Source organism: Schistocerca serialis, chromosome 4 (assembly GCF_023864345.2).
Source record: "Schistocerca serialis cubense isolate TAMUIC-IGC-003099 chromosome 4, iqSchSeri2.2, whole genome shotgun sequence".
NCBI classification, from domain to species: Eukaryota; Metazoa; Arthropoda; class Insecta; order Orthoptera; family Acrididae; genus Schistocerca; species Schistocerca serialis.
In genome coordinates, this window is record NC_064641.1 from 848,001,482 (window position 1) to 848,145,660 (window position 144,179).

The following is a 144,179-nucleotide window of genomic DNA, read 5'->3' on the forward strand; positions in this document are numbered from 1 at the left end:
TATGATGTCATTCCACTGATTGGCATTTTGTTTCTGATGCGAAATGTAGTTGCGGATACATGTAGGTGGTGCATGCCCCCCCCCCCCCCCCTCCCCTTGCGGGGCCGTCCACATTGCCACCTGCACCAGTCATCCTGCACACTATTCGTTCGTTTCTTTCATCAATTGATTTGGCTGATTTGAGTTATCGAGTAGTTGTGGTTCCCTATGTAGCAAGTGCATCCACATCACATATTTTATACATTTCTGTCTGGCACATAGATAGCTAACACATACCTACGGGATACCATTTTAGTGATCTGGATACGTTATTCTGTCTGGCATTTGTTTGAGAAAAGTTACGAATATTCTACTTTTTTCTTATACAGAGAACCTTCAATACATAGTGTTATAAATATGGACTATTCACTGAATAGGAAGTTAGTTTACATTCAGAATCAGAAATGTTAAGACTGAAGAATGAATAAGTAAAAAGTCCTAGTTGTAGCAAGTGCAAGTGTGAAGATTAGTCAAGAGTGAGAATGATCAGTTGATTGTGAAGTATTAATAATAGTAACGAAGAAATTGAAGAAATGTATGATGAAATAAAAGAAATTATTCAGATTGTGAAGGGAGACGAAAATTTAATAGTCATGGGTGACTGGAATTCGAGTGTAGGAAAAGGGAGAGAAGGAAACATAGTAGGTGAATATGGATTGGGGGACAGAAATGAAAGAGGAAGCCGCCTGGTAGAATTTTGCACAGAGCACAACATAATCATAACTAACACTTGGTTTAAGAATCATGAAAGAAGATTGTATACATGGAAGAACCCTGGAGATACTAAAAGGTATCAGATAGATTATATAATGGTAAGACAGAGATTTAGGAACCAGGTTTTAAATTGTAAGACATTTCCAGGGGCAGATGTGGACTCTGACCACAATCTATTGGTTATGACCTGTAGATTAAAACTGAAGAAACTGCAAAAAGGTGGGAATTTGAGGAGATGGGACCTGGATAAACTAAAAGAACCAGAGGTTGTACAGAGATTCAAGGAGAGCATAAGGGAGCAATTGACAGGAATGGGGGAAATAAATACAGTAGAAGAAGAATGGGTAGCTTTGAGGGATGAAGTAGTGAAGGCAGCAGAGGATCAAGTAGGTAAAAAGACGAGGGCTAGTAGAAATCCTTGGGTAACAGAAGAAATATTGAATTTAATTGATGAAAGGAGAAAATATAAAAATGCAGTAAGTGAAACAGGCAAAAAGGAATACAAACGTCTCAAAAATGAGATCGACAGGAAGTGCAAAATGGCTAAGCAGGGATGGCTAGAGGACAAATGTAAGGATGTAGAGGCCTATCTCACTAGGGGTAAGATAGATACCGCCTACAGGAAAATTAAAGAGACCTTTGGAGATAAGAGAACGACTTGTATGAATATCAAGAGCTCAGATGGAAACCCAGTTCTTGGCAAAGAAGGGAAAGCAGAAAGGTGGAAGGAGTATATAGAGGGTCTATACAAGGGCGATGTACTTGAGGACAATATTATGGAAATGGAAGAGGATGTAGATGAAGATGAAATGGGAGATACGATACTGCGTGAAGAGTTTGACAGAGCACTGAAAGACCTGAGTCGAAACAAGGCCCCCGGAGTAGACAATATTCCATTGGAACTACTGACGGCCATGGGAGAGCCAGTCCTGACAAAACTCTACCATCTGGTGAGCAAGATGTATGAAACAGGCGAAATACCCTCAGACTTCAAGAAGAATATAATAATTCCAGTCCCAAAGAAAGCAGGTGTTGACAGATGTGAAAATTACCGAACTATCAGCTTAATAAGTCACAGCTGCAAAATACTAACACGAATTCTTTACAGACGAATGGAAAAACTAGTAGAAGCCAACCTCGGGGAAGATCAGTTTGGATTCCGTAGAAACACTGGAACACGTGAGGCAATACTGACCTTATGACTTATCTTAGAAGAAAGATTAAGGAAAGGCAAACCTACGTTTCTAGCATTTGTAGACTTAGAGAAAGCTTTTGACAATGTTGACTGGAATACTCTGTTTCAAATTCTAAAGGTGGCAGGGGTAAAATACAGGGAGCGAAAGGCTATTTACAATTTCTACAGAAACCAGATGGCAGTTATAAGAGTCGAGGGACATGAAAGGGAAGCAGTGGTTGGGAAGGGAGTAAGACAGGGTTGTAGCCTGTCCCCGATGTTGTTCAATCTGTATATTGAGCAAGCAGTAAAGGAAACAAAAGAAAAATTCGGAGTAGGTATTAAAATTCATGGAGAAGAAATAAAAACTTTGAGGTTCGCCGATGACATTGTAATTCTGTCAGAGACAGCAAAGGACTTGGAAGAACAGTTGAATGGAATGGACAGTGTCTTGAAAGGAGGATATAAGATGAACATCAACAAAAGCAAAACAAGGATAATGGAATGTAGTCTAATTAAGTCAGGTGATGCTGAGGGAATTAGATTAGGAAATGAGCCACTTAAAGTAGTAAAGGAGTTTTGCTATTTGGGGAGCAAAATAACTGATGATGGTAGAAGTAGAGAGGATATAAAATGTAGGCTGGCAATGGCAAGGAAAGCGTTTCTGAAGAAGAGAAATTTGTTAACATCCAGTATTGATTTAAGTGTCAGGAAGTCATTTCTGAAAGTATTCGTATGGAGTGTAGCCATGTATGGAAGTGAAACATGGACGATAAATAGTTTGGACAAGAAGAGAATAGAAGCTTTCGAAATGTGGTGCTACAGAAGAATGCTGAAGATTAGATGGGTAGATCACATAACTAATGAGGAAGTATTGAATAGGATTGGGGAGAAGAGAAGTTTGTGGCACAACTTGACCAGAAGAAGGGATCGGTTGGTAGGACATGTTCTGAGGCATCAAGGGATCACCAATTTAGTATTGGAGGGCAGCGTGGAGGGTAAAAATCGTAGGGGGAGACCAAGAGATGAATACACTAAGCAGATTCAGAAGGATGTAGGTTGCAGTAGGTACTGGGAGATGAAAAAGCTTGCACAGGATAGAGTAGCATGGAGAGCTGCATCAAACCAGTCTCAGGACTGAAGACCACAACAACAACAACAATTCATATTCCTAAGTAACATTATTGTTACAAGACTAATAACAATATTTTTACTAATAACGTAACATTAGTTTCCCATACCTAACTGTTAATACTATTGATGCGTATATCTCCAGTAATAGTGAATTTCGAGAAGATTCATAAAAACACATTATTATTGTATAGGCCCCCAAATGAATGCTCTAGAAAGGAACGGAATCAACAATAAAATTTCCACACACATAAATTGCTGAATGAGGTAATCATTGAAAACTTGTCCTTATATTATACCTCTTAAGGTACATATTGGCTTGTCACTTTCACAGTGGGTATTTGCTCACACTCCATAAAACTCTGGAAGTGCACATTCTGGCAGCGAATGTTCTCAAAACAACCGAGTTTAGCTGCAAGATATGTCGATGGTGACAGAAAATTACACAAAAGATTTTTGGGTTTCGTTGACATCCATAAAGACAATGATTGTAATGGGAACACTGATGATGAACCTCAAGAGAGTGAAGATGAAGAGCATAGCATTAGCGGTGCAGTATTAGGTACTACAATTGTAAGGAGAATGGGAAGCCTTTCTCTGTCACTGGAGAACTGTGTGGGTATAGGCTGTGATGGCTGCTCGGTTAATACATCAGAATTGGAAGGAGCTCTGGCTACAATAAAAAAGAAATCTATCAACATGCAAGTAGCATTGTGTCAAAGTCATCAGGTTAACCTCGCTGTCTCTTGCAGTTGCAAAGTTACAAGTGTGACAAACTCACTTGGTACTACTGAAGGAGTAGTATTGTTCTTTACAGCACCTAGCAAGTGGCTCGCAACATTGAAGAATCATTTAGAGCACTCGCTGCAGTCACATTTTCAAACAAGATGGATTGAGCGACATGATGCTGTTATTCAATTCACAGCTGATCTCGGAACAGTTTACAAAGTTCTTAAAGAAATATGGCATTGCAGGGATAGAAGAGTGGCTGCCAAAGCCAATATTCTCCTTTGAGCTCTCTCTAATTGCGAGTTTATTATCACTCTCTTTACACTGAGTGACATTATGAGCATAACATATCCAGTCAGCAAAACCTTAAAAGACCCTAGTGTGGGCATCACAATGGCAAAAACAAAATTAGATTCGACACTCAAGGTGTACGATGGCATGAGAGCTAATGCTAATAGCCACTTTGCTCATATTATTGAAGGAGTGAAGGCAGTTAGAGAAGAGTTAGACATGGAGGTGAGCGTTCCTCTCCTTAAGGGCAGACAAAGACACAGGGAAAACTGTGATTGTACCGGTAATGATTATGCTATGACATACTGGAAAAGAACTGTTTTTATTCCAACACTGGACCATGTTACGACTGACATGAGATAATGTTTTGATGAAGAAAATATTTATCATTTAAAATTAGACATACTTTTGCCCTCACAACTACTGAAACATGATGGTAATGACCTGGCACATAAATTGAATTAGTGATTAACTGAACTACCGTTCTTTGAAGAAGAATCACTCTTTGTGATGAAAAAGAGACTAATGGGAGATATTCTTCCAAACAAGCAAAACAGCATAAATGTCCTTAATGATTGTGATTCTGTTAAGCACACGTTATCAGTTTGTCCCAGATCTGACTATCCTACTTTGCACATGCTGTACAAAATATCTGCAGTCTTCCTGCATCTATTGCTATAGTAGAAGAGTTTTGACACTGCAGCATACAAAGAAATGGCTGAGATCGACAATGGAGGAGGATCAACTTAATGGTTTAGATCTGTTGAACACTCACCCTGACATTGTCCTATTAATGATGCAATTAACAAATTTTCCAGGAAGTATAGGCACATAGAACCCATTATGTAAGGAAGAGAACCACAATTGTAACCTTTTTATATCATAAGATGGCATTGTCTTCTATATGTGTATAATTAGTTTAAATAAGATTTTCTTAAACTTTGCATGTGACTTGGTTATTTTTCATTATGGTAAAAGAAAAGGTAGCTCAAAATATCTTTAGTGCCCCCTCCTTGAGGTTTTCCGGTATCTGCCACTGGTGAAACGTGATGTCCAAGTCTCATCACTAGTGACAGTGTGATTAAAAAATTCATTATCATCCTTTTCATAGTGACTGAGAGATTTCAGTGCAGTTGTCATTCATATGGTTTTATGATCATCTGACAAAATTCGAGGAACCCACCTGGCACACACTTTTTTATATCCCAGATCTGCACTAACAGTCTCACACACCACAGTTCTTGAAACGTCCAGAAAAAATAAGTGCAGTCCACTAATTGTGAAATGCCTATCTTCTTGGATTTTTGTTGCAGTCCTTGCCTAGAATCTGTGTCACGCCTGAGGGCAGGCCTGAGCATTCTTCTGTCTCCCATTAAACATGATACACCTCTTCCAAACTGAAGCTTTGTTCATCACATTATCGTAAACCTCAGTTATCTGCCTACAAAATTTGATGGAACAGACTTTTTGTGTGTTTAAAAGGTGGATAACACTGCACACCTTGCACTTTTATTTATTTATTTATTTATTATCATCCCAATGATCACATTTGTGATAGAGGATTTGTCAGGATAGATTTTAACAACTATATAATATCTTTACAAAAATATTTTCTATGCTGAATTCATATGAATCTATCTTATGTTTAATACAATATATAACTAATAAAACTAATAAGTGTTTTTATAACATAATTTCTTGTGTGCTTGACAGACCTATTCCTTGATGTTGTGATTTCATTTGTCACATTCATGAGATCATATATTCTTATACAGTTGAGGATTGTCAATTTTGTCAGGCATTTTAAAGTTGTACAGCTAAGCAGTAAGCAACCATATCGGATCATGCTGCTGCTAAACTGAAGTGAATGAGTACCAAGAGTCAGTCAGCAGAGGTGGTGGGCGAACATGGTCATGTTTGAAAACAAAATGTTCTTTACTTCACGAATGACCCTTATATATAAATAACATTGAATATTGCAGAACATAATTCTGTTACATGAATAAGAAACTCCCAGAACCTGTTACAAATGCAAAGATGAAGAAAAGCGTTTGCATATATTCGGTATCTAACTTACTTACTACTGCAATATAACAACAGGTCTTTAACCACATGACCACATGTAATGTGTATTCTGCAATGCTTTAAAACTGTTGATACTAGGCATAGTAAATTGTTACAGACAGCATGTCATTATCTAACATTTAATTATAACTTATTATGCCTTTGCCTTAAACTGGCATACTGTCACAACATGCAGATTATAATATGGAAACAACTAAAATATGATAAACCCAATAAGGCATCTGAAATGTAGCAAGCAATGGATGGCATGTGAGAATTCTCTTAGTGTCTGTTGAATGTAGTTAGTTTGGTTTAAATTCACCTGTCCCTGAGGCTGTTCAGCCTCAAGTTCTAGAATAAACATGTCAACTATTTCTTTAATGTTAATGTGAGATTTCAAAACATTCTTGAGTGTTACAATCCTTTCTTCCTCATCTATTACAACAATACTGTCAACATAAATCCCAATGATCAAATTACTAGAGAAGAATGCACAAGGATCCTTTTCATATTGTTCCAAACCTAATTTTATCATCATGGAGCAAATCATTCCAATCCTTAACTGCCCAGTGAATCCCACACAAACTCTTATTCAAAAAACACACTTTATTTCCCCACACTAAACAATTTTGGTTGCTTCATGGACATAGTGCCACTTATGAGGCTATTCAGATAACCAGTTTTTACATCAATGTGTTTGATTTTCCATTCCATTAATACTGCTATTACTATCAGAATCCACAACCTACTTCATGATAGCAGTGGGCTGTAGCATTTCCAATAATCTGCTCCAAATATCTGCCTATAATCCAGAATTTCTACTTCAGTATCACCTTCTCTGTTTTGATTTGTTATAAATATCCACTTACTTCCTGTAACATGATTAGCTTTTGATCTGTCAGTAAGTTGCCGTCCATTGTAGAATTTAAGGTAACTCATCTCAGAGTCCATGGCTGTAAGCTATTTGTCCCTATGAGCTGAGGCTAAAGTGTCTTCTGCTGATGTTGGATCAGGCAGATTCAATTGATACACGGAAGCCAAAAAACACACAAGGAGACATAAGCCAATTTTTTTCAGTTTCATCTGGCACAAAGACCATTGTAATCCTACTTTGGTATTCGCACTGAAAATTTAACTTTCTAATACTATATCACACTCATCACTATCTTCACTGCTAGTAACTACACCATCTTCTGTATCATATCAATTGTCTTCTCTGACCCCAGATTGGCCCCCATATTCTTGAACAACTATTGACCCAAGTGGTTCTGCATTCCTCAGTGATGTGTTACCATTTGTTGATACATCCAGGAAGCTCGACTGCACAGTACTGGCATCATATTCTGTTACCTCATTCTTGTGTCAATCAGCTGTTGTAGTCTGCTTTGTGTTTTCTTCCATGGAAAACACAATTCTTTGTTTCCCGTGGCTTTCATGGGGAATACTATCTTGTCAAAGATGGCATCTCTTCTCAAAAGATTTTTCTCTGCCCTAAGCTCAGCAGACAATATGCTTTTGATCTTGCTTCCACTTCAAGATAAACATGTTTTTCTGCTCATTCCCTGAATGTGTCAGATGTCACCATGCTTGTCCAGGCTCTGCAGTCAAACATATTAAGCAATATCTGTTCTTCGAGGAGTGCTAGGCTTGCAAGTTTCACAGGAAAGCTCCTGTGAAGCTTAGATGGTAGGAGATGAGGTACAGGCAGAAGTATAGCAGCTGTGAGGAGTGATCATGAGCTGTGGTTGGGTGTTTCAGTTTGAAAAGTACATTCCCATGAAAGGCCAAAGGTCACGAGTTCAAGTCTCAGTCTGGCACAGAGTTTTAATCAGCCAGGAAGTTTGATATCAGTAAAAACTCCACTCCAGAGTGAAAATCTCATTCTGGAAACATATTGAGCATTTTCAAATCTTTAACAAGTATTTTCTGCTTCTAGACTTCATATAGAATTTTTCCATCAAGGGATCTTGTTGGGCATCTATTTCAGATGTAGCAGGACAACATCAGAGCTTTCCCCCAAAAAGTTGTTGGAATAGTAGACACCTCACATTGAATATAAGTGTCTGATCCAATGCTCAGCTTTTCCACTGGATGGAGGAGAGTAAACTGTGCTTTTCCAATGTAATATGCTGTCTTCCTTGAACAAATCTTCAAATTTGTTGTTGATGCACTTAGTCACATTGCAAACTTTGCACTTTCCTCCCTGTCTCACACTGTGCATGTCATGTACATTACACAAAAGATTCAAAACATGTCACTTTTGTACTTTTGCATTTTTCACTACCAAACAGCCAGGGTGACTATCCCGGTAAGTAGCGTAATAATGTGCTCCACCCAAGGAGGTCTGTCTAATACAACCAGCATCACTATGTAGAACAGTTTTTTAAAAACAGTAGTTTGGCTTGGCCTGAAAGCCTGTCTTTTTCATTTTTCCTTGCACTCACACTTCACATGTTTCTTTCTACTTAGTAGCTCCATATACGAGGGTCACTCCAAAAGAAATGCACACTATTTTTTTTTTAAATCCATCTTTTATTCTACATGTTTGAAAGTTTTACAGTGTGTAGATTCATCCTTTAGGAACAATATTTTCATTTCTGCACATAATTTTCGTTCCTCTCAACTGTCTTACGCCATCTTGGAACTAGCGCCTGTATACCCGCATTGTAAAATTCTGGACCAACCTGTTGGAACCACTGTTTGGCAGCATGCACAAGGGAGTCATCATCTTCAAACCTTGTTCCACAAAGAGAGTCTTTCAGTTTCCCAAAGAGATGATAATCACATGGAGCCAGGTCAGGACTGTAAGGCGGGTGTTTCAGTGTTGTCCATCCGAGTTTTGTGATTGCTTCCATCGTTTTTTGACTGATATGTGGCCGTGCATTGTCGTGCAACAGTAAAACATCCTGCTTTTGCCAATGTGGTTGAACAAGACTCAGTCGAGCTTGAAGTTTCTTCAGTGTCGTCACATATGCATCAGAATTTATGGTGGTTCCACTTGGCATGATGTCCACAAGCAAGAGTCTTTCGGAATTGAAAAACACTGTAGTCATAACTTTTCCAGCAGAAGGTGTGGTTTTGAATTTTTTTTTTTTCTTGGGTGAATTTGCATGAAGCCATTCCATTTATTTCCTCTTCGTCTCAGGTGAAAAATGATGAAGCCATGTTTCATCACCTGTCACAATTCTTCCAAGAAATTCATCTCCACCATTCTGGCACTGTTCCAAAAGTTCTCTGCATACTGTTTTTCTTGTTTCTTTGTGAGCCACTGTCAACATCCTGGGAACCCACCTAGTACAAACCTTTTTTAACGCCAACACTTTCAGTATTCTGCAAGCACTTCCTTCCCCTACCCCAATGTAGCGTGACAATTCGTTCACTGTGATGCGTCTGTCAACAGTCACCAGTTCATTAACTCTCAGCACAGTGTCTGGAGTGTGTGCAGTACGAGGCCTGCTACTGCGAGGACAATCCTCAATATTGCTGTGCCCACTTTTGTCATGTAACCTGCTTGCCCACCGACTAACTGTATTGCGTTCGACAGCAGCATATCCATACACCTTTTTCGACCTCTTGTGGATGTTTCCCACTGTCTCATCTTCACAGCACAGGAATTCTATGACAGCACGTTGCTTCGGACGAATGTCAAGTGTAGCAGCCATCTTGAAGACATGCTATGACCGCACCACTCACGGGAACAGGTTGAACTAAGTTTGAAAACAAGCGGGAAGGATGTATCTACACACTGTAAAACTTTCACACATGCAGAATAAAAACTGTATTTTTACAAAAATAGTGTGCATTTCTTTTGGAGTGACCCTCATACTTTGAGTAAAGCTTTTTTGTGTCCAAGTCGTTGGTGACACGAAAGTTGTGCTCATCTGGCTGTTGCTTCATTTTCCACTGTTGATGTGTTTTGTCACTGTGGGGCATCACTGCACTAGTATTCACTTTCTAATATTTGCAGTGCACTAAATAGATATCACTGTTTGATTATCTTCCTCTCAACACTTCCTTGTCATCAATAGACACACTATCATAATTTTTTATCTAATATGCATTCCTTTCTTGTCCTGTTTGACAGTCAACATGTTCCCATCCAGTTCTTTTACCAGAAACATTTCTGTTAATTGGATTGACTTACCACAACATGATTTTACTGCTCCCATGATAACACTTCCCATACCAGTCACTTAAGTAACTTTCCCATCACACAGTTTCACTTCTCCAAAGTACCCATCCAATAGTATCTCTTGGTGACTGGTCATATGGCATGATGCTCCTGAATCCAGAACCCACCCAATTCATTTAGCACGTCATTCATCTTTGTTCACTGTCATAGCCACAATTTTGTCATCTTCCTTTGTACTTGCACTTTGTGAGTTTTGATTTTTAGCACTGTTGAGCTTGCACCTGGTTACTCTGTATTCTGATTTCTTGGGAATATACTACCTTCTCAGTGCAGCTGCAGCTAGTTTTTCATGGACATGTGGGCATTCCCTGGCATACTTCACCATGGGAGAAACAGTCTGTTTCTGCTGAATGTGTTTTTTTCACCTTCTTTGTTTTGTTTGTGATGTTTGTAGTGGCTCCAGACAAATCTGTTTTGTTTCTGACCTCCACCTTGTGTTGCATATGCTTTGGCTCTTTTCAGCTCTTCGTGGACTTGGAATCTGGATCCAGGCAACTCTTTTCTAATTTTAATCTGTTGAGGACAATGTATTGGTCAACCTGCCTTCGTCTCTTTCTAACCTTCTAATGAGGACTTCATACTTCTCCAGAGGCACCCTGAGAAGCATGAAGCTTGCAACTGTTTTGTTACCAAAAGTGAAGCCCCCTTGCTCCCCTAATCTATTGGCAGTCAGTATCTCCATTACATAGTCGTCCATAGGCATATCATCATCTTTCTTCATATTTAGTCCCTCATCCAGAATATGATGTTGTGTAGGCTGTTGCTACAGTGTATCTTCTCAAACTTCTCCTACACTTCCTTGGCTATTGTAGAAGTCAAGTAATCATCTTTGTTCATTTCTGGTGTGTTGTGTTCTTTTTATCATCAAACTCAAATATGCTCACCACACTAAGGCATTGGGTCCATAACTTGTTGTAATCTTAAAGTGTGTGATGCACACAATGTATAGAATGGCAATGCCATCATATTGTTGTCTTTACTCTATTGTGGGGAGGGGGGCACATGGAAATAGCGCTACCTCCCTCCCACCCCACCTCTCCCCTGCCCTCCGCCTAACCTGGAGCACTTCACTATCCACCATACTATCCCTCCCCCTCCCCGCCCCAACCTCCTCCTTACCACCCAATCGCCTCTCTCTCACACTATTATATGAACACAATTAAGGCATACTGTCACAAAGTGTCTTCAAATTGTAGGTGATATACAGTAGTTATTTTATAGATAATATTATCAAAAGCAAAAAAGTAGTAGATGGGTTGAGAGATACACTAGGCCTACAGGAAGAAGGATTTGACACAAGACTAAAACACCTCATTCGAAGAGAGAGGAGCTAGATTATATGACACTCCTCAGAATTACAGAGGTTCAGAAAACCACTCGTGATAGATGCCGACCTTGGGGAAGATCAGTTTAGGTTCCAGAGAAATGTAAAACGCGTGAGGCAGTACTGACTCTACAACTTGTCTTAGAAGATCTGTTGAAGAAATTCAAACCTATGTTTTAGTATTTCTTGGTTTAAAGAAAGCTTTTGACAATGCTCTCATACACTCTTTGAAAATCTGAAGATTAAGGTTTGCTCACTACATTGTATTTCTGGCGGAGACAGCACATGACTTGGAAGAAGTGTTGAACAGATGAATAGTGTCTTGATAAGAGGCTGTAAGATGAACATCAACAAAAATAAATATTGATAACGACATAACAATGTGGTTGAATTAATTCATTACATGCTGACAGAATTAGTTTTATCAAAGACGACAAATCTGTTTAGGAAAAAACCACCAACACTTGGACATCTAACTATCCAGTGCAATTAAGAGAAACTGGAGCAGGCACAATATAAGCTCTTTCTCTGTAAGCAATTCACCATAAATTATTTATTTCATTGAAGATTGGAGTATGAACTAAGAATAACGCCATAGACGACAACACTAAAAGGGAGTATGAGGATATTAAACAGCAATTTGGAAAATTGCTCTAGAGGTATTAGGTGTAGACAAAGAGGATCCTCCATGGATGTTGGGTGACCTTAGGAAGATGATTTAGGAAAAGAAAAATTTATACAAAAGACTATTATGTACTAAGACACCTCAAGCCAGATATAATTACCAGACAATGAATCAGGAGTTAAGAAACAGAATTAAAACAGAAAATAACATCACATAGGAACTGAAATACGTTCAGTTTGAGAGTTTAGTAGCTGAATCACAAACTAAAGAAGTATGGACAATATTTACTGTTGTGAAGAAAACACAGTAGACAAAACAGTAGACAACTTAATTCATTTAAGGGAATGGAAAAAGCATTATAAAGACCTTCTAACTGAAGGCACACTGCAATACACAAAAGAGGAAGAAGGTAAGACAAGCATCAATTTGAAAAATGACCATTATGATAGAGGAAGTGAACAGCGCATTAGCTAAAATTAAGAATGGCCAATCGGCCAGTCCTGGAAATATTCCTGTGGAATTACTGTAAACTGGGAGACCATTTGACAAAAAGAATAAAGCACTTTATGAACAACTGTTCTCAACAGATTGAAATTCTGTCAGATTAAAGGAAGGAAGGAACATAGATTAGGATGGAATGTAACATCAATACTGAGATCATTATGGATGGGTCATTGGAGTGGAAAAGGTCATATAAGGTTTCCATTTTCAAGAAGTGAAACAGACTAGGCACTAACTGCTACAGAGGCATTAGTATGAACAGCTCGCTGAGCCATTTATTTGGCAAAATAATGCATGAGAAAATAAGGCAGAATGTTGAGCACCATATTGGGGAAGAGCAAAGTGGGTTAGACAGAAAAGATCCTGTACAGATAACCTCCTTATTTTACAGCAGCTAATGGAGAAATTTATAGCAATAAGGAAGGAGTTACACACTATCTCTGCATATTTAGCAAAAGCTTAATGACTCTGTAGGATGACCATCTTTCACAGACTGAACTGTACAGAGGCAAGAAGATACAGACTGAAAGAGGGTCAACATTATAATAACCTATTAATGTCACAAAAGGGCTGAGACAAGGTTGTAGTATGTCACCTGTCTTGTTCAATTTATAGGTAGAAGTGGTTCCCCTGAGATGAAAGAACAGCCATGGAGGAATGGGAATCATTGTTAATGATATACCAGTGTTTTTGTTAAGTTTTTTGATGATCAAACCATTCTAGCACAAGATGAATACGATCTTGAGTTCATGGTATGATGTTTATATCAATAAAATGACAAACAGGGACTACAGATGAGTCTAACAAAACCAAATATCTGGTAATGAATAGTGACACTAGATTTGAAGTTCACATCAGTGACAAAGCAGCTAAACAGGTAAAAAAACTGAAATATCTAGGGGCTTATACTTATAAAAATGGATTAGGTAAAACAAAAGTAAAATACGAAATACAACAAAGCAGAAAAGTGATGGGCTGTGTGAATTCGTTTTGGTGGGACAAGAACATATCTAATGACAATCAGAAAAGAATAGGTATCTGTCTTATGTTACAGATCAGAACTATGGATTTTGAATGCTTGCCTCAAAGAAGGCTAATAACTGTGGAAATGGAGCACCAGAATATCAAGAATTGAAGGGGGGGGGGGGGGGGGACTAATGATGAAATCGGAACTAGAATGAGGGCAAATGAGACAGACAGTGATTGATAGAACTGAAAGAAAATCATTAAAGTGGTATTGACATATTTTAAGAATTCCAGATCATCGATGACCAAAGGAAATTTTTAATGGTAAACCACCTGGCAGACCATGATGTTCTTGGAATGATCACATCAACAACGTAACGGAGCATCATGATGTGTGCTAGGACGATGCACTGAATAGAGAGGCTTGGCAGAAGACAATAGGAATACTGTAAAAAGTTTTTATTAGTTTATCTCTATATTAATTAATCCTGTAATAATAATAAGTGAGGCACTGTGAATTTTGCTATTTGAGCAGTAAAATAACTGATGACAGCCAATGCAGAGAGGACATAACATGCAGACCAATAGCAACAAGAAAAGCGTTTCTGAAAAAGAGAAATTTTTTAACATTGAATATAGATTCATGTGTTAGGAAATCTTTTCTGAGGGTACATGTATGGGATGTATCTTTCCACACAGGTGAAAAGCAGTTTATAAATGGTTCGAGCAACAAGGGAATAGAAGTTTTTCTAAAAAAAATGTGGTGCTACAGAAGAATGCTGAAGACTAGATGAGTAGGTTAAATGAATAATGTGGAGGTACTGAATCGAATTGGGGGAAAGCAAAATATATGGCACAAATTGACTAAAAGAAGTGATCAGTTGATACAATGCATCTTGGAGCATCAACAAGTAGTCAGTTTGGTAATGGAGGGCGAAAGGGTAAACATTGTAGATGGAGACCAATGTGTGAATACAGTATGTAGGTTCCTGTGGATGTAAGTTTCAACAGTAATTCAGACATGAAAAAGTTTGCACAGGATAGATTAGCTATGAGAAGAATTTCAAACCATTCTTTGAACTGAAGACCACAACAACGACAAGATAATGTTACATTTACATGAACTGTGTTTAGTGATGTTTAAACAGTATACATTGTGTGAACATTAGTTTAAAATAAACAATTTAGGAAAGAGAGTTTAGCTGTATGAAGTCTTTCTATAGCAGACAAAAGTATTGCCAAACCTCCTCTGGATTTTGGACATAAGCAGCACATATGAGTTGTAGGAGAAACAAACACTTTATTGTGAAGATAGTGATTGACTTTTTCAGTGTACAATTAATATTTTCTTTGACACAATCACTGAAAATATTTTATATCATTAACCAGTAATGGCCATTATCAGAACTGTTGAAAGCTTCATTACATTGTCACATTTGTCAGATTACAAGGTACATTTTTGTTTCAGGATAATGCCCAGCCTCACACAACTGGAAAAACAGTCTAGTGCATTCCAAATTATGGCTGGAAAAACAATCCACTGCATTCCAAATCACGGTTTTTGGCTGCTGAAGTGCACACCATAGCCCTGACCTAACTGCAAGTGATTTTTCACCTTTTTGGTCCGATTAAGGAACACCTGCACGATCCATATTTTTATCGGATGATAACATATGGAGGCAGTACATTGATGGATGTGCACAATGCCACATAGCTTTCCCTGAGACGGAATTAGGAAGCTCAGCACGGGGTGGACCAAGGGCACAGAGGTTGAAGGGCAGAAAAATGAAGATACTTGTAATGTAGTTTAATCAATAAAAATGTTTTATTTTAAACAACTGTCTTCATTTTTTCACTTGCCCTCACAGTATTCCAGTTGATTTGATCAGTTACTGTAGCTGAGGAATCATTGAGTAACATTTATCTTGTGAGCTTTTATCATCCATTTACTTCAATAAAGCAGACATGGACATTTAGCCAAAGTATTTGACGAGGGATGTAATAATAACTCTTTTTCATTCCTCAGAAGCGAAAATTGAATTTTCTTATGAAATCAAGGTTGCAGAATATGAAAATGACAATAAAAATGCTGAATTGTTCAAGTTTCAGGTGACTGTAAAGGGTCATTGTTGTCTAGTGCTAATGAGAAATAAAGAGTACACACAATGGTTGTGATAAAAACAGGATTTACCTGAATATCACAAACAGCGCCTTTTGGTTGTACTGTGGGTCTGGAACAATTCTAGTGATCATCCAACAATAACCATCAAGCATAGACTTGCTCCAATGACCTTGACATCATTTTTCCATTGTAGGTATCTCTTGGTGAAAATGTTCCCCTTCTTCATCGTAGGCTGCTCCACAACTTTCTGTGAAGAAATCTATGTGGGTGTGTAACATATGTAGTTTTAGAGACGTATTGCCCCACATTGCTTGGTATGTTGATATAAGGTGCTCCAGTAAGTCCTCACAGTTCTGAGCCCAAAAGCTTCCCAAAGAATTTGTGACCACATTTCGAAAAGAATCCCATGCCATCTCCTCCTTGTCTTGTAACAGTGCATCAAATTCAGCACCATTGAGGAGTTCTTGAGTTTTTGATCCAATTAATATTGCTTCCCTGGTTTTAATTTCAGCAGTGTGTGGAAATTTACTGAGAATGTATTTGAATGTGTCTCTGTCTTTGTTCATACTCTTAACGAAGTTCTTGCTTAAACCTAGTTTAAAAAGTAAAAGAGGAAGTAAAACCCTGTTGGAATCTATCAAAGGAATGTGTTAAATGTTGTTTTTTCCCGGTTCAAAAGACTTATGAAATGGACAATCTTTTTTTATATGGTGGGTAGCCATACCTCCTACTCGGGCAGAAAACAGCAATATCTTGTGTAGCTGAGCTGCAGGCTGAGAAGTATGGCTAGAAGTTTGAAGTCACCACAGTTGTATTCACTATAATTTATGGCTCTCAACAGTGTTTCACTGTTGACATACATCTTCTTCCAGTGTATTGCATAACCGATTGGAATTGATGGCAACAAATTTCCATTGTTTACTAAAACAGCTTTCAGGCTTAGTTTTGATGCATCTATGAGCAGACACAAGTCATTGGCATTATGTTCTATGTTAAGTTTACTCATAAGAACAGTTACATTTTTACAATACTCTAGATCATTTCCCACTGAAAAATAATCTTCCAGTTGTTTTGATACCTTAACATCTTCAGCAGGAGCTCCCCACTACACAAGTCTTGATGTTAGCAATTCGGCACCATGTTCTGGCAACCCCAGGTCTGTCACAAGATCATTTAATTCATGTTGAGTGATCAGAAGGCAATTAGATGATGAGATGACTGTGAACTCAGGATCAATGGATGAAGATGAATCTACAACAGCATTTGGCATACCTGCATCAAGTTCGTCTGGGTCTTGCTCTTGCTGGAGATTGTGGAATAGTTAGTTCTTCAGAATGTGGCACAGGACAAATAGCTGAAGGGATTTGGGATAAATGACAGTCCATCTTTTTCTGGATATGCATTTAACTGGAGAAGTCAAGCAAAACATCAGTTTGTAGAATGATCAGCAGCTCTCTCCATATCATGGGAACAGCAAATGGTATGCTTGGTCTTTCAAGTTCATAGAACGTGTGTTATAACAAATATATTGTGCCCACTTCTTGTCCATATTTACCACTTCACAACTAAAATACAAGTAGTATGTAGGCTTTGTTTATGATTGGATGAAATTTCTTTCTTGATTGCAAATGTTACCTAACCGCAGACAGAACAAAAATTGTCTGCACTGTCCACACCCTTATGTGACATGTTTCTGGTCAGTCAGATAAAAAACACTACACTCTCATCCAACACGTCACCACGATCACATTCACGAGTGCAAATTCTCACTATGACTACTACAAACATACTAGTTCTGGTAGGCCTTCTTTTTGATAGTCAAATGTCACATCATTGCAAACATCAATTTTTTGTGTACTGTTAACACATTTAGGTACTATGTGTCAAATTAGTCACTTCAACTAATGATAAGTGATATAACACAACACAGTAACCTAATATCTCACCACAACCATCTCTGGGAATTCAAATTTTAACTATGCAAGAGCTCTACACAGCACATTTTCCCTGGCAAAGTTTTTAATACAAACTTTTGTGATATACAGTGTCATTAATTAATTTCAAGCAAAACCATCAAATGCAGCTTAAAAAAAGTCCACTAACTTCTATGTTTTCCATGCAAAAAAACCTACTGTCCCCCTTAGCAGTAGTTTAGAAATCTGAAACATCATATAAGCAACATAAAATAAGGAAAATTGTTTCTGCTGAATAGTATCCCAAAACATTAGATTTAGTGGAAAAACTACTAAACTGGCAAAACTACTAAACTGGCAAAACTACTAAACTGGCAACACTGATGAGGTTGTTGATTTTTCTTTGCCAGCATTATAGTGCTAGCAATAAGAATAGTGATGTAGCTGACCGCCCAACAAAAGATGTTCATTAAATAAGCATACAACTGCTGTTGTCATGGGGCCTTATTTTGTGAAGTTGGTTGTAGCCACTGATGATGTATTTCTTCAAAGCCCAAACCAACCTTCAAAAAATAATGTCAAAGTCATTATCAGCGCCCTCAAATTAGTAAGAAATAGTTAATCTCTGAAGCATTTTCATTGTTGGCCAGTATAATTAGTTTGATGATGATGCTTGGTTTGTGGGGTGCTCAACTGCTTGGCCATCAGTGCTCATACGAAGTCCCAATTTTTTTTTCATAGTCCAATCAAGCCACTGTCACAAATTATGATGATGATGATGATGATGATGATGATGATGAAGACAGCACAAACACCCAGCTCCGGGCAGTGAAAAATTCCCAACCTGGCCAGGAATCGAACCCGGGATCCCATGGGCCAGAGACAGCAACGCTAGCCACTAGATCATGGGCTGCGGACAGTATAATTAGTCTCAGAGGGAAATCGGTGGGGTCCCTATCAGATTCTCTATACAATTCGCAGCTGAGTTAGTTCCCATTTTAATCACAATATACCATAAATCCCTCGAAGACAGATGTGATCCACAAAATCACCATCCAGTCTTATTGCCGTCCATTTGTTATAGATTCCTGGAGAATTTCCTGAGCTCAAATGTAATGAAGTATCTGAAGCACGACGACGTCTTTCATGCCAACCACCATGGATTCCCAGAAAAGTTGATCATGCGAAACTAATCTTATGCTTTCTTCACATGATATCCTGAATGTCACAAATCGAGAACATCATGCAGAAGTAGTATTTTTTGGCTTCCGAAAAGAATTTGATTTGGTACCGCATCAACAATTGTTAACAAAAGTTATTATTACATGCACTTGTCCCTTCTGCTGCCTCCCCTCCCCCCCCCCCCCCCTCCTCCTCTTTCCTCTTTCCTGCCCCGTGGATCTTTCTTGCTGAGTTGGGGTGCTTGTTTGACTCAAAGGTATAGTTTCCAAAGAGAGACAGCAGCTACTTCAGTAGTTTCAGCAGCAACAGTCTGCATGACTGATTGATTTGGTCTTGTAATATTAGCCAATATGGCCTCATGCTGATATTGTGAATGACTGAAAGCAAGGGGAAACTACCACCATATCTTTTTCCACCTGAGGGCATACAGCTGTGGTTTAATTATGTTGACATTCTCTTGTGTAAAATATTCCAGAGATAAAATCTTCCTTTGCTCAGATCTCCTGGTGGGAGCTGTCCAGGAGAATGTTGTCATCAGGAAAAATAAGACAGGTTTTCTACAGATTGGAGCAGGGGATGTTGGATCCCTTAATTTGGTACATAGGTCAGAGAATTTATAAAGGGAAATGTATAGATTAGTTTGATATAGTGGAAATTGGAGAAGTTGCAGTGGCAAGAGAAACAGGACTTCTGGTCAGATCAGTATAGGGCTACCAACACAAAATCAAATAGGGGTAATGCAAGAGTAGGCCTAATGACGAATAAGGAAATCGGCATGCAGGTAAGCTACTTTGAACAGACAGTTGAACACATTATTGTAGCCAAGATACACACAAATCATCACCTACCGCAGTAGTACATGTTCATATGTCAACTATCTCTGCAGGTGATGAAGGTACTGAAAGAATGTACGATGATATAAGGGAAATTAGTCAGATAATTAAAGGGGATGAGAATTTAACTGTGATGTGTGACTGGAATTTGGTAATAGGAAAAGAATGAGAAGGAAAAATTGTAGGAGAATGTGAACTAGGGGGAAGCAATGAAAGAAGAAGCCACCTGGTAGAATTTTCTGCAGAGCATAATTTAAATACTGTTAACATTTGCCTTAAGAATCTGAAAGAAGATTTGGGAACTCCGGAATGATGCAGATTGATTATATAATGGAAAGACAGAGATTTTTGAATCAGACTTTAAAAAATAAGATATTTTGAAGGACAACCGTGGACTCTAATGACAATTTATTGGTCTAAAACACAAGCAATTGCAAGAAGATAGGTAATTAAGGAGATGACACCTAGATGATTTGAAGGAACTGGAGCATGTTGAGAGTTTTGAGACAAGCATTAGGCAATGTAGGGCAGAAACAAGAAAGAAATGCAAATATAAAACAAATGGGTGGCTTTGAGAGATGAGACAGGGAAGGTAAAAGAGGAACACAGACAAAAACAAGGCCTAGTAGACATCCTTGAATAACTCAGAAGATACTGAATTTAACTGACACAAGGACAAAATATAAAAATGCAGCAAATGAAGCAGGTGAAAAGGAATACAAAAGTCTAAAAAATGAGATTGACAGGAAGTGCAAAATGGTTAACCAGACCAACGCACAGCTGTAGAAACATGCTTAACTAGAAGAAAGATAAATACTGCCTATAGGAAAATTAAAGACATCTTTGAAGGTAATAGAATCAACAGTACGACTACTGTGTCACATGGACAACCAATACTAAGCAAATCAGGGGAAGCTGAAAGGTGAAAGGAATATATAGTGTGTCTATGTAAGGGTACAAACTTGAGGACAATTTTGTTAAAAGAGAAGAAGAGGTATGTGAAGATGAGATGGGAGATATGATATTGTGAGATTTGGCGAAGCACTCAAAGACTGAACTGGAAACAAGGCCCCTGGAATGAATGACATTCCCTTAGAGTTACTGAGATTCTTAATAAAATTATTCTACCTGCTGTGTAAGATATGAGAGACAGGTGAAGCACCCTCAGACTTCAGGCACAATGTAATGTTTCCAATACCAAAGAAGGCACATGCCACAGGTGTGAATACTATTGAACCATCAGATTAATAAGTCATGGTTATAAAATATTGACATGAATTATTTACAACTGAATGTGAAACCCGATACAAGCCAACCGTAAGGAATACCACTTGGATCAAGAGATGTAGAAACACGCAAGGCAATATTGACACTATGACTTATCTTAGAAGATTGGTAGAAGGAAGACAAATTTACATATATATAATTTGTACATTTAGATAAAGGTTTTGACAATTTGGGTTCATCTACACTGTATCCAATTTTGAAGGTAGCTGGGATGGCCACGGGAGCTGATAGGCTGACGCTTGTTGCGTGACCTGCACCTAGTGCTGAAGTGGTGAGAGCAGTGCTCACAAGTTTTAAGGAGCACTGTTTGATTGCTTTTGTCTAAATCCATGCATTCTGGCAGGCTTTCAAACTCATCGTATGGGGATATCAGAGCAGTCACCTTAATTTGTGCTTCAAGTTTCTGCAAAAGTAAAGTCATGCATAGACGTAAAAATTGCTTAAATGCAATTCCCAGTCAAAACTGAAATCTTATTACATATTGACATGTTTCATAAAGATCCTAACTGCAACAATTATGAACACTTTATCACAAGGATAGGAAGCAATATGACACAAGAGTGAAGTACAATAATGTAATACACCAAATGACAATGGCTACCTAACACAGTTCCATCAACTACCTAACGCTGATAGCAACCAAAAACAAACGACTACCAGCTGCAGACTTCTGACTTCTGCCAATTGCTACTGGTCCAGGAGTATGGAGTTGATTGGATGACTTTCAGTTAACATGCTGTAAGCTTACTGGCCTGCCGCTTGTGTTGCTCAGCCATTTTCTTCTTTTCAGAGTTCATTCATTGGTTTAAAAAGATGTTGAGGTGGCTTTATATTAAGTGTACACAACATTGTGGGGTTGAATTTTCACATTTCCATACGTTTATTTATATTGGGTTGGTGCACAAGTTCATAGCATTTTTCCATAACTTTAATAAACACAACAGATACACTTAACAGAGATTTTAGCCATCAATATTATATTCTCCTTGTCTATTTACAACAGCCTGCCAATGCTGGGGTAACATTTTTGATTCCTTGACTGTAGAAATCATGTGGTTTTGAGGCGAGAAACTTGTCAGGCTGAGTTTGGAATGCATTTTCATCCAGAAAGGAAGTTCCTTGAAGGTTGTTCGACAGAGGAGAAAAGGTGAAAATCTGAGAGTACAAGATCAGTTGGATAAAGTGCGTGTGGAATGAGTTCCCAACCCAGCTCCTGTATAACGCGTTTTGTCATTTTAGTAGAATGCAGGTGGGAACTATCATGGAGTAGCATCACATCATGCAGTCTTCCTACTCACTGTTCTCATATTGCTCCTGCAAGATGTCTCGGTTGTTCCTCGGGGAAGCAATTTGTAGTAAACCACACCATTGCTATTCCATCAGATGCATAATATTATCTTTTGTGGGTGCATGCAGGACTTTGTACAGGGAGTTGCTGCTTTGTTTGGGCTCCACCATTCCTTTCTTTTCCTTATGTTACCACAAGGAATGGTCAGTGTTGTTTATGAGCTAATTGATAATGAGCAAGCAAAGATGCACATAAGGCCATACACCAATTTTTGTAATTTTGGCTTAGAGCATGTAGTACACATACACCAGATTTTTAAACCTCTCCTGCTGCATGCAAATGTCACATGATGATGGAATGATCACAGTTCTTGAGTACACTGACATTAATCTTTGTGGCATAATGTGTTTAAATGATCGTCTTCAAATCCCAAAGGTCTTTCTAAATGTGGCAAGTCAGTGATGTCAAAATGGTCCTTCTTAAAATGAGAAAACCATTTCCTTGTCATGCTCTGTCCAGTGGCATACACGATGCAAATGTTTCTGGCTCCCTCCACTGCTGCCATCCCTCTGCTGAACTCAAACAGAAGAATACGTTGGAAATGTTATGACTTCCTCACTTGGCACTCCATTTTCTATTGTCCACAGCTCCACTCACTATCTCCACATAACAAAACGACAATATGGAAACTTAAATAGCAACAGTGAATTACAGATAAAAAAATAACAATCAATAAATAAATCCACAACAACCAGAATACTAACATGCAAAACAAAAATACTACAAACTTATGCACCAACCTCACTTTACCACTCAGAATGATAATGAGCCGTAGATTAGTGTTCATATGTTTCATTCAATACATCAGCTAACTTACATACAAAAAGCAATAATCAAAATTACGTAGCATATCACTTGAAAATATGATCATTCACACATAACTTCACATACTTAATGTGCAATGCCAACTGGTTTGAAAATAATACTGATTGACACAAAACCTTGCATAGTGTTTGTACTTGTTGGTTACTTACTACAGACTGAGATAGTATGTGCACTCTTCAAAAGTTTGCCACTGACTGACTACAAGTTTGTGTGCAAAGCCTATTTGAAGATACTCGTATTACAGGTATTACAAAATGGGAAAATATAAAGCCATTACATTTTATATATAAACATGAAAGACAGAATTAAAATAGAATATAGATACACTTTAGCAAAATATGTTGTTCTGATTTACAACTTAAACTGGTATAAGTAATAATGGTTTATTTTATAAGGTGAAAGTTTGGTGTGCACTCATGTTGACAAAGCTCACCAAGATTTTTCTACAAACTCTTTAATTGAAATATTTCACAAACTAACATATTATTTTGGGAAAAGCATAAATATTCAGAAAACAGAAAAATTAGGATTATGAGACAACACCACTGAACTTTTCACACTCACATTCTAAGGTACAAGCACTGCAAAGTGGCAATTTTGAAAATGAAAACTTTCGAATTACAAAGTTTTCAGAAAAGATAAGATGTTCTTTAGAAAGTAAGGAATAAAGGGTTTAACATAAGGTAATCATCCTACAACAGAATTACTTAGAAGGGTTGTATTTTGGCTGTACAAGTGGTTATCATGAACTGTAAATTTGAATTTTTCTGTAAGTAAAACATTTATGCGTGAACTATCTACATTTCTGTTACAGGCTGTAAATTGTACAATGAATAATAAATTTTTGAAAAATGCAGCTTGAATAAGAATTTGGAGATTCTGTGTATTCACAGTATGTGTATTACATGTGGAAAAGAGAGCACAAAAGATAAAAATTGGTATTCATGCTAGGAGTGGTATTATAGCAAGTGCTCACTATGTTCCATCTCCAATTCTGTTCTGTACATACCTATTAATTACTGGATCTCATTTAATCTTCAGCATGCCTCTGCAGCACCACATTTCAAAAGCATCGAAATAGACTTCCTAACACTTAAGTTCATATTTGATGTTAACTAGGTTCTCTTTTTCATAAATCCTTCTCTTATTATTGCCAGAGGGCACTGCATAACCTCACTTCTTTGGATATCGTTATTTTGCTGCCCAAACAGCAGAATTTATCTACTACTTTTAGTGTCTCATTTCCAAATGTAATTCCCTCGACATTGCCTGATGTAACTCGACTACATTCCTAACCCTCACTTTACTTTTATTGCTGTTAAAATGACAAACTCTTTTCAAAACACTGTCCATTCCAATCAACTTATCTTCAACATCCTTAGCTCACTCTGGCAGGATCTCAATGGAGTCAGCAAACCTCAAAGCTTTTATTCCTTCTCCCACTACTTAATTTCCTTCTGAGACTCAAACCTGGGACCTTTGCCTTTCCCAGGTGATTGCTCTATTGACTGAGCTATTCAAGTTGCACAACTCATAACCCAAGCCCACAGCTCTTCTTTCACTAGTACAGGGTGGATCAATTAAAAGTAGTCTGCCTCCTCTATGAATGTGAATGCAATATTTCAACTTCTGAAATAGAATAAACAGCTACAACAATGGACAGAATTATGCAATAATCGATTGCTAGCATTCTTCTGTCAGCATTTCAATTTATTTCATCAGTGAAGTTAAGACATTTCTCTTTGCGGTGTGCAAAATGACTTTCTTCGTAGAAGAAAGAATTGAAATTAGGGAAATTGTGAAAACAGGTTTGATTAAGGAAACTCACAAAATTTTCGGACTCAAGTATCTGAATAGAGGACTACCAGCAAAGAGAGCAATACACAGTCTGTATAAAAATTGGCAAACCTATGGATCTGTGCAAAATGTAAAACAACAAAGAATTCCTTCAGTTTGCACACCAGAAGTTACAGCAGACATTCACCAAGGAATTATTCAGATCCCAAAGAAGTCTACATGTAAACTGGCCCAAGTGGCACTTGTAAGTACGAGTTCCCAGCAGATATTGAACAGTCTTAATTTGAACCCATAGCCATATCATGTGATAGTTGTGCAGCAATTATGGGAGGATGACAGTCAGAAATGTGTGGACTACTGTATGTGGCCTTAGAATAACAGCACAAATCATTTGTTGGACTCTTTCCATCATGTTATGAGTGATGATGCATGGCTTCATCTTTCCAGTTATGTGAATTTACAGAACAGGAAGTACGGGGCAATAGAGAATCCTAAGATTGTGTGTCAGCAACCACTTCATGATGAAAAAATCAGCATTTGGAACAGTGTAACAGGAACACAAATCATTGGACCAATATTTATTCACGCTGCCTTCAACACAGTTGCATATATGGAAATGTTTGAAGGATTTTGTGCTCAACTCACTGAATATGAAAGACAATACTACTTCTTCCAACGAAATGGAGCAACATGCCACACATCTAAGGTATTTCTAGAATGAGTCCATGATGACTTCACTGAGAAACAAACTGTCAGCAAACATTTATGGCCACCACATTCATTGGACCTAACAACATGACTTTTTCTCGGGGGACACTTGAAGAGCAAGTTCTATGAGACAAATCCACACACAATACAGGAACTGAAAGACATCAGCCTTGAAGTTGCTGCCATTGCTATTTTAACTGAATGCCGGATGTATTTGAATATGCTTAGATGTGCACAGCTGTGTATTGATGTTGCAAGGGGCCTCTTTCAACATCTCCTATAAATGTATTTTTCTCTCTATTTTTCATTGTAAATAAGAGGTAACTCCATTTCAGCTCTTTGTTTCTATAATTTCACTGCATTTCCTTTATACTTTCATGGGCCACTTTCATCTGTGCCACCCTGTACCTCTTTCCTACCTTCCAAACTTCACAGTTCTCCTGCTTAGAGAGCAATAGTCATTCTTAGATAGCTCAGGTTGACGCCTTGCATGCAAACAGTTTTGATCTGCCAGGAAGTTTCATGACTGTTCTTGATTTTAACACAACAAATGATATGCCTTAGTGAGCTTTATAGAAAAACCAGCTTTCTCCAGTGACCACTCTCATCATATCATGTGAGCTCTGCATTATCTGTCAGTTCAAAATTCTCTGAAGAACTACTACACTTTTTTTCCATCTTCTTTACCCTAAACAAACTATCACAGGTCTAGGCAGTGCATCGACTTTCATTTATTTATTTGCCTTGTTTCATAGATTCCATCAAGAAAGATAACTTGAGATGAAAAAATTTTTAATCTAGCCATGTAACATGTTACAGCCACCAATCATCATCTTATTATTACAACCACAGAATAATGATTGCACTATAAATATACATGAGTTTATCAACTTTTACATTTGGTAAAGGATTTCACATTCTTATCATCACAGATATACTGTCACCAATGATGAACATTGTGGGATAATTGTTTTCACTAAAAGTTAATTAATTCAGAAGTCATAAGGATTTGATAATATCTTAATTCCATACTATACAAAAATAAACAGTGTAGATTTATTTAGCTTAAATTTCCACAGTTTAAAAGTTATCAATTACTTAAGATATAACTTAGAGACCACCCATTTTTGTACCTTCTAATATTTTAAAAATCTGTTTCTGATAATACTGATACCAAGGTTGGTGATGTCCTCATGTTTCCCATAAGTAAATATTCAAAGTTTAAACTTTTGTTAAATAAATTATAAACAGTAGCTCTATCAGAAGCCAAGGTGGGAGTATGGTATTATTACGATGCCAACAAGTAGTGCCTTGAGTTTCTTTAAAACACATGGATAGAAATCATTTGATGCATGAAGTAATTGGATCCAAACATGCAGCCTGGGGACCTTTACATATTATCTCTTTTGTATTATTAATTAATGTAGTATTTTCTGGAAATTGACTAATAACCATGAAGTGATGCGTTGCTACCAAAGAGTAAGACTATAAAGAGCCAAGAGGGGAGAGTTGGACTTTTAATTCAGAAAAGTATTGACTGTCTTAATAGTAACAGTGAGAGCCTATGTGAACACTGTAAAGTTATCAGACAGGGATACTGCCAGAATTGTTGAGAACTATGTATTGAAATTAAGTACTGAATGGTGCACATGGATGAATCTGAGTGGTGAAAAGTTATTATAGTCTATATATATATCTTGAGACTTATGTTAGTTAATAATATCTGACATCATCTGGAATATAAATTATATTTTGTGTGAATAAACTGCCCATAAATAACAATGCTATGTGTTCATGCATTTAATTAACATGCAAACACATCATATTCCAATGCATCGCTGTTTGAGATTTTACATTCACAGTTTGCTCAGAGAAATGGACAGAGATTTTCATAGTAAGGAATGCATAACAAAAATGTTTCAAACATTCAGGGATGTGGAACAGTCATATTAACAAAAGATATGTAGATCATAGAAACTTGGTCTGTATAGTGTACCAATAGTAAACTGTCACTATAATTCTGAACACTGTTCACAGTTATGCCACTTAAATTTAATCAAATAAATTAGAAAGAAAGCTGCTAACTTGAAAAATGCTGCTGCCTCCTCAGTTGTACTATAAAGCTGCTGTTTACCTGTATCTCCGTGTGTGACTTCTGCTAACAAGGAAGCATGAAGCATCGGTTAAGGTGCCAGAACTGCAGGAAGCATGTGGGGACCTCACTTTCTCCACTGCCCGAAACTGTCTCTGGCAACTGACCAACTTAAAGTCAATACACTGTGCAAACAGTGGAATGTCTGGTATTAAATAACAACAATATGAATTAGGATAGATTACTACTAACTGCATAGAAAAGTCTGAAGAAGGACTCTGTCCAACAGCCTGATATACTTTTAAATGTACTATTAAACATACCTTCTGTTGCTCGGCACCTCCTTCATGTAATGTGTAGCAATCTATCTTAATTCACATTGTTGAATCCTATTTACAGCAGGCCTACACTGACTGACACCCATCATGCCACTTTAGAATGAACACTGCTGCTTGCTGTGCAACTACCACAACTTTTCAATGCCTGAATCTCAACACTCAAATAATCTGTAGAAAGAGTGGCTCATGAGATGTGTTTTAATTTGATCTTGAGGTGTGCTACTGTGCTGATTAATTGTGTATGAAGGGAAGCCTAGGCTGGTGGTTGGAGGTGGGCAGTGGATGGAGGTTGTCCTTCTAGGACGGACTGGCAAAAGTTGTCAGCTAGGTGTGCTACAGCCATGTTTATATTGTGCTGGTGAGGGAGAAGAGATGAGATAAGTGTCCAGGAATTTGGTGATGGGTAATGAGCGAAAGGATTGGGAATTGGCCTTTACTGGAGCATACCAAGAGAGGGTACAATCTATTATGACACTGTTTCATGTTTATTGTAGGAAGACACTGAGCCAAAACAATTGGCATAATTTACCGCAAACATGACAGACAAACAAATTTAAACTATGTAGTGATCAAGAAGACCACAGCATTTCCCATCGAGCACACAATATAATGTCAGAATAACCTCAGCTTGTGGTTTAGTAGAGTCACAAACAATCATTTGTAAAACTGGATGAGAATCCTGCAATAAATAAAAAGCCAATGCTCCAGTTTCCAGGAGGTGTCAATTGTTGCACTTTGCACCCTTGCTGAGGTCAGTGGATGCTAGCAGTGTGAGGGTCTCCCATCTAAAGCATTTACTTCACAGTTCATGACATGTTGCTGAGTTGGAACAAAGCAACATCAGTAACAAAGAGGTACAAATCAAATCTACATTATAGAAGGCATCATGGCATGATCAATTGTTTCTTGAATTCTTTTCAATGATTAATCCTATACAGCTGATTCCCAGTTATTTCCAGACCAAACTTTAAGGTACATTTATGGTAAAATGACTATATACAACGTTACTGCCAGAGGCATTAACATACAGTTACGTGAGTTAATTTTTTTTCTTACTGGTAATTTTGCCAGTGTTTTACATATTCTCCATACTGATTCTTCTTCAGTCAAGTTATTGTGACTCTGTACCACCCAGGACTGGAGCAGCTAAATCAAATTCTCCACAAGGATATAGACTACCTCTCGTCATGCCCTGAAATGAGGAGTGTCCTGTCCACTATCCTTCCCTTCCTCTTCCACAGTGGTATTTCAACACCCACTAAACCTACACAGTATCCTTGTCCATTCCAACGCAACCCCTGTTCCCAACCCCTAGCCTCACAGCTCATATCCTTGTAATAGACCTACTTGTCCCATACATTCTCCCACAACCACCTACTCCATTCTGATCACAAGCATTACCTGTCTGATCAAAGGCAGGGCTACCTGTGAAACCAATCATATGATGTACAAGTTAATCCGCTACCACTGTTCTGCATTCTACGTGGGCATGACAATCAACAAGCTGTCTGTCTGCATGAATGGTCGTGGACAAACTATGGCCAAGAAACAGCTGGACCACCCAGTTGCTGAGGACGCTGCCTAACATGACATTCTTCATTTCAATGGCTGCTTCACAGCCCATGTCATTTGGATCCTTCCTGTCAACACCAGCTTTTCTGAGTTATGGAAGTGGGAACTCTCCTACAACATATCCTACATTGCTGCAACCTTCCTGGCCTCGACCTTCATTAGTCATTGTCCTTTATCCACCTATCCCATTCCCTGTTCCCATTCCAGCACTACACAGCCTCTACTCCACCAGTACACCCACAGTCTTTTTACTTCTCTCCTTTACCTCCGTCTGCCCCCCCTCCCCCCCTGCCCTCCTCCTAACCTCCCAACAGCATCTAGCTGCTCTACCCTCTCCCCACCTCATCCCTGTATGCTTCCACATCCAATCACTACTGATGTATGAAATTATCTTTTGGGTGAACTCCATAATTAGCAGAAAAAACATCTGGACTACAGAAAAAACTGTAAGGATAATGAAACAAAGATTCAGAGATTCCTGCAGACTAATATTTAAAAGTCACAACATACTGGTCTAGCACAATCCTGGATTCAACATACTGGTCTGCTTTGTTTACATAACTAGGAAGCACTAATCTTCACAAAAAGAAGACCTTAAAAGAAGAAAATATCTTCAAGTATACGTATAATTTTCACTAGGCAGAAGCATAACCTGCATGTCAATAGAGCAATTACAAGCTTTTGTCATGGAGGAGTATATCACACTGACATTATGCTGTATAACTACATGGCATCCTGTTTGAAACAGCTGCCAAATTTATATAGGTTAAAGTAAAACTGAAAGAGTTCTTGTCTGACCACAGCTTCCATTCAGTTTCTGAGTTTTTGGGACACCATAAAAATTAGTGTAACTGATCAAACATTATTAACCACAGTTGTTACATTTAATTTTTTATTCATTTGTATAATTATATTACCAATATACAACATGCACTGAATTATTATCTCAATATCATAGTATGTATTAATTGTATTTACCACCTCAAACCTGACATCTTATATTGTATGTACAAACTATTTACTAAATCCTGATTTACAGGATGAACAGTTTTATTTAATTTTATTTATTTGTGTATTTATTCATCTGAGTATAATCTCACAAATATATAGCAACTTTCATGTAATACCCTGAAAACCAATAGGTCAAAATTTACTTACACACGTAGGATAGGACAAGTAAAGGAATCATCCCAGCATTTGCCTGAAATGATTTAGGAAAATCACTGAAAACCTAAATCAGGATGGCCAGACAGAGAAAACCCCATACCCCTCAAATATGAATTTAGTTTCTTAACGGCCACACTGCCCCATTTATCACTCTTTTACCACAGACAGGTGTTACCCACAGTAATGATTCACTCAAAGGATTAAATAGTGCAGTTGCACCAGATCCCAGCCACCTGCTTATTCATTTGTTCACCATCTCGTAAACAACTGCCCTCATTGCCAGCTCGTAATGTGGATCATTTTTTTGCATGGATCGCAAATTTTTCTGACCTAGCTCACTGTTTATTTTCTATTACTGCTGCTCAATTGTACATATGACAACATAATTTATCACTGTGTTATCTGAAGCAATAATGAAGGAATAGGTATGGGCTTGCAATCGTGAAACAACAAACGGACAGTGCAAAACCATTTTATTTGTGTAGTTTACTTTATACGTAGGAGCACCCACTTGAGGGTTAATTATAATTTGCTTCAGATAACTTATAATAGAAATTATAGTTCGCCACTGCACACAGTGACAACACCCACTGTGACCCATGGTATGCCCCTTCAAGAAACTCGTGTAAAACTAGACTCCAAGCCCATAAACATTTGACTATGCTCCATGCATTTCTTCATGCCTTCCCCTCAGTCCCCCTGCAAAACTGAGTCAATATCTCCCCATGATGAGTGAGATGCTGAAATCAGAAGAATGACAAGACATTACTCTCATGCACTTTAAATCTTTACACATGATTTTCTCAGAACAGCATACGTTGTGATCACTTATTGTAATGTGGCAGAGTGCTGTAGTTACCACCTTTCATTATTAGCCACTACATAGTCCTCTAAGTAACCTTCAATTGTGTATGGTAGTATCCATTATTTATGAAGGGCATTTTGCTGCCTTTTTAAATCGATGTATTTTAGTAATCACATTCCTTTTCTTTAGCAATTTATCATATAATTTTTCCCTGATATAAAATGATGTTTCATCTTCTTTGTTTGTTTATTCTGGGTAAATGTAAGTCTAAACAGGCTCTTATTCCACGATAATGAGCATAACTGTTAGTGAAATACTAGTGATATGCTCCACACATTCCATGTAAAATCACAGATATTTTTGTGGATCTTCAGGTGACCATTTCAAAATTTAGTCATATTTGGTACACGGATACCATAAATTAAAAAGATACTTCAGTGAAACATGGGAAAAGGTGCAATCAAAAATGAGGAAGCCCAATTTGTGTAAATAGCTGTTTACAAAGAGCCCCAATACTACTGCTAGTTATTACTCTAATGGCCCTTTTCTGCAGTTGAAAAACTGCATCCATTTTTTGGCCTTTGATCCCCGGAAAAGAATCCCACAGCTAAGAACTGACATGAGTGTATATAGGCATAGAATGTCACCACAACCACTGGCTGTTACAAACTGATGCTAAAATCCTAGGAGTGCAACATGCTGATGATATTCCTTTTACCAGTATCTCTGTACATTTATTCCATGTCAGCTGACAATCAATGTTCATCTCTAAAAACTTTGTGTTTGTTACACAATCTATAGATTTATCATATGTGTTTCATGTGACTGAGTTGTTTCTCCTCTGTATGCTGAAGTACATACCATTCGTTTTCTTTACGTTCAGCATCAATTTATTACATACTGTTCAGTTGTAAATATCTATGAGTGTTTCATTTGCTTTCTTTAATAGGAGTTCTGATGTTTTCTCAGGGACTGTGATGTTGCTGTCATCAGTAAAGAGAATTTTTTACCATTGTGTTATTCTATCTGGAAAACCACTGACATATAATAAGAACAGAATTGGACCCGATACACTGCATTAGAATGCCTATGTTTATATGTTTCTTGTCTGACAACTGTTTTACTAAAAAATTATCATCAGCAGATGTGTGAATTTTATCCACCTTTTGCACTCTGTTTTCCATGTAAGCCTATTGCAATTATTTCCAGTACTTCTAGCTTGTTTAGTAGTAGTTTATGGTCAACAGTGTCAAAATCATCAGACAAGTCTAAGAATATGCCCTGTAATACAGTCATCCTTGTTAAGAGCTTCAAGTAACACTTTTGTGAACTCTGTAATGGCCAATATTGCACTTCTCCCTGTTTGGCAACCAAACTGTGCTTTGTTGAAAAGGTTGTATTTATTCAAATAACTGATTAGGCCTAGTCTATCTTTCATGGCTGTTTCAGTTATTTTTGAAAATGCAGACAGTAGTGAAACTGACCTGTAGTTTTCAATTCTCTCCGCTTTACCTTTCTTCTGTAAGGGCACCACTTACACATGCATCAGGTACTCTGGGAAAAATACCTGAATGAAATGACTCGTTTATTACGTATGTTAATGGGTTTGTACACTATGTATGCATGCCTTCAGAATAGGGAAGGCATGTCATCTATGCCGGATGACTTCTTATTTTTTAATAGTTGTGTTGTCTTCCTGACTTCAAGCTCTGTTATGGGAAACAACACCATTGTGCTTGCTCTGTAAGTCATTGCAGGCAATACATGTGTTTTAGGAAGATTTGGTTGCAGCTTCTCCACAATACAAGAGGATTAATCATTTATAAAATTTGCTAATTTCTGAGGAATTTGTACTATCTACCCTCGTCTTTGATTTGTATATTATTAAACTTGTTTCTGCCTTTTCCCGTTCCTTGTTTTATATCATTCCGCACTACTTTGCTTTCATTTTCAGCATTATCTATTATTTTGTCATTAAAGTATTATTTTTTCAGCAAACAGTATTTCCCTGTATATTATTATGCCTGTAATAGTAATCCAATACCCACGGTTATCCATCTACTTTCCTCCAATGCTGCAGCAGAAATGGCTACTTTTGGAAATGTTTCCTCAAAAGCTAATTTAAACAACATGCAGAATTTAGAGAACTTATCATCTACAATGTTTTTACAGACACTTCATCCCAGGTTCAATTTACAATGCCTAGAAAAAGTATCTGTTATGTTGCGAGGAAATCCTTTTACAAAGCCTGTCTTCAGCTTTATTATCTGACAGTAGTGATCTGAAAGGCCAAGATCTCCTATAAATACTTCACTTTTTTTTCAGTCACTGTCCAAAATTCTCTGATCTAAAACAGATCCTGAACTTTTTGATAACCTTGTATCAGTGTTTACCATTTATGTCACACCGAAAGTACTCTAACTGTTTTGGAAGTTATTACTCATTTTATCTGAACACCTACCTAAAATATTCATCTCTCCACAGATTATGTTAGTTTTGATGTTAAGACACTATACAGGACTTCAGTGAATTTGTTAACAAATGTATCCACATTACTACTAGGTGAGTGGTAAACACACAGAATGGCTAAATTCTTATAGATTTCTAGCCTCATTAGTTCAAAGGTTGCCAGTTCAAAATGTTTATCTTCACTAGTTGTGGTCAGATATTATCTAGCTTTAAAATGTGCACCATCTCTGATACAGACACATGATTCATACAGACACATGATTCCACATCTTTTACGGTAGCCCAACGGTAGCAACTTGCAAATTCATATGACAGTAGCACTATTTGCTGTAATTCATCATCTCTTCACAAGTGCTCTGTAATGTGTTCTACCATGCTGTTCAAAGACTATAATCAACATCAAGCTGGTGTACTTTCTTTTCTTAAAGGACTGCACATTTTGATGAATAACAGGTAATTCTGAGCAAATTTCCACGATGTTTGTGGACTCCAATGTGGTTCATTCTATTTTCTGCATACACGATGCAGGAAAGTCTGAGCTGGTTGAGATCCTTTTGAGAGTAGAGCCTGTTGTCACGACTTATCCTAAGAAGACCTAGTTCTCCTGCTCATGACCACAGGCATTTGAACATGTGTGGCCCCTCTCCAGCTCACTAGACTCCTTCTAATCAACTTCAACAACCCCCAATTCCCACACCTGTTGAGATCCAGACCATGCCTAGTGTGGCCCCATCTCCCAAAGTCCCCACTGGCACCACTACAAAGTGTGCCCAGTGAGCAGTCATCGGCACCTTCTCCAGCTATGCGTTAACTCGCCGTACAGCACTGCCAAGACGAGCTGATCGTGCCCCATGAACAGTTCTACTGTGCCAACTGCTAGAGAAGATATCTTACTCAGGTCACCAACTATGTTGTAGGACCTGTCCCTACCCCAGCTGTTCCCTACCTCACCCACTATCACCACATGATCATCTTTTGAAAAATTCATACACAATGACCCTAAACCCCGAATCACCTCATCCCAGAAATCAGTTTGAAAATGCTGGTGACCTGATACTGCTCCCCTAACTACTCCTCTAACTGTAGGCCATGATTGCTTCCTAGCAGCGGCACTCTCTTCCTTCCCTGCCCATTCACAGTCAGAGTCTGCTGCACATTTCCTATTCCTACAGCATTTTTAGGCTCCTCTCCCCTCAACTCAGGCAGCTGGAACCTATTGCTAGTACACACAGCAAAACAGTCAGACCACATTCTCCACATGCTCGCCCTCCTACCAACTGCCAGTTCCCAACTGCCTTATCACCAATGTTTTCCCTCATCCTCAGTAGCTCTCCTAGCTTGAACCAAATATGAGAGAAGGGTAGGCTATAAATCTTCATTTCCTGCTTCTCCATTAACCTATTCCTGCTCCGTATTATGGAGTTCCTGCAGAGGGCCTCAGCAATCTCCTTAAGTCCTACCCACTATAGCCCCCTCCCTTCACTCCAGTGAAACCATTCATTGCAGCTTTTACGATGCATTCTACTATTTACTTTCCTACAACAGTTCCCACTCATTGTCGAAGCAAAAAGAAAAAGAACATATGTAAAACTAAAGGACTATTGTGAGATGCATTACATTTATTTCACTACAAAAAGAATATGATGTTCGATAATGAATAAAATTTTTAGTCCAGATAATCAAAGAGTTTTGTACGTTCACTGAATATGTTAACAGAATAATTTTTCTTATTTAGCTCTGCCAAGGCTTCATTTAAGAGACCTTGTTTGGTTTTCTTTGTGGACAGCCCTTCAAAAAAAACCACAGTGAGAGGCTGTTAAGAAGCTGTAATTGTTAACTGTAAATACACAGTGACGTATGCAGTATCTCTCTAAATAGTGATAACAGATGAATGAATGATTAAGTTCTGCACAGATAAAAATGTCAGTAGTCCAGACCAGGGTACTTTCTCAACAACGTTTGGAAATACAGGTAAGACTGAAACGTGTATGCAATTAATGATGGTTTGTCTATTTTCATTATTATAATGGCTGTTACTACAACATATTTTTGCCGGAAAAAAATGCGGCACTGGGCCATTTACTTATTACGAACACAGCTGAAGGGCAGTAAATGTTAAGATGCACACTGTTTTTTGATTAAAGTTACATATTCCACGTGACCAGTCTTGAATTTTTCGTTGTTTGTACATGATATGCATGAAAATATCTGTTGAGAGATTTGTCTGTTACCTAATATATTTTTATAATTATTTTACTTACTGATGACGAAAAGTGCATTAGATATGCCAAAGTGCGTTCTAACAAGGCACAAATATAAAAATTAGCTTACACTTAAGTCAATTTGTTACCACATCCTTTATTTAACATTCAAATTCGTTATCACCTTCCAATATGTCTAAATCTCGGAATAGGCTACAACGAAATTTTCAGAGAGGAACACGGGTGTGGTGCGGTGGGGCGTGCAGGCACACTATCATACTCTTGCCGTACTTTTTCTTCATTTTAGTAAGGTACGGGTACTCGTGACGATATTTATTTATACTTCAGCCGTTAACGCAGTGAAGAGGAGAGGGGACAGAAAGAAAAATAAATCAAACATCACAACACGTTTCCAACAAGATTGTCTGTTCTGGTGAATTATTGAGTGACAATACAGAAATGTCCGATGTTCAAAACAATAGACCAGCTGGTCTGAAGTAAAATAACACATTTGTGTAAACATTATGGCGATAAGAATTATTCTATATTTTCGCCTGGTTTGAAGGTGTTTAACGTCCCGTTGACAACGAGGTCATTACAAGCCGGGCACAAGCTCCGATTAAGGAAGGAAATCCATCTCGACCTTCCATAGGAACCACCCTGGCATTTACCTTGAGCGATTTAGGGAAATCACGGAAAACCTAAATCTGGACGGCCGGACGCGTGTTCTGAAGCGTCGTCCTCCCGAATGCGAGTCCAGTGTGCAAACCACTACGCCACCTCGTTCGGTCGCCTGGTTTGAATAAAAACCTAGTACTGATTGTTGTTTCAATATCATTGACAGAACAGTTACGATAAATTATGCTGACCTGACTTCTTGTGCTCGCATAACGACTGTATTATTGAAAATGGCAACATCTAGCATCTGAAAGCATATTTCCTATTGTCAGTACTTTATCTTATATTATTACAATAGGTACCGATACGAACTTAAGGACAGATTTCTTTTTAGTTATCTTCATGAATTTAGTTTTCTGTTGGAAAATAAAGAACACAATTTTGAAATAATGTATCACTCACTTCCATGAGCAAACGCAGTATTGCAACTGACTCTGCTACATTGTCTCCTCACTTGCATTGTAGGGTGGGGCAATAGCCATGGCATGTGCTGCGAAGAAAGTAAAGTATGTATATAACCTCGCCACTGCTGCTGGTAGGGGTAAGTATATGTCGTTTTTATATTTCATAAAATCCTTGGAAATGAGTCTTGGCAATGAAGGTGTTTGCAATTAATACTAGGAATTCATATATGATTTCCTTCTAGCGTAAACGCTATCTTCACCCTGATACAGTATATTGTTATGTCTCGTACTGTAACAGTAGTTAATGCAATATTCAGTGGTGTGGTATTATGTTTCCCCGTAACTACAGACATTACCAATGTGGAATTTATAGCAGATTGTGTCAGGTACGAATTGCGGCTACCGGGAGGTATCCAGTACTGTAGGTATTAAACTTTGGAGGCGAATTCGGCTTCGTGAAAATATTGGAAAGCGTGTTGGAGCACTTTGTTCCAGTAACACATTCGCAGAAAGCGCGTTTCAGTCAATAAGTTAGACTTTCTTTCTACTAGAAACGCTGACCTAAAGACGTGTTTTCATCACGGTTCAAAGTAATAATTTATATTAAAAAATAACTAGCAGCTTACACTATCACTTTCTCTTGAATTTTAAACCGAATACCAAAGCGAAACTACTTGACAACGGCTTTCGCAGATATAAGTTATTATAGATTCTCAATTTTTGAGGATCGAATGTTTTGGTACATTGCTTCGATTCAGTGCCTGCCTGACCAATCTAATCAACCGGTTGTTTGGACTTTTTTTTTTAAAAAAAAGAATCTGATTTTGTAGCTTTTACGTTTTATTGGTGCATTAAAATCTGAACCTTCATTGCTGAACAGAATAACGAGTTTCTCGCAAAATATGTCTCATAAATGTCAATATTTACACGCTACTTATAAGGCAACTAAGGATCTGTTAACAGTAGCAGGTAAACTCTCCAAAACACTGTTCAGGTTTTTCCGGTTTTTCGTACGACTGCTGGTAGAATTGCCACAATTGAACGAAAGACATGACAAAATTCTGTGCACTGCGCGTAAAGGAAACTCAAACAGGTCTGTCTTCAGGTGTATGCCAATTCAGCCTTTTCATCATCTCTGTGACGTCTTGCGTGGGTCAAACAAACCTCTGACCATTCATGCTGCCCTTCTCTGTGTGGTCATTATCCTCCGTTTGTCCTATTTGGTACAGGTCCCACACATATGAGCAGTATTCTAGAAATCGTCACTCAATGCTTTACCCACAACTCAGCCTATGTGATCATTTCATTTCATATCCCTACAATGTGTTACACTGAGATACATGTAAGAGTTGGCCGATTCCAACTGTGCCTCATTGATATTATAGTCGTAGGATACTAAGCTTTTTCTTTTTGTGAAGTGCAAAGTTTCACATTTCTGAACATTTAAGCAAGTTTCCAGTCTTCAAACATCTTTGTGTTCTTGTCAAGATCTGAACAACTATTTATGCAGCTTCTTTCAGACATTAGGTTTACTTCATTATAGATAATGTATCATCTGCAAAAAGTCTGAGGTAACTGTCAATATTGTCCGCAAGGTCACTAACATACACCATGAGCAGCAAGGGCCACAACTCATTTCTCTGGACCACACCTTAGTTACTTCTACATCTCACAATAACTCTCCATTCAAGATAACATGGTGTGGCAGCCTACCTAAAAGTCTTCAATCCAGTCACAAATTTCATTTGATACTCTATATGATCATACTTTTAACAATAAGTGTAGCTGTGGTACTGAGTAAAATGCTTTTTGGAAAACAAGAAATACTGCATCTGCTCGACTACCATGACCCAAAGCTTACGGTATTTCGTAAGAAAACTCTGGGCTGGGCTTCAAATGATTGATGTTTTTGGAATCCATGCCGGTTGGCATGGAGGAGGTCAGTCTATTTGAGATTGATTGAGGTACCTCATTATGTCTAAGCTCAAAATATGTTCTAAGATTCTACAATGACTCTGTGTCAAGGATATTGGATGGTTGTTTTGTGGAGCACTTGTACTGCCCTTCATGTAGGAAGGTGTGACCTGTGCTTTCCTTCCAATTACTGTTCACAGTCTTTTCATTAGAGGGATGATTGATTATCATTCAGTAGGAACTGAACACTAACTTTGGTGCCACTGATGGCCCTTACATACAACCAGAATTTCATTGGGTTTTGTGAAAGATCGTTTGACAATATTTTGCTAGGGTAGTCACTGAAGGATTCACACATTGCTGTCTTGACAGCCAAACACGTTTCATGTAGTGTCATGGTTTTATAGACCTGTGCTTTGTTTCACACATATTGTGCAGTAGTCTCTGTTTCTTTAGAAGTTTCTTTACAGTGACCATATAACATGGAGAGGCCTTACATTATGAACTGTTTTACTGGGTACATACGTATCTAGTGCACCGTAAACTGTTCGTTTAAACTTGAGCTATAGTTCCTCTATATGCTCCTGCCCTGTGCTGAAAGTTTAAAAGTTCCTCACTGAAATATGACAGTACTGATTTTTTATGTAGTTTACTGAACATGTATATCTTTCTATTTGTTGTAGGCCTAGTCATCTTTTGTACCTTGGTAATAATTGTTGCCATAACCGCATCATGGTCACTGATACCAGGTTTGACATGGACATTCTCAAAGAGGTCAGGTCTGTTTGTTGCCATTATATCCAATATATTTCTGTCATGAGTGGGGTTCCAAATTGAATTGGATGGAGAGTTGCCTAATCTAAAAAGTCTTGTGTGCACCCCACACACAGTCAGCTACCTGGGTAGCAGCTTTGATGTGAGGTGCACCCTGACTGTGGAGCAAGTTCAGGAAGTTGCAGCCTGGCTTGTCATAGAACATTTGAAGTATCTGGTTTAGTCCTTCTACTCGACTCAAAACCAAGGGGCTACAATCAGTTCTGGGGACAATGCTGCAAATCGTGAGCTTCGTTGAAACTGTATGCTCAAGGCTAGGTCCTGCCAACATCCTGTGCCAGTCACGGGAGTAATCCAAGTATGACCTCAGAGCCTGGGTGACAGGCATCATTTGTTCCATTGTGTGCCATAATGTGTAGTCGGCTGCACCCTGTTCCCTCAGTGACTGGCGGAGTAGACTCTTCAACATGTTGAATGAGGCCTCCATGCATACACGAAGTGTACCTGGTCACCTTTCCTGTTCGTTGCTGCCATTTCCCTGATGGGTACCATAATTCACCATACATTGAACTTCCTACAATTAATAGCTCCTACCCTTCTGCATTTGTCTCCTCCTGACACCGCATAAAACAAGTTTCCCGAAAACAGGTGAAATGAGTCCCACTGACTCATTTTCGGTGAAAGACAGCATCTCGACGTTGTTGGTTATGGGGATTGATCAGTGTACAAATCATACAGGATGCCTAGATATGCCATTGAAGTGCACTTGCGGTCAAGGGGATGAGTAATGACAGATCCTGTACTTTCTTTAGAGGAGACAGAATCCACAGGAGAGGCTAGTATTTGAGGTACGCTTCGTACTGGTACCACAGTTATGTGACTGTTGGGAGCTCTTCCAACACATCGATTTGCAGCAGTTGCCAATCATTTGAAAGTAGCGAGGGCAATTTCTAGTGTTTTATTTGAGTATGTCTCAGTCATCTTTGTTGTAGTGATGGCATTGTGCTGATTTCCTCTAGCCAAAAAAACATAAATAACAGTGGAAGAAGTTAATCAGTAGTAGAAATTGGTATAAAGGCTGGTTTCCTACAAAAGTAATATATAATGTGTGAAGCATATATGTATTGAATTTATTATTAAAGTGGTAGATGCGCATAAGACATAAACAAGCATGATGGAATTACGTAGGCCTACTTACTTTAATAACAAAATAATGGAAAACGATATTATGAGAAGGGAAGTTGCCACTCACCATATAGCGGAGATGCAGAGTCGCAGGTAGGCACAACAAAAAGGCTTTCAAACTTAAAGCTTTTGATCAATGGCCTTCGTCAACAATAGACACATATAGGCGTGGGCACGTGCGCCCACCCGTCCACACACACACACACACACACACACACACACACACATGTGACTGCAGTCTCAGGCAACTGAAACCACACTGCGAGCGGCAGCACCAGTGCAAGATGGGAGTGGTGACTGGGTGGGGGTAAAGAGGAGGCTGTGGCAGGGAGAGGAAGGGATAGTATGGTGGGGATGGCAGACAGTGAAGTGCTGTAGGTTAGGCGGATAGATGGGGAGGGGGCAGGAAGTAGCCCCTTCCCTGCTCCCAGTCCGGCACTACACAGCTGTCATTCCACCACCACACCCAGTCTTTTTATTTATTTCTCTCTTTTTCTCTACTTTTCCATTACTTCCCCCTCCCCCCCCCCCCCCCCCCCTGCCCTCCGCCTAACCTGCGTAGCTTCACTGTCCGCCATACCTACCACACTATCCCTCCCTGTTCCCACTCCAGCCTCCTCCTTAACCCCAACCATTTGCCACTCCCGTCATGTACTGGTGCTGCCGCTTGCAGTGTGGTTTCAGTTGGTTGAGACTGCAGTTGTGTGTGTGAGTTGCATTTGCGTGAGTGCGTGTGTGTGTGTGTCTATTGTTGATGAAGGCCATTGGCCGAAAGCTTTAAGTGTGGAAGTTTTTTTGTTGTGCCTATCTGCGAGTTAGCATCTCCGCTATGTGGTAAGCAGCAAAGTAAGGTGTTTTTATTTCCTGGATGGAAATTTGTAGAAAGTTGTGTCTTGTATTACTGCACTGTTGGAACTTTGTCCAACATCTGTTCTTCCTAATTACTACAGAAATTCTTTTCATCCTTGATTTTGTTAAGGTTTGCAGTGAAATTGTTGCCCACTCTTTCTGTATCACTTTTTTCAACTTGCATACGGCCTCAAATTACCCTCTGTTACGTTAAATACACCTTGCAAGTATTCTCCAAAGGTTTTACATGGGGTTCAAACCCAGGATATGTGCAGGCCTGGGCATTACCATGATATCTTTATCTTTAAACCACTTTTTTGTTGTAGCAGAAACATGCATAGCTGCATCATCTTTTTGAAACATTAGATTTTCATCCCCTAGGTTTTCATGCATTCTAATCCATTTTGTCTCTAGCATCTGAGTAGACATGTTAAAGTTCATTCTAGTGTTAACTCAATTAGCGTGTGATTTCTTTACTGCCGAAGACTGCCCAAATCGTAACACTTCCACCAACAAAATGTCTGCTCATTTTTACCTGCTGCTGTGTTCAATCGTATCCACACCATCTAAATTTAACTTCCTTTCATCACCAAAGATCACTTCATCCTACTCCATGACGTATGTTTTTCAGCAAACTCCAATGTACCCTGTTTATGTTCGGGTGTTAGAAAATGTTTCTGCAGTCTTTTTAGAATGCAAGATGTTTTCATTTGACAAAATTTGTTGTACATGTACCGCAGTTACTGGCAACTGTAAATCAGCAACAAGTTGAGAAGAATAACGGTTTGTACCCCTTACTTTGCGCAAAAGTAACTGTTCGGATGCCTCAGACAATTTTCTTCTTTTGCCCATATTTTCCGTTCTGTCCATTTTGTGCGTCCAGTCTAATGAAATTATAAATTACTGTTATTGTGCATCCAATCTAACAAAATTATAAATCACTGTACTTGAGCGGTTCAACTTCTTGGCTAATTGATGATTTCTTGTACACACCGATTTTTGCTTTTTCATCACATGACAACAGTTTTCCACGTGCCAGTGTCACAGTCGTGGTTTATGTACACATTATGTACTGTCATAATAGTGTCTGTTCCTATCTGCTGGAGATGTATGTATGCACACACTAACACCACACAGAGCCAATTGTCTTTATACCAAGTTCTGCCCTCTACCACGTGAATAGTCAATGTCTTGTTATGTTCTGTACTACAGGCATCAAATGCAATACAGTTTCAGTGCATTTGTCAGTATAATGGATCTTATACTATTGCATATACACTGTGCACAAGTATTCCAGCTGTCGATTGTAATTTTCCTACAAATATCCATACCTTATACTGATTTCCACTACTGTAGAGCAAGTTTGTAAGTTGGCCTGAAAATCAATTACAATAAAACAAAAGCAATGCATAATTAATCCATTTTGCGAGTAAGCTGTGCAGATTAGCAGTATTTTCATAGAACCAGTCGGCGAGGCCTTTTTTTTTAAAAAAAAAAAGTTTGGGCAGTTGAAGACAACGAGTTTATGGATAGGAAAACAACTAAACAGAAGTGTCAAAATATCTCAGAGTGCTTGTTGTGAATTTGGTTTCCAAACCCAAGCTCCAAATATGTCTGAAGAGGAAAGCTTACAGTCTGTATGTATTGCCAGTTTTGGCTAATATGTTCATGTTTACAACAGCTTATAAAATTTCACATATGCATCCATACTCTGGAGCTTACCTACTAATCTCACTCACCCTGCAACCGTGCAGAAAGGAAACGATTCCATTCTGTTGTAGCTGCAGAGATACTTTTGATTTCTCAAGTGAATGTAATAGGAGCATACTGTACAGACTCTGCTCTGAACATGTCGACCAGTTTGTAGAATGTGAGTTACTGTTTTTCGAACTTATATAAAGAGCAGAAATCCATTTGCATAAAATTGACATGTCCCCACCCAGATTAACCTTTTGCTGTTTTATCCTGTGTTTAGCCTAGATGTAAAATTCCTGTAAGCACCAAGCCACTGTGATCGCAAATGCCACTTAATCCACTATAACAGATAGTTAGTTAAGTTTATTTTCCAAGGATCATTTGCACGATAAATCATAATGATGTGGAATGAGTCATTTACATTCAAATCACACATTAATTTGCAAATGTGGCTGTGTGCTGAACATTTATAAGTGTTTTTGTTTTATTATTATTATCATTATTATTTGCTGATTATGTAGTTATAGAACAAGATAGGGAGGATGCAAATTATATATGTAACCAGATAGCATTGGAATACAGAAAATGGGGATAGAAGGTTAATTATCAGAAAAGAGAATAGCTCACTAATGATCCAGATGACTTATGCATAGAGGGAAAGAAAATTAAGAAGGTCAATACTTTCTGTTATTTGGGATCCAGGTAGAAATTAATGAAAGAATTAGAAGTGGAAGGAAGGTGATTGGGATGCTCAACTCAAGCTTATGGAGCAGAAATGTAATGAATCGAATCAAATAATCACATATAAGTCAATACTAGAGAGCATAGCTATACATGGAGTGGAGACTTGGACTACTAATCTGAAACGTGTAAAACAACTGCAAGCACTAGAAAAGAGAAAATAGAAAATGATGAAATTATGAAGACAATGGAAGAAAGAGAAAGAATACATGACATGATGGATAGAAGAACATTACAATAGTGCGGACATGTAAGAAGAATGGAGGAAGCCAGAATACCAAAAATTATCCTGGAATGGGAACTGGAGGGAAAGAAGAAAAGAGGACGCCCAATGACCTCCTGGCTCTAAAATGTACGATTAAAAATGGTAAGACTTGGCACAGAGGAAAAAGATATATAAGATCAAAATAACTGGAGGGACATCCTGAGGAAATGAATTAAGATCTTATGTAACAGATGTAATAATTTGCGGGTATTTGGTATGTTGGAGAAAAACGTTTGTATAGAGGAAAATCTCAATAAATAATATAATTATCATCATCATCATGCAGTAGAACCATTCCGCATCTTCAGATGCTGGTTCTCTTGATATTCTGAAGTTCCTTGGAAAGAACATTGCCTTCCCTCTTGTGATCTCCATTTGAGTCCCTGAAGCATCTCTGTAACACTTGCATGTTGCTCTAACCTACTGGTAACAAATCTGGCGGCCCATCCCTTAATTGCTGTGATCTCTTCCTTTAATCCAACCTGGCATGGGTCTCAAACACTCTAGCAATACTCAAGAATAGCTTAATGAAGTTATTTTGTCTACTTACATAAGAGAAATGGACAGGAAATGTAGGGGATATGGTGTCTGTAAGTTGAAAAGCAAACATTGCTCATGATGTAGGAAGTCACCTTTCTGGAAGAACGCCACAGCATGCAGAGATTTGTGTAGAATCTGTCCATATTCCTTTCTGACATTTGTATTATTAGCAACTCATATCTGTCTTCAGTCTAGTGTTAACACAGTTTGCAGCAAATAAACAGCTCCCCCTCGCCCTCCTCTGAGTGTGCCTGCATGCTGCTTCACCAGTGATTATAAAAGGAGCTGTGGAAGGGTTGGTATAACTTTGTGAATACCGTTTCGTTCCTTTTTGTGACATAGTGCAGTGGAGGGAATGAAGAATTGCCAGCTCGCTCTTCATTTAACAGATCTATTAAGGAAGCAGGTGTATGACCACAAACCAGTGACCAACCTTCCCTCACACTTCTGACCTTCACATCCATCTTTCTACTCTGTTACATCCCCAGAACACTATTCAACCCTTATTATGGTTCTACTGCACATAGATTTTAGATGTGATATACACATTTAATATTTCTTCTTAACCCACTTCATTTAACAATAAACATAAATTTTATACTATTAACACACTGTTCTTAAGAATCTGCGTTTTTTCCATCCTCTGTAATGTGGAAAGTATTAGTTCTAAGGAAGAAGTAATAGGACCTTCATTTGCAGGAAATTTAATGTAGGTAAATTTGTACTGGGAGAAATTTTAGTTGTATGCTGTGGTTTTCAAGATATTCAAGGGTGGGAGAAAACTACTTCAGTTGGTCCACATTCACACCTCTGTGGTCAGGATTCCGTTCATGACAACAACACCACCACCACCATCACCACCACCACCACCACCACCACCACCACCACTGTCCAAAAATTTGCTTTGAGTTTCAGCAAAGAAAACATGATCAGTTAGTGTCGACTATCTTTATCCACCTGTGTTGGAAAGTTAATTACTGAAATCAAATTGTAGGATCCAAATAAGGTTCCCAGATCATTCTTAAGGCCCCCACACACGTTACTGCATGCTTGACAATCATGCTTGCGCAAGCGTGCTTGCTCAAGTGTGCACAAATTCTCACGCCTCCACACGACGTAAGGACGCATCAGTTCGTTTACATTGGAAAATGTTGAGCACAGACAACGATGCACTTGTTGTTGCAGCCTTTTGCTTGTTTTATGGAAAAAACAAAAGAGGAAATGTGATATGTGGAGTAAAGAGTGGCTTAAAAAACAAAAATCAGCAATTATTATGGAGTGAATTGAAGATAAATCCTTGTGATTGGCGTAATTACGTCAGGATGAATGAGGAAACGTATTTGAATCTTTTGTCCCTCGTGACGCCTTATGGCTTAACAAAAGAGGATTGTAATATACTACCACTGCAAAGATCTACTGCAGGAAACATTCCACTTGTATTGTATTGTATTGTATTGTATTTTTATTGATCCAGGCAATCATAGTATTGTACAGCTGTACATATGATATTGGATAGGTCAAGAGAGCTATTTACAGTAATTTTTACAAATTGATGTTTACATTATTTTGTAGCAAGGAAATTATCTTTCTTCAACAAAACAGTTAATACAAATCAAAGAGATGTAAGGTTTTACATACGATATTGGATAGGGCAAGGGAACATATTTGCAGGTAATATTTAATAAATTGTTTTTACATTATTTTGCAATGAGGAAGTTAGCTATCTTTAACAAAACAGTAAATGCAAATGTTGTATGGTAAAATACAAACAGCCAATACAAATGTAATAGTAAAGTAGTCCAGTGTATTTCATAGACATGCACAGTATATAATTTTCAGACCTAATTGAACATTTATCATATTTTTTACATTTTTAACCCCTTTCAAAAAAATGATCAACTGCATAAAAGCAGTGGTCCAAGAGATATTTTTTTAACTTATGTGTGAAGGCTCTTGGGTTCTTTGTTGCTTTGATTTCATTGGGTAAATTATTATACATTTTTATCCCAACATTTAAAACACTTTTTTGGTAGCAGGTAGTTCTGGACTGAATCATATGTAGGTCAGATTGCTGCCTTGTTGCATAGTTATGAATATCTCCATTGAATTTTAGTGTGCAATCATTGTTTAACAGGTATGACTTGACAAATGAGACGATATTATAAATGTAAGCAGAGGGCAGTGTCATAATGCCATTTGTTTTGAAATGTTGTCTGCATGATTCGTTATGTCTTAGATTACATATTATGCGTATTGCCATTTTTTGCATTTTGAAAATATATCTACCTCCAGGTGAGTTCCACCAAAATATGATTCCATACTGTAATGTAGAATGGAAGTAAGCATAATATACATGTATGAGAACAGATTTTGTGACTGATTTTTTGAGTATCCTTAAAATGTAACACACAGTTGAGAGCTTTTTTGAGATATAATTTGTGTGTGTCTCCCACTTAAGATTTTCTGCAAGCCATATGCCAAGAAACTTGACAGAGTCCACACACATAAGCTCTTGGTTATTTAGAATCACATCAGGCATTTCTTGTTTTTGGGATGAGAGTCTGAAGTTGATGTAGGTTGTTTTCTGTATGTTTATAATCAGTTTGTTCTCGTTGAACCATTTGCTGAGTGACGACATAAGCGGTTTAATTTTTTGGTTGTGGTCCTCTGTATCAGTACCCGTTATTAGAATACTTGTGTCATCGGCAAATAGTGTGGTATGTCCTGTAGCAAGCTTTGTGCTTATATCATCAATGTATAGCAGAAACAGTATGGGTCCCAGGATTGAGCCTTGTGGCACACCATATCTAATAGGCATTGTGTCAGAGGAGTGGACAGTAGATTGATGGGTGGTTGTATTCTTTTTTTCAAAATTAATTTCAACTTTTTGAAATCTGTTTGACAGGTAAGATTCTAACCATTTGTTTGCAATTCCTCTTATACCTTTATTTGCTAACTTCTTAAGGAGTATGGTATGGTCAATTACATCAAACGCTTTGGATAAATCTAAAAAGATACCAGTAGTGATTTCCTTATTATCCAGTGCTTTTAAGGTTTCGTTGAGATATTCATAAATAGCTGTGGTAGTTGTCTTCTGCTTTCTAAAACCATGCTGGTGTTTTGTCAATAAGGATAGTTTATTAGTAAAGTCTTCCAATCTGGTGTAAAATAATTTTTCAAATATTTTTGAGAATGAGCTGAGTTGTGCTATGGGCCGGTAATTGGCTACATCATTTTTAGAGCCCTTTTTGTGAAGTGGGGTAATTTTAGAAGTCTTTAGTAGGTCAGGGAAAACTCCGTTTGTAAAGGATGCATTTATTATGTGGGTTAGGGGTTCTACAATGGATTCTCCACATTTCTTAACAATTAAATCAGGAATATTGTCACTACCACTGGAGTACTTATTCTTTAGTCCTTTTATAACTGTAAGTACTTCAGGATTGCAGACTTTGTGAAGAAACATTGATGCCTGTACCGGTGCGGTTTCTATTAGTGTTTGGTGTTGAGCATTTGGTCTGTGGCAGTTGTTCTTTATCAGGTTTTCTGCTATTTTGCTAAAATAGTCATTAAAACCATGTACTATTTTTTTAAACATGTGAGAGAGGAATTTATGAACTACTTTGTGAATGAAGGACAAGTTCCCCTTGGCAACATAATTTTGTGCATCAGCAGTAAAGAAAAATGTAAAAGAAAACATTGTGTATTGCAGTATAAACAAACAAAAGCATAGGCATATATCTTTATTACAACAGTGCTGCTGTAACTAAATACCACTACTAACCTATCTCACTTTTCTCTATTCCTTGTAAACTACTCGAAGAGCATCTTGGTGTCTCCTGTTCATTTAAAAGCTGAAAAGTTTGAAGTACCACAGAACAGGTCTGTAAACTTCATCTGCTGCAGCCCCTGATTTGTAAGTGCTGTCACGTTTCCTTTTTTCTCGTATGTTATTCATTCGTAATGTATTAATTTTCTTGATAACAGTATCTTTAGTTGCTGATAGCTCTATTTCTTTGTACTTTGCGAGAAGCACCTCATATGCCGCATCTCTCTTCATTTTATCGTGATTTTCTTTACTTTTAATATCGCATAAACGTGGGTGTCTTTATAGCACCTAATAAATTCCTCCAACACTTCCCGGTCTGACATCAGAACGAAGAAGGAAATGACACAAAATCTAAATAAACGAGCCCTCTCCACAGTCTGTGTCAGAATGACAGATGTATGCTAGTTCAAGCCTCCCTACTCTAGGCACACACGAGCAAGCATGGACACGCTTGGAGGTTTGTGAAAGCATGATTGTCAAGCATGCAGTAGCGTGTATGGGGGCCTTTACTAACAGAATCCTTCAGAAAACCTACACTGAAATCACCACAGACTGTTAACTTCGTGCTGATGTCTGACAGTTTGGATAGTAAGGAATTCATATTCCTCATAAAGAGTTCAAAATTTCCCAGAAGGAGTCTGTTTGTGTCAATATTTTTGAAATTGTGTTCTATCTTAATATAAGTAAGAATGCCTCCTAGCTGCATATTATTTCGACATAAGTACGATGCTAGAGTGTAATATTTCCTGTGGTTATGTGGTCCTCAGATAGACACAGGTCTCTATCATTCAAGACCTCTCTAAATTTTGCAAACAGACAAGAAGTTCCTTAACCTTATTACTTAGTCCTCACGTATTATTATGAAATAAGTGCACTTTACTTTTCTGTGCATTGTGGCTTATGTTTGTAATCATATTATGTGCTTAAGTGACTGGATTCGTGATTTCATGGCCTAGAGGTCACAGTTCGTGGTAATTGATGGATAGTTACCAAGTAAAATAGAAGTGATTTCTGGCGTTCCCCAAGGTAGTGTTACAGACCCTCTGCTGTTCCTTGTCTGTGTAAATGATTTGTGAGATAATCTGCACAGCCGTCTTAGGTTTTTTTGCAGATGATGTCGTTTGTTGTCTAGTAAAGTCATCAGAACATCAAAACCAACTGCAAAATGGTTTGGTAAGTCTGTGTAACCAGTTATGTTGGCCACTGATGCGATACATATAGGGATCGTGTCAACCCCTTCAGCATCAACTGCGGCCTGAAAATGGCGCATAGAATTGCCGAAACTGGTAGCTACAAAATAAGTAACATCATAAGGATGGCTGTAGCCGTTTCATTTTCCTACAATAGTAAAGAGCCTTGGTCCCCAAGACTTCCAGTCAAAAGGAGGGACATACAAAAGAAATTTTTAAATGCCCTTTGACTTGAGAACAAAATTACTAATCCTGCGTAGTGTGAACAAGGTAAACATTGAAGTTATGTAGGTTTTCCTATAGGGAATGGCATACGTGGTGCTTTGCTGGAGGTGTAAGTCAGTGGTTCCTTGTCGTGTACACACATCTCATAAACATTCAGTGGGTGGATCCATGCACTTTGAATGCTATGATTCGCATCAAGGATAAGGGATTGAGATAAACCTCGCACTGTTTGCATGGCAGATAGGTAGGAGCTAGGATTCAAACAAGTAAATTTTTGCTCTGTTACAGTGGGGCGGGTGTTATCGTGCAACAGGATGATTCTGTCCAGCCCTGGGCATTTTTACTTTATGGCACATCACAATTTGCGATGAGCAGTGGGCCCTGCAGTCAAAGGAGGAGGTCATTGTGGTCTTACTGGCACTTAAGTGAACAGCTTTGGATTTGTTTGACCATTTGCCCTGTCTCAAAATGGCGGCACCAAGTTTCGTCTGCTATGATGATACAGGAAAGAAACTCATTTCCTTCCTCATGGTACCATGCCAATCTGTCTATTTTTTTGTCCCTCCTCCAGATGCTGTACCCACTGTCTGAAAATTTTGTTATAATGCAAGTGGGCTTTGATGATGGCATGCATGGAGCCATTGCCTCTGTTCACCTGGCCTTAATCTTTATCTGTACTACTATATAAAGACAACTCGTCGTTACCATAAATCTCGAAAAGTTCTTGACCAATTTCCTTCATATTTTTATACGATACTGTAATAAACATTCGGATGGACATAGGCTACATATTTTTAATTCCTATGTGGTATATATTTAATATATAATAGAGAGAAGTTGTCAGCAAAAATTTCGAAATTTCTTGACCGGCTTACTTAAAGTTTCACATGATAGTCTAATAAACATTCAGACAACTCGAGAGAGAGAGTGTATGTATGAGAGTTTATGTATGGGGTATAACAACAGTGTATGGGTTGTCTGTTAAAAATCAATTGTGGGAAAGAGTGTGAAGAAAGTACAGTTTCATTTTCTTTTTTGGAGTCTGTTGTAACTAGTATAGCTGCACATTTAAGTATTTGATGAACGGTTTCTCCCATGTACATGTTCTTTCTCCTTGTGTATATAGTTTACACAGCTAGGCCTGTGTACTGTTGTGATTTGTTCCTCACTATCTATTTTAACAGAAAACAAGAAATTTGTATTTATGACTCGTAAGCTTACGATTAGAATGCTGCTTCAGGTATCTAAATTATCTGAAACTTTGCAATCCAACCTGTTATATGCTAAATATGGTGATTGAAGCTACTATCCTCACAGATCCAGCAGCAGGAGAGGGCTCTCATCCCCTATACCAGCAATCCCAACCAATTTACCCACTCATTTTTAAGTGACTTCAATCCTGATTCAAGATTTCATTGGCGAAAACAATAAATAAGGCTCGAGGTCAGAGGAAGGGGGTAGGAGGAGGATAAAGAGAGGGTAAAGGAGGAGGAGATGGACAGGGAGAGGGAGGAGAAGGCTATTAAGACGTATATCGGACTTTCATACTTATTTAGCAATTGTGAAGCATTGCCAGGTTCACTAGTCCCATATGCGCACTGCTACAGGAACATTAAAAGATGCTGGTGTACACAGGGTTGGTATAAGGTCCAAGTGACAGAATCTGCCACTTGGGGCATCATGGGCTTAACCCTCTATTGCATTTTTTTTTATTTTTTTTTTATTTTTTTTATATAGGAAAACAATTTCAATGAAAAACATATTTGGGGTAGGGTCTGACATACAAAATACTGTGTAATAGGTTAAATATAGAAATTTTGATTATTCAATATTTTAGGTTTGTTGCCAAAATGCAACACCATGCGTATGTCAACACACTTCTCGGAAGACTCGCAACACTTTTATTTCCATACATGTATAAAATGACTTAGAAAAGAAACACAAATGTGCTTCTACATACATTTATGAATAGTTTTAGGTGAAAAACTGTTACTTTTCCATTTAAAAAAAAATATTTTGTCCTGTTATTAAACAATTTGATACCTCATTTCATGACTCAGTGTGAAATTTCAAAAAACAGTTTTTATTTGCAGTGAAACATAATTGCACCTAGCATTTCAAACAGTTCACTCTCACAGTTCCATTGCAGGATGGAACTTTGCACTTTCCTTTGATATCCATAATAGGCAAATGTCCTATGCCATCTAGCTGCATCTCTTTTTCATCTAGTGCAGCTGTTGGTCATTTCATCTTCTTCTTCGTTGTGTAGGCTCTCTCAGTGGAATTACTTCTAGGTCTTCCTTGTTTGCTTGCCTCACTTAACCTCGGGAACAAAAAACCTCTACCTATGGCCTTCCTGAACTCTGCTAAAGCAAGTATGCTTTTCCAGTGCATTCCACTTGATAGGGCATCTCTTGTGTAAAGAAACCAAGCATTCACTACCACCAGGTTTAGAATATGAAAAAATATTCTGTGATACCATTTCTTTTTAAATATATCTGGATCCTATACAATACTACAACTGAATCCACAAGATCTACACCTCCCATGAACTGATTATACTCCACTACTGCCCTGGGGCAAGGCACTTTGACTGACTTCTTCAACTTCTTGTCAGATCTTTCTACTTCAGTATTTGGATTTGCTCACACAAAATTGTTGAGTAATGTCACAAATCTGTTGTCATGCCACTTTACAGCAGAATACTGCATATTTCCCATGGAACACTGTCTTTCATCTATTGCACCTCTTCCAGATCTCTTCATTTTCTTGTCAGAGTTGAACACACATCCCTTTAGACAATTGGAACGAACAGTGCCTAGGCTGTAGATTCCTCTTTCTGCCAGTTTCATTTGCAAATCTAAACTACAGAACCAGTTGTCAAAAAATGTTTTAGAATTTCTGTGCTCAAGTATTACACTAGCCAGCCTTAGCACAACATTTCCACTGGCTCCTAGGAAGATGTTCAGTTTGGTTAGTTCTGCCAGTATACAGTTCAAAGTTGTATACTAAACCATTCACATCAGATAGTACAAACATTTTGTAGCCCCATCTCTTTGTTTTTTTTTTTTTGGATTGTACTGTTTCATTGAATGACACCCTTTGAATGTGATAATCTGCTCGCCGAGACTAAATTTTTCCGGCTTTCGTAGCACTTTACACTTAGAAACCATATGGCCAATAAGGCTTCTAATTTTGTGTATTGGATCATACCCTGGCTCTCCTTTGGGTATAGTTCTCAAATTGACGGCAAAATATATGTTACTATTCATTTGTACGCATTCTATCAGCTATAATGGGAACTCCCAAGTCTCAGGGTTCCAGTAATCTCTAGTAGAAGGGAATCTAATTGTAGACAGAAAGAACACCATTCCTATCCAAATTTCTAATTCTTGTCTGTCAAGTTTCAGCCCTTTTGTAGGTTTTTTGAGTGGATAGTCTGTTTGACTCCTCAACAATAATGTCCAACATTTAGCTTCCAAGAAACATATGAAAATATCTTTCGGACTCCATACATGAGAAGGGACGTCAAGTGTACCAGTCCATTCTGGAATAATTAGTACTTTCTGGCATTTCTTCCAACTACACGCATATTTAGGTGTTTTATTTGGTTTTGGAGCACTATTTTCTTCTTCCGCTACAATGTCATTTTGATGTAACACATCAGGGGCAACAGTCTGGATGATTGACTGATCTGGCCTTGTAACATTAACCAAAACGCCCTTGCTGTGCTGGTACTGCGAACGACTGAAAGCAAGGGGAAACTACGGCCGTAATTTTTCCCGAGGGCATGCAGCTTTACTGTATGGATAAATAATGATGGCGTCCTCTTGGGTAAAATATTCCGGAGGTAAAATAGTCCCCCATTTGGATCTCCGGGCGGGGACTACTCAGGAGGATATCATTATCAGGAGAAAGAAAACTGGCGTTCTACGGGTCGGAGCGTGGAATGTCAGATCCCTTAATCGGGCAGGTAGATTAGGAAATTTAAAAAGGGAAATGGATAGGTTAAAGTTATATATAGTGGGAGTTAGCGAAGTTTGGTGGCAGGAGGAACAAGAGTTTTGGTCAGGTGAATACAGGGTTATAAATACAAAATCAAATAGGGGTAATGCAGGAGTAGGTTTAATAATGAATAAAAAAATAGGAGTTCGGGTAAGCTACTACAAGCAACATAGTGAATGCATTATTGTGGCCACGATAGACGCGAAGCCCACGCCTACAACAGTAGTGCAAGTCTATATGCCAACTAGCTCTGCAGATGGTGAAGAAATTGATGAAATGTATGATGAAATAAAAGAAATTATTCAGGTAGTGAAGGGAGACGAAAATATAATAGTCATGGGTGATTGGAATCCGAGAGTAGGAAAAGGGAGAGAAGGAAACATAGTAGGTGAATATGGATTGGGGCTAAGAAATGAAAGGGGAAGCCGCCTGGTAGAATTTTGCACAGAGCACAACTTAATCATAGCTAACACTTGGTTCAAGAATCATGAAAGAAGGTTGTATACATAGAAGAACCCTGGAGATACTAGAAGATATCAGATAGATTATATAATGGTAAGACAGAGATTTAGGAACCAGCTTTTAAATTGTAAGACATTTCCAGGGGCAGATGTGGACTCTGACCACAATCTATTGGTTATGAACTGTAGATTAAAACTGAAGAAACTGCAAAAAGGTGGGAATTTGAGGAGATGGGACCTGGATAAACTGAAAGAACCAGAGGTTGTAGAGAGTTTCAGGAAGAGCATAAAGAAACAATTGACAAGAATGGGGGAAAAAAATATAGTAGAAGAAGAATGGATAGCTTTGAGGAATGAGGTGGTGAAGGCAGCAGAGGATCAAGTAGGTAAAAAGACGAGGGCTAGTAGAAATCCTTGGGTGACAGAAGAAATACTGAATTTAATTGATGAAAGGAGAAAATATAAAAATGCAGTAAATGAAGCAGGCAAAAAGGAATACAAACGTCTCAAAAATGAGATTGACAGGAAGTGCAAAATGGCTAAGCAGGCATGGCTGGAGGACAAATGTAAGGATGTAGAGGCTTACCTCACTAGGGGTAAGATAGATACTGCCTACAGGAAAATTAAAGAGACCTTTGGAGAAAAGAAAACCACTTGTATGGATATCAAGGGCTCAGATGGAAACCCAGTTCTAAGCAAAGAAGGGAAAGCTGAAAGGTGGAAGGAGTATGTAGAGGGACTATACAAGGGCGATGTTCTTGAGGACAATATTATGGAAATGGGAGAGGATGTACATGGGGAGGAAATGGGAGATATGATACTGCGTGAAGAATTTGATAGAGCACTGAAAGACCTGAGTCGAAACAAGGCCCTCGGAGTAGACAACATTCCATTAGAACTACTGACAGCCGTGGGAGAGCCAGTCCTGACAAAACTCTACCATCTGGTGAACAAAATGTATGAGACAGGCGAAATACCCTCAGACTTCAAGAAGAATATAATAATTCCAATCCCAAAGAAAGCAGGCGTTGACAGATGTGAAAATTACCGAACTGTCAGTTTAATATGTCACGGCTGCAAAATACTAATGCAAATTCTGTACAGACGAATGGAAGAACTGGTAGACGCCGACCTCGGGGAAGATCAGTTTGGATTCCGTAGAAATATGGGAACACGTGAGGCGATACTGACCCTACGACTTATCTTAGAAGCTAGATTAAGAAAAGGCAAACCTACGTTTCTAGCATTTGTAGACTTGGAGAAAGCTTTTGACAATGTTGACTGGAATAATCTCTTTCAAACTCTGAAGGCGGCAGGGGTAAAATACAGGGAGCGAAAGGCTATTTACAATTTGTACAGAAACCAGATGGCAGTTATAAGAGTCAAGGGATATGAAAGGGAAGCAGTGGTTGGGAAGGGAGGGAGACAGGGTTGTAGCCTCTCCCCGATGTTATTCAATCTGTATATTGAGCAAGCAGTAAACGAAACAAAAGAAAATTTCGGAGTAGGTATTAAAATCCATGGAGAAGAAATAAAAACTTTAAGGTTCGCCAATGACATTGTAATTCAGTCAGAGACAGCAAAGGACTTGGAAGAGCAGTTGAACAGAATGGACAATGTCTTGAAGGGAGGATATAAGATGAACATCAACAAAAGCAAAACGAGGATAATGGAATGTAGTTGAATTAAGTCTGGCGATGCTAAGGGAATTAGATTAGGAAATGAGACACTGAAAGTAGTAAAGGAGATTTGCTATTTGGGGAGAAAAGTAACTGATGGTGGTTGAAGTAGAGGAGATATAAAATGTAGACTGGCAATGGTAAGGAAAGCGTTTCTGAAGAAGAGAAATTTGTTAACATTGAATATAGATTTAAATGTCAGGAAGTCGTTTCTGAAAGTATTTGTATGGAGTGTAGCCATGTATGGAAGTGAAACATGGACGATAACTAGTTTGGACAAGAAGAGAATAGATGCTTTCGAAATGTGGTGCTACAGAAGAATGCTGAAGATTAGATGGGTTGATCACGTAACTAATGAGGAGGTATTGAATAGGATTGGGGAGAAGAGGAGTTTGTGGCACAACTTGACTAGAAGAAGGGATCGGTTGGTAGGACATGTTCTGAGGCATTAAGGGATCACCAATTTAGTATTGGCGGGCAGTGTGGAGGGTAAAAATCATAGAGGGAGACCAAGAGATGAATACACTAAACAGATTCAGAAGGATGTAGGCTGCAGTACGTATTGGGAGATGAAGAAGCTTGCACAGGATAGAGTAGCATGGAGAGCTGCATCAAACCAGTCTCAGGACCGAAGACCACAACAACAGCAACATTGTTCTCATCATGTTCGTCCTCATCTTTTTCCTTTTCCTCCTCTTCTTTTTCTCCTTCACTGTCATCGTCAGTCTCAGAAACGACTATAACTGAAGTTCCATTAGGAATATTATGTCCAGCACTTTCATCCTCTGAATCGTCTGCAAATTCTTCTTCACTGTCGGTGTTGCCCAATTGTGAATCGTTGCTTTCTTCAGGAATATTCCTAATTGCCACTGAATGTCTGTCACCGTAGGAAGCATGAAGCTAGAATTGATGCCATGTTTACAAAATTAAAGTAATAAACAGCATTGCACTGAATCCACCTATGTTGAAAAAGTTTATGTTTGCATTGGCAAGATCGTAGTGTTGCCATATAGCAACAAATGGAAAATACTAAGTAATTATTTATCATTCAGTTACATAGACATCGAAACATTATCTGTGCTATCATTAAGCACCATTTTACATACCTTAAAAATATAATTTCTTTAGGTGTAATCTAATTCACCTTTTCCGTTGCTGTAGTGTGTGTTTACGTATAGTGGACCTCCAGCAATGACTATAGACTATCAGCAGTTTCTGCCAACATAACGATGCTAAACACAGTCTAGCTTGACACAGCCAGACTGTGTGTTGCCGTACGGCAACACCATGCATGTACAAGTGGTTTCCTTAACAGTATACGTAAATTTATGCTTTGTTGCCGTATGGCAACACCATGCAATAGAGGGTTAAGGTTTTATACAGGATGTTTCACAACTAGTAGCTACTGTTTGGGAGGACGGGGGACTGCCAAGGTGAAAGGAGTGCACAATTGAAAGTCTTGTATCCAGTGTGTATTGCAGTTAGTAGTTCACAGTTATCAGCAGAAACTGACATAAAGAAGGGGGAACTGATAAGTTTCTTGTTTGGAAAAATATTTTTGAACTCGAGGAGGAGGAGGGAAGAGGCAAAAGAATGTTAACAATAGATTGTAATCACATGACAGCCATTTCTGGTGTCAACAGACAGATGGCTGTTACAGGACAGAATGGTTAATAGATTAACAAGATTTTATTTTCAGACAGATGCTTGCAGTTAGTGCTGGAGAGTTCCGTTACTGGAGTCTCAAGATGCACAGGCAATTTCTTGTGAAGTGTCTCAAGATAAAATGAACCTTGCTGCACACACTGAAGCAGTGTGTGTATCACAGTTTAGTATTTGTTTTAAAGTGCACTGTAAAAGTGTAGGACTTGGGTGTTCTTAAATAACAGTGTTTTTCATTATTCTCCTATGATACTTGTGAAGCATCTGTTAACTTTGTTTAAATTCTATTGGGTCTGATGTTAAAATTAATATGAAGAAATCTGCTTATTACAGAGATGAGTGACATGGAACTACCCCCAATTCACATGAGCTACATAAGAAAGTGCAGTTTATTACATGAAATAAATTTATGTTGGTCTTTCTTTGAATTACTTTACATTTTATCTTCCTTTTAAAGTAATCCTTGTGACTATAATGATGTGATTTACTTGAAAATGGCAACTATTAATGTAAACAGATTGTTTAAGTTGTATTTTTTTCTGTTGTATGAAGACTGCATTTGAGTTGATTACAATATTGGTGTTTATTTTTTAGTCCATCCATGAAAAACTCAAGACCTCCCATTATTTTCTCTTAGTAGGCTCTGAAAGGAGGCTTACTATACCTAATGCAACCGGTTTGATTTTCTGCCTCTCCATGAGCTAATGTGTCAATTGTGCTGCAGTTTGTCAATTGCCTTCTTATATACTATTTTCATCAGTTTGACTTGACCATTTCCAGACTTTCCTGTAGTACAATGATCACACAACCAAGTAGTGACGTAAAACTCCAGGCAATAGACACACCGTCTAGGACTTGGTAAGGTAGTTGATGGGGATTGCAGAATTGAAAGAAATCTAATTTCATCTGTCAGTATTGAGTTATTTCTCGTTGCTGCCAACTTTAGGTAGTGGACAACTCTGTGTTTAGTACATTCTATGCTATGAAAGCAGAAGTGGCACTTGGAGTTAATGACTGCTGAAATCATTTTGCTAACTGATTACAGTCTTATTCGTAGACGTGTTCATTGCATGAGGCTCAAATGAAATGATTTCTCCCTAGAGCATTGTACGAGTTTGCAGTTGTAAAAGATTGCAAAATGTTCTGTTCACTAGTGAAACTCGGTGAACTCGGCGTATCGCCCCTTCAGTATAGTTTTTGTCAGTGCACCATGTAATTGTACATATCTTTGGGGATATTTTATGAGATAGAAATGGAGAATTTCTCGCGATTTGTGCTCCAATTTATTATCCACAATTATTCAACTTTTATTTTAGTTGTGACCAACAGTGTGTCCTGAACGTGGGGATTATACTAGTGTATTAGTATATTCATAAGGAGTTGCAAATTTCACACAGTAACAGCAACTATTTAGCAGTGTTTATATTACAGCTATTAAGTGGAGTTTATTCAAGTCATATGTAAGTTTCATTTACTGATAATTTATTCAGAGGGGTTCCGTCTTTTCAAATTTGTGTCTCACATTTCTATGTACATGTAACACAAGCATAAAAATTTTTTTTGCAAATCTCTTCTAGAAGTTATATTTGCATATCAGAAAAATGAAAATCTTATTTAAGTATTAGATTTATATAACATCAAAACCAAGATGAGTATTGCACCATGATTGTCATTCAAAATGACAAACAAATTATATAGTGTGATTTAATCCCATGGACAATCAGCATTCATCTGGAACTTCATCACCATACACGGTCAGTATACAGCAGTGATAGATGGTCTGTCTGCCTTGAAATAGCTGGTGTAGGGACATAAAATACTATTCGCTTCAGCTACTCTTCGAGGCCCTGAAGGTCCAATGGATGTTGACCGGCTGCCGAATCATTTAGCATTATGTGAATGCTGAATCGAGGGGTATGTGGCCATCACACTGCTCTCCCGGCCGATTTAATGACTTTCCAGACCTGGGAGCTGCTACATCTCATTCAAGTCGCTCCTCAGTTGACATCATGAGGCTGTGTGCACCATATAGTAGTCCTCCTGCCAAGGAAAAATCCATGGTAGTACTGGGAATCAAAACTGAAAACTGCACATGGTAGCCATCTATAATGATTACTCTGCTATAGAGGCACACACATTTTGTTCTGGAGTAAAATGCAGACTATAACATTGAGATTATTATAGATCTATGTGTACAATGTTTCATATACTAAGTGGTAAACACATTCACTGTTATTTTTTCCTGAAGTACCATTTGAAGATGATTGTAGACGTTCAAGATTATGTGACTCATTTTTAAAAATGTGCAACAAATTATTTTGTAAAATGACTGGTACTGTAATGATTAGTCAAGATTCAATATCAGCTTTTTGCTTGTTACATTTTCTTCTGTTTGTTCTTAGCATTTCCCATGGCTAAGTGGTTGGTTTTATATCCTGTTTGTGCCAGGAGTCTGTTATTTCATGAATTGACAAATTATTTATTTTCATATGCTGACATGCAGTGTGTCAAGTTACATGAACAAGTTATGTTGCCTGTCACTTATCAAGCCTAAATGCCCATTGTCTTCACTTTTCCATTCCGATGTGAAATAATTGTTCTTTTGAAGTCAAACAATGAATGTTGTTATATAAGTAAACATACCAATCATTATTTTATGAAAAACTTTAAAGAAAATTTTACAGTGGTAACTTATCAGCAATTAAACTACCATAATGTATTAAAAAAGTTCTGGCTCAGATGGTGTATTCCACAAGATACATAAAATGTGGTGCATGTAGTAAGAAACCACCAAACTTCGTCTGTACAAAATAGGTTAGGCCACTGATTTAAAGAGGTCAGATTATGATGGCCAAGAGGCAAGAAGCAATTGCAGAAGGAAAGATGACACTTGCTAGATATTCATGAGCTACTATCATTTATGTACATCATAATTGATGAGTGAAGGTGCAACAATTAGGGATGACAAATTGTGGGGTTTCTTAGACACACAGATGTCTATGATCTGTCTATTACGTACACAGATCAGACAACAAACTGCACCAAAAGTAAGTGAAGAGTATGGTGCTGGGAAAGGCACAAGTGTTCTGGAGCACAGTTCACCCATTCCTGCTGTGTATTTACTTACGTTGGTATGACGACTCAGTAGATAACGTGAGGAAATAGGATGGTAGTACCTCGAGACAAAGAAAACTATATGCTCGATTATATGATGATTAACTATGTTATGATACACAATGCACGTTTAAAATATAGAATGTATCTTTTATTTTCAGAGAACAGCCGTGTAACACCTACAATGTATGCAAGCCATTGTTAGTAGTGTCGTCCTATAGGGATCTTCACCTGAAGCTCAGTAGGGGTTGCTGCAGGCAGTTATTATATTGCTAACACTAATAATATAACTGGTGACAAATTGGTTGCTTAAAGGGGCAGTCTTCCATACTGGAGAAGTTTTGAATGTTAACCTCAAGTGGCACATTGCAAGTCCTGTTTCATCAGAACATTTTTCTGCCCACAAGGTCAGAATTGTGCTTCAGTACTGTTAATGTGATTCATTTACATATCAAGTAATTCAAAAATTCTACAGCCAAGTGTAGTAAATAATATTTTTGTTTTCATTTTGTCCTAATAATAAGCTATTACAATCAATCATGTTTTGTAGATATTATCATCAGTGACAATTTTCCAAGATTTGGAATGAGTAATAAAATATAATAATTTGCATTAATCTATGTCCAGCTGTTGCACTACTCCTTAATTGTATGAAGTATTTGCTTGCACGTGAGGAGGCACAATCTTTTGGATGTTTGAAATATTCAAAGTGATTTTCATCTACATAGATAGTAACAACAGGCTCTTAATGACCAGTTTTTTTGTCCAAACTTCACTACTATCCCGTCAAAGACAACTGCTCATGTATTGCAAATGGAAATGCTGTGTGGCTAGGGCCTCCCATTGGATAGACCATTCGCCTGGTGTGAGTCTTTCAAGTTGACGCCACGTCAGTGACTTGCGTGTTGGTGGGAATGAAATGACGATGATAAGGACAACACAACACCCAGTCCCTGAGTGGAGAAAGTCTCCCACCCAGCTGGGAATTGAACCCGGGCCGTTAGGTATGACATCCTGTCACGCTGACAACTCAGCTACCAGAGGCGGACTATTGCAAATTAAAATACGTTGTGTTTTAGCTGCGAAGTTGGAATTCTCAGTGAAGCCATTTCAGCCAAGTGTAAACCTGGAGTAAAACTGCATTCAAAATTACAATCTTATTTTTTGTTTGCAATGATGTAAATTTCAGGCCACCTAGATTCTTAAGCCATTTTAAAAGTTCAGTGTCATTCATTCTATCAAAATAACTTTATAGGCTCCATTTGACAAAATGTACTCAAACATTTCCATTCAAATTATCCTTTTGTGTGACGGAGCTGTGTGCTACTTAAACTTACGTTGAAAATACAGTTGATGTAATGAAGTGTGACTTACAGCAGATAAGTTCTTTGTGACCTAATTTCAAGGTTAGTCTCTTTTTCATCCAGGGGCTAGTGTGTTATCACACACAGTACAACTATTAGAGCATAAGCAGCTCATGTCTACTTCTAAATCCTACTTCCCATTGTGTAACACATTGGAATTTAATCTCATTTCATTCACATGTGTATCACAAGGAGAGTGGTTCCTTAGATGCCTCTATGCACACACTATTAGTGTTGTATATTTTCTGACGTTTCTGTAGGAATGGTAGCTATGTGTTACGGAGATACAAAGAAAGACAGAAGACTCGAAGACAGATGTAAATTCTCCTGGGAAAGGCTACTTACTAAGTTTAAAGGACAAGCTTCAAATGGCGAATCTACAAATACAGTACAAACCCTATGGATCACTCCTTTACGGATCATGACAGACAAGATTACAGCACACACAGGGGCACCTCTTACACGAATGGAACAGAAAGAAGCCCTAATAACTGGTACAGTGGGAAGTACCTTCTGCAGTGCATTTCACAGTGGTTTTCAGAGTATAGATGTAGAATGTAATATACACCTACCTAACTTAATATTAGTTCCTGAAATATTGTAAGGATCTCACGAAATGCTATGTTACCCACCCCACCAATGTTAAATACAGAAATCATATTGGTATATACATTTTAAGTTAGTTATCAGGACCTCAACCATTCCTCTCCAGTTTTTTAATTACCACGTTCACTTGTGTCGGCTACTTCTGTTCTCCTGTTATTGTTAAACCTTGGTTATTTGCATTTTTGGTTGTAGATATGTACATAATTCTGTACATGCAAACAAAATGTGAATTACAGTTCCCTGTTATGACAAATGCAGTGAATACGACTTAACAGTATCCACATGTCCAGTTTTCAGACATACACTGCATTTATCAGTAGGCAGCCACTCTATATTCATTTACTTACTTACTTGGAATTCCATAGATCCATTTCTGATGAATAACAGGGGTGTGGAATGAGATACAAAAAACCAATTTACATCACCAAAAATGTAACAAATTGGTGAGTATGCTTAAAAGTTTGTAATGTTTCTTGCAGCGGTCTCTCCGCGATGTTTTCAGAAATTTTATAAATTATATAACTCAGTACATATCTCGAAATATCTCTTCTTATCTTACCGATTCCTAAACTTTAATGTACGATGATTATCAATGCAAAGTAGTTTCAAGCCCTATTATTCCTTGGAGCGTCCATTTACTCCAGGGAATAGCTTCTCTGCTATCTGTTTTCTCTTATGAAAAGAATGAAGGAGCTTGCCAATTAGCCGTGAAAGGAGGAGGATGGATATGTATGTATTGTCGAGCTAGTCGCCATTTTGATGAGATTCTGTATGAGAAGGAATTTAATACATGAACTAAACTAAAGTAAGTTTGTTCACGTATTATTTAACTGATTATTATTGACAGTGTCTGCTTACTACGCTGTGTTGCACGGGATCAGTGGGGAATGTCTGATTTACACTGGACGAACCTGCCGTTTTGTATGCTCAAGATATCCAGTTACTTCAAATAAATAGGCTAACATGGTCTTACCAGCAGATCTCTGGTCTTCCCCATGTGATCACCGAAAGTTAATAATTATTACAAATGTTTTCAGGAGATCGACTGACAATTTTCGTCGCACCGAGACTTCAAAATTGCTTCACTGCCTTATGGAATTTAAGTTAAGCTCAATTTAATCAGGATAGAACAGTATTGAACTATGTGAATGTGATACGCCTGCTTTGTGAATGAAAATTCCCTTAACATACGCATGCTTTTACTATTTTGATTGGTGAAGCTAAATCAGGCCGGTGTGAGAGAGGTTTTTAAATTTTTTGGATACCACAAAAAAAAAAAAAAAAAATTAAAAGTTGAATAAGTTTGGCATCTGATCTTTGGGACATGTACGAAAGAACAGACACCCTTTTTACCCAGCAACCATTATGAATTAAGAGATAAAGGAATTACCAACACTGGCTGCAAGTGTCATCGATTGAAATCAATGGGGAAAGTTGAAAATGTGTGCCACACCGGTATTTGAACCCGAGCCTCATGCTGACTAGATGCTCTGATCACTGAGTCATCCAGATACAGTGGTCACTGCAACTGCACAGACTACCTTAGTACGCCTGCCGTCTCACACAAAATTCTCAACTTAATTACTGATGTCATGCCCCTTGCCCTTTATCCTCATTACATGTGGCATTTTGCAGATTCCTGTAAGAATTCGAGCCTGGCGTGCATCTGCTTGCCTAGTAAGCAAGAGACTCTGGTTCAAATCCTAGTCCAGTGCAAATTTTCAACTTCTGCCATTGATTTCAATCAGTGCCTGCTTGCAGCCAGCATCCGTAATTCCTTGTGTCTTAATAGTTAACGTAAAATAAATAAGACATAGTTAAAGTACATATGACTTAATAAAAATAACATAAAGCAAAAAAAGTTGTACATTAACCGTCACAAACCAGGAAGACTAATAATGGCTAGAGCATTAGAAATTGGAAGTCTCGAAACATAAATACAAATGACAATACAAATTTACAAAAACACTCACTGGTCAATCTTTATGTACTTGTCAAGAGAGTACAATGACTTATCCATAAGGTAGTTTCCGAACATAGATTTAAATGTAGGTGAGACATTAATGTGGATCTTTAATATCTGATGGAAAATAATTGAAAAAAATTTGCAGTGAATAGTAGACAGCTTTCTGTGCAAGACTTAGACATTTTAGAGCCTAGTGTAAATCATTTTTAAACCTTGTATTGTGGTCATGGTATGCACTATTATATGTCAAAAAAGACGATGGTTATCACAGACAAAAATGGTAAAAGAAAATAAGTACTGAGATGTGGTGATTAATTTGGAGCTTGCAGGACAGGTTTATGCAAGAATCTCTCAGATGAATGCCATTCATTATTCTAACTGCTCTCTTATGTGCAATAAAGATTCTTCTGGCTAACGGTTGATAACTCCAAAAAATTATACCATGTGACATGACAGAGTGAAAGTAGACAAAATAAGCAGCCTTGACAGCATTCATATCAGCACAGGGGTAATTCCACATAGTGTGTAAGTTATCATACTGAGTTAAAGAAAAGAAAAGCTTATAGGTCTCTAGGATATGCCCAGACCAACTTCACGTGCCATTAGTTTGAATGCAGGGAAACTTAGAAGATTCACAATGTAATATATTTTGGTTATCACAGTTCAAGTGGATTACTTCATTTTCTTGTTGAGATGCATGAAATTGCATATATTGAGTTTTTTTAAAATATTCAATGTTAATTTAGACTTAAGCCAGTGTAAGATGTGTACAAGTACAACATTGTGCATATCTTCTAGTTCACTGATTTTTCAGCTTTGAATCAAAATAATAGTGTCATGAGCAAAAAGAGTAAATTTGCTCTCAGTGTTTGTATAGAGTGGGAGATCATTGGTGAAGATAACAAACGTCCCAAAATGGATCCTTGTGGCACTTCACATTTTAATGTGCCCCACTCAGATAAAACAAAACGGCCATCAGTATAATTAGGTATCACCATCTGCTTTCTGTTGTGTAGATATGATTCTGCCCATCTGTCAGTGTTGCAATTCAAACCATAAAATTCAGCATTCATTTGGGGGATGTTTTGTTTGTTATTTAGGGATACAAGAATTTCAGTTGTGTGAGAGAAAGTTGCCAGCTTTATTTATTTATTTACTTTTTTGAGGGGGAGGGGAATTGAACTGAACTGGTTTTTCCTGAGGATGTTGTGAATATTTAGGTGGTCTACAGTTGTTTTCTACATCAGTTTCTCTAACAATTCTGAGAAGCAATTTGTAGAGATATTGGGCAGTAAGTGGGTGAATTAGTTTTGCCGTCATTCTTAAAAACAGGTTTTCCTATACCAAACTGTGATCTCTCTGGGACAACACCTTGCTGGAATGATTCAGTGAAAATGTGAAACTTTACTAATAGTGGCTGGAGCTGTACAAATCGGGCCATATAAGTTGTGGTTAGCTCATTGTTATAAATTCTTGGCTGCTTTTAATGAGCGCTTATAACCCACATTGTCTGCTGCAGTTAATAAGTGATTGTTAAATGTTAGAAATTGTTGCAGGATTATATACCACCTTGTCATTATAGCTTATCTCTATGGCATTATCATTCTTATTGCACTCCCCACAGCCTCTCTGTGATCTTCCAAATTGAATTTATTTTAATCCTAGAGTTATCAATTTCAGATTGAACATACAAGTGTCTCAATTTTTAAGCAGTTTTAAAACCCTACAGGACAATTTGTATTAAGATCTTTGAAGGGGATCATTTGATGTTCTTAATGAGGCATATAATTCCCTTTTAGTCAGCTGCAAGAAATTTTAATTCCTTCAGTAATCCATGGTTTTCAATGTTCTTCCTCGCAATTCTTTTTGGAAATTTAAGTCCAGGGATAAATTCATTGATATACATTAGTTATCTTATACACTTAATCCAATCAATGTTTGACAAATAGTAATGAAAGGCAGTGTTTATACATCTAAAGTAATTATATGTGTGGGAAACTTTGTAAAACTGATGTTGACTTTAAACAGTTTGCCGTTATGGTCAGAAAAGCCATTTATGATTTCGCATATACTTACACTGTTTATTCTACTCTTGTAAAAAAAATGTCTAGAAGACTTTTGCAATTCTCTGTAAGTTTAGTAGGGAAGTTAACCATGGCAGACACATGACTGACTACAAAGACTTGGATCTTTTAACCAAAAGAGATCATAACTTATTCATAAAAATACAAAACTTCCATGCCAGAGCTGTGTGAATTGTAAGTACTCTAACAGATATGCCCTTTGCAGTAATTTCAATACTACAGACTTCAAAATGTTGATCTGTACATTGTTTGCAAACATTGCATCAATTCTACATAGTACTATCTATTTAATCACATCAGAAACACAGACGTACTGTGCAAGATTTTGGAGAATACAGTAAGACTCAACTAAGATTAAAAACACATTTTTAATATACCGTTTTAATCTTGTTTGTAGCTGACTGTATTGTCCAACATCGTTTGTAGTACGTCTGCTTCTCCAATGCGGTCAAATAGATGAAATAAACAATTAACAACAATAATGTATCTACAGTAGTGCAACTGATATAAAAGAAATATTGTCACGTTTACATGGAAACACCTGTCCAATTTGTAGACAAAGTAACCAAGCATCACGAAACACATCATTACGATCTATAGTGCCAATGATCCATGAAACACGAAACTAATTTGAAAAGTTGATATGAACATATAAATTATTAGTTGGCTCTTCTAAGACAACTGTTTGTTTTTCATTACAAAGTAGTTCATTACAAAGTAAGTGTGTGTGTGTTTTTTCTTCAGTGAAATGAACTGATTATTCATTGTTTCATTAAAGTGTAGCTTACCACACGTTCGTATTGGTGAGCATCAACATAACCCCAAAATTAACTGAAATCCCGTTGGATACAGAAGACACCCCAAACATGTACAGAGTGGGAATGGCTACAGCAATTAATGCAGCCAGTCAAATATTAGCACGGTAATAATGTGACGCGAAACAAATATCCGATCGACGAAGCTTCGGTGCAGTAAAATAAGTAATTGACGTACATGCCAAGTGTGGTTAGACACCTTTAAAGAAATTGCAAATATATTTTTTATAGGGATTTTGACATTTTCGAGATGTAAGTAACGAAAATTATGTCACGTATAATATCCAGCATACGATTTAGTAACGAGCCTTTATAAAATATGTCGACGCACAAACATAACCCAGTAACCAGTTTAAAGTTAGTTCCGCCCTTAATCCGAGGTTTCAGGAACATAACCCCCACACCAAACACACGCAGATTACTATGCCATTGCCAGCAACCAGCATGCCTGCGAAGTGTGAGTGTGGACCTTGTCCTACTGACAAGTAACGGGTGTTTTCGGAAGTCACTCTCACGCAAGCCATCTAACGTACGGCGCTGAACTACTGTGTCCCGCTGCAGTTCTGTCGCCATCCATGAGAACATTTTCAGCGTGTAATATAGAATACAGGATACGGATACTGCTAAAAAGCAGTGATTGCGCATATTTATTACGGTAAAATGAGTTAATGGAGCTGTTTTTGCTCCAACTTGACCCTTGTATCAGTGGCATTGATTGTTCTCGAAAACGATGCTGTCCCGGCGTGGAGATAAGTATCTGAGTAAGGCATCGTAGTGTTAAGATCATACTTCACAGGATCATTTCTGTAGTATGTCTTCAACTCTCTCTAGTTCAATACTGGAGTAGACGCAACCACGATGATGAGTGGTAGCACTTTCCCTGAGCGTGAGGCATGCAGAATGGGATTCGTAGGATCTCATCTGCAATCGATGATCGTTCACCATGCCTTTTGGGGCGTGGGAAGGGAATAGTGCTTTCCGAGTGGTGTTTTTTAATACAACGAAACAAGGCTGTTGAAATTTCACAATTTAGAGTTAAAGTTAATAGTTTTTAGTCAATTCCATTTCGTTCGCCATTGTCGCCTTCATGCTTGTAAGATTACCATGTATTTATATAGGTGGTGGTATTCTCAAATTAAGTACATATGCGGCTAGTAGTCGCTAAACGGCGGAGTTGGTTTAAGCTTTCTTATTCATTAAAATGAACAGTTAAATAGTGTCTGGTGAGGAACGTCAATAAGGACCCCGGAATAAAACACTGAGTGAAGTTCTGTATCCTTCATTGAAACAAATAACCAAGAGGCTGAGTATTCTGTTCTTACGACTATTTCATTATTTGTGCGCGAGGATATCAACAAACTATGTTTAACCCTTAACTGACATGCAGCAGTCTCGTAGACCAGCAGCATTTCCTTATCGCTTCCTTTTGCTGAAGTATTCGAGCTACTACTGCTACCTTTCAGTTGGAGTGTGGAGGCCGTGCAGTGACGAGCTTGTTTTTCTACCACTGTTAGTTTCCTCTCGTGTTGAACGTCTGCGAGATCGCGGCATAGCAGTTACGTAACTTTTCTCTGGTAATTTGCTTTCTGTGTATTTAAATCTATTTTTATTTTAGCTTCAGATATCAGGTAATAAGTAAACTTATATCCAGGTTTCTTCATTACAGAGATGACAGCAGAAAGACCATCTACGTCGAGCATTCTAACGGTAAATGACCCTAATTTTGAGGTTTTCAGGCTTGTCTTGCTGAGTGTCTAGACAATAATAATGACATGGCAGAATCGTACGAAATTGAAAGCAGCCATACCTACCTGAGATTCTGAACCAGAGTTAGATAACGTGCCAGAGATGGAATACACGCATGCTGATGGTAGCGATAACGGCAGGAATGATGGCTCCTACGCGTAGTTTTACAAAAAAAATAAAGTGTTTAAAATGGAGGAAAGAACAACTTCCGTTAAGTGTAAGGACAAGGCGCCGTAACATAATCGTTCAAGTCCCTGGAATTTGACCACTGGCTAGAAGTTTGGGAGAAAATCCAGAAACAGAACCCGTATAGGAACTTTTGTTTTCCGGAAATATTCTGTCAGGAATAATCACATGGCCAAATGCAAAAATATCAAAAATGAGAACAGACTATGAGAACCATGAGAGATTGACTTATCTTCATGACCTTGACATGATCGAACTAAAATCATTCATTGGCCTTCTTAAGTATTCAGCGAGATTCAAATCAGGCAACGAGTCCCTAGACTGTCTCTTTGCAACTGACGGGACAGGACGTGATATTTTGCGATGCACCACGACAAAAGATCTTAGGTTTGATACGCCAGAAGATAGGGAGGAAAGAAAGAAGATCCTGCTGCAGCAATGTCAAAGATTTTTAAGCCGGCCGCGGTGGTCTAGCGGTTCTAGGCGCCCAGTCCGGAACCGTGCGACTGCTACGGTCGCAGGTTCGAATCCTGCCTCGGGCATGGATGTGTGTGCTGTCTTTAGGTTAGTTAGGTTTAAGTAGTTCTAAGTTCTAGGGGACTGATGACCACAGATGTTAAGTCCCATAGTCCTCAGAGCCATTTGAACCATTTTTTTTTTTTTTTTTTTTGAAAGATTTTTAATCTTTAGTGAAAACAGTCAACAGTGTATTACCTTGGGAGCTGCAGCTGTGGATGAATTGTTGGCACCGTGCAGAGGGTGTTGCTGCATCTTTAGGTACATCCTAAAGAAACAGGCAAAATATGGCATAAAAGTAATGTATCAGACTGATGTTAGAGCTCATTATCTTTATAATGCATAAATCTACTGTGGAAGAGGGAGTGACAGTTTGACTTCGTCAAATGAAGATAAGAGGCTGAAAATACCAACTCAGGCTGTGATGAGGCTCATGAAACCAATAGAAGCTCATAGAAATGTGGCGGCAGATAATTGGTTTGGATTCATAGAACTGGTTCAGTAACTTCGTCAGAAGGGGATGACACTTGTGGGGACACTAAAGAAGAATAAACCAAAAAACCCTAGTAACTGTCTTTCTGAAAGCAGAACACCGCCGTTTACGGCTTCATGGAAGAGATGTCACCGCTCTTTATGTTCCAAAGGTGGGAAAGCTGTAATCCTGGTCTCCAGTATGCATCATTCTGAGAGTTTCGATCCAGAGGAATCGTAAACCAGAAATTACGTCTTCTATAACGTAACAAAAGGCGGTATGGATAAAAAACGTGCAGCTTATACAGCAAGCCGCAGGACATGAAGATGGCCTGTATCAGTTTTTTTTCCCACTGGTAGATATTGTCAACGACGTAAACGATTATCGCCTATACCAATCTTTCAATAAGACTCCAGACACAACACGCTTTGAAGTCATGAAATCGTTAGCAAAGGCGCTAACATATCCCCTTATGACTCGCCGACTGCAGATACGAAGTCTTACAAGGGAACTTACTGTTTCAATCAGACACATACTGCAGATACCAGATGAAGAACATCCCCAGCCTCAGGCTCTTGAGAACTGTTTTGAAAAAAGAAAAACCTGCAACTTTTGCCCTCTTAAACTGAGGAAAAAGACTAAATATCCTTGTCCAACAGTGTGGACGTGCAGTACGTCATGAACGTGCACGAAAAATGTGCTTTGAAGCGAAAAAATAAGAGAATTTTTACTCAGACAGCCACAGACTTTGAAGCTGAAGTGCCCGTTTTTTCTCAATATGTATTATTTTCTTTTGATAATAACTACTTTTGGCATTATAATTGTTTCCAGTAAATATGGCTCATATTTGTTTGAAATAAACTTACGAGGTGTGACAGACCGCAGCATTTAGTTACGTCAGAAATATTAGACATGTTGGCTGAGGATTAAGCGAGCTTTTTAACAGTATCTTTCGTCCATGTTGTGTTACAAGTTTATACACTGAAGAGCCAAAGAAAGTGGTACACCTACCTAATATCGTGTAGGGCTCCCGCGGGCAAGACTCGACTAATGTCTGAAGTAGTACTGAACGGAACTGATACCTTGTATCCTGCAAGGCTGTCCATAAATCCGTAAGAGTATGAGGGGGTGGAGAACTCTTCTCAACAGCACGTTACAAGGCATCCCAGAAATGCTCAATAACGTTCATGTCTGGAGAGTCAAGTGGCCAGCGGAATTGTTTAAACTCAAAAGCGTGTTCCTGGAGCCACTCTGTAGCAATCCTGGACGTGTGGGTATCTCAGTGTCCTGCTGGAACTGCCCAAGTCCGTCGGAATGCACAATGAGCATGAATGGATGCAGGTAATCAGAGATGATGCTTACACATGTGTCACCTGTCAGAGACGTGTCTAGACGTATCAGGGGTCCCATATCGCTCCAACTTTACAAGCCCCAGACCATTACAGAGCCTTCACCAGCTTGAACAGTCCCCTGCTGACATGCAGTGTCCTTGGACTCAAGAGGTTGTCTCCATGCCCGTACACGTCCATCCGCTCGATACAAATTGAAACGAGACTCGTCCGATCAGGCAACATGTTTCTAGTCATCAACAGACTAATATCAGTGTTGACGGGCCCAGGCGAGGCATAAAGCTTTTGTGTCATGCAGTCATCAAGGATATACGATGATGTTTCGTTGAACGGTTAGCACGCTGACACTTGTTGATGGTCTAGCATTGATATCTGCAGCAATTTGTGGAAGGGTTGCACTTCTGTCACGTTGAACGACTCTCGTCAGTCGTCGTTTGTCCCGTTCTTGCAGGATCTTTTTCCGACCGGAGCGATGTGGGATGTTTTATTGGGACCCAGATATTCATTGTACACTCGTGAAATGGTCATACGGCAAAATCTCCACTTCATCGCTACTTCGGAGATGCTGTGTCCCATTGTACGTGCGCCGACTACAACACCACTTTCTATCTCACTTAAACATCGACAACCTGCCATTGTAGCAGCAGTAACCAGTGTAACAACTGTGCCAGACACTTCTTTTATATAGGCGTTGCCGACCGCAGCGGCGTATTCTGCCTGTTTATATACCTCTGTGTTTGAATACGCATGCCTGTACCAGTTTCTTTGGCACTTCAGTGTATAAGCATAGTACAAGTGGTTGGGCCGTGGCCGGGTAACTACAGTTCACAAGAGGTCTTGCAAACTCGACATAATTTTGTCGCCATCATTGACTTTGCGATCGTTTGTTTCACAACGCGCGAGACGAACATGACTTTCAAAACAACATTCACTCAAACTTTTTTTACTGATGGTTACTTTAGCCCTTAACTGGTGATGTTAGGTGTCAGACACCCAGCTAAATCTTTGAAGCCCCATTATTACCAGATTGTCGCGATTACATCATTGTTAGTTCCTATACCTTCAAGTCAGTTTGTTGCAAGTCGGCCTGAAGCGCGATACTCAACAGAGCGGTGAGTTGTTTGATTTCATACGCGATTTTTTAAAGTTACTGGGTATTTTTCACCCAACCTCACCAGTTGCTGAACTTTTTTTTGGAATATTCTCGTATTCTATTTTATAGGAAGTATGGCATCTAGCAGGTTTCTTGTGATAACTAATAACCCTGGATGCAGTTCTCATCAAAGCAGTGAGTTTATTTGATTAGTTATTACTAGAAACTCTGCTTATCGATAACCACGCTAGTTACCTTGAGATTTTCTCGTTTTCCGATTTTCAGCTGACATGCCATCAAGAAGGTGGTCTCTGAAACCTAGTGTTCCTGGATTTGGTGACTGGGCGAGATCTATACTGGATGAGTCTGAGAGTGAATGTAGTGGGGTTGAAAATGTTATAGAACAAGGTTTCGAGAGTGCCCATGAAACCGAATTAGAGCAAGAAGCACGTGAAGCTAAGAATGAGGTGCATGGTATACCTAATGCTTCAGTTCCTGGATCATCCCCAAGTTCACTGTAACCACCACGTTCCTTTGAAACAGACACATCGTCATCAGATGAAAACGAACCCCTTTCAAAAAGGCAGAATCGTCAATACGAGCGAAAGAAGTACACTCCTGGAAATGGAAAAAAGAACACATTGACACCGGTGTGTCAGACCCACCATACTTGCTCCGGACACTGCGAGAGGGCTGTACAAGCAATGATCACACGCACGGCACAGCGGACACACCAGGAACCGCGGTTTTGGCCGTCGAATGGCGCTAGCTGCGCAGCATTTGTGCACCGCCGCCGTCAGTGTCAGCCAGTTTGCCGTGGTATACGGAGCTCCATCGCAGTCTTTAACACTGGTAGCATGCCGCGACAGCGTGGACGTGAACCGTATGTGCAGTTGACGGACTTTGAGCGAGGGCGTATAGTGGGCATGCGGGAGGCCGGGTGGACGTACCGCCGAATTGCTCAACACGTGGGGCGTGAGGTCTCCACAGTACATCGATGTTGTCGCCAGTGGTCGGCGGAAGGTGCACGTGCCCGTCGACCTGGGACCGGACCGCAGCGACGCACGGATGCACGCCAAGACCGTAGGATCCTACGCAGTGCCGTAGGGGACCGCACCGCCACTTCCCAGCAAATTAGGGACACTGTTGCTCCTGGGGTATCGGCGAGGACCATTCGCAACCGTCTCCATGAAGCTAGGCTACGGTCCCGCACACCGTTAGGCCGTCTTCCGCTCACGCCCCAACATCGTGCAGCCCGCCTCCAGTGGTGTCGCGACAGGCGTGAATGGAGGGACGAATGGAGACGTGTCGTCTTCAGCGATGAGAGTCGCTTCTGCCTTGGTGCCAATGATGGTCGTATGCGTGTTTGGCGCCGTGTAGGTGAGCGCCACAATCAGGACTGCATACGACCGAGGCACACAGGGCCAACACCCGGCATCATGGTGTGGGGAGCGATCTCCTACACTGGCCGTACACCACTGGTGATCGTCGAGGGGACACTGAATAGTGCACGGTACATCCAAACCGTCATCGAACCCATCGTTCTACCATTCCTAGACCGGCAAGGGAACTTGCTGTTCCAACAGGACAATGCACGTCCGCATGTATCCCGTGCCACCCAACGTGCTCTAGAAGGTGTAAGTCAACTACCCTGGCCAGCAAGATCTCCGGATCTGTCCCCCATTGAGCATGTTTGGGACTGGATGAAGCGTCGTCTCACGCGGTCTGCACGTCCAGCACGAACGCTGGTCCAACTGAGGCTCCAGGTGGAAATGGCATGGCAAGCCGTTCCACAGGACTACATCCAGCATTTCTACGATCGTCTCCATGGGAGAATAGCAGCCTGCATTGCTGCGAAAGGTGGATATACACTGTACTAGTGCCGACATTGTGCATGCTCTGTTGCCTGTGTCTATGTGCCTGTGGTTCTGTCAGTGTGATCATGTGATGTATCTGACCCCAGGAATGTGTCAATAAAGTTTCCCCTTCCTGGGACAATGAATTCACGGTGTTCTTATTTCAATTTCCAGGAGTGTATTATGGGAAGAACTGTTTCATATGGTCCAAAAAACCTCCAGCTTCAAATGTTCGCACAAGGAAACAATATCGTTTCACATTTACCGGGAATAATTGGCCCTGCCAAAGCCCTTGGTCAGATTTGTAGACCCCCGACTGCTTGGACGCTATTTTTAGTGAGAGAATACTGAATGAAATAATTCTGCAAACCAATAAAAAATTGGCCCTCTTGAGGGAAAAGTTGTCTGATGATACAAGAACTGACTACAAAGACTTGGATCTGATCGAATTTAAGGCTTTTTTGGGGATTCTCACGTTCACAGCCATATTAAAATCTAATAATGAAGATCTTCAAGCCATGTTTGCAACCGACGGTACTGGTCGTGATATATTTCGTTGTACAATGTCACTGAAGAGGGTCTTGGTGTTCCTGCTCAGTATACGTTTTGATGACGCCTCAGACAGAGATGTGAGGAAAAAATGTGATGCAACAGCTCCTATAAAATGGGTTTTCCAAGAGTTTATGAAAAACTGTATGGCTAGTTACCCAACTGTAATGTACGCTTGCATTGACGAAATGTTCGTGGTCGATGCCGCTTTAAAATGTATATCCCCAGCAAACCTATAAAATATGGACTCCAAATAATGGCTTTGGCAGATGCAAAAACCCACTACTTGCTAAACGCCTACATTTACTCTGGAAAGGATAGTGATGGCAGAACTCCCACTGATGAAGAGAAGAAATTTTCCAAGCCAACTCAAGCAGTGTTCGAATTGACCAAACCCATTATCGGAAGTAACCGCAAAGCACAGCAGATAATTGGTTTTCGTCCATTGCCCTCGTACAGGAACTACGTAAAAGGGGCTTGACATACGTAGGAACACTGCGAAGAAATAAACAAGGAATACCGAAAGAATTTTTACGTGCCAAGGTAAGAGAAGTAGGAGAAGCTCTATGGTTTCACAAAGGAAACAACACTACTACTCTCTTATGTACCAAAGAAAGGCAAGGCCACCCTACTTGCATCCTCAATGCACCATACCCAGTCAAATGATCCAGAAACCAGAAATCATTGCCTTTTATAACAACACAAAAGGTGGCGTCGACGCCTTAGATGAGAAATGCACAGTATACTCAACAAGTAGACGCACAAGGCGATGGCCATTAGCCATATTTTTCACCCTAATGAACATTAGCCTAGTGAATGCCTATGTTATCTACCGTGGATTCCCAGGGAATCCAGAGCTAACCAGATTGGAATACATCAAAAATCTTGCCAAGGAACTCTTAGGCCCTCATCTCAATCGTCGACTTCAAAACGACCATTTGCCCCGTGAATTGCAGCTGAACATCAGCAGAATTCTCAAGATACCAGCTCCATGTAAAGCCAGACGAGACTTGGGCAAACAAGTGAGGTGTAAGAAGTGCCCACCAGGCTCTGACAGATAAACGAAAAAGATCTGTAACAGCTTCAACGTTCCGATTTGCGTAGAGTAATGGCTTGCCAATTCTTCTGTGTGTAATAACTTGTCAAAAAATAATGTGCTTTTTAAAAGGTTCATTATTGCTTTATACAGTAATATTCAAATTCGTTTATAAAATTTTTTTCAGATATATGTATTTCGTGACATGTTGCAAACCTTGTTATGGACTTACATATATTTCAAAACTTGTCTATTCTGTTCACTGTAAATAATTTTCTGCTGCCAAAAGTTGTTCAGAGATGTCAATAAAAGTTACTTTTGCAATGTATGTAGAAACTTTTCATTTCTCCTTCACTATTGAAGTATGAGGGCCATGGAAATTATTGGGTATCTATAACCCAACCTCACCAGTTGTGTTACAGAAATATCACCTCACCAGTTACGGGTTAAACAACGAAGTTACAACGTTTATAAAAGTGTAAAGTTCTGCTTTTATGTGAACTGGGCTTTGGATAAGAGAGAAACTTATTGAAAATGTTGCACTCTTTTTCCACCATTGAATCTAGTATCGTACACCAAACGCGTAAACAAAGTTGACACTCTTCACGGAAGCTAATAGGGGCATTCACATACGTTGGCTTTCTATTTTAATTTTTTTATTGTTATTCGGGGACAGCGCGAACGCAATGCAGATTACCAGAAATAATGCGCCCAAGTTATGCGCATTTTTTGCATTTATTTATTAACATAACATCATTGCAACAATACATGTACAGAAAAATGCAATTGTGAATAGCTGGTCAATATTTCACATAATCGAAATCCTTTAAAAACAGAAATAAATACAACTGACATGTGTGACAAGTTATTTACAGAAAGCTTTTAGTAACAATTCTAAAATAAAGTCAGTATGTGTTGTGAAATGTAAATAAGTGCCTCAGGTAAGAAACTAATCGGCACAGATGCGTCCGTCGCACTCCTGCGCAGATGTGTGTTGTTCTTAAATTTCAGTCGTTATTGTGTAAACAAAACAGGCGATTTGCCAATGTCATGTGCCAGACTCGCTCTCCTATATGCAGTTTTTCGGAATCTAGTTCATTTGCATGTGACATTTCGCTAAAGAGCTGAATGATGAATTAATACATCTAGAGAAAACTCTCGTTTCCAAATCGTAAGACTGTTATAGTTGCAAGGCACTAATTTCCACAGTGGTATAAGCATCAGTTACAGTTTAATTTGGCAGTAGGCATCTGAAATAAACCACGAGATTTTTGACTCATTCATTTCAACCAATATGTTTTAATGTAATATTTAATCAGTCATAATTTTTTCCGTATACTTCTGAAGGACAGTGAAATACTGTGAAAACTTTAGTCACAGCACTTCCAGATCTGTCCAGGTCACTTTACAGAGAACGAAATAATCATTTATTGCAGTTTGTTACTGCATGTGGTTGAATGCAAGGACATGTACAAGATTCATTACTTCTTGAAACATAAGGGAAGCGGGGAGGACTGTTTCCCTGCTCATCACCAAGCCTCACGAAGGCAATCTGTGCCGCCAACCGTTAAGTACGAAAGCCGCCGTGGTCTGTGCTGCCATCTCTTGCCTCGCAGTGAAAATAGCGGATGGGAAGTCACCAACCAAACAGGCCAAGTAATGGTTCTTTATTCGTGAAACAGCTTTTGGTGGTAGTTACATATGTTAATATCTCTAGATCAGAATGCATTTTCCAAGTCAGCAACAATTAACACTTAATTTTAGGCGAAATATGTCCAGAAATTCTGCTTTCGTGATGTGTTCTTGTTCAAAGGGCATACGATGGAAAGGCATAAGTACCGCAGAAGGCCTGTTCACGTTACTCTTGTTTCCCTTCAAGACGAATAAATCTTTCGCCTTTTACTAAAGATTTCCGTGGAGGGGAACACTAAATGAGTCTATAACTAATTTTTCGAAGTGCTCGGCTTACGCTGAGCCACAAATACAATTCATAATTAGTTGACAGTGGGTGATGTGCATCTGTTTTCTTACCTGTGATTTGTCACAGTGAAGGAGTCCGGGTCCTTGTATCACTTCGCAGTGGTTCGCACTCAGCCAGTGTTATTTCCGCGACTTCTCACCGTATGATAAAGTTACACTTGTTCACACAGAAAATTGCATCCCAACAAAACTGTCGTTAGCAAGTATGTTTTACATTTTTTTTCTTCCGTTGGTTTTACTTTTGTTTTAAGGAAAAAATTGTGGAAATATTAATAGTGTAATTAATATGTAAGAAGCCATACAGTACCGTAATAGTTCGTGTTTAGAAAACGAATTCTGACGTATTGGTATGTTCACAGGTACCCGAACTAAATTTCAGTCACTCAGTAAAGCGATAATTCAAAATATCATTGTCTACAGATCTGGAGAAATTGCCAATGCGTCTTTAGACTGTCTTTGTCAGACGAGAGGTTAGTTTCTAAGTGTTTCGATGAACTTAATTTCTTAAATGGGATCGTTGTTGCAAATGTAAAACATCCTCCATTGAGTGGCTTTCATTACAGTAAATATTAGTAATACTAAGTTAGATTGCTTGTAATTAGTGACAGCAAAAATGTTTAATAATCATTGTGATTTTGCAGACGTAGTTTTATTTATTTATATATTTATTCATCCGTAAACAAATTTCTTTGTATGAATGTCGGAATTATACATACATATTTACATTATTTTGTCACGTAAGATAATGAAATACAAGCTATAAATAATAAATTCATAATATATGTATATGTATATTACACACACAATTTATCATTGAATTGCATAATGCAGAAGAACCTGCTTCAATCAAAAGAAATAGATCACAAGACTTCTCTAATCGAGTAAAAACTATTTTTAATAAATATTCTTTAAGGAATGCTTTAGATTTACAGAGTTCCTTTATGTTTTTTATTTCTTTTGTTTATCTTGACACCTTGGTAAAACCACAGTCGAACATATGTTAGACTGTGGTAAAACATAGTGGTTTGGGTTTTAGTTTTATTCATTCTGTCTAGGTACAAGCAATTACTGTTTCTGGATTGGTGATCATGTATGCACCTGTTTGTTAAATATTGCTCAATATTTTTGTGAATAAAAACTGTAGTTTGCAAGATATATTCACTTGGATTGTCAGAATACCCCATTTTTAAATAGCTCACTGCAGTGCACTCTTTTGTGACTCTTGCTCATTATTCTGATAGCTCATTTTTGCTATCTGAACACATATTTCACATTTTGGGCATTTGCACCACAGAATGTTATGCCGTAACTTATTATAGAATGTATGTGTCCAAAGTATGTCATTCTCTGGCATGAACTATTGCACACGGTGTCTAATATTCGTAAGGCATAACATGCTGTGCTAATTTTTTTCCCAAGCATCCTAATATGTTCATCCCATTTTAGTTGTATGATCAACATATATACCCAAAAATTTTGTGCTGACTACACACTCTATGGTTTCATTTTGTCATATTCGGTTTTTTCTTTATATAGAAGTTTATGTTATTAGTTGTTTTCACATTAAGGGCTACTTTGTTGTTATGTGACCAGTTGTGAACTGCCATAAGTGCCTTTTCAGCTTTTACATTTAACATTTCTGGTGTCCTGTCTGTAATTATTATATTGCTGTCATCAGCAAATAACACTGTTTCATCTTGCATTACCCACTGTGGGAAGTCATTAATATAAATGAGAAATAGTACTGGGCCTAGCACACTCCCTTGAGGTACTCCAATGTTCAAATATTCTTCATCTGAAAGATGTTTCACCAAAAAATTTGAGCTACTTGAAATTTGAGATATCTCCACCCTCTTCCTAGTGCGTAAAATTTACTTAGTAGTATTTCGTGGTCAACTGTATCAAATGCGTTACTGAGATCTAGAAAAATCTCTGTTATTTGTTCTCCTTTATCTAGGGCTTCTAGAACTACTCTTGTAAATTTTTCTATAGCTGTTTCTGTTCCCTTTCCAGTCCTGAAACCAAACTATTCTTTGCATAGAAGTTGGTATTTGTTTAAGTAGTCCATAAGTCTGTTTTTCATAATAGTTTCCATTATTTTTGAAAAAGAAGACGGCAATGTAACTGGTCTGTAATTCTCTACATTTTCTGTACAACCTTTTTTGTGTATGCGAAGAATTTTTGCGTGCTTTAGATAATTATGGAAGCAACCTGATGAGAATGACTCATTTATAATGTCTGCTAAGGGTTTTTTTAATGCTGCTAATGCAGTCTTTTAGTATATACATTGGAACTTCATCTAAACCTGTGGATGATTTACTCTTGAATTTGTGTACAATGCTACTGATTTCCTCTCCATTTGTGGCTAGCAGTAGCATTGTGTGAGATACATAGTTCTTTGCCATTGTGTGTTGTGTTTTAGGAAGCTTTTCTTGCAGTTTTGTTGCTATATTACTAAAGTAGTTGTTTATAAAGTTTGCCAGGCCCTTAGGATTATCTATTAAACTACCTTTATTTCTAATTTTTATGTTCATCTGCTTTGATTTTGAGTTACCAGTTTCTTGTTTTACTATATTGCATATGGCTCTGCTTTTATTGTTTGAGTTCTGTATGGTCTCTTCATTTTGGATTCTCTTTGCTTCCTGCAACAGTTTTGTACCTGAGAAAAAACTATAAGAAGGCTGGGTCACTCTTGTAATTTTTGATAGATCTCCGATATTTGAGTGTTTCAGAGGATTTTCTGATACCTTTTGTTACCCAAGTCTTCCTGCTAGATCCCCCAACAGAATGTACTACTTTAGGAAACATTTCCTCAAATTTTAACTTGAATATATTCATGAATTTGTTGAATTTTTCATTAAATGTGTTCCTGAATATACTTCTGACCATGTCTGGCCAGTCATCTGTGTTGCAAATTCACACCTTTTTGATTTAGAAAAAACACTTCTGTAGCTAAGCACTTTTGCTTGTAACTTTGTAGATATTTTAAGTTTTGCTCTTTGACCAAAGTTCCGACTCTGATTACTGGTTGTTATGCGTATTTAACCACATCAAGTCTCTTGAGAGAGAATTGTGAAGATTCAAGAAGTCTCTTAGAGGATTTGCAGTTTAAAAGTGCTATAATTATGAAATAAGTGTGCAGTATGAGTGATTGAACTGTGTTTAATTGATGTTGTTGTGCTATTTTAAAGGAATGATAAATGTTAAATTCAGTGAGTGAATAATCAAAATCTCATTTTCCACATGTTAAGCGGTCCTATACCCGTAAATTTTCCGCCATTTAATTATTGGACTTGTTGGAGAATAATGGTGCGACATTGACCTGTAACAGAGTTCGAGGTCCAGAATATGCATTTTGAGTCTGTTGATATGAAAGTGGGAACTACAGATCTTCCAGTTTAATCAGGAATTGTTTAAGTACAGTACTTGAAGGTAACCTAGGAAAAGCTTACTTATGTAGGTGGTTGTAGTGTCTGCAAAAAGTTCTTGTGTGTGCAGTTGCCATGTGTAACACCAGGTGTAAATTTTTTCTCCAAGGGTCTTGAATTGTGTTGGAACAAAAGTGAGGCATTCATTGTTGTTGTTGTTGTGGTTTTCAGTCCTGAGACTGGTTTGATGCAGCTCTCCATGCTACTCTATCCTGTGCAAGCTTCTTCATCTCCCAGTACCTACTGCAACCCACATCCTTCTGAATCTGCTTAGTGTATGAGGCATTCATATGACTCAATAATATTGTTTTCATTTCATTACACTTATACAGATGTCTGAGTTCTGCTGTGTTAACATTGCCAAGTCCTGTAGGCATGTGGAGTATTAACCACAACGGTCATATTGAAACCAGAATCAAATGCACTTTTTAGGTTACTTGTCTCTAAATGATATTTTCTGGAGAAAAAGGCAATATTGCGTCTTATTGATGTAATACATTCAGGAACACAGCTGTGTTTGACCAACCATAATCGGTACTGAATGTGCATGTCGTCATATAATATGCAGACACAGTACATCAATCTCGTGAGGCACAAGGTTCTTATAAAGAAGTACGAATGTCGGTCAACAGATGGCACTAGGCAAATAACGTTAACTGCGCTTTTTAGTTGCTACTTGCAACTTCTAGTTAACGATTTGTCACAGAAATAACAGTTGGACTCGAGTGCTGAGCCGGGGCAGTAGGAACCACAGAAAATTAAATTATTCCATTGTAACCAAGAGCGTTTATATGCTTCCTATCTCTTTTTTATTATCTAGTAAGGTCTGGAAAAAGGAATAACTCGTTCTTATATAATAGTTCACAAAAATTTATTTTTAAGCTAGGAAAGAAATATTTAGGTACATACCAAATAACATGCAAAAACAATAAAACTACTTTGTAAGTGCACTAAAATATTTGTTCAAAATAATGTAACACTTTTACTCTAGGGATATACTACAGCCCCCTACATATCACTGACTTAGGAATCGTAAGGGTAAGATTAGAATATATAGTATAGTAGGGTTGTGGTCGTCGTCGTCTTTAATGAGGTACCAGTTTTCTTTACCTTTGTTTATTTAGTATCTTGGGCTTTTCAATTTGTTGAATGGTAAAATGTTATAGGCTTTTGCGCCATATGTAACACCCCATGTGAAAATTATTGTTACTTCTAGTATTCTGGTTGTGAATTGTACAGTTCTTTTTAAATTCATCCTCATTATTAATTAAAAAAACATTAAAACACATAACAAGATAGTTATAGATACAAAAGGTTGTATTGTATACCAACTTGGTGTTTCTCCTGTATGGTATTCATTTGAGTATTCCTCTCAGTTCTTTTTGTTTTTATTTTACTCTTATTATCTCCACTTCTAGGAGTGGAGCAGGCTTTTTAAGATCCGGCCCATTTACGAGTCAGGGTTCTATTTAGTCAATTATGTGACAAGCTATTAGCAGAGAGCCTTTAAATTGGTGTCAACGCAGCGTGCAAAAATGGCAGGGGAGTATGTGTCAGGTCATTTCTTCTTTTGGTACCCAGTAAGTCATTGTGACTAGTTTGGAATTGAATAAAATGAGTGTTTGTAATATTAAGCATTAAACTACTTGCTATGAATCATTTGTTAGCCTCTTTCATTATTCTCTTGATTTTTTGTGATATGGATTTATTTGGGATCTTCATCGTGAAATTAGTGTCTTCTGCGAACATCGCAGCTGTAGAAGAATGCTGTAATATCACAATTAAATCATTTACATGGTTAATATGAGTACTGGGCCAAGTATAGGAACCTAGGCACACCTTGTTTAATGTCTCTTTGTTCCAAATTTAGTCATATTCATGTTTCTGTCATTTGTTAATGTGATATTCTGTTTTCTGTTGTTAAGCCATAATGTCATCCATGCAAGGAGAATGCCTCTGATATCATAGCATTTAAGTTTCTTTAGTAGAACTTGTATTTACATAGTCAAAGGCCTTGGAACATAATGGAAAGTGCCATCATGAAAATTTATCTCGTTTAATTCTACTAGATCCGGGGTTATGTTGCGTACTCAATAGAGAAGCCTTCATGAAAGCCAAAGTGATCTTACGTTTAAAAAACGTTTTTCAAAAGGAGATGGATCTATAATTAGAGGTAAGTTGCTTATTAATGGGGTGGTAGTCTGTCTGCAAACTGAAGAGCAACCCATGTACCACAAGAAGTCCAGCCCTTCTGCAGCGAGCCTTTGAACTTGTGTCAACACAGTGTGTAGAAATGCCAGGAGAAGCATATGATACACGAAATTAGTAAATAATGCAAGGAACGTGTACAGAGTTGATATAATCACTGCATGGTACACTGTGCTGCTAGATGGAAAATTGAGTCTTAGTCATCCTGTATGACAGTTAGAGCATGCTTTTGGGAACGACCACTTCCCCCACTGCAAGCTGTGCTCACTCTTCAGTTTACAGACACTGTACTAGCAGATACCGGGGTCTTTCAGGAAATATTCACCTTGACTTATCAACTGGTTAAGTAGGTAATACAGGCAAGTGCTACCAATTCAGCAAAAGATTTTAACACTTTGGGTGAAGTACCTTCATAACATTGTTTTACAGTGACCTAATGATTTTTGTGATATGTCTAGCAGATGATTCAGCAAATGTTGTCTTGTGGGGGAGTATGCAGTTCCTGTTTAAGGAGGTCTAACGGATCTGCTGTGCTGTTACACATTGGATTTAGCAGCTAAAGATTTCTGTTTAATCAACTGTCTCACTGTTAGTGACATCAGAGAGTTGAATATTATTTGCCTTATGAATTTTACTAATTTTACATTTATGTTCTTTGTTAAACTGGTTTGATGGGGATGCTTTATCACTCCCTGTTAACCATAATGGTCAGATAAACAATTTATTATGGGGCGTGTTTCGTAAACATTAGGTTTAAAAATAAATTATCAGTTGCTGTTGTGCTGTATCCTTCTATTATTGTTGGGAATGTCCACAGTATGTAAATTGATGCACACAATTATAACTATACTGAATGAAGTCTTCATTGAAATCTTCACATACAGTCACTTCCTTGTTTTTTATATTAAGTATTATTAATAGCTATGTATCCATGTCTGTTACTGAAGTACAGCACTCGATCAACAGCTCCATGTTGTATTCACTTTATTTTGTGACCTGGTGGGACTCTGTTGAACTTCTTGTACATCCAATGGAAAATACTTCACGGAGAACTGAGATGAAGAAAATATATTTGAAAAAATCACATGTATACAATGTGGAAAAAAGACACTATATTTTTGAGCTTGTCAAGTTTAATTATACTACAGTAATTTGAGTTCCTGCTTAAATTTACGTTTGAGGTACAGAGTGAATGAGGAGTCGCATTGTAAAAATAAAGTTGCCTGATTAATGTTTTTGCTTGTTTGCAGGTAAATGTCTGCAGTTGTGGCATGTGTTGTAATCTCCACACCACAGTAACACAATATGCTGTTAGAGAAACCAAAACAAAATGGCTCAGACTATTGATGAAGTGGGGTAACATGTGGTACTCTTTTCCCCAAATTTGAGGGAGCACAATGCTGCTGCAACAATCCATGCTGAGGTTTGAAGTGCACAGCAACAATGCACCATCGTATGACACTGAGGTTAGGTGACACACTCACTTCCACTGTGGTAAAACAAGTGTGAGTGACAAAGAAGAAAGTGCCAGACCATGTCTCTGTGAAGAATCAGGAATTGCAGAAGTGGAGGCTCTGCAGCTTGAAGGCTGGCATATCACAATTGAGGTAATAGTGGAAAAAGTGGAAAATGAGTTTTCAACATCTAGCTTGAATTTTCAATATAGCAGAGGTCAGCGACTACTGGGTTTCGCTACTACTAGCACTGATTCAAAAAGCTACGTAACTGAGGCAGTAGCAGAAATGTTGCACATGTGTCAGGTCAATCTAGAGGTGCTCTTCAGCCAGTGATTCACATTAAATGAGTGCAGGGAATATCACTGTCACCCCAAGACAAGGAGGAAAGCAAGCAGCGGAAATGCATGGATTGACCATTGTCGAAGAAGGTGACTGTACATCAGATCCTGAGCTTTCTGGAGTGGCAGCTCATGTTGTTAGGTCACTGAGTATCTTCTGCCAGCAGATGTCACATTCAGCGAATCATTCTCGGCACCTCAGGCCTCGGTCACGCAATCACCAGTGCTCTTGAAGCCACGAGAAGAGAAATTGTTCTTTGCATGTTTTGTGTTAAAAGAATTAAATTTTTATTTCTCTGTTGATGTGAATGACGGTAAACAGTTCAAGTGTTCAGCGTGTGGGAAGCAGTAAAAATTTAACAAACATCTGAGCGAGCATGCATCAAAGGTTCATCCTGAGAAATTTAGTGTAATTCCAGCTTTTCAAAAAAGTCAAAAGTCTTATATTTATCAATATAATGTCTGTCATAAAAATTTCGATTATGAATTTAACTTCAAGGATCATCAGTGTGATTATCATGGTGGGACCTCAAGCAACAGAATGTGGGGGTAAGACAAAGTGGTGTGATTGTAATTTTGAGATATCATGAGGAATTTGTTATGTAAAACATTGTAGACAATGCATGATGTTCAGATTAGTATAGAAAATTTGTAGTTGTGATCATTTTCTGATTTATAACAGTGGGAAGAAGGCACTGAGAAGACAAGAAAGACAGTTTTGTTAAAAACTGTGGCTCTAAAGTTGTTGCTAATGGTTGTGTGAGACATTATTATATTTGCCATTGCTCAGATCAACATATTTCACTAAGTAAGGGTGCCAAACACATGAAAAAATAATGGAGTGTTCCTAGCACAGATTTAAGTTACCCAGATCACAGGTGGCCCGTGCCAGGTAACATTTGTTTCAACACATGGTGCACACAACAGTGACTTATGTCACATTGATGTAAGTTAAAGAGTAAGTAGTGGCAGACATACCCAACAAAATCCCTTTCCTGGCTGTAGTTGAGAAAATCAGACATTCAGTCTGTTTTGAACAGGAAAGAATTCATCTCCTAATGATGCAAGATCTTGCAAACATTGAACATTCTTACAATTTGTGCTTATGAGGAAGACTGCAGAACAATGCAATTAGTGAGAGACTGATGTGCAAGAACTGATCTCAGGTGAGAATCATTGTTTGCTATTTTATAAGCCCAAGGCGTAGTTACCAGAACTCATTCAAGCCTGCAAAGCACTGATTTTATGTTGATTATAATGAATAAGGCCCAAGATGAACTTTCGAAGAAATATGGACACGCTGCGTTTGTCTGTCTGCAACATGTGAGCTAAATAGCTACCATTTCGAATTAGCAACATTATTAGTGCTAGAAGATATTAAAGAGGTTTTCCCTTGTGCCTTCCTTGTATCGAACTGGACCAATACCCTAGTGATGTCCATATTTCTTGAGTTTATAAGATTGGAGATTGGTAATATTTCATCAGAGGTGTTCATGTGCGGCTTGGCTGTTTCTTTCTGTAATACATGGAATGCAATAATGGACCCACCTGCGATAAAACTATTTTGCACTTGGCATATTTACCAATTGTGGAGAAGAAATATCAGTTGAAAAATTAAGGGCCTAGAGAAAAAAGCCTAAGCTTATGAACTATTACAGCTTTATTGAATTGGGGGATGTGGCTACATTTAAAATGATGTTATTAGCTGTCTTTCAGAGATATCCAGAACATTGCAGTTTAGTTATTACTTGTAGGATAACTACCTGCATAATGCACAGTGCAAGCCCTAGTGCCACGGATTAAATGGTGACATGACACATATATGTATATAGAACAAATGCACCACCCAATTAAATATTTTTATTTAAAAAGTGTGAATGCCTAGACAAATCACTGTTTGCTATGGTGTCATTTACCAAGAAAAAACTATTTGTCAGACTTATTGTCCCCACAAAAAGGAAATCTCACCCACAAACTGCAAGATGTGTACTACAGGCACAGCTTAACTGAAATGTTAAGCAAGCACTAATTATCATGGTGGATTGGAAATACCATGTACTCTTCAAATGTGGCAGAAATATATTGTATCAGGGATACTTAGGTGATGTGTAACTGTAAATCAAAGTGTGTAAAGTGCAATATGTCCATACAAAAGTATTGTTGCTCATATGTTGGCTTGAGCATTAAGTAGCAGATGTTTTTGTCAGAAGATTATAGGCTTGCAGCTGCCTGCAGGTAGTTGTAATGATGATAAACTATTGATTTCAAGTGGGGAGCCATGTGATGTAAATGAAATTTGAATACGGTTTTTGAAACCTGTCTTGAGCAGATAGTCTGACAGCCCACACACAATAGAAATAACATAGACCTTGTAGCTACAAACAGGCCAGATATTATCAAACAAATTGGTATAGAGGCAGGGATTAACGGTCATAATATCGTTGCAGCATTTACAGTTATGAAAGTTAATAAATTAGTCAAGGGGGGGAGGAGAGTGTTTCTGCTAGAAAGAGCAGATAAGTAGTTGGTTGTTAGCGTCTCACTTAGCGAATTGATATCACTTAGTTCCAGTAAAATGGATGTAAAGGAATTATGGGCAAATTTTAAAGAGAGAGTAAATTGTGGTCTGGAGAACTATGTTCCTAGTAAATGGATTAAGGAAACAATGAAATTCAGAAAATGCTGAGGAAGTAAAGATCTTGGTTCAAAAGGAATGCACAAATGACGAGTGGCAAAGGTTAGTAGAGATTTGTGTGTCTGTGGAAAATACCTATGTGCGAAGCACACTACTACTACTGTCATAGCAAAAGATCTGATCTAGAACCCAAGAAAATTCTTGTCCTATATAAAATTGTTAAGAAGGTCTAAGGCTTCCACCCAGTCACCAGACCAGTCTGAAGTGGCTCTTGAAGATAGGAAAATGAAAGCCAAAGTTTTAAATTTCGCATTTAAGAAATTGGACGCGCAGGAGGCTCATATAAACATATCGTCGATTGACCTGCAAACAGATGCCCGTATGGACAAAATAGTAATAAGCATCCCTGGCATAGAGAAATAACTGAAAGAGCTGAAAATGAAAAAGTTGCAAGCCTGGATCGAATCCCAATTCAGTTGTACAGAGAGTACCTTACAGCAGTGGCTCCTTACTTATCATGCATTTATTGCAAATATCTCACCCAACAGAAAGTCCCAAGCAACTGGAAAAAAGCACAGATGACTCTAGTATATAAGAAGTGTAAAAGGGCAGACCCATAAAATTACAGATCTATTTATTTATTATTTTTTTATTTATTTATCTCTTGTTCCAGTGATCCATGCTGTGACACTATCACAGGATATGGAACGTGTCAATTTTACAAGCTTTTGGCCAGAATTTATGGTAATACATAAAACAAAACAAAAACAGTAACTTAGGTCCCACTACAAAAAAATACATTTTAGAGATAGATAGAGATTACATAACAAAAAACAGTAAACAGGAACTTAGGTCCCACTACAAAAATGCATTTTAGAGATAGATAAAGATTACAAAATAATAAGTGTTACAGAGAAATAAATACAGGGTCCGCCATAAAAAACTCCCCGATTACAAAGTAACTTGCAGCGGACAGTAGAAGGAGCAGAGTGGTGGGGGGCGCGTCGTTAAGTAGCTGCCTACGTGCCGTTTTCAGTGTACGCCATGGCGTGGTCTGGTGAACATCGTGCCTTCGTAGTGGAAGATTTTATTCAAAATGGCGAATCGCCTATTAATACTCAACGTGCTTTTCGCGTTCGCTTTGCGCTCGGACGACGGGACCCTGTTCCCGATAAGAAAACAATTTATTCTTGGGTTGCTAACTTTCGTGAGACAGGTTCCGCATTAAAAAGGAAACCACCTGGACGACCACGGACTGCAACAGGCCCCGGAAATGTTGATGCAGTTAGAGCTTCAGTTCAACAATCTCCTCGACGATCCGCTAAAAAGCATGCGGCAGCATTACGGATATCAGATCGAAGTGTGAGAAGAATCTTGCATCGAGATCTTAAAATGCATCCTTACGAAATTGTAACTACGCAGGAACTGAGTGAACGAGACTGTGGTGTCCGTCTAAGTTTGTGCCAAGACCTTCTTCGGAACATTCGTCCCAACGATATTGTGATTTTTTCTGATGAAGCACACTTTCACCTTGCCAGAACAGTGAACAGCCAAAATTGCAGGTACTGGTGTGAACACAATCCCCAAGAACTTCATCAACGACCACTTCATAGCCCTAAAGTAACAGTATGGTGTGCTGTTTACAATTCCGGAGTGATCGGTCCTTACTTTTTCGAAGAAAATGACAGGAATTTAACCGTCAACAGTGAACGCTATTGTGCCATGCTCCGCGACTTTCTCCAACCGCAACTAAGGGAGCTTGTTGGTGAAATAGAGAACGTGTGGTTCCAGCAAGATGGTGCTACTGCCCACACAGCGCGGCAGTCACTGGCATTGGTGAAGGAAATGTTTCCTGGACATGTGATCTCGTTGCGTGGAGACATTGGCTGGCCCCCACGATCGCCAGACTGAACGCCCTGTGATTTCTTTCTTTGGGGCTATTTAAAAGCAAAAGTTTATGAACAACGTCCACAATCTTTACGAGCCCTGAAAGAAGCAATTACACAAGAGGTTGAAGCTATTCCACCTGAAATGACTCAAAGAGTAATGAATAACTTCAGGGAAAGACTCAAACAGTGTGTCGACAGTGCAGGAAGCCATTTAAGGGATGTTTTATTTAAAAAGTAAGACCATAAGAGTATTTTCTAAAATGGCATAATATGTACTTTTATTTAGTATAAATAAAATTGTTCTACCTTATTTGGTTTTGTTTTTATTAGCTTTCCTTAAAGGGGAGGTTTTTCTGCCGGACCTTGTATATGTTTACAATAAAAATATTTGGTATTATAAATACAAATTTGGGCATACATTTGCAATTTACAATACAAGAAATGTTAAACACTGTAGTTCAGGAACTCTTCTAATGTATAAAATGACCCTTGCAGTAGGAACTACCTTAAGGTTTTTTTAAACAAGAGATCATCATCTACCAAACACTTAATTCTTGAAGGGAGGACATTAAAAATCTTACAGCCACTGAAATGGACTCCTTTCTGCACCATACTTAGATTTGGCTGTTCATAGTGGATATCATGTTTCCTTCTAGTATTGTGACTGTGATATGCACTATTCAGCTTAAAGATGGATTTTTCTTTCCTTATGAAGCACATCAACGAGAATATATATTGCGCAGTGGATGTAAGTATTTCAAGCTTCTTATAAAGATTCCTGCATGTGGCTCTAGGATGGACTCCACACATGATCCTTATGGCTCTTTTTTGTACACACAGTACTTTTTTAGCCAGTGCCTGATTTCCCCAAAATATAATTCCAAATGCCATAATTGCATGAAATTAACCATAATACGCTGACTTCATGATTTCCATATTTCTATAAAAAGAAACAATGCGCAATCCGTATGTTGCTGAACTTAGTCTTTTGCACAGATCCACGATGTGGTTTGACCAATTCAGTTTGCTATCAATATGCAAGCCTAGGTATTTGAGGAATCTACCCTAGTTATTGTCTGCTCACCTATCTTTACAAATATTTCCTCATCTTTGGATGTTTTGTGGAACTGAATGTAGTTTGTGATTCTTGAGCAGATTTTAAAAGTGCTGACTTTTCGACCAATAGTTAGCAATGTAGGTGCCTCTCTGTTGAGACCGTTTGTGGGGAAATGTGAACTTCATATCCGCAACTCGTCGGATTTTATCAGTAGGTTGAAAGGTTTGAAGCTCAATAGCACAGATTTATTAGTTAGTTTTGACGTTGTCTCATTGTTCACCAAAGTACCTCTGGCTGACTCCTTGTATCTCATTAGCAGCAAGTTTGAGGATGATATAACAGCTTTGTTTAAGCATGCATTAACCTCCACTTATTTTTTATTTGATGAACAATATTACGAACAAATTGATGGTGCCGCTATGGGGAGCCCTCTCTCTCCCCTGGTGGCTAATTTGTTTATGGAGGATTTTGAAGAGAAAGCCCTCAACTCAGCAGTATTAAAACCGACGGTCTTCTGGAGATACGTGGATGACACATTCATAGTGTGGCCCCACGGAGAGGATAAACTACTAGAGTTTTTGGAACATCTCAATTCCATTCACGGAAAAATCAAGTTCACTATGGAACGAGAGAAGAATGGCTGTTTACCGTTTCTGGATGTGCTGGTTCGCCGGAAAGAAGATGGATCCCTAGGTCATTGCGTATACCGTAAGCCCACACACACTGACCTATATTTGCAGGCATCTAGCTGCCACCATCCGTTGCAAATTATGAGTGTTCTGAAAACTTTGGTCCACAGGGCTCATGTAGTGTCTGACGTTGACAGCCTGCAGGATGAGCTTGTACACCTGGAGGCAGTTTTTAGGAGAAATGGCTATTCGCAACAGCAGATTAAGAAAGCCCTGCAAATAAAAACTGCAGAAAAATCACAGGAAAAGGATGAGGAAGTGGAAAGGGAAGTGAAATCTACAGCCTTTCTCCCATGCGTGGGTAATGTTTCTTCTAAAATTGCTAGAATCTTGAAGAAACATAAAGTTGATGTGATATTCCGCCCAACAGCTAAGACTGCAGCCTTGTTGGGATCCGTTAAGGATGATCTGCTCTTGCGAAAGGCGGGAGTTTATGAAATCCCTTGTGAGTGTGGCAAACGTTACATAGGGCAAACCACGCGCACTTTACAGGAACGATGCGTCGAACACCAGCGGTACACACGTCTTCTTCAGACCAACAAATCAGCAGTTGCCGAACATTGCATTTCTACTGGCCATGCCATGGATTATAAAGATGTTAAGATTTTAACTACTGCTTCATCTTTCTGGGACTCAGTTGTTAAGGAAGCTGTAGAAATACAACTAGCCGACAACCTGCTAAACCGCGACGAAGGATTTCATCTTGACAATGCTTGGAAACCGCTTATTTCACACCTTCGTTCGGAAAGAATTTCTGCATCTTCACTTCCGACAGATGCTACCACTTTTAAAGATTAATTATTTGTTTACAAGCACGGTGGATTCGCAGCAGCACTATTTTGTTTGCACTCTGCGCTTATATGTTTATCTTTGCTATATACATCTTATCTATGACTAGTGCAGTAGTGGCGACTTTGATATCTTTGACGCATGCGCTTTCAATCCTCAGCAGCTTTGTATCACGTGACTCCGTATAAATAGACATGCGCAAACGCTATGAACTCAGTCTCCGACTCGCCTTGAAGATGGCTGGGAGGTTTCTAGTCGAAATATCGCAAGAAGAATTGTCGCTGTCCCGAGTGCACGCCTGTGAAACGATGATGGAACAACTGAATGTAGTTTGTTTTACAGTAATTTAAAATAAGACCAGTTCACCGTTTCATTTAAAACCTTATTTGCCGTTACCTCAAGTTTATCTACTGAATTATCAATAAGTAGTGTAGTGTCATCTGCGAAAAAGGTGAATCTACAATATTCCGTAGAGAGAGGAAGATCATTTATAAATATAATAAAAAGTAGGGGGCCCAGAACTGAGCCCTGCGGCACTCCACATGTGATGGTACCCCATTCTGAAGATACTGGAACACCGTCTTGACTATCTACTACAACTTTTTATTTCCTGTTTGACAGATATGAGTCGAGCCATTTCCCTGCTGCACCACTTATACCGAGATGTGCAGCTTTTTGTAAAAGAATTTGGTGATTTACACAGTCAAATGCTTTTGTTAGGTCACAAAATATGCCAATCACTTTCAGTTTTTTGTTGATAGATTCCAAGAGTTTGCCAGTAAATGCAAATATTGCATCTTCTGTTGACAAACCTTTCTGAAATCCAAACTGACTTTTGCTGAAGCTATTATGTTCACTGAGATGCTTAACTATCCTGGCATGCATTAGTTTCTCTAAAACCTTTGAAAAGCTTGTCAGTAGTGATATTGGCCAATAGTTAGCAGTATCTGTCTTATCCCCCTTCTTATACAGCGGTTTTACAACTGCATACTTAAGCCTCTCAGGAGCTATTCCTTGCTTAAGTGACGCATCAAAAATGTGGCAAAGGACTTTACTTACATGGCTGGAGCAGTATTAAATGTCTTGAACAGTGACTGTTTTTACCTTCATGTGTTGTACTGAACCAGGTACTCCATTTGCTGCAGAATCCTTGACCATATTCTCAGTTCAAATATAATATATTTTCTTGAGACAGGAGATTATGTTTGCATATTAGTATGACTTTAGAAAGAATTGCTCTTGTGAAACTCGGCTTGCACTTTTCTCACATGATATACTGTGAACTATGGACAAAGAGCAACAGGCAGCTTACATATTTCCAGATAGCATTTGACACGGTGCCCCACTGCAGACTGTTAATGAAGGTACGAGCATATGGAATAGGTTCCCAGATATGTGAGTGGCCTGAAGACTTCTTAAGTAATAGAACCCAATATGTTGTCCTTGATGACGAGTGTTTATCAGAGACAATGATATGGTCAGGAGTGCCTCCCGAAAGGGAGACTGGACTGCTGTGCTTTTTTGTACACACAGATGATCTGACAGACTGGGTGGATAGTAGTCGGCAGTTGTTTGCCAGTGATGTTGTGGTGTGCGGGTAGGTGTCAAAAGTTAAGTGACAAATGGTTTGAGTCTCAGTCCGGCACACAGTTTTAATCTGCCAGGAAGTTTCATATCAGCTTCCACTCCGATGCAGAGTGAAAACCTTATTCAGGAGTGTTTTTATTTGGTCATGTTTTTACTTTGATATTTTGACTATGCTTTGGCTTCTCAAGATTTCTGCTCGTTTCACTTTTTTTAAATGGTTTTCCCACTCAATTTTATTGCCTTTTTGAATTATGGTCCCCATTAGGGGTTTGACCCCCACTTTCCAAATTGTACAGAAATGCGGGCTGTTTGGGGAAGGACGCCTTACTGTGGACCATTAACTGTCCGCTGTGCGCTGTTATCCTTTACACCTATCAATCAAGTGGATCTACCTCTGCACCTGATCCACTGCAGTAACCAGGCTGTCATAGTTGGGTTTTCAGGTACCCACTTGGTGGTGGCCCCCTGACAGTGCAGGGATTGCATGCGATGCCCAAGCTGTAACCTCCTCATGTCAGCCAAGAATTAGGTGCATTTCAACTTCAAGGTACTGGGACTCTGGGCAATAGCTGCTATACCAGGTGGATGTGTTGCCTATGAATTGGCAGCACCACCCAAACTGACCCTGTTTACCACACTGGCATGTGATTGGCAATGGAGTCCTTCCATATGAGCCCTTTCCAGAGCCTCTGGGTGGAACCCAGTGTCCCCCACTGCAGGTTAAACAACAGCTGCTTCTTGCTAATTACACAGTCACGATGTGTAAGATGCCTACTCACTCATGTCACTCAACTCTTTTCCACAACCAACAGTTCAGACTGATAGCGCACCACACAAAACTGGGTGGACCAGCTGGGATCTGACTTGATATTCTATTGAAGGACCTCCAACAGCCTCCTTTAGTGTGTGTTTCTAGCGTCCCTCTTGACGCCCACCATGATCTGTACCATGTCCTGTGATATGGATGGACCTCTTTTGCATCCCAAAGAAGGATGCTGATCCTACCCTTCTCCGACGTTTTGTTCGATCCTCCACGATTGTTCTAATTCGGTATGCATCTACATCTAGATGGACAGATTGAAATCGACAGGGTTGGTTATGCCTTTGCACGCGTAAGGGGATATGAGAAGCACTCTTGGCCAAGTGCCTGCAGTGTATACACTGCAGAATTGGTTGCCATATTTCAGGCCTTGAGGCTTGCCATGACAAACTTGCTGATCTGTAGTGACTCCATGAGTTGCTTGAAAGGTATATCCCTGTGCTATCCCAAAAATCTTGTGGTTGCCAATATCCGGGACGTACTGGTTGATCTCTACAGCTCTGGAAAGACAGTGACCTTCATCTGGACACTGAGACACATAGATATTCCCGGAAATGAACTTGCTGACTCTCACTTTTAAGACACCATTACAGCATATCAACTTGGGACTTCAGAATACTGGGCTCAGATTTACGATTACAACTTCAACGCAATATTTTTATGCTCAGGGAATTAGAATGGCAGGCTACTATGACCCAAAACGTGTTAGGAGCAGTTAAGGTGTCCACTAAAGTGTAGCATACATCTTTCCCTGCCTCTCAGAAAGATGCCATTGTGTTGTGCAGACTACGCATTGGCGACACAAGGCTCACCGATGAGTTCCAACTGCATTGGGATGACTCTCTTTGCAGAATTTGCGATAAGTCTACTGACGATAGTGCACGTTCTTGTTGAGTGCACCCTGCTGGCCGATCTGCAACACACTCAGCTTGCCTACCTCACTACCTCAGATGCTTGCGGATGATGAGACAGCTATTACAGAAGTGTTGAATTTCTTGAGGGAAAGCTGATTTTACTCTCAACTGTAATACTCCCCTACTTGCAGCGTTAGGGATGGTTGTGGCAGGGAGAGCCTCCCCCAGCGGCTGGTACCCTCCCATGCTACTGCAGGGTACTTGCTTCCTCCCTCATCTTGTGCCTGTGGACCCTCGTGTGCAAGATGGTGCCTGGGTTATCTCAGTTTTAATTTACCTATTATGTTACAACTACTGTCACACCCTTTTTTAAAATTCCATGACTAGCTTATATAGTTGGGAGCATCTAAGTCCCCACTTTTTTCATTTTTTACCTTGTTACATGTTTCTCTCGTGAAATGGAGTGACTGATGACCCAGTAGTTTAGTCCCTTTAAACACATAAACACCATCATGACTTTTTATTAACTATATTGGTGATTTATCTATGATTTGCTGGTATTGGCAAACAGTATTATTTCACTTTTTTTTTACCCACTATTGGAAATCATTAATATAGATTAGGACAAAGATTGGACCCAATACACTTCTCTGTGGTAAATCTAATTTAATATATTTCAAGTCTAATTGTGTTTTACCAGTAATCTTCATGGAACATGTGAAATTTCAACTTGTTGCACTGTCTCTTCTAGATAAAACTCAAACCAAGTAACTACCACACCTCTTATTCCTAATATCTCTAGTATATGTAACAAGATTCTATGTTTAACAATGTGAAAAAGCCTTTGACAGATCCAAGATGATGTCAGTCACGTGGTCGCCTTTGCCCAGTGCTTGAAGAACAACTGCTTTCATAAAGTGTGCTGCGCCTCCTTTGGATCTGAAACCAAATTGTTCATTGTAAAGAAGATTTTTTTTTCAGGTAATTCATTAGCCTGTTTTTCATTATTGTTTCTGTTATTTTAGAATTGAAGTCAGTACTGAAGTTGTCTTGTAGTTTTCTACATTTTCTGCCACCACTTTTTTGAGCATAGGTAGAGTTTTAGCTTATTTGCTTTTATGGTTTTTATGCATTCTGTAAGGGTATGAACTGGAGTGGAATCTAGACTTGCCAAATTTTTATTTTTAATTGGCATACCACAGTTGCGCCCTGTCTCAGTTGTTGGCAGGAGCACATTATATTTGCTGGCTGGTCCCTAATGAGTAAAACTTAGGTATCTGGAAATTTCTGCTCTAATTTCTTAGCAATACTACTCAAGTGAATATTCACATAGTTTGCTTGTTCCTTTGGATGGCTTATTTGAGCAACTTTTGTTTCCAAACAATGTAATGAAAAGGATAGTTGCTACTCATCATGGAGTGGAGATGCTGAGTCACAGATAGGCACAACAAAAAGACTGTCACAAAGTAAGCTTTCAGCGAACAAGGTCATTGTCAAAAATAGACAACAGAGACTGTGGTCTCATGTGTATGTGAGTTGTGTGTGTGTGTGTGTGTGTGTGTGTGTGTGTGTGTGTTTTGTCTGTTTTTGACAATGGCCTTGTTGGCCGAAAGCTTATTTTGTTCTGTCATTTTATTGTGTCTATCTGTGACTCAGCATCTCCGCTATATGGTGAGAGTAGCAGCTATCCTTTTTATAATGTTGTTACATTCCATCCTGGATTTTCCATTGTTTGTTTCTAAATGTGTTAATTCAGATGTTTTCCTTCATTTGTTGTTTCTCGCTATTACTGCCATCTGTAATATTTAATGTTTGTAAGTTTTTTTGTAGCTAACTGTACGTTGTTGTAAATTTTTATGTATTTTTTGGATAATTGCAATAAAGCTTCGTCTTTCGTCAGCTTCTGATTGAAACTGAAATAGTTTTACTTGCTTGTAAACCACTGTGGTGTTGTATAAGGTGTTGCTAATACATAAATCATTATACAAAAGACTAAAATATATAAATATCATTTCATAGATATTGCTCATCTTACCTCATCACATAATTAGTTTTGTTACACAGCATGTGGCGGCTGTGGATCATGTTCTAATGTGGTACAGCATGCCGTTTCTCTTTGAATGTGAACTCATTTCTCTTCCAGTGTGTGCTGGTAAGCAAATAAAACAGATGAAGATGTGTTTTGTAACACAACCCCCACAATAACTAGAAACCAGTGTTGAGTGATGAAATGATCAGCCGTGCCATGATCAACGCAAGAGGGTGGATACAGCTGCCTGTTTTCAAATGTGCATGCTCTGATCTGACATCATCTCTGCTGGCACTGTGGGTGCTGTGTTGCTCAGACACCACACCAGTATTTTTCTTTGAAAGTGGATGAAGTACTATGCAAGCAACATGGAAAATGCTGTAGATGATCTCATAAAGAGACCCATTTCCAGTAGAGCTTTGGAGAAGAAAGTGAGAGTTCAAGAGTTAAGTAGACCTATTCCAAATTTAAATCTAACTAGGGGAGGGCATGGGACAGGAATCACTGATTTTGTTCAAAATATGTGAGTAAAAGCACGTAGGTGCACATTTCAAGTTCCTAAAACATTTCACCTAAGTAGGCTGTAGGAAAAGGTCAAATGCTCTCCAGAGATTTATGAGTAGAGTATGAGGGATTTCTTAACTGGCCTTTATGTGTCGCTACAGTGGTCGAGCATGTAGACTGGCAGTTTGTTGAATTTGAATCCCACTGGTACAATAAATTTCTTTTATATCCCTCTCAGTGCCAAACTATTAATCATAAAATTTGAATATGTTCAAATAGTCATTTTAGATATCTTAAATTAACACATTCGATTTAGTTAAGATTACTACAATTGTAGGTATAGAAAAGTGAGTATATGAGGACATTGAATAAAATGTGTACAAAAAGAAATGGATCTGTGGATATAATCTTCAAGGTGTACTATTTTGTTTTCCATGTTTGTTATTTGGGAACAGTGATAAGTGGCATACAGGGGTAGTGAAAGATCTTGGACATATTAATGCATTAATTGTTTGCATCACATTGCTAAAAGTTTCTGTGAGACACTACTGTTACACAGATTGCATAGACTACAAATTAAGTTTTGTGCCATAAGTTACAATATTGTTAGCTCACAATCACATTCATAATAAATAAACATAATTTTTCATAAGGACATAATTTTCTCCAGACTTTACTTAACTGAGTCCAAGGAAAGTCCAATAAGTTTCTGGTTCAATATGAGTGCACATCTGATGTACTTTCAAACATATGAACATTCTGTTCGGCATGTGTAAGTAAATCTGGGGACTGTAAACAGGTTAGTGCTCAGTAAAATATAGCCTCCAAGAAGTTACTTAAACCAAAATACATCTAATGGCTTCTGTCTGCTAGAGCAAAAGGCTTTTATCCCAGCAGAGTCTTACCAATGAACCATTCCATAATGTTCTTGGTAAAAGGCATAGTATGCCATAAGAATGAGCTCTTTATTCTCCTTCAGTCTCTCATGAAATATAAAAGTCTTGCAAACTTTCTGCAGAGCTTTTGTGTGGGTATTACTACATAATTTACTATTGAGGTGCAACCTTAACAATTATACAGAATTCCTGAGTTCATTTTGCGCATTATTAATATTTCTAAGGGAAAATAAGACACATTCTATTTTATTGTTTATTTACTGTCAACCTGTTTTCCTGGAATCACTGACCTGCCTTTTCCATCATGATGATGATTATTTGTTCAACAGTATTCAAATTGTGTGGTGTGAAGAAAGTTGTCATCAGTGTATGCTGTGGATTTATATGGTAATATGTTGGGCTGATCGTTCATGTAGACAACAAATAAACTGGCACAGATCCTTGTGAGACTCCATATTTTACTTTGAGAAGTTCAGATTTTTTAATTTAAATTTACAACATCCATATTATTTCTGTTTATCTAATATGATTTCAGACATGGTAGTTTTAGTTATATCATGTCTTTTAATATCAAATATGATTTCAGAAGTGCTAGTTCTGTTTTAGTTATTCCATTTCTTTTAAGTTTCTTATTTAAAATGCTGTGAGAGACAATGCCTAATACCTTGGTTAGATCTAATGGAATGGTATAGATGTGCTGCTTGCTTACAAAATCATGCAGTACTAATAATACAGCCCCTTGGACTGCCTTAACTGTTGATAGCCCCTTTGGGACCCATATTGGGCCTTGTTAAAGTAGCTACATCCAGTATACACCTGGTATAGGTAGTTCACATAAATTATGGCGAATCTAATTTCAGCTTTGCTTCTTGTAAATTGTGAATTCAATCTAAGTTATTAGTGGAAAAAAAGAAAAAAGAAACATGACACTGGTGTAATATTCTAAAATATTTGTTACTAATTTACAATTCAGTTTTCGGCTGTTGCGACATTCTTGGGTTCATAGATAAATGTGTGGGTTGTGAGTAAATCGAGCAGTATATGGTGACCTTTTCCGAGGCAGTGAATGAACAAGATAATCTTGTCCTTACCAGGTTCAATATTACAAACAGGCAAGTGAAAAGTTGAATTGTACAAAGTAAAATTTTAACAGGGTGAGTTGAACTACAGTACTTGAAAGAAAGGAAAATTGGGGCATAAAAGAAGGATGGGTAATTTACAAAGTGGTCTGGGTGGGATTATTATTAGTATTTGCAGTTAGGAATGGTGTGTAATGGAACTGTGTCCGATTCCTCAGTACTGAGCTTGAGCAAGAGGACATAAGTTTTTTTAATTTCCAATAATTTCAGGATAGTTCACATCTTCCTCCCTTTGTGGATGTTTTGTAAGACTTCATGTTGCACCTTGAGGCCTTCTTTAATCAGATGTTCTGCAAAAGCAGTGTCTGCTGTCCCCCCCCCCCCCCTCCCCTTCCCACCAGGGGGTTCATGCTTCTTTCGTGAGTTTGTGCGTGGCGCACACGTCGCCCCGAGCTGTTGCAGCCCAGTCTTCCTTACCTGGCTGCATTTCCTTCACCTTGCCCATCCCTCCATATCCTTGCTTCTTCCCTGCTACCCTCTCCTTCCCCCCTCTCTTGGTGTTCTGATTTATGTCAACCTGGCTACCCACCTGGTTCCCTGTATTGCTTCCAATTTTTTTCCTTCTGCCTGTTCTCTTTCATCCTTTTTGCCATTTAGATCCCCGCATAAGGCTTGACCTCCACTTCTAAATTTTTTGTTTTTCGTATGAGCCATTTGGGAAGAACTCCCTCCCTAGCATCTATGGTGTGACCTCTTCCTTCTCTGCTGTAGTCCCCCTCCACCCAGCTAGGTCACAAGCACATGTAGTGAGTCCATGTGATGGGGCTGTTATGTACCCATCTGGCTGAGCCCCCTGACAACACAGGGATCACACTTCAGGTACCTGATCTTTTCCCTCCCATGTATGCCATGGAATGGTTGCTTGTCTTCCTGAAGCATTGGAAGAATCTGCAGTGGCCACTATGTCAGGGGCCCCTTTCTGTGGCTGGGTGGCACCCATGAGGAGAGCCCCTGATCAGAGTGGTTGGTATCATGGTGGATGCTTGGTGCATGAAGCTGCAAAAATATGGACGTTCTCAAACGGTCGTGTCTTCAAATGGTGAAGGATCATTGAATGCTGTTTCGTATGACCCGGCAGCCTTTCCTTCCCTGGCTACACCATGGAAGGAGAGCCAGGCTCGCCGTCTTGGGATGAAATACTTTGTAAACTGCTTGAGAGGATAGTTAGCTTCCAAATATCTTGGATACTCAAATCTCTGAACCTTTTGTCCCCGTATCAGTGTGGCTTCCAGGCATGATGACACCAAGTGACCATTTACTCAGATTGAAAACAGCAGTCTGACAGTCTTGTAGTAATAGGTCTTTTTTCCGATTTTTATCCACAAGTTTTTATCCCGCTGGCTCTTCTGGCACTTCTCAGCATTCCTTGGATTCAGGAGGACAGTATCCCACAGGGTTCTATGTTAAGTGTCACACTCTTCCTCATAGCCATCAAAGGACTTGTAACCTTTGTTGGGCCTGCGGTTACCCCGGCATTGTATGTTGATGATTTTTGCATCTGGTGCAGCTCCAACTCGGTTACATATGCTGAGCACTGGCTACAAGGCACCATCCGATGGGCTCATTTGGAAACTGTCCCTGCAAAACTTGACAAGAACAACAGTAAAATTATTTTATGTGGGGGATTTTAATCTTGATTTTCCATTAACCAATAGCTTTATCTTATGCCCAGTGATCTTATTCCCAACAAGGGTAGATGACTGCCGCAAGATGCAATTAACAGTGTTTCCCAGCCTCCATCAGAAGCCATAAAACTACTTAATCTTCCCCATTATACACCAACATTGACATGGCACTTCAAATCCAGAATACCCAGTGAAATCATAAAAATTATTAGAACACTGAAAATCACCAATCACCAATATTATGGAATATCAATCAGGGCACTAAAATTATACAGTGACTTCATCAGCAACGTATCGTGCTATTTATGTAACCAGTCTATGGAAACTGTGGTATCGGTATTTCCTAATAGATTAAAACACGCTACAGTGATGCCAATACAGAAAGGTGGTGAGAGATGTACGTAATATCTCTCTGCTGCCAGTTCTTTTAAATATACGAGATGGTTGTGTACAACAGGTTATATGAACACCTTACAGAAAATGGCTCACTGCCATCCTCCCAGTTTGGCTTTCGTTAAGGGCTTTGCACAGAGGGGGCAATATTTAGTCTTACAAAGAAATGCTAGATGATCTGAACTGTAGAAGGTATCACATAGTGATTTTCTATGATCTCACTAAAGGTTTCAACTGTGTAAAACATAACATATTATTACAAAAAGTCTAATACTACGACTTCAGAAACCAACCTTTAGCTTGGTTGGAATTCTACTTACGTAACGGAAAACAGAGAGTTGCCCTAATGTGGGTTGGTGAAGAAATAAAATCAGGGTGGGGAACTATTAAGTATGGTGTAACCCAATACTTGAACCTTGGACAACATATCTTCTTACTTTACATTAATGATCCACCAGCATAAGTAAATTAAAATGTAGTACTTTCTGCTGATGATAGTAATATCTTGATCAAGGGTATGAAATCCTCAATGCACATTACAACTGAAAAATGACACAAGTGGATAAATGGTTCACAGCAAATAGTTTATCATTAGACCTCTCAAAAATAAGAAAAATATTGCAGCTTCAGATAACCAATAACAAGCTTTAAGCCCTTGAAATAGATGGCAATGGTCAGAAACTAAATGAAATTATATATGTAAGGTTTCTAGGAATACAAATGGATAACATATTAAGATGAAATGAACATAGTGATTACCTGCTCAAGAAAGTAAGCTCAGCATGTTTTGCAATAAGAACTATTTTGCCCTATCTTGACAGGGAAGCAATCATTTGGGAATTATTTTGCATATTCATATTTCTGTCCTCTGATCTCATATGGCACAATATTCTGGGGAAATGATGCAAAAGTGGAAAAAAATTTCAAAATACAAAAACGAGCTGTGAGATTGATCTGTGTTTCAGATCAGAGATCTTGTAGGTACCTATTCAAGACACTTTGGATAATGACACTCACAAGTCAATACATCTACTCATTGATGACATTTGTAACTAACAACAAAAATTATTTCCTAACTGTGCTGCTTGCATTCATAACACAAGGCAGAAGCAAATCATTCAGAAAGATTCAGCTACTCTCAATATAGTACCAAAATGAGTTGTACAGGCTGGAATAATAATTTATAATAAGCTCTTACTGAATATAAAAAAGTACAATCACAACCCTTATGTACCGCTATTCACGGTGAAACTGAAACAGTTACTCATAAACTGTACTATATATAACTGACATGAATTTATAGAGCTATAAGATGTAGAATGTTACAAATGATGTCCATTTTATTTATTTTTTTTATTTTTAACCTTGAATGTATTATTGTATAGCTTGTATTTATATTGTTTACAGTACTGTCAATTTGGTTTTATTCTTGCCCATATAATATTGAATTAATTGACTTGTCCTACTACAGTAAAACCTTTCTACAAAATGTGATTATACAGGATCAAATAAAGATCAAATCATAGCTGACAAAGTCGAAAACCTTGTCTTGCACAAGTATGTTGTTGCAAAAGGAATCTGGATCTTCATTTTGGTCTTGCTGTTTAATATTCAGATATAATGGTCCAGGAGCATTTTTGAATGGCTTTTTGATCCAGTTAAATTTATCAAATTGTCACTGAAATGCTTTTGAAAGTGGACTTTTAGTGTTGTAAGATGATGAAGAAGGCAGGCTTTATCTCCATTGGAAGTATTTGATTATTTGTATCCTGTAACGGTGACAGTAGAGCAGCGAACGCATCCAGCATTTCTTTATAACATCTTCACTTTTTCATTCCAATGTAGTACAGTTGCCTGATTATTACCCTGAAGTGATGTGTTAAGAATATTAAGTTTCTTGAAAATGTCAGTGAGTTAAGCCATTTTCAGCAGAAAATCTTTGTTGCTGAAACAGACTTCCAGAGAGTGATTTTTCTCGTTTAAGGAACAGGATACCTCAGTTCAGACGTTCATTTTAGTTCTTCATTCCTTGAAAGCCATTGAGCTTACTAAAAAAGAGCAGTTGTATGCATTCAGCACCCATCTCCTCATGCAGCACTTTAAAAAGCCCAGAATTACCATATTTAGCATTAATAACAACAACTGTTTGTAAAACCATTTGTAGTACGTCGTGAAGGTGTGGGCTAAGTTCTTTAGTGGACAGAGCCTCCTGATGTGTTACGGATGACAGTGACTCCTTGCTGCATCAGAAGCAATGGCTTTAATTGGAGCACTGCAAGGCTATATTCAAGTGGTTAGGAATAATGGTCACTTTCTGTCAGGATGTGTTTTTATGCCTCACCTGTGTAAAAGAAAACCAAGGGGCTTTCATCATGAGGCCAGAAATACATAATTACAATACCTGCACCAAGAGAAACATAGAAATACCAACCTGTCGATTGTCTGGAACACAAGACTGTTTTCCAATAGTTCGCTAAAAGTGTTCAATTGAATGCTTTGAGAAGTGCAATATCTGCTGCCAGAAATTGAACTTGCAAAACACATTTGTACTGAATTTTCTGTGGAGGGAAGGGGTATGTAAAGGTCATTTTCTTTTAAACCTCAGCAATGTAGCAAAAAACGTTTCCCAGTAAAAATTAAACTACACTCAATTTTCTACCTATTTTCTCCAAGACTAACAGTTTCCACATTGAATGTAATGGAAAAATTGCAGGTTATTAAAATAGTATTTTAATGTCATAAAATTGATGTTTATTGTTAACTGATATGGGTTAAAACAAATATTAAATGTGTATAGCACAGCTAAGAACTGTCGAAGTACATCATGGGATAAACTGTCTGCTGGAGGTGTAAAAGGGTGGAAAGGTGGGGGTGGAGGTTGGAAGCGTGATGGAATGTAGATTGCTGAGTTGTGGTCATGTACTTCTCTCCTTAATATGTAATGAGAAAATAAATAATTTCTTCTTATTACCCACTTCCTTTCGTATATTCATCTATGATGTAGTGTAGTGTCAGATTGTGTCTCTAGTACGCAAAATTTCATTGTATCGATTCCTGGTTTGGTGAAAGATATTTTTTTCCAAAGTTATGTATTACTTTAAGAGAAAAATACAATAGTATGTAGGTATATAGGTACCTGTTTTTAAGAATAAATCCTAATTCCTTTAAAAAACATATTATTTGCAAAACATACATATATTTTTTCTGAATATTTTCGTTTGTTAAGTTACTGCATACAAACAATAGGAACAGAGTACATTTGTTATCAGATACTTAATAGTGTCAGTCCTGTTTTTATGTTTCTGGACACTTTTGAATTCTAACGTGCGATGAATCGTGCTCTGTTTGGCAATTCATAGTCGTTTTTGGGCTAATGGGATAAACTCTTTTTGTACACATGTTCATCCACTGTGTTATTCATTAAATGTCACATTGTTAGTTCTGATTCCTTCATGGCACATTTAAATGAATTTTAGTTATATTGATCTGGTGTAAGACATAATATGATTGTTAAAGGAGTTGGCTCAATAGCATAGCTCTTGTGAAAAATGTATGTTGATTTAACAGGTATCTTGCACATATTTAACACAACAGCTGCTGTATGGCTACCAGAACACACAGCAGAGACTAACACTATGTGCCTGGCCTGGCACTGAAATCTACTACACTAAGTGTGCAGCAGTCAATGTGTTAAATAAAGGTAGCCTAGCACCTGTAGCATTGTCTGCAGTACCCATAATACACTGTTGGAGATCTTTGCAGTAGTAATTCAAGTGATGTGGCAAAATAATACTGTTTTTAATCTTTTTTATATGCCCTTGTCATAAATGATTTTATTTATAGATTATATAAAAATTGTTGAATAAACTTTCTTTACATGTAAAATGAGCAATAATGTAAATTTGATGCAGTCAGTCATGACTGGTAAACAATGCATACCAAGTTAATAATGCATATGTTCAACAATAACTATTATTTTAATGCTAATTCATGAACTAAATGCTTGAAACCCATTATTTTAAATATATGGTTAAGATCACATTTGACTAGTATTGACAGCTATTGATAGCCCACCAGTTTCCACATTTGATCTAAAATGACCTGTTAAAAATTTAAAGCCAACTGGAATATATGTCTTGTACTCATGTTCTGTAACACTTTGCAGTGGTTGCCGGCAGCCTTGTGGCAGTCAGTGTGTTTGCCAATTCTCATTCAGGCACAGAATATCACACCACAGTACTTCTAAAAGTAGTTGAGTTTTATTTCTCACTGGTTGCATATTTATGTGGAAGCAGGACAGGTGTTCATAATCTTTAGCTTTTAACTGTAGCACAAATTAAACGTTACCTGAGTGTGTAGGTACTAATGATTATAATGCAACCCTCGTAGTACCAAAGGGGGTTTGGTACCTTATAGCCACCTTTTGAAAATATTGTAATCTAGTCAGTTACTTAATATTTTAAAATTTTGAAACAAATATTTGTTTTTAATTAATTCTCCTACCATATTCTGTAGATGTTATAAATTTTTCAGTTAAATTTAATTCAAAATCCTACCATATTCTGTAGCTGTTATAAATTTTTCAGTTAAACTTAATTCAAAAATTTAAGTCTTAATGGTAGATGTCACTCTTTACAATAAATTCACTGAGCAAGGTGTTGCAGTGGTTAGCACACTGGACTCGCATTCAGGAGGATGGAAATTCAGACCCGCGTCTGGCCATCCTGATTTAAGTTTTCCGTGATTTCCCTAAATCATTTCAGGCAAATGCTGGGATGCTTCCTTTGAAAGGGCACGGCCGACTTCCTTCCTCATCCTTCCCTAATCCAATGGGACTGATGACCTTGCTGTTTCAACCCCTCCTATGAATCATCCAACCAATAAATGTAATAGTGAGTATTTTGAAGTTCAGAACCTTACTTACACATCACACGTCAGTAGCGCTTTAAAAAGTATGTTGTGAGTAAAAGTCAACATAAACTAATGTAACCTGCATTTTTAAATTATATTTGTGGAATCATAAAGTACCCACAGCTTGGTAGTACACATTATTGAAAATGCATTGATACTGGTATTAGCACGGTAAAAGATATTTTCAGGTTCTGGACCTTACTTAACACATCAGTACCACTATAAAAAGTATGTTGTTGATAATGTTAACAACAGTTAAAGTGTGTTATTGAAAATGTATTGGTATTGCTGGGTTTAATAGACCAAGTCTTGTAAAGACAAGGCTTGGCCATCATTGCAAGTTTCCCCAGAGGAGACACTTGTGTTTGAAACCTGGACGTTTTCTTCAATGTTAATTTGTCACTTCAGCTCTTTCAGTAACTTTCCATAAGGCTACTTTACCAGCGTAAAATGCTGACCATGTTTCGCACAATGGTCCCTTTCAGAAGTACTAATATTTATTAGTGTCATATTACTGAAATGATCACAGACTTTTTTTGTATTTAATATTAGTTTTCGATACTTCTTTGTCCAGTCTACATATGAAGCTCCCATCACATCCTGTCAAAGTGGAACATTCACTAATATGTCATTTGTATTTGTGAAGCTCATTTGTGTTCCCTTAAGGGCAGACGATGCCACATACCTAAGAGTTTTTGATACGTGTACTTTCCTTTCTGTAATTCCAATTGCGTACAGTTCTTTGGGAAAGACTTCTTCAGAAAATTGTAAGAAATGATCACTGTGCCAGGGCTTAGTTCGAAATGAAATATTTCTTAAAATGCATGTGAAGCGTTTGTTTAAATGATACGTTAATGCTACAGGTGCTAGGCTACCTTTATTTAACACATTGACTGCTGCACACTTAGTGTAGTAGATTTCAGTGCCAGGCCAGACACATAGTGTTAGTCTCTGCTGTGTGTTCTGGTAGCCATACAGCAGCTGTTGTGTTTAAATATGTGCAAGATACCTGTTAAATCAACATACATTTTTCACAAGAGCTATGCTATTGAGCCAACTCCTTTAACAATCATATTATGTCTTACACCAGATCAATATAACTAAAATTCATTTAAATGTGCCATGAAGGAATCAGAACTAACAATGTGACATTTAATGAATAACACAGTGGATGAACATGTGTACAAAAAGAGTTTATCCCATTAGCCCAAAAACGACTATGGATTGCCAAACAGAGCACGATTCATCGCACGTTAGAATTCAAAAGTGTCCAGAAGCATAAAAACAGGACTGACACTATTAAGTATCTGATAACAAATGTACTCTGTTCCTATTGTTTGTATGCAGTAACTTAACAAACGAAAATATTCAGAAAAAATATATGTATGTTTTGCAAATAATATGTTTTTTAAAGGAATTAGGATTTATTCTTAAAAACAGGTACCTATAGACCTACATACTATTGTATTTTTCTCTTAAAGTAATACATAACTTTGGAAAAAAATGTCTTTCACCAAACCAGGAATCGATACAATGAAATTTTGCGTACTAGAGACACAATCTGACACTACACTACATCATAGATGAATATACGAAAGAAATTGGGTAATAAGAAGAAATTATTTATTTTCTCATTATATATTAAGGAGAGAAGTACATGACCACAACTCAGCAATCTACATTCCATCACGCTTCCAACCTCCACCCCCGCCTTTCCACCCTTTTACACCTCCAGCAGACAGTTTATCCCATGATGTACTTCGACAGCTGTGCTATACACATTTAATATTTGTTTTTAACCCATGTCATTTAACAATAAACATCAATTTTATGACATTAAAATACTATTTTAATAACCTGCAATTTTTCCATTACCTGCAATGTGGAAACTGTTAGTCTTGCAGAAAATAGGCAGAAAATTGAGTGTAGTTTAATTTTTACTGGGAAACGTTTTTTGCTACATTGCTGAGGTTTAAAAGAAAATGACTTTACATACCCCTTCCCTCCACAGAAAATTCAGTACAAATGTGTTTTGCAAGTTCATTAATTCTTTCCAGCAACAAAGACCCTGTTATGCAAGTGTGTTGAGGCTTAGCTTGTTTGAATAAGACTAGCAGTACAGTCTCTACATCTTCATACATTGTCTCTATGCTCAAATATTGCTGTAATTTGATACTAGTTTTTAATTAGCATTGACTTACACATTTCCATTTATAGTACCCATATGTAGAAACAAAAAATATGAAATAATTTTGACACTAAATTCATTGATTTTTGAGACACAATTAACAGATTTTGAATCTGTGAAGTTGAAAACTGATTGAAGTGTTTTGACTGTGACAGTCCCCAGAGATAATTGGCAACATGGCAACCATTGTTTACTTGGTTCAGTTTAATGAGAAACAAAAGCAAATAAACCTAGAATCCCTGAAGACTGCAGAATAGAGTACATCTATTTTCCGAGAAGCAGAGCCTTTTCATGTTAAAAGGAAAGAAAACTGTCAGGACTGCAGTATTACATAATGTTAAATGTTTTACACTGTGTAGTAATCTCCCTTGTCATTAATTTTAAAATAATCAGTAATGGGATATGTATCTTGTATTGCAATGCTTCACACAACACACACAATGAGTTGTCTGATATTAAATATGTCCTTTGTGTGTTAAGGTATTAAGTCTGATTCCTTTTACAGAAGGTGTTAACTTTACATGTTTGATGTAGTAAAAAAGTATGTATTACTTGCTGCTGCAACTATTTTTAGAAAATCCTTTTTAATTGCTATCAGCTATGTATATTATGTATCTTGACGAATTTCGGTTATTTTAATCATCATCAACTGGGAATACAATTGAAGCATCTATTGGTTTAAAAATGCATTTTTCTCATAGAAGACAGTTTCATATATCCAATGTAACAATGACAAAATGTAAAATGCAAGGTAACCAAATTTTAACAGTATCTTGAAAAATTGGGTAAGCTGCACACATACTCTTGACAGTTAACAGGCAGTTGCCATCTCAGGCCAACAGATGTTATAATTTTTTCTCCATTTGATGACCACTGAAATAGCTGAAACTGGTCATGAATAAATACAATATATATAGCTAACAGCAAATAAAAATTATTTTCTATAACTGTCTCACATCACCCCCCCCCCCCTCCCCCAATGAATTATGGACCTTGCCGTTGGTGGGGAGGCTTGTGCGCCTCAGCGATACAGGTAGCTGTACCGTAGGTGCAACCTCAACGGAGGCATATCTGTTGTGAGGCCAGGTTCCTGAAGAGGGGCAGCAGCCTTTTCAGTAGTTGCAGGAGCAGCAGTCTGGATGATTGGCTGAAGTGGCCTTGTAACACTAACCGAAATGGCCTTGCTGTGCTGGTACTGCGAACAGCTGAAAGTAAGGGGAAACTACAGCCGTAATTTTTCCCGAGGGCTTGCAGCTTTACTGTATGGTTAAATGATGATGGCATCCTCTTGGGTAAAATATTCCAGAGGTAAAGTAGTCCCCCATTCGTATCTCCGGGCAGGGACTACTCAAGAGGACGTCATTATCAGGAGAAAAAAAATACTGGCCTTCTACGGATCGGAGCGTGGAATGTCAGATCCCTTAATCAGGCAGGTAGGCTAGAAAATTTAAAAAGGGAAATGGATAGGTTAAAGTTAGGTATAGTGGGAATTAGTGAAGTTCGGTGGCAGGAGGAACAAGACTTCTGGTCAGGTGAATACAAGGTTATAAATACAAAATCAAATAGGGGTAATGCAGGAGTATATTTAATAATGAATAAAAAAATAGGAGTGCGGGTAAGCTACTACAAACAGCATAGTGAACGCATTACTGTGGCCAAGATAGACACGAAGCCCATGCCTTCTACAGTAGTACAAGTTTATATGCCAACTAGCTCTGCAGATGACGAAGAAATTGAAGAAATATATGATGAAATAAAAGAAATTTTGAAGGGAGACGAAAATTTAATAGTCATGGGTGACTGGAATTCGGTAGTAGGAAAAGGGAGAGAAGGAAACGTAGTAGGTGAATATGGATTGGGGGTAAGAAATGTAAGAGGAAGCCCCCTGGTAGAATTTTGCACAGAGCACAACGTAATCATGGTTAACACTTGGTTCAAGAATCATGAAAGAAGGTTGCATACATGGAAGAGAAGAAGCCTGGAGATACTGGCAGGTTTCAGATAGATTATATAAGGGTAAGACAGAGATTTAGAAACCAGGTTTTAAATTGTAAGACATTTCCAGGGACAGATGTGGACTCTGACCACAATCTATTGGTTATGAACTGTAGATTAAAACTGAAGAAACTGCAAAAAGGTGGGAATTTAAGGAGATGGGACCTGGATAAACTGAAAGAACCATGGGACCTGGATAAACTGAAAGAACCAGAGGTTGTAGAGTGTTTCAGGGAGAGCATAACAAAACAATTGACAGGAATGGGAGAAAGAAATCCAGTAGAAGAAGAATGGGTAGCTTTGAGGGATGAAGTAGTGAAGGCAGCAGAGGATAAAGTAGGTAAAAAGACAAGGGCTAGTAGAAATCCTTGGGTAACAGAAGATATATTGAATTTAATTGATGAAAGGAGAAAATATAAAAATGCAGTAAATGAAACAGGCAAAAAGGAATACAAACATCTCAAAAATGAGATTGACAGGAAGTGCAAAATGGCTAAACAGGGATGGCTAGAGGACAAATGTAAAGATGTAGAGGCTTGTCTCACTAGGGGTAAGATAGGCACTGCCTACAGGAAAATTAAGGAGACATTTGGAGAAAAGAGAACCACTTGTATGAATATCAAGACCTCAGACGGAAGCCCAGTTCTAAGCAAAGAAGGGAAAGCAGAAAGGTGGAAGAAGTATATAGAGGGTCCATACAAGGGCAATGTACTTGAGGACGATATTATGGAAATGGAAGAGTATATAGATGAAGATGAAATGGGAGGTATGATACTGCGTGAAGAGTTTGACAGAGCACCGAAAGACGTGAGTCGAAACAAGGCCCTGGGAGTAGACAACATTCCATTGGAAATACTGACAGCCTTGGGAGAACCAGTCATGACAAAACTCTACCATCTGGTGAGCAAGATGTATGAGACAGGCGAAATACCCTCAGACTTCAAGAAGAATATAATAATTCCAATCCCAAAGAAAGCGGGTGTTGACAGATGTGAAAATTACCGAACTATCAGTTTAATAAGTCACAGCTGCAAAATACTAACACGAATTCTTTACAGATGAATGGAAAAACTAGTAGAAGCCGACTTCGGGGAAGATCAGTTTGTATTCCGTAGAAATACTGTAACACGTGGGGCAATACTGACCCTATGACTATCTTAGAAGCTAGATTAAGGAAAGGCAAAGCTACGTTTCTAGCATTTGTAGTCTTAGAGAAAGCTTTTGACAATGTTGACTGGAATACTCTCTTTCAAGTTCTGAAGGTGGCAGGGGTAAAATACAGTGAGCGAAAGGCTATTTACAATTGTACAGAAAGCAGATGGCAGTTATAAGAGTTGAGGGACATGAAAGGGAAGCAGTGGTTGGGAAGGGAGTGAGACAGGGTTGTAGCCTCTCCCTGATGTTATTCAATCTGTATGGTGAGCAAACAGTGAAGGAAACAAAAGAAAAATTTGGAGTAGGTATTAAAATCCATGCAGAAGAAACAAAAACTTTGAGGTTCGCCGATGACATTGTAATCCTGTCAGAAACAGCAACGGATTTGGAAGAGCAGTTGATCGGAATGGATAGTGTCTTGAAAGGAGGTTGTAAGATGAACATCAAAAAAGCAAAACAAGGATAATGGAATGTAGTTGAATTAAGTCAGGTGATGCTGAGGGAATTAGATTAGGAAATGAGACACTTAAAGTAGTAAAGGTGTTTTGCTATTTGGGGAGCAAAATAACTGATGGTAGTCGAAGTAGAGAGGATATAAAATGTAGACTGGCAATGGCAAGGAAAGCGTTTCTGAAGAAGAAAAATTTGTTAACATTGAGTATAGACTTAAGTGTCAGGAAGTCGTTTCTGAAAGTATTTGTGTGGCATGTAGCCATGTAAGGAAGTGAAACATGGACGATAAATAGTTCGGGCAAGAAGAGAATAGAAGCTTTCGAAATGTGGTGCTACAGAAGAATGCTGAAGATTAGATGGGTAGATCACATAACTAATGAGGAGGTACTGAATAGGATTGGGGAGAAGAGAAGTTTGTGGCACAACTTGACAAGAAGAAGGGATTGATTGGTAGAACATGTTCTGTGGCATCAAGGGATCACCAATTTAGTATTGGAGGGCAGTGTGGAGGGAGACCAAGAGATGAATACACCAAGCAGATTCAGAAGGATGTAGGTTGCAGTAGGTACTGGGAGACAAAGAAGCTTGCACAGGATAGAGTAGCATGGAGAGCTGCATCAAACCAGTCTCAGGACTGTAGACCACAACAACAACAACAGCCGGCGGCGGTGGTCTAGCGGTTCTAGGCGCTCAGTCCGGAACCGCGCGACTGCTACGGTCGCAGGTTCGAATCCTGCCTCGGGCATGGGTGTGTGTGATGTCCTTAGGTTAGTTAGATTTAAGTAGTTCTAAGTTCTAGGGGACTGATGACCACAGATGTTAACTCCCATAGTGCTCAGAGCCATTTTTTGAACAACAAAAACAAATGTCTCACAGCTGTAGCTAGTTACGTACACAACTTTTTGTTTTTATTCAATTTCTAGATACTGCTTAATGCCTCCAGACAATAATTTAACGTCCTTTTCTCTTGTAAATTAACAGTGGTGAATGTGAGATATGGTGTTTCAGAAGTGACAGTCAGTAATCCACACAAGAAAAGTACAGGCAATGTGCTGGAGCACTGTCATGCATGAACCTCATGTTCAGGTTTTGATTCAGTGGGACATCATCATGTATATCTGGATGTACAGTGTGCAGGAAATGCATGTACTGCTATCTGCTTAGTCTCCCTGGTAGGAAGTGTGGCCCAACTATGCAGTCTCCGAGCAGTCCGCCCAGATGTTCAATGAATAATGCTGTTGATGTCATGATACGTGTGTTGCATTAGGATTGACATTGGCCCAAATGTGACAGTTATGGTAGTTAAAAACACTGTCATGAGTAAATCCAGCTTCCCTGCTTACAAAGAGGGGGCTCTGGAAACACTTTTGTTGTACCCGTTGGCAGAAATTCTCTCTAGGAGGGAAGTCTGCATTGTTGAGGGCTTGCACTTGCTGGAGATGATATGGACAGAATACTTGCTGATGTAAAATATGCCATACACTTCTATGACTCAGGACATGCTTTCGGTTAGCAATCCACCTTATTGAAGTACTCGGATGTTCGTGTACAATGTGTAACACCCTTTCTTCAACATTGTGTGCTATGGATCTGGGTCGATCTTCTTGTACATGGTGTGTGAAACTCCAGTTTCTCTAAGGCACCAATGTAACCGGCTAAATGTATGCCTTTTGGGCATAACTGATTGTGAAGCCAGTATGGCACAGTGCACAAAGGGGGAAAGGGAAGTAGTTGTGCATGCGTGAACAAACAGATAGTTGGTCCCAAACCTTGAGATACCAATGTAAATACTGTGGTGTCCGGAGGAGTTTACAGTTGCTTCCCAACTTGAATTAATGTGATACCTCAGCAACGGTTGATTTGCAGAGCCATGTTTATTGGAGCTTTTTAGCTCCTTTTGGCCTTTACTTTCCATGTGTGAATTATTGACTTTCACTTCTGAAACACCGTGTGTGTGTGTGTGTGTGTGTGTGTGTGTGTGTGTTTTATGCATCTGAACACCAAAGATTTCTACTGATGTGGTAGTATGGCTAACAAAGCTCCAAGGTCTACCCTAGTCCAATGCCATCCCATACGCAGAGCTCAATTCATGCAATCAACCCATTTTCCCCTTCTTAAATCGTCACTATTTTTTGTTTGTGAGGACATTGGACCAGAATAGTACTGTAGCTTTTTAGCCATACTGCTAAGGTGGTGTAATGGTTAGTACATCTGCCAGGTTAGCACGAGACCCAAGTTCAAGTCCCGGCCGTGCCACAAATATTAATTCATTTCTTCATCTTCTATCATTATTGTAAAGTTGAGACTCATATGTCTCAAGGAAATTGTAATTGCATCTGATCAATAGATCGTGTATTTTCATGAGGTGTATGACCAATAAATATCTATTTTTGTGGCCCTCCAAAGCAATTGTCTTAGACTGGCCTCATTATCAACTATGCCCTTACCCAGTCAGAATTTTAGTTATTAAATTTGTGCTTTGATTGCTGCTCTAGAATGAGTATCAGAAAGTGTAGGAAAAGAATTTTTTGCTTAATATATTAAAGTACAGTATTTCCCTAAAAGCATGGAGTAATGTCAAATTGCTCAATTATGCGCCTGTGAATGAAGAAACATTTACTTACATTTTACTTGAGGAATAGCTTACTGTAAAATATAACATGTCTCATTTAGTGCCTCTACATGGCATCCAAGTTGTTTAAATGCAGTGTTAAACCAAGTGAAGGTATCCTGTCTGGCCCTATTATAAGGAGAAAAATGAACTTAAATAACATCTGAGTTGTAAGGAGAAAAATGAACTTAAATAACATCTGAGTTGTCGGATGCACAAATACTTGATGCAATATCTGGAGGGTGGCAGACCACGAATTGCATTGCCTTGTATCCTTGCCTTTTGTATGTTGTTTCTCTCAGTATTCCATCTGTGTTATGTTTGAGTTAAAACTCTAGAGTTTTAGAAGATATTTGAGGTAATGCACTATTACATATTCCTATAATACTGCCACTTGGAACAGCAATCAATATATCTTGTTTTTAGTCTGTAGTCACACCAAAAGTTTTTTAGACGCCTACATACTTTGGAAGCAAATGTGATGACTGTATGCCAAGGGTAAGAGGTTACCTATATTTATTAACATTGCACTCAGTGCCATACATTTGCCATTATAGAGAGAAAATATTATGTAAATTTTTCTCACGTGATTATTTTAACTATTTACTATGATATTTTTTTTATTGTAGGATGGCCTGAGGATGGTACCTACTGAAAATGGTAGCCAATAGGGAAAATAAAGAAAAATTGTGTCTGTAGATTAAAAACAAGTACTTTTTTTCAGGTAATGGACTGTCACGACCGGCATGTCTCCTAGTGTACTGGCTTACCGTTGGTGAAGTAACATTGGCTCGAGTAGAATTCACATGTACAAATGTGAGAATGGACAGTAAAGGAAGTATGCAAAGTTTTTGTGTATATAGGATTTCATACTCTACTTCCAGAATTATATGATCAGTGTGATGTATTTGGTTGTATATTATGATTAAAAATCCACTGCAATGCAAATCAAGTGCCTGACATGGAAAGACGGCAAAAATTTTACATACTTTTTTTTTTTTTTTAATCTTCCTCCTTATGGTCCTTTAGAGCCCCAGTTCCTTTCCTGTCTTGCAAAAATATTACTGTTAATACAAAAAAAAGTATCAATAGCGATGAAATATTTATCGACCAACAGAGGAACAGACTTATGAATTTGTTTGGACTGTTTCGTAACTGGTGAAGCTCAAAAGCTTTATTTTCTTTCCCAAGAATACTAAGCTGATTGCTGTAAAAGAAATATCTTGTCATCTGGTCTTTCTCTTGGTTTGGTCCTACCAAAGAATATGTACATCATTGACAGCCATCACCTCCTTCAGCTGCTATGGTAATCGTACTTATTGCTACCAGTTTTGATTGTTGGTAATCATCATTTGACACATGTAATTTTTCAACCACAGCATCAGTGTGGATACACACGAGGTTCCCTTCCCTCTCTCTACACAGCATTAAAAACTTGAACACAATATATAGAATTTAAACATTGTTCAGTATGTCAGTAATTGAAGAATACATGACATCCAGTGTCTGTAGACTTGTAAATCATTAGAACATCATCACTGCTAGACCTCTGAACAATGAGTGACACATGTCTATCATGTATATTGTGATAATGAGATACAAGTCTTCAGAAATTGAATGTAGTGCGTTGTTGTACGATAGACATCAAACATTATGTATGTTGTTACAACACACATTCTCTGCATTGTATGCACCCTGATGATTCCATGTATGCTATACTATATTCTTCAGAACTCGGCAGCTGTGAGTATCTCTGTGTGACATTGCTCAGTGTACACTGTCACATGCTCGGCAAATATTTAGACACATTTGGAACCTTCTTAGAGCCAGAAGACAGCAAGAGTCATCATTAACATTTACAAAACACAATCCCACAGATCTTCTAAAATTAAAAGTGCTGGAAGGCTAACCATATGTCACTGATAATAAACTATCCCTACACACTTTATTACTGGAGTTTACCCTCCTTACCAGATTCACTGAACTAAAACTTTTCACTCTCTGTCTAGAATAATTTGCCAACATTTCACATTCAGAACTGTAGATAATGCCTGCCATACATGCGGACTTCCAGTATTACCAAAAGGTATAAATGCATGAGATAACAACTTATGGTATTAGATAAACTAATTAATAAGAAACACAAGTTCAACCCTGACAGAATTACTGCACATCCTTCCACACAAAAGTCTTTTTACCGTGTTTGCTGCCCTCTCATTATTAATTGTGATTCTTTATGTTCACATCTACACTGAGTTGACAGAGATATGCACATAGACAGACGACAGTAGTATTGCATACACAAGGGATAAAAGGGCAGTGCATTGACAGAGATGTCATTTGTACTCCGGTGAAATCATTAGGGAATTCAATATTCGAAGATCCACAGTATCAAGAGTGTGCCAAGAACGTCAAATTTCAGGCATTACCTCTAAACACGGAAAATGTATTGGCTGATGATCTGCACTTATTGACTGGGAGCAGCAACAGTGTTTTTGTAGAATTGTCAGTGTTAACAGTCAAGCAACACTGCATGAAATAAGCACAGAAATCAGTGCGGGACATGCATCGGACGTATCCATTAGGACACTGCAGCGAAATTTGGTGTTAATGTGCTATGGTGGCAGATGACTGACCTGAGTGCCTTCGCTAACAATACAATATAAGCTGCAGTGCCTCTCCTGGGGTCGTGACCATATCAGTTGGACCCTAGACGACTGGAAAACCATGGCTTGGTCAGATGAGTCCTGATATGAAATGGTAAGAGCTGATGGTGAGGTTTGAGTGCGGCACAGACCTCAGGAAACCATGGATCCACGATGCCAACAAGGCACGATACAAGCTGGTGGTGGCTCCATAATGTTGTGGCCTTTGTTTGCATGGAGCTGACTGGCTGCTCTGGTCCAACTGAACCAATCATCGAGTGGAAATGGTTATGTTTAGCTACTTGGAGACCATTTGCAGCCATCCGTGGACATCATGTTCCCATAGCATGATGGAATTTTTATGAATGACAGTGCACCATGTCACTGGGCCATAATCCTTCACGATTGGTTTGAATGGGCAATTTGAGTGAATATTTTGCAACCCTGATTGCCACTCATGAATCTCATTGAACATTTATGGGAGATAATTGAGAGATCAGTTCATACAAAAAACCAGCAGCAATTTCACAATTAAGGACAGCTACAGAGGCAGCATGGCTCAATGTTTCTGTAAGGGACTTCCATTGCCTTGTTGAGTCCATGCTACATCGAGTTGCTGCACTATACGAGGGAAAATGAGGTCTGATACGATTTTAGGATGGGGTTCCACGACTTTTGTCACCTCAGTGCATATTTTCTATGTAAAGCATAAAAAGTAAAAATAATAAACACTTATTCTTCTCAAAATTGAGCAATCTTCACACTGAAATCTTCGTATCCTCTAGCCTAATCAGCCTTCAATAATCCTGTGTACATACTATCCAAATATCAATAGTACCATGTTATTCACTATCATCAGTGAGGTTTCCATTTTCCTTTGTCTGTTTACTTTTTTGCATACAGGTGTATGTTCTTTAAGATATCTACATCCATTCTCTCCATTCCCACTTGCATCTCATTATAAGCATCTCCATAACCATTTATCTGCAGCTGCACACCAGACACTGTGCCCTATGCCTGCTACAAACTAGCAGTATGCAGTGATGGATTTATGTTGATCACATTTGAGTATATTAAGCTCAGAGTGTGTATTTGTAATACAATACAAGGTGACAGCTTACACTGACATCCTTATGCAGGATGTTTCAGGAAGAATGGTGAATATTCAGGGATATGACAGGGACAATTATTTGAAGCAAAAAAAAAAAAAAAAAAATCATATGGACATAAGCCCTATTCCGAATGGTCTCGAAGCAAAAAACTTCATATGGACATATGCCCTATTCCAAACATTTTAACTCTTTCTTGGTTGATGGGACACATATGTGCCACTAAAGTGATACACAGGTTTGAGTGTTGGGACTTTTATATCTCATATATGTCTAATGGAAGCATGCAGTGAGGTGCTTTCAGAACTTGGAAAAAAATACTGCGGGCCACCTGTTGGATGTATATAAGGCTGTGAGTGATCAAATAGAGCAGTATGTGTTTATAGGTGGCACAATGCACCTGGTTCACAAAAATGAGATCAAAACACCATCTTCTCCATTCCAAGGATGTGTGAAGTAATTAATTCTGTTTTTTTACACATTATAGTCATTGTTTTGAAACATTACTACATACCACAGTAATTCTGCTGGTTTGTACATAATTTGCATGCAGTGGGATGTACATGCCCGAGAAAACTGCATACAATGTAGGTGACATTGGTATGTCAAATCCATCTTAAAATGTTATGCTGAAAACTTGTGTGCAATATTTTATTTTTTTCATTATTGGGAGAATGAATTTGTTTTGGAACTGATTTGTTATACTTTTTCCCATAAGTGTCATCCTGATAAAATCAATCTAAATTAAAAATTTAAGTCTGTAAATCCTATTTCATGTGGAGAAAAGTTTCTACTCGTGTTTGTGGGACACATGTTCCACTTCACGGATTTTCAAAACCAGTCTATTTAAAAAATTTTTGGTAGTGGACGTGTATTATTTATCACAAAGGAAGACAGTTTTTGACCATTCATTTTTCAGATATATGTTAAATTAAATTTTAACCATGAAAGAGTTAATGTACGCTGTTATTTATTTTCTGTGTTATTCAATACATTATCTGGTTCATGTGCAACATGAGTTTTACAAAGTATACACCTCTTAGCATTCTCACACACATCACATTACAGATGTTGTATAGTTCACAACAAATGTTCAAATATCCCATCACCAGATTCAGTGCATTTGTGCTCTCTTTGGAGAACAAGTTGTGTTGTTTGTCTGAATGCCTCTGCATGTTCCTAATGAGGGCAGCAGCGTCCATGATACCACCGAGGAACCCACCTCGTATTTTCACCTTTCATTAGTACACTTCATCCGACCTCATAAATTAAAATCTAATGCTGTAAGGTCTGAATCGTCACTGCCAGTTAATTATACTACCATGACCAATCCAGCAAGAAGGGTAAATGCGGTACACATGTTCCCTCACACATCTGGCAAAATGTGGAGGGATTTCCTCGTGCTGGAAGCACATTGCAGTCTGCATGGCCAAAGGAACATCTTCAAGGTGTTCAATAAACATTTTTTTCAAAAAATGCAAGTAATTCTGTCCCATCATTCGCTCTTCTGAAATGACTGGACCTGTCAACATGTTATCAATCATGCCACACTAAACATTGATCGAAAAACGAACTTGAATATTGGTTTCCAGTATAGCATGTGGGTTTTCCTGCAATCATTGATGATTATTACATGTGCTGTTTTTTGATTCCATTCCATGTAAACGTGGCTTCATCAGTGAATAATACTAATGGAAGCAAATGACGTACCCATATGTGCACGCCGCTAGTCCAAAACCGAATGTATATTGAATTTGTTGTATTTTGGAAACCATTCAGAATAAGCCACATGTCTGTAAGAAGGTCGCTGCCTCATATGAGGATTCCTTTGAATACTGACCGTTGCTCCTGTAATAGCCTGTGGTGTCCTTCCCTACCATTTTCTGTCCTTTGGATGTGCCATTAATGCATTCATTTACTATATGTTAATAGTACCATTAATCAAATGCTTGTCACAGCCACAGTGTTAATTTTTCTGAACAAAAGGTGTTACATAAATTATTTTCTTGTAATGTATTTCATGTAAAAGGTCCTTTTCATTCTTTTATGTTATTACAGTAATTAAAGTGGTATTGCCCAAAAATATTGTGATGGGTGCCATGAACCATTGTATTATGTGAAAAACTGTACACCCTTATCGTATTTTTATTATGCTATGTTCTTTGACGAAATCCATACAATGTACATCGTCGCTGTATGAATACACTACTACTACCATTTACACTGCTCCTCATCTTGCAACACACCACCAAATTTTTTTCTGCTTTATCTGTAACTTATTTTAAGTTTTTCCTCGTTCCCTTTTCTTTCTCTGTGTTGAAGCCATAATCAGTAGAGACTAATATTAAGATCGTATGCGAAATAGCCTATCAAACTTTATTTTGGAGGTGAAGCAACTAAGCAACTTAATGCTCTGCTCATACTGTTTACCCAGTTTCATCATATTTCACACCATTTAGGACTGACCCTTTTGCTACTGTAAATTAAAGTGGTTTCAAAACTAATTGTTTTGAACCATAAACATTGGTCGTGGTATGTCGGAAAGCATGCCTTCTCTATATCCGACTACAACCGTTTTTCCTTTGCGTTTTTACGGACTCACTACATAGGCACTGGTGATTTATACACTATTTTTCAGAAAATAAGGCAGCCCCTGGTAAGTCACTCAGTACAGCCGAAGCATTGACGATACTGCCGACAATGCAGATTACAGCTGTGGTGGTTGCTACTAAGAGACCAGAAATGAGCTCCATATACTCTCTTTAAACTCACCAGTGAGTGCTGTGGCATCATCTCTGAAGTAGCCATCTCTGTGTGCCCATAGACTCAGCACATGGGTCTCCTGAGTCTGCTGTCGGGTGGACTCAATTTGTTCAGAAAGAAGAGCGAGCACACGAGTTTGCAAGTACAGAGTTATTCTAAATGATGGACCCATTTCCAAAAATTCGTATGTATTCAAGTACAGATCCAAATCCAAAAAAGCTTTATACCAATGAAAAGAGAAAGTTTCAAAGTTTTTGGTGGGCGGCGGCGGGCTGGCGGTGATGGTTTCAGAAGTGGCTGGTGGAGTTCGCGAAAAGTGAGTCGCATATTGCAGTGCAGCAGGAATTTCGTACCAAATTCGGTATTCAACCACCAACTCACAAAAGCATCAGCTGTTGGTTTAATCAGTTCAAACAGACAGTGAGTGCGCACAAAGGAAAAAGCACAGGCCAACCGCTTGTGTCAGAGGATGATGTCTGATGGATTCAAGAAAGTTTTGTGCACAGTCTCAGTAGCATGTGAAAGTTGCTGAATTGGACGGGTTACTCCTGTAACTTAAATATCAGATCTGAAGATGGTTCTGAATGAACCGAAACCGGTCATATGAATAATAAAAAAAAATTTGCAATCAAGACGGATTTAAAGTAACATTACAGTCTCAGTAAGTCTACCAATGGAGCCAGTCGAGAACTTGGAATGCCCCAACTTACTGTCTGGAAAATTCTGAGACGCCGTTTGCCGTACAAGCCTTACCGATTACAACTTGTGAAGGATCTCAACCCCAATGACAAAGAGAAGCATCTCGCATTTTGTGGTTATGTGCTAGCAAAGATGGAGGATGACGCATTTCTACAGTGAAGGAGTGATGTTCCATCTTCGTGGAACAGTCAACAGACAATGTTCACATATGGGATCTGGAAAATCGACATTTACCATTGCAACACGAAAGAGACTCACCGAAGATCGACATGTTCTGTGCCGTATCCCATACAAAAATTTATGGACAATTTTTCTTTGCGGGGATCACGTACCAGGACATGTTGGAACAATTGCTATTCCCTCAAGTTATGAAAGATTCCCAGTATTTCATTTTCCAGCAGGATGGAGCTCCACCCTATTGGCACCATGAGGCTTTTTGAATGACTCCCTTCCTCAGTGCTGTATCAGTCACAGGGGACTTGAGGACCTGTCTGCATTCTGACCACTGAGATCTAATCGCAAAATAGTTCAAATGGCTCTGAGCACTATGGGATTTAACATCTGAGGTCATCAGTCCCCTAGACTTAGAACTACTTAAACCTAACTATCCTAAGGACATCACACATATCCATGTCCAAGGCAGGATTCGAACCTGTGACTGTAGCAGCAGTACGGTTCCAGACTGAAGCGCCTAGAACCGCTCGGTCAGAGCGGCCGGCTCTGATCTCACACCCTGCGACTATTTCTTGTGGGGTTGTGTGAAGGAAGCTGTTTTCGTCGCTCCTCCACCAACCACTCTGAACGATCTGTGGAAGCGAACCACTGATGCCGTGCACTCTGCAGATACGCTTTCGCGTGTGTGGGACGAGTTTGGCTGCCACGTCGATGTTTGCCGTGCAGCCAACGGTGACCACATTGAACATTTATCAAATTTCTAATTATTAAAAGAGAAATTAATTACAAATTATGACGAATTATTAAATTTATTAACTTGAAATCAAACATGATGAAAAAAACTTTGAATCTTCCTCTTTTCATTGGTATAAAGCTTGTTCATTTTGGATTTGTACTTGAATAAATACGAAGTTTTGAAAATGGGTCGCTATGCGGTTTGAGGCGCCTTGTCACAGTCCGCGTGGCTCCCTCACTCGGAGATTCGAGTCCTCCCTCGGGCATGGGCGTGTGTGTTGTCCTTAGTGTAAGTTCGTTTAAGTTAGATTAAGTAGTGCGTAAGCTTAGGGACCGATGACCTCAGCAGTTTGATCCCATAAGACCTTACAACAAATTTTCCATTTGAAAATGAGACCATCATTTAGAATAACCCAGTATAAGCACAGCCACGCGACATTCCCACTGCATACGCAACCGTTTTGAAAGAAATTTTCTCCATTAAACTGTAAATTGCTATTAATTTATTTCACACAATCATGACTTTTGCTTTATAGCCATTCACAAATGCATGTTGAAATGTCACAAAATATCCGACATGCCTAAATGACAGAAGAATTTTATATAACGACTCCTCGATAGCAGTGAATATTGCTTGTCAGATTTGTTTTCATAAGGAATTACGTGCTCCACGACCGTATTAATGAGATCCAAGAAAGGAAGAAGGGCAGCACCGCTCGTAAATTTTTAATCTGTTTAATGCAGATCGATTTCAGGTAGTATGTAGCTATCTTCAATACAATTATATGCAAGATACCATGAGTCATCCTAATATCGCTATTACAGGTAAAAAACAGTTAAACTCTCATCTGTAAAGGAGACTGCATATACGACACTAGTGCGACCTATTCTTGAGTACTGCTTGAGTGTTTGGGTTCCGCACCAGATCGTATTAAAGGAAAACATCGAAGAAATTCAGAGGCGTACTCCTAGATTTGTTACCGGTGGTTTCGAACAACACGCAAGTATTACGAGGGATTTAACTGTTTGTTATCTTTAATGGCAATGTGGTACCATGTGCGATTTTTACGAAGCGTCTTCATGGCTTGGATATAATTGCGCTGGAGATAGCTACATGGTAACTGAAATCTATCTCCATTTAACACATTAAAAATTTAAGATCGATGCTACCCTTTCTCCTAATTTGAATATTCTTCTGTTTAAACATAATTTGTATAGATTTTAGAAGATTGCTGTAATTTTATTTTAATATTTAATATATATTCACAGAATGTCTAACAATTACATTGATATATACACAATTCTGAGGTGTTACTGTGCCTGTAACGACTGAGTCTCTGTCGTTCGTGCCTTGTCCTGCACTGAGCTGCCCCGCTGTCAAACTGGTGCAGGCAAATTTTAATGAGTGGGGCACTTCGTCTTTACCTTTTGCTCGCCGTAACACTGACGACATTCTCTGAATAGTAACTTTTGACAACGAGCGATGGGTATGCCTATGATCTTTTAACATTGTTCACCTGATGATGCGGCTTACAGCCGCAAAACCGGTCGTGTTTTAATAAACAACAATTTTGCCAGCTGTGAGCGGAAATCCTTCTAATATCATGTAACGACAGTACCAGAAAACATGACATGAGGATGAAGTGCAATCATTAATTATTAAAATAAATTACAGAAATGAATTATAAGCTACACAGCTCGCTATTAGCACATAATCGCAAGTGGTGACCAAAGGAGTGTAGAAATAGCGCGCTCTTTCATCGCAGGGGTATTCGAGTAAAACCATTTTGTTTTCTTTGGACGAAATTCGTATGTTTTTCGTCTAAGGCGTGGACTATAGCGTGAAACGTATTCCAGATATCATTCCTGTGCTAATGGAACACATGTGCGATTGTGCACTGAGCATGAATTAATTTTCGTTTTGCACCCTCCACAATCGCGCAAAATACAGCTTCGTTAAAGGCCAACTGATTTCTACAATCTGGCAAGCGATACTCGTGTTTGCACAGGCTCGAGATTTCCCGATACGCCGCTGTGTTCGATGCAGTATCGAGCTTGTTCGAACAATGACGTGACATTTGACTCACGCAGCGCGGTTGTAAGGGATACGCAAGAAACTACGAACTAGCGATGGGATGCAGCATCTCCGAGGTAGCGATGAAGTGGGGGCTTTCCCGTACGACCATTTCACGAGTGCACCGTCAATATCAGGAATTAGGTAAAACATCAGATCTCCATCATTGCGGCTGGAAAGAGATCCTGCAAGAACGGGACCAACGACCATCGAAGGGAATCGTTCAGTGTGACAAAAGTGCAACCCTTCCGCAAATTGTTGCAGATTTCAATACTGTGCCATGAACAAGAGTCAGCATGCGAACCATTCAGCGAAACATCATCAAAAAAAAAAAAAAATGGTTCAAATGGCTCTGAGCACTATGGGACTCAACTGCTGAGGTCATTAGTCCCCTAGAACTTAGAACTAGTTAAACCTGACTAACCTAAGGGCATCACAAACATCCATGCCCGAGGCAGGATTCGAACCTGTGACCGTAGCGGTCTTGCGGTTCCAGACTGCAGCGCCTTTAACCGCACGGCCACTTCGGCCGGCGAAACATCATCGATATGGGCTTTCGGAGCCTAAGGTCCGCTCGTGTACCCTTGATGACTGCACGACACAAAGCTTTACGCTTTACATTATTGATCATATCTGGGATGTCTTGCAACGTGCTGTTCAGAAGAGATCTCTACCCCGTCGCACTCTTACGGATTTATGGACAGCCCTGCAGGATTCAGGGTGTGAGTTCCCTCCAGCACGACTTCAGACATAAGTCGGGTCCATGCCACATTGTGGTGCGGCACTTCTGCTCGTTCGCGGGGGCCCTACACGAAATTAGGCAGATGTACAGTTTCTTAGTTCTTCAGTGTATAATGATACGCTTCTAGCAACTAATAGCAAAATTCAAAAAACATCAACTGACGTTAATAGCTTCTTTAAGGTGTATTTTGCTTCTTCAGTGACAAACAAAAATACTTACAGAGAAAATAATATTTTAAGATGTGCTTAATTTTAACTGGCGTCACTGAATTCAGCCGTCAGCTTACGTCGGGGCAGAGTGGTAGGTAGCGTGATCACTGCAGGGTTAATAGAAATGAAAAGGGGAGTATTTTGTTGTTTGTCTTTCAACACTGACAAATCGCGAGTGTATGCAAATAGCGCCGATCAGCTGCCGTGGTACAAATGTCAGATGCAAGTGACCTGGACTGGTGAATGCGCGTTGTACAGATGGTCATATTGCAATGTGGTTCATGTTTGTAGCACGTAACATGAAATCAAACTAAGGCGATTGGAGTACAGTGTAATGAGTAAGCCGGCCGGCGTGAACGAGGGGTTCTAGGCGCTGCAGTCTGGAACCGCGCGACCGCTACGGTCGCAGGTTCGAATCCTACCTCGGGCATGGATGTGTGTGATGTCGTTAGGTTAGTTAGGTTTGAGTAGTTCTAAGTTCTAGGGGACTGATGACCTTAGAAGTTAAGTCCCATAGTGCTCAGAGACATTTGAACCATTTTTGACACCGACGGCGACCGTCGCCGCCCACCAGCTGGCAGCACTAGTGCCACTGAGCACGTGGATGAGAGACCGACCATGCTGCTGCTCTAGCCTCTTCTTGCACAGTTGTTGAGCAGCTCCAGTTAGCAGCAGTCGAGGATAGTCGTAATGCGGCCGAAGTTTCTCTACGACACTAATACATCAGAGCTGGCCTCAAGACTTACGTTTATATTTAGAGAGGAGAAATTCCCATCTCTGCCGCATTCGGGCAGTGAAAGAATTCATCGGCGACAAATGAAAACTTGTACCAATGCCAGGATTCGAACCCACGTCTCCTGCTTACTAGGCAGATGCGTTAACCATCTCCGCACTGTGGTTAGACACAACTGCACTAACCACCAAAGCACGGCTCTCTCCTCAATGCAAATTCCCATTTGCCGCCACTACCTAGCCCTCTTTCCTGTTTCTGCTCGTCACATCACGCGAAGAACCGCACGAGGTCGGGCGAAGAGTGCTCTGCACTGAATGATCCTATTAGTCTTATGCCGCATATACACTCCTGGAAATGGAAAAAAGAACACATTGACACCGGTGTGTCAGACCCACCATACTTGCTCCGGACACTGCGAGAGGGCTGTACAAGCAATGATCACACGCACGGCACAGCGGACACACCAGGAACCGCGGTGTTGGCCGTCGAATGGCGCTAGCTGCACAGCATTTGTGCACCGCCGCCGTCAGTGTCAGCCAGTTTGCCATGGCATACGAAGCTCCATCGCAGTCTTTAACACTGGTAGCATGCCGCGACAGCGTGGACGTGAACCATATGTGCAGTTGACGGACTTTGAGCGAGGGCGTATAGTGGGCATGCGGGAGGCCGGGTGGACGTACCGCCGAATTGCTCAACACGTGGGGCGTGAGGTCTCCACAGTACATCGATGTTGTTGCCAGTGGTCGGCGGAAGGTGCACGTGCCCGTCGACCTGGGACCGGACCGCAGCGACGCACGGATGCACGCCAAGACTGTAGGATCCTACGCAGTGCCGTAGGGGACCGCTCCGCCACTTCCCAGCAAATTAGGGACACTGTTGCTCCTGGGGTATCGGCGAGGACCATTCGCAACCGTCTCCATGAAGCTGGGCTACGGTCCCGCACACCGTTAGGCTGTCTTCCGCTCACGCCCCAACATCGTGCAGCCCGCCTCCAGTGGTGTCGTGACAGGCGTGAGTGGAGGGACGAATGGAGACGTGTCGTCTACAGCGATGAGAGTCGCTTCTGCCTTGGTGCCAATGATGGTCGTATGCGTGTTTGGCGCCGTGCAGGTGAGCGCCACAATCAGGACTGCATACGACCGAGGCACACAGGGCCAACACCCGCCATCATGGTGTGGGGAGCGATCTCCTACACTGGCCGTACACCACTGGTGATCGTCGAGTGGACACTGAATAGTGCACAGTACATCCAAACCGTCATCGAACCCATCGTTCTACCATTCCTAGACCGGCAAGGGAACTTGCTGTTCCAACAGGACAATGCACGTCCGCATGTATCCCGTGCCACCCAACGTGCTCTAGAAGGTGTAAGTCAACTACCCTGGCCAGCAAGATCTCCGGATCTGTCCCCCATTGAGCATGTTTGGGACTGGATGAAGCGTCGTCTCACGCGGTCTGCACGTCCAGCACGAACGCTGGTCCAACTGAGGCGTCAGGTGGAAATGGCATGGCAAGCCGTTCCACAGGACTACATCCAGCATCTGTACGATCGTCTCCATGGGAGAATGGCAGCCTGCATTGCTGCGAAAGATGGATATACACTGTACTAGTGCCGACATTGTGCATGCTCTGTTGCCTGTGTCTATGTGCCTGTGGTTCTGTCAGTGTGATCATGTGATGTATCTGACCCCAGGAATGTGTCAATAAAGTTTCCCCTTCCTGGGACAATGAATTCACGGTGTTCTTATTTCAATTTCCAGGAGTGTATGTCTATACGAATGGTGTCTGATCTTTCGGACATATTCGAATGGTTCAAATGGCTCTGAGCACTATGGGACTTAACATCTGAAGGTCATCAGTCCCCTAGAACTTAGAACTACTTACCTAGCTAACCTAAGGACATCACACACATCCATACCCGACGCAGGATTCGGACCTGCGACCTAGAACAAACACCACTAATATAGATACTTATGTTTGTTTCTGTATTGTGAACAGTTAAACCAGTGGTCTTCAATGATTGGCATTGTAAAGTGGGGCAGGAGGCGGGAGGGGGGTGGGGAGGAAAGGTAGTGGTCACTCAAACACAAATTCAATTTCCGCCACACCGAAGTTACTCATAAAAAATTGCAACTTAAATATTTTCAGTCTACATACTATTATAAGGTATCACATCAAACATTTTTAGTTAAAAAGTAAATAATATACTGGAACTACATGCATTTTTTCAAAGGCTTATATAGTGACGAATTTTCCGCACATAAGCGGGTACTGTGGCAAGTGTCATCAGTAGGATCCCATGTTTGTTGTTCTGATTTTGGTGCACATTTTCTAGGCATGTTCCCGCCTTACTTCCTGAAAGAATACCAACCGATTGCAGAACGCCGTTTTGAATCGGACTTTTATATTAGGCCAGATAGAACAGAGACGGTTTTAAATAACATAACCTTATCAGTTCAGAATTGTGACAAAGGGACAGAATGGCGGATGATAGCTTTGCACATATGAAAAGTTGTAAAAGTCAGTCTGATCTCTAACATTTTGCGTGAGATATAGAGGTAACGCTAATTCTTTCTGGGGTAAACACCTAGGCCACTTTTCCCAGTGAGTTGTGTGTCCATTTTTCCAGATCGGACGCCATGTAGGCTTTAATGGTCCACAGAAGAAACTATCAAACTCAAATAAATAATAAGGAACTTAATTTATAGGGCAACAGGCGTTGTTTTTTACATTGATATTGTACAAAAAAGCGTTGTTCGGATCAAAAGATATCCGATGACCACTTTTTCCTTCCTAACCATTTTACCATGACTTCCCCCTACCGAACACACATAAATTAATAAGCACTCCGTCTTCAGGCCACAAGTGGCCCATTGGGACCATCCGACAGCCGTGTCATCCTCAGCCGAGGATGCGGATACGAGGGGCGTGTGGTCAGCACACCGCTCTCTCGGTCATTACAATGGTTTTCTTTGACCAGAGCCGCGACTATTCGGTCGAGTAGCTTCTCAATTGGCATCACAAGGCTGAGTGCACCATGAAAAATGGCAACAGCGAGTGGTGGCCCGGATGGTCACCCGTGCAAGTGCCGGCCATGCCCGACAGCGCTTAACTTCGGTGATCTGACTGGCAACCAGTGTATCCAATGCGGCAAGGCCATCGCCCACATAAATTAATGCTTTTACATTAATTAATGACAGTAACTGCAAAATGAGATACAATCACGCACAATGTTTTAATGACATTTTTCCTTTACTCATTACAAAAAAATGGTTCAAATGGCTCTGAGCACTATGGGACTTAACTTCTGAGGTCATGAGTCCCCTAGAATTTAGAACTACTTAAACCTAACTATCCTAAGGACATCACACACATCCATACCCGAGGCAGGATTCGAACCTGCGACCGTAGCGGTCGCGCGGTTCCAGACGCCGACGCTGTCGAAAGAAAGTGGAACCTGTAGTGCCATCCTCCGTACACGGAATGGTTGCCCCCTCTGTGGTGTCGACTTTCTTCGAAACCATATTCCTCCTCCTCCTCCTCCTCCTCATCCTCCTCCTCTCCCAAACTTCAGCGAAACGCCGGCGGGGAGGAGACTTGGCCACAGATATCGCTGAGAAGGCAGGAGCTACGGCTATGGTGACAGCCGATGCAGCACCCCTGCCGGCGACGCAGCGGCTGAAAAAGCGATCATAGGGCGCACATCCGTCACCAGTGGCTGAAGTGCAATGGAAGCGGACGACATTGCGGCGTCTGGCGGGTCCCTGGACTCGTGAAGAACGGCAGTCGGGCGATCCAGACCCGACACAGATGTCAGAAGCACCTGCACGTCCTGCACTGACCGCGCTGAACCCGAGGGTCGCACCGACGGCTGAGGCTGGGAGATCCTGTGTGGCACCCAGTCTGAAACTGAGAGACCTGAGCTAGGGTGACGCAGCCGCCACACACGAATTTCATTGTAGTGCACACCGGAATGACAAAAAGAGAACGACCCCGAATGTTAATACGAGGGTCGTTTGACAAGTCTGGTAAAAAAGAAAGAAAAATGTTTGTTTCACAAATAACTCACCTTACTCCTCGGCATAGTCTCCTTTGAGGGATATACACTAGGTCCAGCGATCTTCCAGTTGTTTTCATCCCATCGGAAAAATTGGTTCTGTTAAGCTGTGCAAACTCGTTGACTGCGACTATAAGATCCTCATTTGATAAAAATTTCTTCCCAATAAGCCACACTTTCAAGTTAAGGAACATGGAGAAGTCACTTGGGGCTAACTCTGTTGAAGGGGGTGGATGAGGACCCAATTCAAAACCCAAACCATGCACTTTCCTCATTGTTATCGCTGATGCGTGTGATGGTGCATTATCCTCGTGAAATAACATTTTTTTTTTTTTTTTTTTTTACGTGCCAACCTTGGTGATTTTCCAGCTAACGCAAGTTTCAAGCGATCCAACAATGAAGCAAATAGCCTCCAGTTATGTTTCTGTCTTTTTCCTCATAATATATGAGGATTATTTCTTGGGAATCCCAAAAACAGTGGCCGTCACCTTATCAGCTGACAAAATGGTCTTTGCCTTCTTCGATGCACTTTCCCCAGCCTTTGTCCGTTGTTCTGACTGCCATTTTGACTATGGTGTGCAATGATGGACCCAGGTTTCATCAACAGTCACAAACTGCCCAAAAAGTCTTTCGGATTTTGATTAAACATCGCTAAACACTGTCCTGAAATGCGGAGCCTGATACGCTTGTGGTCCACTGTGAGCAATCGCTGCACCCACCTCGCACACAGCTTCTTCATAACAAATTCTCCTTGCAGGATACCACGCACTTGCTCGGTTGAGAAGCGTACAGTGTCAGCAATTGCATGAATTGTTATTCGGCCGTCTTGCATTACCGTTTCATGGATTTAGTGAATGGATTCTTTTGTGGCGACCCAAATTGGACGGCCGGAGCGCGCTTTGTCTTCGATGCTTGTCCGATCACGTTTAAATTCATTAATCCACAAGTAAATGATCTTCAATGATGGTTCAGAATCCGTGTGAACTACATCCATTCCTGTTTTTATTTGTGTCTCTGTTCCTACCCCTCAAATGAAAATGTTTATAATAGCAGGGAAACTCGGTTTTCTCCATTTTCAGTCGCAGTCGACACACTAAACAATAGAGACGGCTGTCAACAATGAACTGCACGCTGTACATTTTTGAAATTCTTTATACGATCCTTGGAATAATAAAGCTTACCAACCACGAAGGTGCAAAAAAATGTTCTATTCTTTCATGGAAACTTACCAGACTCATCAACCCACGGTCGTAATGGTGCCACATTCCCGTCTCCTAAATGCGCCGAACACACTGAAAAGATAACATCCTTAATTTTGAAGTGAGTACTGAAAGAGTACTTAGCCGACTACTGAGGTGGAAGCAGTAAGTTCTATGGCGTCGGCCATGAAGCAACTTCGCCAAGTGACTTGACGTCTCTCGGCTGGGAACTGTAGGACTCGAAGAATGTTCGTAGAGCCTGTTCCCGTCCGTGGACAGCACGAAGTCTGTTCATTTTCTACTTAAAAGTGTGTACAAAACGTTCTCCCTCTCTTTTTGACTTAGCATGGAACGGTGCACTAGTCATGTGTTGTATGCCGTTGGCATCACAGAATTATTGAAATTCATTTGAAACAAACTGCGATCCATTGTCCACAACAATTACTTCAGGAAGACCCCGTATACAAAAAATTGTCGTCAGTGCTTTGATAGTTTGAGAAGCACTCAAAAAACTACAACAAACGGAAATCTGTTAAATCCATCAAGCACAATTAACTATCGAATGTTCTGAAATGGACCAGCGTAATCGATGTGTAGTCTGCCACGAGGCGGCGGATTTAGGGTACACAGAGAATTTGTGGGTTGGGGCAGCTTGATGCTCCGCACAGGTCTCGCAGAGCTGTAACTGTCAATTTTCCTACCTATGAGTCGATCCCGACTCAAGTACAATGGCGTCGGGACAGTAGTTTCGTTTTGGCCATACCCTAATGACCTTTGTGTTGCAAATGAAGCACTTCTTGTAAAGACCTTGGTATAAGCATTCGTGAATGATGCGATTCCATATGAAGGAGAATCACACCCTGCTGAATTGACAGACTATGGTCGGTGTGCAAAATACCGAAATACCGACGAACTAATGAGTTCTGAATCACCTTGACTATCCGTGACCAACTGGTGCGGATGTACTGCACCAACACTTGCAAATCAGGATCCGCTGTCATTTCTTGATAAATCTTCCTATACGCGATTGGGAACTCGTAAAGCGTCATTGCATCCTGGGCACCCACATAAAAACAAGTCCTCTGAATGGTCAAAAACAGGATCAACCCCAACATATACCACTGACAGGGTGTCAGCGTTGGAGTGCTTACTCATACGACGGTGTACTGTCTCATACTGATAATCTGATAGAATGGAAGATCAGCGCTGCAGCATCTGAGCTGTGAACAGCGGGATGGGCTAAAAAGTGAGGTCAACAGCTTGTACCCCTGACGAGATAGAATTTACACCCGTACAGGCACTGATGAAACTTGCTGACGCCTTAAACTATTGCAAGAACTTCGTTCTCTAATTGGGAGTAATTACACTGTGCTTTATTCAGTTTTTTTGGTGCAAGTGCAATTGGTCTATCTGTACCATTGTTTCTGTGAGAAGGAACTGCCCCGATACCGTATGATGAAGCGTCAACCGTCAAAATTGGTTTGGATGGATCGAAATGTGTCAGGTAACTGTCAGTCAACAAAGCGTCCTTTAATTTCTTGACAGCTACAGCACACTCCTGTGACCACACAAACTGAACCTTCTTCCTACGAAATCGATGCAACGGAGCTGCGATTTGAGCAGCATTTGGGATAAATCGAATATAGTAGGTAAGTTTTCCTAACACTACCAGTAATTCACCGACACTGCAGGGCTCTGGTAAGTCACGAATGGCTGAGAGATACACCTGTGATGGATGAACGTCCTAGATTTGCAGTATCTTCAGTATGAAATTTTCACTTTGCAGCGGAGTGTGCGTTTATATGAAATTTCCTCTCAGATTAAAACTGTGTGCTGGAACTCGGGACATTTGCCTTTCGTGGGCAAGTGGTCTACCGTTTGAGTTACCCAAGCACGACTCACGACCCATCATCATAGCTTTACTGACAGCATACTGTATACTTTCTTCAGTCCTGCAAGTATCGCAGTACAGCTTCTGTGAAGTTCGGAAGGTAGGAGACGAGGTACTGGCGGAAGTAAAGGTGTGAGGACGGACTGTGAGTCGTGATTGCGTAGCTCAGTCGGTAGAGCACTTGCCTGCAAAAGGCAAAGGTCCTGAGTTCGTGTCTGTCTCGGTCCCGAAAAAAAAATTAATCTGCCAGGAAGTTTCATTGGCAATAACTGCCTAAAAGAATGAGCGCTTCTAACTGTTACATCGGATAACTTCAGAGGAAAGCACTTCAAAAAGACTTCGGAAACTTGAAAAATGTTTCTCTGGAATATGACCGGAAACGACGATAACATCCAAGTAATTGGTGAAGGAGGGTACCTCTCCAATCAACTGTTTTAATACTGCTGGAATATGGTAGGCGCTGACTCACTGCCGAAAGGCAACCGCAGGAACTCGAACAAGCTCATGTGAATATCGATCGCGAGAAACTACTGTGATTGTTCGTCCAAGGGTATCTGAAGGTAAGCATATCGCAAGTAAATTTTTGAGAAGTAACGACTAGCGCCTAATCTGTCCATTAGTTCTTCTGGTGTGGCAAAATATATGAAGCTACAACTGTCTGAGGATTGACAGTGGAGTTGACGTCAGCACATAGGTGTAACTTACCGTTCGATTTGGTGAGGGGCATTAGAGGAGAAGCCCGTTGGCTTACAGTAATTTGTTAAACAACCCCTTGTTCTTGCAGTTGCCCTAGTTCTTTAGCTACATTGTCTCGAATAGTTTATGGAACTGGCCGTGCCCGAAAGAATTTCGGTTGTATTTTGGCTTTTAATGATGTATGTGCCTCAAAATTGTTAGCTTTGCCTAAGTGTCCTGAAATAGTTCACGAAACTCTCTAAATAACTGCAAGACACTGTCGTTATTCAGAAAATGTTTACTGACAACACGTCGTCTTGTATCTGTAATCCGAACGGGTGGAAGGCTTCCTCGCCGAAAATGTTCGGACTGTCTTTTACACATAGAACTACAATCGAAACCGTTTTTATAACTGTAGCTTTTCGTCGCCCCACCAATCTCCGCAGTATCCTTGTCAGAGACCCAACTCTCCTTCGCTGTCCATTTCCCTACGCTATGGCTTCTGCCCCTGTGACCGTTCCCGTTGTAAGAGTTGCCATATGCACCCTCCTACAGCAACGTGCACCAACATTGTAACTGCCAAAACATACACTATCAAAGGGAGCGCCACCTGTGAAACGACACATGTCATATACCAGCTGTTATGTAAACACTGTTCAGCTTTTTACATTTTCAAAAAATGCCAACAAGTTATCATTTAGGATGAACATGGAGTAGGCAGACAGTGTATAGTGGCAATACACAATATCCTGTTTTGCAGAGCATGTTCTACGGCATAGTAGTCGTGACGTCCCTGCTGTTTCACCGCACGTGCCATCTGGATTCTTCTCCTAGACACCAGTGTCTCAGAACTCTTCTCTTGTTGACTCACCTTGCAGTGGATGTGATATAGTGCTGTACACAGAGGTTCTGTATTTGAATCGAGAGCTTGCCGACATGGTGTTTACTTACGGAAAGGCAAATGGCAATGGGCATGCAACAAGGTTGCATCAGAAGACCTATCCCTGCCAACATCCACAGCATTCAATGTTTGCAACAGTGTTTCACTGTTTGTATGAGACAGGGTCGTTTCAGGAAGACAGCCGTGGTGAACATTCTCCATTAAAATTATTACTACCCTTATCACTTACAGCAGTTGCAGGGCTTACTAGCGACGGACTTTACACATCGGGAGCCGTTTTGTCACTGGTTTCTTCACCAGGCAACTACGATTCCGGGATTTTGTCATCCATCCTATTCATAGATGAGGCCACCTCTACATGGAGTGATATCTTCGACTTTCATAAGTCATCTGTGGGAGTGTATGCACAACTCCCATGGTGTGGTGACAGCAAATCATCAGTCAGCATCGGTACAGCTTGAATGTGTGGGCCGGGATAATTGACGACCATATTTTGGGACCAGTCTTCCTTCCATGTCGTCTAACAGGCCAGAACTATCGGCGTTTCTTGGGGGTGGCTTTGCCGGAAGAAGTGCCGTTGATTATTCGAAGGATTATGTGGCTGCTACATCATGGTGCTCCAGCCCACTTTGCTGTTAATGTCTGGGCATATCTCAAACGTGTTTTATTCCCTGGTCAATGGATCAGATGAGGGGGTTCAGTGGTATCGCCTGCTTGTTTATCAGGTTTCAACCTGTGTGATTTCTGGTTATGGGGGCATGGCGGGAACTGGCGCTACAACATGTCCTTGGTTCTCGTCACCCACGTGGTCTTAATTTACTTTGATTTCTTCGGTTTCAACAATTCTTCTCAATAACTTCTGCTTTCTTCACTTCCTTTTAGGTTTCTGCATATATTATTTTCTGTCCTGTCTATTTTTCTGTGGCCCCTACCCCAAGTATATTACGTACAATGCACATAGCTTTTCGCTATTATTACCTCGCGGGCGATGTTTTCTGTTCCCGGCAATCTCTGTCTTGTGTATTACCCTGTCTTTCACCTCCAAGCCGTGAGATTTTCAAATCTCGTCCGGTGCAGTTACCAACAACCAGTCTCTCCTTTTCATCCCGTGTGGTAAGTCTACCCTGACGCGGGGTTCTGGGCGACTTTTCTGATCTCCCATTTCCTAAACCTCATCAGTTCTTTTCCTTGGATTAGCCGAGCGGTCTAAGGCGCTGCAGTCATGGACTGTGCAGCTGGTCCCGGTGGAGGTTCGAGTCCTCCCTCGGGCACGGGTTTGTGTGTTTGTCCTTAGGTTAATTTAGGTTAAGTAGTGTGTAAGCTTAGGGACTGATGACCATAGCGTTAAGTCCCATAAGATTTCACACACATTTGAACATTTGAGTCCTTTTCTTTCACCCCTTCCCCTTCAACCTCATCTGACAGAAGATGGAGTCACTCGCTCCGAAAGCTTGTCAATTTCAATACCTTTATATGTTTTTCTCCTCCCGCCACTTGATTAGTAGATTTTTTTGATCTATTCAGTTACATTAAGCTTTCAATATTGATTGTTTTCGTTGATAGGAAAGTTTATTGATACCCTAAAAAGGATAAATTTTCAACACTTCATGACACGTATAAGATTATAGAACACAACACAAATGACTTCGTAGAGAAACGAAGCATTATAGCTAAACTAAAAAAAAGAATGATCTTGGGTATAAACTAAGGCTTAACTGTTATTTAAAAATCTAAAGAAGACCCTTTTTGCCTACAAGGTTGTCTGTTAAAAAAAGAAAAAAGAGCTTGGTGAGCCGTGTGGCTCGATCAGCCATATTCGCGCCGCCGGTACGGGTCATCTCTCCGGCGGTGTGAGCAGAGCGCACAAACGTGGCCGTTCGAGGAGCGAGGGGTAGCGAGGATTTTGCTTTGGGACACCTAGCAGTAACGTCGTTTGGGAAGTCTGGTGGACAGTCCAGGCGCCGTAGAAGGCAGCAGGAAGAGCACATCTAAAAGGGGCTGTTTACTCGGGTGACGGCGCCGTAGCAAACGTCCCCGGCGTGGAAGCAGTCACGTTACTGGGAAGCCGTTTGTGTATTTCGCTTCCTGCATGTCTCCTGGCACCGGGATCTGCGGGGGCTGGCTTCTTCGAACGAGCAAGAGGGTAAGGGCCTTGCTTGTGCTGTAAATTGTGGCCGGAATCTACTACTGGGTGCAGTGCTGTTGACTTCATTTTCTTGGCCGGCCGTTGCTACTCCTACTGAGTCTGTCCTCGAATGTGTTAATTTCAACTTGCTTAGTAAGCAAGGTTCTAGTGACAGCTGTATGTCATGTGATGATTAACGTTTACTAGCGCGTGGAGTGCTGATACATTCTGTTTGCAGATTGCTGCTGTCAGTGTTAACCGCCAATGAAAACAGTTTGGCTGGTCCTTGTCTGAGTGCCGCCTGGTTATTGTATTTGTATCACACGACGGAGTTAATCTGGCCAATTGCTATAGATATACATGGATAAAATTTTCCCTGGATATATTTTGCTGCGAAATGAAATAACATTACTGTTACGTTTCTATCCCAAAGTGATAGTGTGTCTGAGAGACACGTGTCTTAACTCTAAATGACTAGTTTAATAAATTCTTACAATTTGAGATAATAGATTTGTACTGCTTAGCTGATGTTCATTAATAGGTTGATTAATTCTACAGATGATGTGCTGTAATGAATTATTGTGTTTCTAGTTACTTAAGGCAGATGTCAGTCTGTTTTAGACACCCACTAGTTCTGGGATTTTTCGTGCCTATTCGTGACCGTTTTGGGGTCCTTGCCGAGCCTGCATTAGGAACAGCTGAGTGGGCGGGCGTCCGCTTCTGGGAGTAGTTTGTTGAAACCCACGAGGTTGCTTGGTCACATGAAATTTTATATTTTATATCCTACATTGTAGAGTGCCTGCCATTTAAGTAACGTGGTTGTGTGCCATGTTATCGGTTTTGTTGCTACCTGTACTCTGAATTACTTTTGGTAATACCAATCACTGCAGTAACGAAAGACTACATTTCCTCGTTAAATTTTGGTAAATTGTTCTTCAGGTTGATCATAGTTGTTGAGTAAATACACTACTGGCCATTAAAATTGCTACACCACGAAGATGACGTGTTACAGAAACGAAATTTAACCGACAGGAAAAAGATTCTCTAATATGCCAATGATTAGCTTTTCAGAGCATTTACACGAGGTTGGCGCCGGAGGCGACACCTAAAACTTGCTGACATGAGGAAACTGTCCAAGCGATTTCTCACACACAAACAGCAATTGACCGGCGTTGCCTGCTGAAACGTTGTTGTGATGCCTCGTGTAAGGAGGAGAAATGCGTACCTTCACGTTTCCTACTTTGATAAAGGTCGGATTGTAACCTATCGCGATTGCGGTTTATCGTACCGCGACATTGCTGCTCGCGTTGGTCGAGATACAATGACTGTTAGCAGAATATGGAATCGGTGGGTTCAGCGGGGTAATACGGAACGCCGTGCTGGATCCCAACGGCCTCGTATCACTAGCAGTCGAGATGACAGGCATCTTATCCGCATGGCTGTAGCGGATCGTGCAGCCACGTCTCGATGCGTGAGTCAACAGATAGGGACGATTGCAAGACAACAACCATCTGCACGAACAGTTCGACGACGTTTGCAGCGTCATTGACTATCAGCTCAGAGACCATGGCTGCGGTTACCCTTGACGCTGCATCACAGACAGGAGTGTCATAGGACCGTTGCTATTCACAATATACATAAATGACCTTGTGGATGACATCGGAAGTTCACTGAGGCTTTTTACGGATGATGCTGTGGTGTATCGAGAGGTTGTAACAATGGAAAATTGTACTGAAATGCAGGAGAATCTGCAGCGAATTGACGCATGGTGCAGGGAATGGCAATTGAATCTCAATGTAGACAAGTGTAATGTGCTGCGAATACACAGAAAGATAGATCCTTTATCATTTAGCTACAAAATAGCAGGTCAGCAACTGGAAGCAGTTAATACCATAAATTATCTGGGAGTACGCATTAGGAGTGATTTAAAATGGAATGGTCATATAATGTTGATGGTCGGTAAAGCAGATGCCAGACTGAGGTTCATTGGAAGGATCCTAAGGAAATGCAATCCGAAAACAAAGGAAGTAGGTTACAGTACGCTTGTTCGCCCACTTCTTGAATACTGCTCAGCAGTGTGGGATCCCTACCAGATAGGGTTGATAAAAGATATAGAGAAGATCCAACGGAGAGCAGCGCGCTTCGTTACAGGATCATTTAGTAATCGCGAAAGCGTTACGGAGATGATAGACAAACTCCAGTGGAAGACTCTGCAGGAGAGACGCTCAGTAGCTCGGTACGGGCTTTTGTCAAAGTTTCGAGAACATATCTTCACCGAAGAGTCAAGCAGTATATTGCTCCCTCCTACGTATATCTCGCGAAGAGACCATGAGGATAAAATCAGAGAGATTAGAGCCCACACAGAGGCATACCGACAATCCTTCTTTCCACGAACAATACGAGAATGGAATAGAAGGGAGAACCGATAGAGGTACTCAAGGTACCCTCCGCCACACACCGTCAGGTGGCTTGCTGAGTATGGATGTAGATGTAGAGTGCCTGCGATGGTGTACTCAACGACAAACCTGGGTGCACGAATGGCAAAACGTCATTTTTTCGGATGAATCCAGGTTCTGTTTACAGCATCATGTTGGTAGCATCAGTATTTGGCGACATCGCGGTCAACGCACATTGGAAGCGTGTATTCGTCATCGCCATATTGGCGTATCACACGGCGTGTGGTGCCATTTTTTACACGTCTCGGTCAACTCTTGTTCGCATTGACGGCACTTTGAACAGTGGACGTTACATTTCAGATGTGTTACGACCTGTGGGACTACCCTTCATTCGATCCCTGCGAAACCCTACATTTCAGCAGGATAATGCACGACGGCATGTTGCAGGTCCTGTACGGACCTTTCTGGATACAGAAAGTGTTCGATTGCTGCCCTGGCCAGCACATTCTCCAGATCTCTCACCAATTGAAAACGTCGGTCAATGGAGGCCCAGCAACTGGCTCGTCACAATACGCCAGTCACTACTCTTGATGAACTGTGTTATCGTGTTGAAGCTGCATGGGCAGCTGTACCTGTACACACCATGCAAGCTCTGTTTGACTCAATGCCTAGGCGTATCAAGACCGTTATTACAGCCGGAGGTGGTTGTTCTGGGTACTGATTTCTCAGGATCTATGCACCCAAATTGCGTGAAAATGTAATCACATGTCAGTTCTAGTATAACATATTTGTCCAATGAATACCCGTTTATCATCTGCATTTCCTCTTGGTGTAGCAACTTTAATGGCCAGTAGTGTATATTGGGCGCTGCTACGTGCTTGTGACGTCACATCATTCAACTTGTCCGCCACACTTCACGAACTCTCGGCCTTGTGTAAGGCACACGGGAAATCAATATTTAACTGAAAATGTGCCCACCAAAGGTCTTAATCAAGAATTATTAAACTCGTTTGGAATAGTTACTCGCTGCCCGCCCGTGACGGCTGCTGGCACTCGTAAGACCGGCAGTGTCACTTGCTGTGACGTACGCACCGTGGTTTGTTCTCCAGTTGAATGGCCTAACTATGCGATTCCCCCTCAATTCAGTCCTTGTTGAAATCTTCATGAACTATTTCGAAAAACAATTTTTGAAAAATTATCCACTGTCTTACAAGACTGTGTACCGCTTTACGTATGTAGATGATGTGTTGTGCTTGTGGACAGGTACTACCAGACAACTTCAAAAATACCTCAAGCAACTAAATTCTAAACAAAACAGTTTAAAAATCACAATGGAATTTGGTGGTAACTGCATAAATTATTTAGATCTAATCAAAGACATCAGAGACCACATTCATGCTTTCAAGATTTGTAGGAAACATGCTACCACAGATATTGTAATACCTGCCAATTATCAACGCCCAGTGGCCCATAAACATGCTGCCTGTCATTCAATGAGACATCGCCTAATATACGTCCTCATCGGTGAAGACAACTCCCAAATGTAATGAAATGCAATCAAACAAATAGCTTCAAACAATGGCCACCCTTCCTGCGTTGGTGAAGTCCATAATGCAGAAAAAGCAAAAACAATAGGTGTACTCTCCTCTTTACTCTGTTCTCGACCCACCACCCTATGAACACAGTAAATGGTGCACAATTCCAATGGTGCAAAGTCTCGCTGAATGTAGGCAGAAAGCTTAAATTGAGGAACGTAAAAACATTTTATGTGCACTACGTTGTTGGACACTCCAGCTGGGGAAAAGAGTGGAATATGTAAAATTAATTGTAATTGTGGCAAATTCTATATGGGTCAGTCTGGGACGACAATATGCACCTGTTTGAAGGCACACCACAGAAGTTGGAAAGTTAGAAAAGTAGACCATGTTTTTGCAAAGCACCTGCTTCAAGAAGGCCATAGATAGACGGTGAAACATGAAGTATTGCATCACATCCATAAAGGAATGAACTATCTTGAAATAATGGAAATTTATAAGAATATGACCATGAGCCCAAGCTTAGTATTGAATAACTGGACACTATTCCCTTACTCGCCACTTTCAATTTCAGATACTACTCATAATCCCATCGAGGCGATATTGTAAATTACCCCTCTTACATGCCCAATT

General features: G+C 39.4%; 2 long non-coding RNA genes and 2 other non-coding genes across 5 annotated transcripts; 3 read left to right on the plus strand and 1 right to left on the minus strand.

Annotated features, from left to right (window-relative positions):
• Window positions 1-60,095: 60,095 nt before the first annotated feature.
• LOC126473478 (uncharacterized) lies at window positions 60,096-68,913 on the minus strand. Its single transcript, XR_007586471.1, has 2 exons — window positions 68,425-68,913; window positions 60,096-60,542 (listed from the first exon to the last, which is right to left on the minus strand). It is a non-coding gene; the product is annotated as an uncharacterized LOC126473478 (long non-coding RNA).
• A 317-nt stretch (window positions 68,914-69,230) lies between these two features.
• Window positions 69,231-69,438, plus strand: LOC126476537 (small nucleolar RNA U3). The gene has a single exon (XR_007587034.1). It is a non-coding gene; the product is annotated as a small nucleolar RNA U3 (small nucleolar RNA).
• A 9,674-nt stretch (window positions 69,439-79,112) lies between these two features.
• Window positions 79,113-79,231, plus strand: LOC126476630 (U5 spliceosomal RNA). Its single transcript, XR_007587115.1, has one exon. It is a non-coding gene; the product is annotated as a U5 spliceosomal RNA (small nuclear RNA).
• Window positions 79,232-79,279: 48 nt separating this feature from the next.
• On the plus strand, window positions 79,280-117,813 carry LOC126473477 (uncharacterized). 2 transcript variants are annotated; one of them, XR_007586469.1, is made up of 5 exons: window positions 79,280-79,437; window positions 79,594-79,704; window positions 86,121-86,477; window positions 100,189-100,317; window positions 117,609-117,813. It is a non-coding gene; the product is annotated as an uncharacterized LOC126473477 (long non-coding RNA). The 2 variants fall into 2 exon arrangements; XR_007586470.1 differs by lacking the exon at window positions 100,189-100,317.
• Window positions 117,814-144,179: the final 26,366 nt, after the last annotated feature.